Raw genomic sequence first — 144,179 nt, 5'->3', positions numbered from 1 at the left:
GAGCAGGACACAGGAATGTGGGTGGAGCTCCCAAATCTCACTGTATGAGCACAATGTGAGAATGTGTGAGAGCTCCTTATTCTTTGTATGATGAAGGCACTGTGAGTGCGCGAATGCGGTGCATGTGCATGGAGAGTGCGAAGGGGAGAGAGAGAGAGAGAGAGAGAGAGAGAGAGAGAGAGAGAGAGAGAGAGAGAGAGAGAGAGAGAGAGAGCAGGGCACAGGAATGTGGGTGGAGCTCCCAAATCTCACTGTATGAGCACAATGTGAGAATGTGTGAGAGCTCCTTATTCTTTGTATGTATAAAGAATAAAGAGATAAATGTGGGCGTTCGGACACTGCCGATGGACACAAGAAAAGCATGGTGAGGCACACCGCCTTTACCTAACATTCTCCCACTAAAGGCTGTGTGCCAATAAGTGGCGAGAAGACTAGCCTACAACTAGTATATAAAAGAGGTGAGAGAAGACAGCTCTCAACCTATGCCCCTGGCTCACTCTGTAACCGCTCTAGTGTAGATGCAACATGCATACCACTAGGGCTAGAGCTATGATGACACTTCTGGTGCAGGTATCAAGTGACGACCTGCATGGCTCCACAATGCACAATGCTAGTGTCATTCATCGCACGATTGACAACTCCCACTGCAAATGCACCAACCGCATAAGCAAGATCAGGCTCTGATACCAATTGTGAGTGTGCGAATGCGATGCGTGTGCATGGAGAGTGCGAAGGGGAGATAGAGAGATAGAGAGAGAGAGAGAGAGAGAGAGAGAGAGAGAGAGAGCAGGACACAAGAATCTGGGTGGAGCTCGCAAATCTCACTGTATGAGCACAATATGAGAATGTGTGAGAGCTCCTTATTCTTTGTATGTATAAAGAATAAGGAGATAAATGTGGGGGTCGAACACTGGCTGACGGACATGAGCAAAGCACGGTGAGGCACACCGCCTTTACCTAACAGGCACTAGGATTGGCACCAATTCCAAGGTGATGGTAGGGCTCCGGGAGAGCACTTAGGACAGCAAGGCAAAATTCAATAGCTTGGGCTAGCAAGTGATTCTAGCATGCAAATTGCAAGTGAGCAGAGCCTTCGTGATAAATTTATTTACGTTGATGAGGTAACAGGGGGGGTGTTGCACATGGTCAACTATGACTTAATTTTGGTGGACCTACATAGAGTAGTGAGCGGCGCTTTTGAAGTGCAAGCTGAGAGTTAAAGGGTGGTGCAACATGCAAGGCAGGGGCAAAGGTAGGAAAAGAGGGATGTTTGTTGGTGAATTAGGTCATGCGCCTCTAAAAAGGGGGGAAGATGGGGGTCCCACCAAAGGACTCTCCAAAGGCATTGAAGTCTTATTTGTCCTTTAGGCCACACATCGCATAATGTGATCTCACATACATATACACACACCCAATCAACACACTTAGCCAAGAAAATTTATAAAAAAAAACCACAACCAAGTGTGCAAATTAATATACACACACACTATTGGAGGGATTCAAGATGCTTGATGAAGGAGCTTATTACACAAATCCAACACTAATCGAGTCTTAATCATTTAAGAGGGTAGTGGCTTGAAAGTTTCACTCAGGAACATGCCCACACTAGTTAATTGAACCCTAATTAGAAGTTGGGAATGTTGTTAGAGAAGAAGAAGTAATTATAGTATAAGTAATTAAGATCTAAATGTGATTAAGAGATATTAATCACAACCACGCTTTGATACTACTTGTAAAGCTCTAATTAAGTCAAAAAATGATTACTTGCATTCATGATTTGATTAACACTCTAATTTAAAGGCAACATGGGAAGCACAAGTACAAAACAAACATTGATGAACCTTATATAGGCTCAAAGTGGAAGGTAGCATTAAATGCTAGAAAGTAATGTGCATCACATGTGGGAAAAGGCCCTAATAGCATGTGACTATACCGAATATCATGTGACTATAAATAAACATGTGTTAGGGAAATCTATGTAGTGGGATGCATGCATGCACATAACAATGCATCTTTGGTATGCTTGGCTTTAGGGGTTGGTCACGTATCAAGTGTAAGCTAAAGGCTTACCCAAAAACACTCCTCTACCTCAACCTTTGCTATTGTAAAAGCCATGTTGAGAATTACTTCCACCTCGTGAAGACAATTCTTCAAAAATACTCTTATGTTCCACAATTAACACAGACAAAAGATCTGTAAGACTCAATATATATCCACAATAATAATTTAGATCTCAAATGGCCTGTATGTTGGTCTTAGACTACACAATCATGCTTCTATATTTTCATCATCATCAATCGTGAGACCAATAGATGAAAGGTATTCACATATGCCCTTAAGGTTCAACATGTAGTCATACATAACCAAGCCCTTTTTCTGCATAGTGTTGAGCTCTAACTTTAACTCTTCCTTACCTTATTATTTGTCACATCCATGTGAGACCAAATTTTGCTATGCCACCTAGGGGGAATTAGATCTTGTATATGCCAAATCATGGTACTTTGCAAACTAACATATAACAAATACATCCTTGGTTTCAACTTGTGAAAGATTTCAACTATTGAGGAGGAAGATTCTCATCAAGCAACACTTGCATGTCTTTCTCACCGTCAATGTATGCCCGATAACCTTTTCCCATCAAGAAACTGGTCATTCTAAATTTCCAATGTATGGAAGTTCTTATCTAACTTCACATTAACAATAGCATTGATTCCATCATTGCTAGACTGTGAAAAATATATAAGGGGGAAGAGAGAGGGAGGAGGTAGACACAACTGAAATATGAGAGAGATAGTGATATAATATAATGAAAAGCTTTCTTTTTTAGAGTACAATAACGTGATACAATTTGAGTACTTAAAATACACAAAAAAGTACTTTAAAGTACTTTTTACTTATAGAGAACGTACTCTGGAGTACCTTGATAGGTACTATAAAGTACCTATGAGAAATTGTACAGGTACTTGTGAGAGACTCAATGGATGATCCCCAAAACCAAGCTAGAGTCTAAAATCCAAATACAATGAGTGTGTTTTCCCAGCTAACAACACTCTATACAAGATTCATCTAATGCCTCACAATGTCTCTCACTATGTTCTCTCTTCTTCTTCCCAATGCTAAGGTGTGAGTGTGCTTCCCAATAGCATCACTTCACCACTTTGCTAAGCTCACTACCTAGGTTAAAGTGGCATCCCTACTTAAGCCCAATATCATCTTGGAACTAGGCACCAATACTAGGCTCTAAGCACTAGGGTACTCCTGGGTACAATTGTGTACACAGGGACCACTGCAACATGCTCTGTTGCACTCTTTATAGCTTTTGTAAATGACTCCTCCAAGTGAATGTTGGGAATTCCTTTGGTAGGTAGATCCTCCATGATGAGGAAAACATTTCCTCTTCACATGGTTGTATCTCTTGGTAGGTCACTCCCAAGTTGGTATTTTAGCTTCTTTGTGTACCGTATGATGTCGCTCTGTAGGCAAACAACTTGGTGCCTTTACCAAAAATGGTAGGAGAGGAAATCCTTGGACCAAATTGTAGTCCAAATTGAGTAGAAAAATTTATCTTTGTATTGCTCCACAAGATCACTATTGTAGGTGGTTGATATCAGTCTTGCAAATCTACATGTGGACCTCCTGAAATTGCTCCTCACTTTTAAGTAGTTTTGGTACTTTACTACCCAACTGCTTGGTAGTTATTGTAGACTCTTCCCACGTGTAGATGGGGTAAAATCCATGGACATGGGCATGTATTCTCATGCCATAAAATCGCACTTGAGTCCGTATTGACTCACTTCCATCATGCCTTCACCCTTAGCCCTTGTTCACACCTCTATTAGAGATGATGTGAACTTGTATATTTCAACACCTTCCCTCGAGTTCAATAGCATGTCTAAGAAGTATGCAAGATGGGAGAGATGATATGAACTTGGATCTTTAACACCTTCCCTCAAGTTTTGCATCATCTTCAAATAATCCTTTGTTAATGAGGAAAGATGTCATGTCATTGGCTCATAGGTAGAATTCATTCATAGCTTCGACATGTCCTTGGCTCGAAGGTTGAAGTCTTTTATACCTTCAACATGTCCCTTTCTATGAAGTTAGAGTTTGGAATTTGAACTATGCCTCAGATCCATGGGGCCAACACCTTTTAGGGAGGTCACCCATCCTAGTATTATTCCTACGCATACACACTTAAGTTGAACGTTGCTAGGAGATTAGTTAGCCTTAATATGAATGTACATTGTCATACAACAACTTTCATCAAATGTTGTTGCTAAGAGGAAAAGCAAATCACTTGTGGAGATGCCATAATATACGATAAAAAACCAAGATTTAGCACATGCCTTTTGTCTTGGGGTTGTGATGTGTGCCTCATATGTACTAAATGGGTGTTCCACTAAATCTTGGCAGTCTATAACTCTGTTAAAATCAAGAAGCCATCTATTAGTTACTTGTATGTCTTTGGTATTTGACTTATGCCTAAGAAATAACATGCATAATTGGATGATAAAGCTATATAATGTAGGTTTGTTGGCTACAATTTGGAATGCCATGCTACAAGCTGTATTATCTACAAACCAGACATGTCTTGATTAGTTTAAATGTGATTTTTTTGGAAGATGCTAGCAGTGTTTGACAACATAGATAAAGGAGATAGATGTGAGCTCACTACGTGGGATGCGTTCTTGCTTCTCTTTAGTGGTTGGAGTACGTTGTAAGTCCTAATGGGACACATGTACTACCTATGAAATTTTCAAATGATACCATGGATTGGCCAATTGCTTATGTAGATCTACAAGATATACTTGATGGGGATATTGTTGAGAATGAGCAGACTGGAGTATTCCAAAATGGTTGGTGTAGACTTCACATGATTAAATTGAGTGTACTCTTGCCTAGTTTTACTTGTTCCAGTTTTGAACATGCCTTTGATGCATCATATTTTTTTGTTTTGGTTGTGTCTAGTGTGTATGATGAGGAAGAAACTTTGTCATTTGATGAAGCACAAAATTCAAAAAATTTGTTAGGCAAAATGCAATGTGAGTATGATGTTATTACAAAGAATGGCTTGTGGTATTTATGGTACTTACCCCTATAAAGAAAGGCCATTGGTACCAAGTGGGTTTCAAGTTGAAATGTGGCATGATACTAGTGTTGCTAGTCACTAAAAGGTTGGACTTGTGGCAAAAGGCTATGCTCAAGAGAAGGGCATGGATTTTGATGAGACTTTTGCTCACCTATCGTTTGACCTCTATTTGTAGCATTTGTGAATTGGTGGATAATTATGGCTAGAATGTAATGGTGATTAACATGAGGAAGTGTATGTATTTAAGACTTGTGATTTTTGTCCAAAAGACAAGAAAAGGTGTGAGTTAAAAAAAGCCTTTGTGTGGTTTAAATCAAATTCCATGTGCATGGTATGAAAAGAGACATGCTCATTTGGTTGCACATAGTTTTCAAATAATATTAACAAAGTGCACTTTGTATGTCAAACATACTTGTGATGTACTTCTATTCTCTGTTTGATATATTGATGTGACATATTTCTCACAGACCATTGAGGAACATTATGCTTATTTTAAGGTGACTTGAATGCCTCTTGTACTTTTGGATTTGGCCCCTTTATTCTTGTTTAGCTTTGGCCTAGGCTTTGAGACTGCAGTCCTAATGCTACTCTTATTGAGATAAGGCTGAAGCTTGGTCATTTGAGAGTCCTTTGATGCCTCGTTGCCTACATGCTAGTGGCTGTCTAATTTATGTACCCATTACAAGGCTAGATTTTTAGTATGAAATCTGATAGGTGAGAGAATATATTCTAGCCTAGGGCATAAAGCATTGGAAGGCAATTATTTGGACATCTCTCTCTACTTGAGTAACACTTCCATCTTGAGTTGTTATAACTCAAGTGAGATTATTGCTACTAGATTTACATGTTTTTTTGGGCTGGTTTCTATGACAAAGAAGTGTCCAATAGTGGTTTTCATTTCATGCTCAACAACTTATACATATCTTACTTGAGCAAGAAGGAGCCTACAATGGCCACTTCTAGTAATGTGCAGCTAAGTACAAGGCAACTTTCATAGCTATGGTTGATTGTGTTTGGCTCAAATGCCTTATCACTCACTTAGGTGTTGGATTGTTGTTTGCCACCACTATCTTATGACCAGTCGAATGCTTTGGTAGTTGTGAAGAACCTAGTGTTTCATTCTCTTACAAAGCACATAAGTTATCTTATCATTATGACAATGAGAGGCAAGTAGTCCAGTTTGCATTAGCTATATATTGATGATATTGTATGTTGGTGAGAGGGACTACATTTCCATCTACACACTTTGAGTGAGTTTTGCATGCACAAAGAGGCCCCACAATGAACCTTGGGAAGACCAAGTTTAGATTTTTTGTACATCCATACATGTCAAGAGTAAAGCTCTAACTAGTTGGATGGTGGTAGACTCATATGTATGCCTTTAGATTACTTTCACATAGCCACCACACATTGTTTCTCCATGGCCAATGCAGTTGGAGACATGATCACTACATGGTATTTTGCATTAGACATGCTCATTAGAGAATGTATCGTGCTCCACCTAGTGCATTTCCAGGAGCCTTGCACAAGGGTGGAATTTTGACACCTTTGTTACCCCTATCATGATGTATTCAATAGAAGATTGGACACTTGGACCTACAGCTTCATGGTGGACCAAGATTGAGAAACTACATGTGATAAGGATCTCCCATATTATCCACACAAAAGACTCTATTCCACACACCATTACTAGAGCGGAGCTAGCCATATTGCCAATGTTAGTGGAGGCTCTTTTATAAAACATAATTTATTGAGAGATTGAGGAAGCTATCACAAGACTAGCTTTCATAGAATTCTCTAGAAGATGGCTTCATCTATTGGCAAGAATATATGGAGAATTATATATGTGTGTATATATGTGAGTGAGTGAGTGAGTGAGTGTGTGTGTGTGTGTGTGTGTGTGTGTGTGCGCGCGCGCACACACACCCACACAAATAGGGGAAAAAAGAAAAATCCAAGCAACCAATGCCGAAGTAATCAAGCATCTTTCTTTAAAAAACACATGGGACAAGGTCTTAAAAGATGAGATACTAGGGCCTCACTGTGTAACCAATTACAACAATTTGCATTGACTTTTCCTAAATTTCCAACTTTTTGAACTTCAAAAACATATTGACCAGTACCTACGAAGCCCAATAATTAATGTAATTTTTACCTTTCTTCGTGGTTTTTATGTGAATCAAACCTATATTGTGTCCTTTCCTATCATTGCTCTTATTATTTATTTTATTGGCATAGACTTCTATAGACTAAATTCTTTAAGGAATGGGACTTTTTGACACATTTAATGGCCGAGTTTGACTTTATTCTTTTCATATGGGATTTTTCTTTTCTTGAAACTAAACCACTTGTGTTAAACATAGATGAACAAGGAAGTATGTCATGTGGCATCAATCTTGATTATGGCCTTTGCGGTTTTCTATTATTCTTGACATATAGTTTATTATTGATTATTTTCAATAATAATGAAAAATTGACAATGCTTAACGTACAAGGTCCTGTGGATTCAAAGCCTGATTGAATATAAATTACCTTTAGCTAAAGACCTTATTCATTCAAAATCTATTAAATTAGAGAAACTACCGCTAGAGACTATAGATTTGAGCAAACAAAAAAACCAATATCAAATTCGTGTAAAATTAGCAAGGACATGGCAGCATATTCTTAGTATCTCGTAGTTGAATTGCTTTTAATCCTTTCTTTTTTTATAGCAAGGTGTGTAGAGTATTTAGTATACAGTCACTAGAGAAAAAGGAAAAGATGGGAATGATGGGTTACATTTAGCACAAGGTATAATCAATTTATTAAATGCACTAAAACAAGAATCTAGAGACAAGGACCACGTACGAAACGAGAAAATGGTAAATCTTGGTGGCAAGATCTTTTTAGTAGTCAACATATAAATATATAAAATGGTTAGTTAATTTGGTTTCTAGTATCTATTGTGTTCATGTTCTTATGTTAGTTAAAAAGTGTATTGAGTATCGGTCAGCACACTGTTGACTGATTCGGCCTAATGACACCTATTACTTATAGCTTGTTGTAATCATATGTTTAATCCTACTATTGAAAAATTCTTATGTGGGAAGAATCTCTTCCTTTCTTGGAAAGTGCTTTTCTCTTGAAGTATTGAATTTGAGTGACAATGACCTAGCATGAAGCTTTCCTAAAGCTATTGTAAGCCCAGCTCTCCTAGCTAAGCCCCATTGTCGCCCCGCAGGCTGGCCGTTGGGATCATCTTGTTCTTTCTTGTTGCCCCATGAAGCTACTCATATAAGATGCCATTCTCCATGTACTCATAGATGAGCAACCTCTCATTTGTCTATTTAAGAAGAAGCCCAAATAGAGACGACGTTAGGGTGCTTGAGTTTCTCTATTGCTTTTATCTCTGCCTGGAAATCCCTTGGCTTACTCTTCTCATCAATCTTATAGATATGCTTCTTAAATGCTACTATAGGTTGATTGGCCAAGGTGGCCTTGTGGACTATGTCAAAGCCTTTACTATCTATCATGGCCTCTTTAAAGAAGCCCTTGGTGGCCTCCTTGAGCTCTCTGTAGAATATCTCGCAAAGACCCTATACCTCCGCATAAGGCAAATTTGATGCTAAGTGACTTTTCTTCTTGCTAAATAGGATATGTGGGATATGCCACTTGAGGATGTATAAGTGATCGGTATCTTGTCCATGGAATTATCGTGCATTAGTTCTTGTATGTGCTTTTGTGTTTCAATCATACATAATAAACACTTAAAACATACGATGATGGGTAACATTGTAACCACATGAACAACAACTATTATAATCTCAAATTTGATTTGTCGATAGAATTGTTTGATAGAAAAGACACGTGCCTGACATGGTAGGAAAGGTGTGCTACACACATAGGGTTGTTGGCAAAGCTAGAAGCTAGAAAGGTAGGGTGCTTGCTAGAGTTGAGAATGTAGCAGATAGGTTGTTATTTGACAAATCAAGCTGATTTATGATCCCAAGCCAGAATGGTTTTTCAAGTTTTGTAAACTTTGCATGGTTCATATAAGAATTCTAAGCAAGATTGGCTAGCAAGTCCAACAGATCCATGGAGACATGACATGAAAAATTTAGCTCTGACACTTCACTAAACTGTGATCAAATTTTATAGGAGCTATGAAGTCTGAAACAAAAGGCAACCCTAAGAAGTGGAGCTACAAGAAGAAGCTAGAGAAGCTGCCAAAGTTTGCAATTCTCAAGGACTCCCTTCAAGAAACATCTACATACATTGAGAAAGAGAGACTAGATTTGGAAGGCGGGTTAGTCTACGAAGTTGTTTATAGGGATCCAGAAAATAATATGGTGATGGTACCCATGATACAAACAGAAGCATACAACCTCGCTAGGAAGCTACCAGTTGAAGAAGCACTCAAGAAGGTAGACCTACTTAATTATTTTCAATTGCCACCATGCGGCGTGGACATTCAAAGTGCTCATGAGCTCTATACAAGCATCAAAGAGGATGGGACTTTTGAGATACCACATTAGAGAACGATAAAGTTCAAGTTCTAATCACCATGTTAGAGAATGATTAAGTTCAAGTGCTAACACACAAAGATAATAGTGGAAGCATTACATTTGACAGATGAAGGGGTAGCCATGAAGGGTAAAAAGGACTTTGAAGCCAAAGTCTTTGTACGAAAAGGAGCTACTGCCACTTTTGCATACATGATATGCTGAGAAGCTAAGATGCTCACTAGAATGTTCACGTAGTTCTTTCTGATTGATGATAGGAGGCAAGGTTTCTACACAATTCCCAACCATGTGGTGGCTACAACATACACTTGGGCCTACCAACAAACACAACCAGTGATGATCAATCATGCCCAATATTATGGATCTAACAAAGAAGAAGAAGCACACGAAGCTAACATATCTTGGAGCTCCAAAGATACAAGAATTGTATACCAAGCTATTAGAGCTGCTCAGAAGTTTCCTGAAGCATCCACTCAGAATGACTGGATTCAATACCTAGAATAAGAGAGTGATGAAGAAGCTACAAAGTATGGATCGACTGCAACTACAGCTTGGACAAGGTCAAAAAGAATAGTGCAAGAGTCTGAGTCGACTAAAGAAGAACATGTGGATAAAAGGGGAAGAAGCCTATGACTACTGACAAATTGTCTGAAGAAGAGAAAGCACAAAAGAGCGCTCAGGCTGAAAGATTTGCTAGAATTAGGGTTACAAGAAAACACACACAACTTGGAGAAGACGAAGGAAGCTCAAGGAACACAACAGAGAGTGTATTACTTAGTGTGCAATGGAAAGCCCTAGAAATGAATGGGAGTATATACAATGCATGGGGGAAAAAACCTCCTGGTGAGGGAAAAATGCCCCGGTGGTTCTAAGTGTGTTCACACACATCACTATGACATGTATATGGTAACAAATCTCCCCTGGAGTGATGCAGTGAACGAGAGCTAGCACATGAGTAAAAAGAAGTGCCATGCCCTGTATAAGGTAACAAATCCCCCTTTGGAGTGATGTGGTGAATGAGAGTTGGCACGTGAGTAAAGGGAAGTGCCATGCCCTGAGGACATGATCATTCCACAAAGGGGAGTAAACCCAAAGCTTTGTGGAAAGCTTTGATCTTCTCACAAGACAATGCCTTGTGAAAAGATCTGCAAGGTTGTCATGTGTTGGCACATAAGCCAAGTTGATCTCTCCTGCTGAGAGCCTCTCCCTGACATAGTGGTAATGCACCTCAATGTGCTTTGTGCGAGCATGAAAAATTGGGTTCCTTGCAACTGTCAATGCACTATGACCATCAGTGTAGATAGTGTTGGCAGTGTCATGTCCAACATTCAAATCGGCCATAAGTCAACAGAGCCATACACACTCAGCCGTAGCTGTGAAGACTGCCTTGTACTCAGCCTCACAACTAGAAGTGGCCATAGTAGGTTGCTTCTTGCTCAACCATGATATACATGAACTTCCAAGCATGAAAAAAAAACCACTTGTGGACATTCATGTGTCAAAACAACTAGTCCAATCTACGTCCAAAAAAGCATGTAAGTCTGGCGGCAATGATCCCCCATGGGATAAAACAAGCCAAGATGTAAAGTGCAACTCAAGTAGCGGAAAATCCTCTTGGCATCCTGCCAATTCTTAAACCCTGGGCTATCAATAAATCTGCTGACCTGTGAAACTGCAAACTGAATATCCGACTTCATGTTGCATACATAAATGAGGCATCCAACAACATTTTGGTAAAGAGTGACATCTGCAGGATCACCAGCATCATGAAGACTCAATTTCAAATCTGTTTCCATGGGAGTGGCAATAGGTTTTCACTCCTCAAGTCCAAACTTACATAGCAATGTCTCCATGTAACTTTTTTGACACAAGGCAATACCACCATCACAGTGCTTAAACTGTATACCCAAGTAATGATGCAGCTGCCCCAAATCTTTCATCTTGAAAGTAGCATTCAAATCAGCCTTAAATTCATCAACATGTTTCTCATTTGATCCAGTGTTCAGCATATCATCTGTTAGGAAATAGGACGTAGCTAAGTAGATAATTGAGTAGTTTTCTTAATGGAGAGAGATAATTTTCACACGTGAGAGATTATAGAGTAGAGGAGAGAGAGAGAGAGCACACACAATATACGTGGTTCACCCAATGTGGGCTACGTTCATGGGAAAGCAGCCACTCAATGGCTTTAGTACTTCAAAACAAGAAGTAGATTACAAAGGGATTATACCCTTTTGGAGCTCCCACTTTGCTTCACTCTCACCTCCTCACATCAACTTCACAATGCACCACAATGCTTCACAATCCGTTTTTGTGTGTAGAGGAGTCCTCCTTTTATAGGCCAAAAGGGTTGCCCTCTATCATGAGAGGCAGCCGTGTGTAGCCGCCCTTGTGTTGACAAGTTCAAATTGGACCCTCCAATCCGTCCATGTGTGGCCGCCCTTGAGAAGATAAGTCCGCTTTTGGAATCGGCCACCAGCCATTTACTTTTGACCACCGACCATTGACTATCGGCCACCGGCCAACCGACCGACCGTTTTTCGATCACTTTCCGATCGTCGTCCGGCCATAATATTCCGGCAAAAAGGAATATTCTGACCTTGCTCGAGGCTGGCCGTGAAAATTTTGGTTTTCAGTGAGTGATTTTTCTTCACGCACGATGGCTTCTACTTATAACGGGGGCGTTACAAATGTGCGTTCTAAATACTGAAAATTACAAGAGGTAAATCAAGCTCCATACTTAACATCATCCACATAAAGAAGCACAATGAGAAGTACATCACCCTCATACTTTACATACAATGTGATTTCCGTTGGACTATTATGAAAGCCTCATTTGACCAAATGAGTGTCAGTCTTTTCATACCAAGCACGAGGAGATTGCTTCAACCCATACAAAGCTGTGTTACATTTGCGCAGTTCATCATCTTGTCCTTTCTTGAAAAAACCGCGAGGCTGCATTACATAAACTTCCTCAAATATGACCATTCAAGAAAGTAGTAACAATGTCTGACTGATGTACATCCCAACCAAAATGAGCTGCCAATGCACATAAAAAATGCACGGTAGTCATACGACAAGTGGGAGAAAAAGTCTCTTCATAATTTATGCCTTTTTGTTGTGCATAACCCTTTGCAAGAAGTCGAGCCTTATAGCAATCAATGTCACCATCCGGCTTTCATTTCAACTTGTAAACCCACTTTGTACCAATGGCCCTTTTGCCAGGAGGCAAATCACACAAAGTCCATGTGTCATTTTCTATAAGTGAATCATATTCTGATTTCATGGCAGCCATCCAATTTTTTGAATTTGGTGCTTCATCAAAAGATAGAGGTTCCTCAACATCATGTAAGATAGACTCAGCCAAAGCATAACAATCTGATGCATAAGATGCAAGGCAAGAACCTAAACGAGTACGACTAGACAAAGATGTATCCAATTTACTGTCACGCAAAGTATGCACCAGCCATGTATGCATACCTCTAGCCTGCTCATTCTGAGCCCTTTCCTCATCAAGTACATCATGTACATCTGCATCAGTAATAGGCTGATCTGTAACATTTCAAAAAACCCCATACGCTGTACATTTGCCTCATTCGAATTTACATTTGAACTTCCACCCCTGAAAAGAGGCAACAAAGTGTCATAAATGTCATGTGAGCTTACATTATTGTCTCTAGTACATGACAACAAGGGCTGAACAGAATCTTCCACAAACACAACATCTCATGAGACCAAGATACACTTTGTTTGTGGATGATACAACCTGTAACCTTTGCTTTCAGCACTATAACCAACAAAAATACATTTGACAACCTTATTATCCAACTTTTTGCATTGTGTTTGTGGCACCAAATCCAAACAGTCAAAAACATGCATGTGCTCATTAGAAGGTTTTCTATCATGCCATGCTTCATATGGAGTAATACACTACAAATATTTTGTAGGACACATGTTTAGTACATAAGTGGCACACATGATGGCTTCAAGCCAAAAACAATGCGGCAAAGCTTGACTTTTGACCATACATCGTGCCATTTTAATAAGTGACCTGTTTTTCCTCCCAACAACACCATTTTGTTGAGGCGTATAGGGCACTGTATCCCACGACTAGCCAAAAATGCATTAAGTTCATGAGACATATACTCCCTCCCTCAATCGGAACAGAGGGTGTCCATAGTACATTTTGAGACATTTTCAGCCATAGCCAGAAATTGTTTGAAGCACATAAATACTTTAGACTTTGCTTTAAGTGAAAATACCCATGCATGCATGGAGTATCATCAATGAAAGTCACAAAACAAAGGTAATTGCCCAAGGACGGAGTTTGCATGGGCCCACAAACATCACTATGCATAAGCTGCAACCTGCATGTGGCCCTAACTGAGCCATCCTTTGGAAACTCAGAAATGCAGCAAACTGGAAAAACTCAGATGATCAAAACGTGCATGCCAAAGTTTTGCATCTGAAATAGCCTTTGAATCCACAACTGCATTTGCAAAATTCTGCCCACACTTTTCATACAAAGTGAGCTTATATAGCCCACGACATAAAATGCCAAATGCAACAATTTCATCATCGAAACAAAGATCATGTACAATATATCTGTCATCCATAAATTTCACTACAAGACCAAGTCTAGCGTGGAGATACAGACAAAAGATTCTCCTGTATCCCAGGTACATGAAGTGCATCAACAAGTGTAAAAGAGCTGCCATTTGCAGCAGTAAGCACAATCTTTCCAACTCCCTGAACCGGATAAGAGGCATTGTTGGCACAAGTAAGTGAATTTCCATGAGGGACAAACTTAAGAGAGGTGAAAAAATCATGATGTGAGGTAATGTGCTTTGTAGCACCACTATCAAAATACCACACATGTGAATCTACAACAATTGACATGCATACATCATGAACAACAGGATTATAGGTACACTCTGCACTAAAAGCCCATTCTGCATCAACATCAGCATCACAGTCTCCTTTCACAGAAGAAGCAACAATAGCTACATTTGTAGTGGAACCAGAATTTGCAGTTGAACCACCCTCTTTCTTCCTAGCCTCTTTGGCCTTCAACTTGGGACATTGCTTGATCAAGTGATCATTAGCTTTACAATAATGGCAATGCATATTCTTTTTACCCTTATCACCAAAATTTCTAGACAAATTGCTGCAAGTAGAAGCATTAGGAATAAGTGATTTTCCACTCGCAGAAGAACCATAAGAAGTGGCTGCATTGTTGTTACCACCTTTTCTTTGAGCATAAAATCTTGTTCAACTGCACGTTGTCTAGTCCTATTTTTTCTGGAAAGCGACTCTTGCAATAGCAATGTGCATAATGCATCAAACTTGACAACTTCAAGATTTCCTTGGGTCAAAAGTCTCCAAGTACTAGCAAAAGTCTGGTAAGAATTTGGCAAGGCATCAAGAATAGTCTGCACAAGGGAACTGTCTGAAATGACTTCTCTTGCAGAAATAAGTTGCTCATTGATATCCTTGACACCAGCAAGGGAAGTGTCCATGTCATCTTTCTCATGCATAATCTTTGACTCCAGCTCTTTACGCAGCAATGCAATTTTAGCCTCATTGCGACTTGCATAAAGACTAGCTAGAATATCCCAAGCATGTTTGCAGATTTTGTTGAACAAATGTGAGGAGTGATGGTGCACTTCATAGACAATGCAATCAATGCATGAGCCTATGAATCCTTTACATCCCAACGAGCTTGCTTAGCCGTAGGCAAAACAACTCTAACAACAGCAATCCTTGCAGCAAGACCTGCAACATCCTCAACATCGCCTGTATCCTCAGAACCAGGACGTACATCAATGCCCTGCATAATATTCTAGACACCCTTTGAGACAAGAACATGTTGCATCATGTAAGCCCACATAGGGTAATTGTCCCCATCCAATTTGTCAGCAGCAAACATCTTGAACACATCTGTGTTGTTGTCGGCCATGACGAATGCCTACACACCTGATGTGAAAGCTACCCGGAACGAGGAGAAACAAAGTGAAAACAACGCGTGCTATATAGCACAAATCATAGAAGATCGTAAGGGACCTGTTATGCAAAAAATGGCATTGACAAAAAATTTGAACAAAATGACAAAATAGCCTGTGCAGTACTGTCTGTAGTGGAAACGAAGGCCGAAATGAGTCTGAATCAAAAATCTGAGCACACTAAGCTCTTCAAGCATTTCCCAAACTTTTTGTTGACCTACGAACGCTCATCAAAGCTCACAACAATCAGAGAAAGTGAGCAAATGTGTGCTCGAGCTGCTGGCGACTAAGCCTGGGAGGACGCAACCTGCTCTAATACCAACTGTTGAAAGTATGGTTGCAACAAGAAAACACACGCAGCTTGGAGAAGACGAAGGAAGATCAAGGCCCTTCAACAGAGAGTGTATTACTTAGTGTGCAATGGAAAGATAGATAGCCCTAGAATGAATGGGCGTATATACAATGCACGGGGGAAAAAACCTCCTAGTGAGGGAAAAAATGCCCCAGTGGTCCTAAGTGTGTTCACACACATCACTACCACATGTATATGGTAACAAGATTAGCCAAATAATTCAAGAAGAAAAGGGTGGATGAAGGCGACTTTGCAGAAAAATGGATTCCCAAAAAAGTGCTTACAAAGAATCCCATCCCCCTATAGTGCAAGAAGAAATCCAATGGACCATCCCTATACTAAGCACATTAGCCACGCAATGGAACATGACAGACTCCTACTATCAAGCTCTACAATGGGTGGCTGCGGATATGTGTAGTGTGGCAATACAAGAACATGCACAAGATGTGAACAACATCTTGGCTCTACACAGTGAATTCACAGAAGCCTATGCTGAGCTACACACACTAAGAAACAAACATGAAGAAACCATGGTCGAAGCTTAAATAGCTGAATAGGAAGTAGAAGACCTCAAACGTCAAATCAACAAGAATTGATAAATGCACAAGATGCCCTAACAAAAGCTCAAGTGTCAATTAGCTTGCATAAAAAAGTATCATTGTAGTGATAAAAGATATTTATGAGCACTCAAACACATTGGAAAACAAGCTAGAAATTGCAGAAGTGTAGCTAGAGAGCACATAAGGAGAGTTGGTGACCCAAAAGCGTATAGTTGAGAAAATCAAGAACAACCCAAAACTGGCATGACTCACAAATACAGGAGCTACATCTTTGAATGCATAAGATTGGATTAGAGAATTAGATAAATCTTTCCAAGTACAACAGCACATGATATAAGATGCCATAGCGCCAGCAGCCATAGCTTGTGATGATGATCTACAAAGAGAGAATGAATCTCTGAGAAAGGAAAATGAGGATATGCGAGCAATGGTAGTAGCATTACAAGAGAAGCTAGAATGCAAAGAGCCAGAGTTCACTCATATAGATGATCGTGACGATGATGAAGACACACAAAAGGAATCTAAGAGACAATAAGAGCATCAACAAAGAGAAATAGTATGCTCCTCATCCGAGGTGACCAATACATCAAAACTACGAGGTGAAAAAAGCATAGGAAATCAGTAAACCGCAACAAAGACAAATCAAGAATTCCCAAAGATAAGCACTACCCAAAGGACAAGAATGGAGAGCACAAGGGAGTCTACAGCTCAAGAGACACTTGTGGAAAAGACCCCCAAATTATCAGGTCTACAAGAACAAATTATTACAACAAAAGAGATACATTGGAAAGGGCAATGGAATGGGAGGTAAAGATCCCACATTCAATCAACATATACTTACTCAGACTGATAAGGATCAATGAAGATTGGCATACTAGAGCCCTCCTACTCCCATTAATCAGATACAAGTGCCTTAGCCGCAAAGCCGTCATAGAGCAAGAAATGAGTGAAGCTCAGTCTAGTGATCCACAACCAAAATGCACAAAGGCATGGCTTGAAAAGCATCCCAAATGGCTGATTCACGTGATGCAAGCACCCTCTTCATTCCAACAGAATGTCACCTTTTTCTTGGTGCCTCAAGTCAAAACCTGGAGATAGTGTAAAGGTGATTGGCTGAATTGCCCAGTTTTGCTAGGTCCGAACAACAATGAAAGGCTACATACAAATATATGCTACGTGCCCTCACCGCAATAGTAAAGCAATATGAAGGATTACCACATATGTCTTGCCAAATGCTCTAAAAGATATGTTGGATGTTGGCCACTTGCATCAATATGTATCATAAAGTGTGGATTTCAGAGACTCCATGGATGTCCTTCTTGGAGGGGAATAAAGGCCTAGTGTATGATCTCAGCAAGCAGCCCAATGAGCAAATTTTTAATGGGTTCTTTGCATGTTTGATGTTTGGCATGGTAGCTTACAAATAATGCTCAAAGATCATTGACCTTTGGCCCAAAAATGGTTGTCTCCCAATGTGAAGAAGCTGGTGTAAAAAGCATCCTCATAAGTGCTCATGAAGTATGATGGCATAAGTCCATCAACATGACACCATCAAGCCTTATGTCTAAGAATATTTCTAGCTAGCAAAACAATATAGAGAAGGACTCCGATGGATAGCAAGTCGTTATATGCAACCTCAACCTATAATTTGACCACCACCTCGGCATTGACTCATGTCAAGGATGACATGAAATAGGAGGGGGGGTGTTTGGAAGATTCCAACAACAACAGATGCTAGCTCAAGAAATGGATGTGTCCAATAATATTTTGAAACCTTTGTAATGAAAAATGATTATCTTGCTCGAAACCATTAACTCTTTGTTCACTATGTAATCCTGAAGAATTCGAGATTATGAGCTCTCAAGTTGTAATTTATGCTATTCTTGAATTAAATCCAGTCCTTGTACATGAAAGCCAGAGCTAGGGTATAAAAGGTAACTTTTGTAAAGTTTGAAAAAATTATTACTAATGGAATTGAGCAAATAAGTCTTCCTTGTATGTCGTGTGTTCTCTCTTTCTACAGTGTCTTTATCTCTTTGCACCGGTCCGCACGATCATCATATCGAATTTTGAGAGCACCTTTGTGTTAGTCTCATTGAGATCTATGCATGGAAAAATTATAATTAATGGAATCGAGCAAATAAGTCTTCCTTTGTACGTCGTGTGATCTCTCTTTCTACCGTGTCTTTATCTCTTTGCACCAGTCCGCACGATTATCATATCGAATTTTTGAAAGCACCTTTGTGCTAGTCTCATTGAGATCTATGCGTGGACATCTACATTGCAAGCTTTTTGCAAGATCCGAGCATTGACTTTCACAACCTTTCAGGTGACTTATCTCACTATCCGAGTGTTGTTTTGAGATTTCAATTGCATAAGATCTCAGCACTTTGGAGCATCTAGTAGGTGTGCTCGACATTGGATTTGACGACTTGCAAATATGCTACTGAAAAAAATGTGTTTTTTTTCTGTGAGCGGATTTTAGGTTTGATGATCCGGATGTGTTTTTGACCATGCATGGATGATGTCTACTAAGTTTGGTGTTGTTTGAAGTTGGTTTGTGATTGGTTTTTCATGTGGATGTGTGATTGAATCGGAGAGGTAAAAAACAGATTTTTCATAGTTAGAGTGCACATAAACAGTTTCATCGAAGTGTATTGTGCTCATACAGGAGATTGACAACCTCTTGGTATGCCTCCATGCCCTAATCATGTCACTTGCTTCCCAAGATTGACATTATAGTCTTGGATCCGTCTCGTCGTGTGATGTGATAGGTGATGACCATGTAGCCAAGAGATACTTTGCATCCTTTGGTAGACCCTAGAGCATTGCATTTCATCAAATCGTGCATTATTGAGTGCATTATAAAAGAGACCTACACATCATATACATGTAAATGGTAGTGAATCTTATTTACACATCCCACTTGAACCTTGTTCAATTTGGTGAGCAACATGCCTATCACATATAAGACAACAATCACACCATTTTTACATTTCACATAGAAGGTGCTTATAATTAGTTTATTCAAGAACACATGTGGAGTGAAGCATGAATTCGATACAAAAAGTAAAAGTTTGCACTACTTAAGGGCCCTCTCACGCAAATCACCACTCAAAAATCAAATCATTATAGTGTATTTCATGCATGATGTTTGGCCAATGCACACAAAAAATTCATGATATTCATACAAGTGGGCAAAAGGTTTAATTAAAAAAAGTCTCCTTCCCTTGAGCATATTTTTTGCAACGGATCTGAAATTAAAGCAATCAACATACCATCCATGTTACACTCCAACTTGTAACCCACTTAGTATCAACTCGTTATTTTGTACATTGTGACCATCTAATTCTGCTATTTTTGTGGCTCATTGAATAAAAAAGTTTCTTTATTAAACCTTGCCTACTAGAAACTAGTATGTGATTCACGCATTGTTGAGGGGGGGGAAAATGATTTGTATCCTTAAAATGGTATCTTCCCTTCCAGGTACAAAATAGTCAATGCTTTATTTCTATATATAGAGTCTATTGCATTCTTGAAAGTGATAGTCAAAGAGGTCTTCCTCTTTGACTATATATAAAGTCTATTGCATTCTTGAAAGTGATAGTCAAAGATCTTTGACTATATATAAAGTCTATTGCATTCTAGAAAGTGATAGTCAAAGAGGTCATCCTCTCTTTTATCTACCTTGGGTCACAATGCTACAAAAACTTGGTGGTACAAACCAAGTATGTCAGCAAGTTGTGAAAAGATTAGGGCTAAGAGCTGAGGTAAGTTTCTTTTAATATTTAGAAGAAAATTGGTCCCTCCATCTACGATTCTCTTTAGATGCCTTACATGCTTGTATCTCTATCTATGTTTTGTGCAATCTAGAAAAGATATGGATATAGCATACATCATCATCCAGTCATAAGAATGCATATGCAAGCTAGTACCATATGGCATAAATTTTGTATAGGTGTATTCAAGCAGCATTGGCACCTCAAAATATGATTACAATGAAAGCAAAAATATTAATTTGCTTGATTATATAAATTTGCAAGTGTTTCAGATATTATGCAAATCTGAAGGGCATGCAATAAAATTGAAGTCCTGACTTGTAAGCATGCAATGATCTCTCTCTCTCTCTCTCTCTCTCTCTCTCTCTCTCTCTCTCTCTCTCTCTCTCTCTCCCCCCCCAAAAGTATATTTTTCTTCGGGAGATGATTGAGCATATTCCCTTATCCACACTCCACACAATAGTAGCCATCCGGATTAGCTCTCCACTCCCTTAGATGCAAGATGTGATGTTGAGGTACTGAAAATAGTCTCTTCATGTATGCAAATTATGTCCCTTGGAAATTTGAGAGTCCAAGCTCAATACCCTACTTGCGTGCTCAGCTTCTCATCACATAAAGCTTATTTTACATGATTGCGCCTATTCCCTTATCCACATTGCACCATAGTAGCCATCCAATATAGCTCTAGCTTCCCTTAATGTAAGCTTAATGTTGAGAAACTGTGGAAAAGTCTCTTCATGTATGCACATTATGTCCCTTGCAAATTTGAGAGTCTAAGCATCATACCCTACATGAGTGCTCTATTTTTCATCACATCAATCACATTTCAGCTTGAACCAATGCCAACATACCTTTCTTCCTTAGCCATCGTGGATCGTTACTTGCTATCCTTCTATCCACAGTCTTCAAGAATTAAGTGTCATTGATAGAATAAACATAGAGCATGTGACATATTTCATTTGGTCCCATAGGTCAATTTAAGGATGATAATAATCTCTCTCTCTCTCTCTCTCTCTCTCTCTCTCTCTCTCTCTCTCTCTCTTAATACTAATCTTTGAGATCTATTGTGATTGTCCCTACGACAATAAAGGTCTCCCTCCCCTATCTCTCCCTATCTATGTATGCACATGCAAGCTCTCAAGATTTCAAGAATCGAGATTTGTTGGCTATATTTTGAGGGATTGCGTGATTGTCCCTAGTTATTCTTCTCTCTCTCTCTCTCTCTCTCTCTCTCTCTCTCTCTCTCTCTCTCTCTCTCTCTCTCATCATCTCTTGGAAAGAGAGGAATGAAACACTTAAAAAATAAAAACAACCACTTATAACTAATAGCAACCTTTGTCAATTATAAATTCTAGTTAGTTAGCCCCTCCTCCTCTCATCCTCACCAAGATGTCATCGCCTTTCAATTCAAGCTACCCATGGATTCCACCATATCTTGTGACCTCTTCTTATGCCCTAATTTGCAACCTCTCTTTTGAGGCAATCCCCTCCTCATGTCAGCTTCTCCTCACAAGCTCACAATCTCCTTGGCAGCTTTTAGCCCTTAAGAAGCTTTCATTTTTATATCTCACCCTTAGATAGTGGCTCTTTCTCAAAATATCCTTTCAACAAGCTCTCTCTCTGTCTCTCAATCTCTCTTATTGCATGGGTTCAGATGATTCAATCATACACGTGGAGTGGCCCCTCTTTTTCTAGAATTTCCATTCATTCAACCATGCTCATCCTCATCCTCATCTTCCTTCTCGCCTTGGTCTTCATCCTAACCATCTCCTTCGTCTCTTTCTCTCTCTCATATACACACACATAGGAACACTCTCTTGTACACACATAGGACATAGGACAACTCTCTCTCTCTCTCTCTCTCTCTCTCTCTCTCTCTCTCTCTCTCTCTCTCTCTCTCTCTCTCTCTCTCTCTCTCTCTCTCTCTCTCTGACTCTGATCAAGAGCTGGTTGAGTTTCCCTCTTCGATGCCTTCTAGCAATAGTGAGTATATATAATCCCTAGGGTGCCAAGTTAGGAGGACACATGCATGGGTTGAGTGTTGTGGATTTTTTTGTGTCTTTAATAAGCTAGAGCTCTTTTAGGCAGGTTGAGGGTAATCCATGGTGCCCACAACACTCCTCCTTCTCTACCCCCCCTCCCCCCTTCAAGGCATTCTTGCAAGTGATATCTGTGAAGCAACAAAGCCAGTGACAAAATAACCTTACATTATGGCACACACTATCACTAATAGTTGACTCATGGATTGTGGTGTTGCCTACAATAAGTCAAACTTTGAAGATAAGAGGCTTAATAAATTCCTGCCCAAACTGTGTGGAAGATTGGTGTACCCTCGTGTGGGGCAACCATATGTGTGTGTGTGTGTGTGTGTGTGTGTGTGTGTGTGTGTGTGCGTGCGCGTGCGTGCGGGCGTGTGTGTGTGAGAGAGAGAGAGATAGATAGATAGATTTTATTATCGTCCTCGAAGGTCAAATATGACCTATGGGACCAAAGTTACATGTGATGTAGTATGTGTATGGCCGATAAGTGACTCTCGATGCTCCAAAATTGTAGTGATGAGAGTCGCAATGGAGAGCCCACACTTTGGCTAGGAGAGGAAAGTGTGTAGGTCTAAGTTATGGCTGAAAATGTGAGAGAAGCAAGTTCGGATGTGATCAAAAGCTGAGCACTCTAGTAGTGTGTGGTACTCAGACTCTCGAACTTGCAGTGAGCATAATGTGCACAATCGATTTGACTCTTCTCCATTGCCCCAACGCCCTATCTCGCATCGAAGGAAATGGGAGCTAAGCCGAATTGTTGCGATAGTGCGTATCGCGGACAAGGGAATAGGCTCAAGCATGTAAGTGTGAGTACGGTTCCCTCTCTCAGCGAAGAACATGGTTTTGTAGTTGGGGGCAATATAGGTGGTGTAATGTATGAAGCGTGACCCACCGGATTTCTCCCAAGCCGTAATACATCGGCGTTGTAGAAAAGCTTCATTCACTTGAGAGTCAATTGAAGCATCATGTAGCAAGTGTAATGCATCCCATCTCCCAAACCACTTCTTTATGTCTTGCATCCATCCAGTGCTCAAGATCTTGCTTTTACGCGTCTTTTGAACTTTTTTGCTTGCTTCCCATGCAATTGTAGGAAGTCGATGTGAGGGGTTTTGACGCATCTTTATCATGTACTCCACAACCCTTTCCATGTCCATAACCTCAATTGGAAGAGATCCCAACTCAAGAAGTAGGAGCATATATGGTGTTTGTGTCTTAACTTGGAGAAAGTTTGTAAGAAAACGCTTTTGGACATTCTCAAACTCTTTCCAAGTAGACTTTGAGATGCTCCCGCCCCACACTTCAACTCCATAAAGAAGAACCGGTGTCACCAATGCATCAAAAAGATACTTCTTGAGAACCCAACACTTGATGTTTCCCGCATTACACATGTTCTCAAATGCATAATATGCTCTCTTTCCCGCTTCCAAATGACGCATAGCACATTCATGCCACTTGTGATTGGATGGAACCTCAAGGCCAAGGTACTTAAAGCTCTCAACAACTTCAAGTGTCTCGTTGTTGTACACAATGCATGGCTTCTCCTTATGGTTGGTTTTCACAAGCATAACCTTTGTTTTGGATTCATTTACAATCAGCCCACTATGCAAGCAAAAGTTCTCAAGGACAACCATAAGCTTTTGTGCATCTTCTAAAGTGTGTGCTAGAAGCACTACATCATCCGCATACAACAAAAGCATGATTACCGCATTGCAAATAGTGACCTCTTCAATGCCTTCTTCTTGCATAAAGTCAAGTACCATTTGTTCCAATTGATTGATGCATAGACCAAAGAGAGTTGGTGACAATGGACATCCTTGTTTGACCCCAATAGTGCTTACAAAAATTTCTGAAATTTCTCTTCCCATGCGCAATTGACAAATCACCTTCTCATAGATTGGTGCCCGTTTGAAATCCATACATAGTGATAACTTCTCTCTCCTTTGGCAGAGATTATCATGCTTAGTTGCTTCTCCACATGAAAGGTCAATACATAAGGTACGATGGTCGGATTCCGGGGTCCATTGACCAAACATAAAACTCTTTATGCGATACATGATGGCTTCAGAGAGTAGCATATAGTCAATCACACTATCCCCATTATGTCTCCTACATGTAAATCCATTGGTTCCACTCCACAAAGATACACCATTGGCAATGAGCATACCCGTGCTATTACACATGTGTAAAAGTAACTTTCCATAGTGATCTGGCTCTTTCTCATCCATAGAAGTACGATCATACAAGTGAACTTCCTCCAACTCCGTTGAAATGTATGGCATATCAAATTGTTGAGTATCATGTTGCAATGTTTTTGTGCGAGCATTCATATCCCCAAATACAATAACATCACCTTCACCTTTGAAATAAGCAATGTCCTCTTCCAAATCAGAAAATGGTTGATCTCTATCCATGCAAGCATAAAAGGGAGAATCATGATGAGGAATGTAGCAACCGGCTACAAAAATGGGTGCTCTTTTTGGTGTCATAATTTTCAGCCATACATAATGTTTGTACTTGTCATCTTTCACAATTGATACAGAATCTTCCAATCCTTTCTTAACCATACATGCTAACCCTCCTTGTCCTCTTCGTTGCTTGAGATTCTTTGACCACATCAATGAATGTACATTGTAATCCTCCAAGCCGTTAATCCTTTGTGTATCATGCTCCCAAGTTTCAACAAGAAGTACAACATCGGCTTTGCTTGTTAGTTCATCAATGCCAACCCCCGCATTCCATGGGTATCCATTACAATTCCAAAAGCATATTTTCAATTGTAACTCGGTCTCATAGGTCACGCATCCCTATTTGCTTGAGAGACTTGCCTCCTCCTTGGGCACATTTTCTTCATGAGAGATCTCCTTCTTTTTATTATTCTTTTCCTCATATGCCTTGCGACGCATATTTTGTTGCTTAATAGTGCGATCTTCACATACAAAACATTTTGTATCCCTCAAATAGATCCAACTATTATCAAGGATAATCTTTCGCTTGGTCTCATCCGGCATGGTGCATACAATTGGCCGTTCTCCCGAGCGAGGAGCTCCTTGCTTCCCCACTCTATGTGCTCCATAGACCATAACTCCGGACATGCCAAAGTGGGTTTTGAAGAAATCTTCAATAACAATGGCAAGAGAAGGAGGTGTCTCTAACTTCTCTTCGGGAACGAATAACAATGTTCTTGGAACGTCGCTCCCGTTCCTTCAACTCCTCCACATCCACATTCTCAACATTCTTTGTTTGAACCATAGCTTGCATGAGTGAGGAATTAGAAACCACATTGCTACCACATACATCAGCCCAAGACTTGTTTGTGCATACATTTTTCATGTCGCATACATCCCGGCTCATAGTGTCAAATTTCTCCTCTTTCAATACATGGTCATGCTCTACTTTGCTCATCCGCTCCTTCAAAGCATTCAAGTCCACAATAGAGCGTTTACATTCCTTGACTTCCTCTTCAAGTTGCATCAAACGTGTTGTTTGCATCTCAAGTGTCCTCTTGAGATTCTCATTCTCAACCACAAGTACCCTTAGCGTGCCATTCTCCATTGCAAGTGCTCGTAAGTCTTCGCCTTGTTTATTTACGGTCTCTTGCAATGATACCAAGTACGCCATGATCATGGTTTCCGATGTCGTTGGTTGGGTGGTTGTGTTGCTATCTCCACACTTAGGAGATTTTGAATCATTTTCCACAATGGTTGTGGACCTTGTTGAAGAAGAAGAACCCTTGCGAGTGCCGGAAGACATTGTATGTAAAATAGGAGATGAGAATCAATTTTGTTGAACCTGTTCACTTCGGAAATGTTGCTACAGAAACACCTTCCATAACTCTGAAAATTGATGTCTTTACATCAATGCGTAGAGGACTTCGTGCTCTTCGATTGAGAGAGAGAGAGAGAGAGAGAGAGAGAGAGAGAGAGAGAGAGAGAGAGAGAGCGAGAGATCTCACTAGCAAATTGTCACTGGCCTCTAAACATGGACACATGAAAGAAATTGTAGGCATGCATTTGCAGAGAGAGAAAGATTGAAGTGAGATTGAGCCTGAGTGTGTGCTAGTGTGTAAGAGAGACAACCAGAGGAGAAGCAGGCAATACACTAGCAAGAGTGGTGAGAGCACTCTCTCTCTCTCTCTCTCTCTCTCTCTCTCTCACACACACACACACACACACACACACACACACACAATTATGGCAGCCCTCTTGAGTCTGATACTGCTTTGAGTAGCCAAGGAGGGTGACAACTCTAGCTCACCCCCAGCCAGAAAGGAGAATGAGGAAGCCTTCCTCATTCTCAAGCTTTGTAGTGTGTGGCATGTAATGCAATATGGCTATGACATTGATTGTAACGGAATTGAAATAACAATAATGTGCATTTCCTTTAAGAGAATTCTAAAAGAGCATAAGAAGAGTACTTGATTAAAGGTAGCAAAATGAACATTACACCTAATTAGCTTGGCATGAACAATACTTGTAAGAGAGAGAGAGAGAGAGAGAGAGAGAGAGAGAGAGAGAGAATTAGAGAAATTGACAATAGTTGAGGACCGGATCTACTTGGAGCCGGCGGTCCCCCCTCTAAAAGGCTTTTGTTTTATAGATTCTCCCATGAAGAGAGACTTGGTAGAATACAAGATTTGTGTTCCTTGAGACCTTGTTGGTGCAATGAAGATGGTAAGCTTCATGCACCAAGATTATGCCCTTAACTATCTTACCAAAGCATTAACTTGTCCCCGGCCTCAATCCCAAGACCTCAAACACCTTCGAAGGTGGAGAGAGCCAGTTGGGAGTGAGGGTAGGGAAGAGGAAGAAGAAGTAGCATACAAAAAAGAAATAGTTTCCTCACTTGTCATTACTCTTGTAGATTAGCATAGCATAGTAGCATAGTAGTGGAGATGAATAAGATGGCAATATTTTGCTTTGAAGCATGGCTCTTGGTTGGATTTGCATTCCATAGCCAAGAGTTGTTGGTGTAGGCTCGCAACTTCTCAAGCTTGGAGAAGGAGATAGAGTTCTTGCTCAACACACAATGAGAGCGAATGTGTGTGTGTGTGTGTGTGTGGGGGGGGGGGGGGGGGGGGGGGGGGGGGGGAGAGAGTATACCCTCAAGTATACCCCCTTCTTGCTTTGGTTGACCCCCTCTTCTAGCTCAAGCTTGTCATTGAGTGGACCTCACCAAGCCTAGCCAATCACAAGCTTTAGTCATATCAAGCAACAAGGGTAGCATTTGGACTAGTGTCCCCCTTTCCCCTTTGAGAGAGGGCTTGAATAAAGCGAGGATAAATAAATAAATAAACCAAATTCTCATTGGACCCCTTTAGAAGCCATCCAATTGGCTTTAGGCACAACATGAGGGTAGCATGTGTAGGTGCTTGACATGTGTCCTTGTTGCTCGGGGGGTGCACTATGTAATCATGTTAATGTATAACGTGAGTTCGAAAGGAAGGGTTTTAAAATGCAAAAATTTTAGGCAATTTAACAGAGATACATTAAAATAAGGGGTTTTTATATTCAATTTTGAAAAAAAATCCTAAAATAAGGGGTCATTTTATTCATTCAGACATGTTAAAAGAGGGATTTTTTTAATAACCCTTGAACGCACGTTATATAGGGGAGTATTGAATGGTGAACCCCCCGAGCCTTGTTGCCTCTTAAGTCTTGGCTTGCCTTGAGAGTGTGTGTGTGTGTGAGTATTCTGTCTCTTGCTCCACAAGAAAAGCATTGTGTATGAGCCAATGGTTGGGCAACTTTAGTTGATAGGCCATCTCATTGATTTGATAGCCACTTGTTGAAAAAGTAACTCGTTGAAAAAGCTTTGAAAAGAAAGAAAGGCTATCAAAATATGCAAAAGTAACTTATCAAGATAAGTTAAGGGCCTTATCAAATTAAGCTTAAAAGGAGGCCTTCTCTACTTGTTCAACACTTCCATTCTCATTTTTGAAAGTGCAAGTTTAAGAGTGAGCTTGTGAAAGCCAAAGCTAATCCTCTTTCATACACACCTCTCTCCAAGAGAAGCCATGTCCCTAGCCATAATCACATTTATCATTACCCTCTCCATCTTCTCTCTCCTAAACTTAAAGCTTTCCATAGCTTGAATCTTTCTTAACCTCTCATTCTTCCAATAGCCAAATCGGTGGTCTTCAAGTGAAGTGAAGCAAAAAAGATCCGGCTATGTCAACACATTTCATCGTTACTCTTCCAAAGCAATGAAAAGACCCTATGATATACACACTAAGGTAAGTTTATCTTGTTATTGCTCATTCTTGAAATTTATTGCTATGATATACACACTAAGGTAAGGTTATCTTGTTATTGCTCATTCTTGAAATTTATTGCTATGATATACACACTAAGGTAAGGTTATCTTGTTATTACTCATTCTTAAAAAAGATTCGGCTACGTCAACACACTTCATCGATACTCTTCCAAAGCAAGGAGAAGACCTTATGATATACACACTAAGGTAAGGTTATCTTGCTATCTTGCTATGTCCATAACCATAATCAAATTTATGATTATCCTCTCCATCTTCTCTCTCCTAACTTCAAGCTTTCCATAGCTTGAATCTTTCTTAATCTCTCATTCTTCCAATAGCCAAATCGGTGGTCTTCAAGCAAAGTGAAGCAAAAAAGATCCGGCTACGTCAACACACTTCGTTGTTACTGTTCCAAAGCAAGGAGAAGAACCTATGATATACACACTACGGTAAGGTTATCTTGCTATTGCTCATTCTTGAAAGATATTTACTTTCATGCTTATTTAAATTCATGCTTAAGCTCTCACATTTTCATAAGCAATCCTTTTTTATTAGGAGGAAGGCATAACTTATATGTTGGTTGTATATGTGCAAGGTTTTGTTTAGTAATGCAAATTAGGTTAATACTTAAGTTTGTCAAGAGAAATTTGAGGTTTTGAAGATTAAATTAGCATAATCAAAGGAAGTTATTTGAGAAAGAGGATTCACCATAAGGTCATTCCCTCCCTTCCCTCTTGACAATTGAAAAATCCGAATCTTTAAGCCTCTCATAGCTACGTGAGTAATCCTCTCCACTATAGAAGAGGTAAGCCTAAATCCCATCTTAAGAAGATTTTATTAAGCATTCATACTCCCTTGCACAAGCATTTCTCACGACATGAACATATCAACTCTTAGAAATCTTGCATTTTACTTTTATACTATCATTCATTGGAAGGTTCTACTCTTACATAATCAAGCATTGACTCTTGCATAATCACTCAAAAGAAGCTTAAAATGGTAAGTTCGTGCACTCTAAAGTTCTATGTTTGCAATTCATGGACCACACTAAAGCAAAGATCATCCTAAAGAGTAAATGCATTGTCCTTTATTCTTTCAAATTTGTTTTGTAATTGCGATATGGAGGAGAGTAAGGGGATAGCTTCACAGATGTTGTCACCGTGTTACTTGAACATTAAACTCCCATCGCTTCCATGGAGATGCCCTGTGGATGGCAAGTGATGCAAAGGAAACAATTGGGATTTGTCCAAGACGGAGTTAACTTGAAACCTACGTCGAGACAAAACTTTAACTCCCAAGAGACTCATTATTTATCTTAAGGTCTTGTTTGAGTAAAGATTAAAATGAAATAGGAACTAAGGGATTATAACTCAAGAAATTTAAACTAAAATTAAAACTTTATCTAGAAGATTTGATGTGAATAGCCCTAGAATAATATAGAAGATTTAAGTGTGAATTGTGTCTTACATGTTTGGAAAAAGGCTAGCGCAGGTGTTTACCTGTGAGATGCAACAAGGGATGGTCCTTTTTTGCTAGGATTGATAACCGTTGGTCTATATTTTGAGCTTGAGTTCATTCATTGTCCTAAAAATGGGATTGAATGGGAGTGTGTCCGGTCGAGTGGTGAGACCCGCTAATATGTCTGGAAATCAGTCTAGTCCTGGTAGGCCTAATGCCGAAGGGAATGGAGGAAGAAAAATAATTATAAAGTGGGATCAGATAAGGGAGGAAGATGTGATTAATTAAGGAACTCTTCAAAATGTTTGGTGAAAAGGAACCTTGGAAAGGCTAGGAACCTAAATGGGCTATTTTTCAATTGTCCTCATTAGTCAGACCTTTGCTTTGCTTCTCAATATATTTATTTAAAAGGAACTTAAGGTAGATTAATTATAAGCCTTTCCCAAACAATGAAAAAAAAAGAATAGGAAGTTGTGTAAAGGCGCTGCCTCCACACATTGGAAAGGGGGAAATGGGAACACACCTAGCACATAACCTGAATGCCTCTCTATAGCCTAGTCATTCCACAACACCCCTATCCCCTGGCAAACACACATCTCGATACACAATGTGGAATCAACTATTATCTTTGCCCATACCCAACCAACCCCGTCTATCTACATCTTGTCGCAAAGCAAACCATGATGGCTTTTGTCTATGACCTTTCAGAGCACCTTCACAACAGCAATAGCATTTCAAAAACAACTAACACTCACACGCTATTGCAGCTTCCACCCAATTTATGCATCCGACACCAACAAACGCTTCGATATTACTGGCCTATAATGCATTCAAACTATAGAGGTTACCAACACAAAAAAAACCATTCGAGTGCATGGAACCCACATAAGAATGAGCGTGAGGGAGAAAGATGATGTATATCCACTAAAACAATGAGCATATGAAGATGATAGATAATTTGATTACAATAGGCATTACAATGATGGATCCCAAAAAAAACACTCTCCTTGATGTGATTCCGAAAACGCAGGAGTGGAGTATGAGCAAGCGAGCATGGCAGACTCCCCTCCTCTCTTGCTTGTGGCACCCCAACCTACAGGGCTCTCCCTTTTTTATCTTGGAGGCCTTCCCCTCCAACCCTCAGCTCTCTTATCCCATACAGTGCCCTTTTTCACCAAGAGACTCCCTTCTCTTTTTTCCTATGCCCCTGGCGGCCTTCAATCCACCTCCCCTCACTGGCAACCCTCGGCTCTGCACGCCCTGTGCTCCTCCTTGTACATGTAGCCTTCTGTAGTTCCCCCTACATCTTCCGTCCCTCCCCACCTTCTCCTGGAGAGCCCTCATGATGAAGCTCCCCTAGAGGGTGCTGTCAACCCCTCCTCTGTAGCCCTCGGCCATGTGCAAGAGCTCTCGACTCCTTCTCTATAGGTCTCAACCAGCTCCTTAAATTGGTGGATCTCTCTCTCAACTTTCCTTCTCCCACCACTTGCCAACCTGCAGGCATCCCCCCTCTGTTAGCACCAATCCTTGACACTCCTCTCCCTTCTCTGCAACTGGTGGCCCTCTAGTTTAACCCCCCTCTGCTCTGTGCATGGCCCCCATTTTTGCTTTTGCATGGCCACCAGGTGGCGCTTTTGATCTCTCCAATCGCGTTGCTCGGACTCCTCTCCTTTCTAGTGCAAATTGTAGCTCTGCCTTCTGCATGCAGAGCCCAACTCCCCTTTTGTTATTAATAGCTCTGAGCTATTTTCAGCTTGGATTCCAAAAACTGCTTGGTCCCTTGTCCCACATTCACTAAGGCCTCCGATTGTCGATGACTATATGGCCGCAACTGACCCTAGCTGACATAACCCACTTTAAGAAAATGCTTCCAAAGATCTTCATCGAAAATAGCACGATCGTCTTGATCACTATTAAACTAGAGTTGTGATGGCTTCCAATTGAAAAATTGTTAGATATCGACATACAAGCACGTAAAAAACCTTTAGCACTTATAAGCTTTTCTGTTAGCAAATCTTGAAGACCTTGATAGACATATTGAATGCCACCTTTGACATACATTTCCCGGTTAGGCCTACTATACCATGGATCAAGCAACAGTCCAAGCGCTATACCATCCATTTGCTTGCTCCCATGTACCTGCTTCTCACATGTCTATGAACCGACCAAATTTGTTCGCACCATCATTGCCCAACCCCTAGTTGAGCATTTATGCTCAACCAAAGCATTATTTAAGTAAACTTATTCTGCATATGGGAGAATGTGTAAAATAGCTATATAGTGAGATTGCATAAGAAAGACGATATCTATAGTGTCTGTATAGGTAGAGAGAGAGAAATTATAAATTTTGTCACCCTCCAGGGTCAAATGGAAAGCTCGAAGCTTCCCTTCGCATAGTGTCATCACCAACTGGATCGAAAATAAAGCATTGGCCATGGCCATCCATCTGTAAAGCATGCATATTGAAGCCTCTGTTTGCACTTGTAGGCCAATACACATACCACCCCAACTACCCTTCATAGCATGGTTCTTTAGCATCCTGCATACATAAGCCTTTGTGCCCATTATAAGCATACGTTCCATCACTTGAAGCACCTATACCATAAACAATTATCCTATCACCTGCTAACAGAACTCTCCATTGCATAGTCTTTATCATATGAGCATTGAAACCTGCATATTACACTGAAAGAGCGGTGGTAATGCGTGTGCTAGTCTCCACCCAACCGTGCTATCTTATAGCCTCGCCCTAGCATACACACTATCCGGCCGTGCCGGTGGCCTTGCCCATAGGATCCATGTCCTTACATTACCCCCCCCCCCTTGGAGAATCGTTTTCGTCCTTGAAAACTAACGTAAGAAAACGTTTCTTAAGTGCAGAGACATTCTCCCATGTAGAACCTTCTTCATGTCTATCTAGCCATTTTACCAACACCTATCGTCTGACATGATATCTGGTGCGAAGCTCATGAGAATCCAAAATATTTTTGGGGTCATGAGGAATGCTTGGCGGTTTGATAAGGTCAACCAAAACACCTGTGTTAATGACATTATCACTCTGTCCTAGCTGTTTTCGTAAACGGCTAACATGAAAAACAGGATGAATTCGTGAGTGCTCTGGAAGAGCTAACTTATAGGCCACTTGACCTATACGTTTGAGAATGGTAAACAATCCACAATAGCGTGGTGCAAGTTTAGCAACTTTTCCCGTCTTCAAACTTTCTGAATGCTCCGAAACTTTGAGGAAAACCTTGTCTCCTTCTTCTAAAGTAGCAAGACGACGATGCTCATCTGCGTACTTCTTATATCGATCTTGAGCTTGCTTAACATTCTGTCAAGCAACTCGAAGCATGTCAAAATGGTCTTGGAGAAAATCCTTTGTCTCCTTAGCCAACCCCACCGTAACAAGTGATCTAGGTTGAAATCCATATAGAAGCATAAATGGACTAAACCCTGTAGTCACATGCTTTGAACTATTATAAGCAAATTCCAATATAGGTAAGTAGTCTTCCCAATTGGTTTGCTTCTTGCTAACGTACGCTCGTAGCATATCCTCTAGCACTTGATTAACTCTTTCTGTTTGACCATCCGTTTTTGAATGATCGGCCGTACTTAGATTAAGTTTAGTTTCCAACTTTTGGAACACAGATCCCCATAAGTGATTATCGAACTTTCGATCTCTGTCACTAATGACACTAGCTGGAAGACCGTAGAGTTTATATATATGCTCTACACATAGACGTGCTAATTCCGGTGTCTTAATTGTAGTCTTAGTGGGAATGAATTGACCCATCTTTGTGAGATGGTCTACAATTACCCAAATGGCATCATGGCCACGATTTGTAGTTGGTAGTCCTACTACAAAATCCATAGAGATACTCTCCCACTTACCTTGCAGAATCTCTAAAGGATGTAAAAGGCCACCTACCTTGAGGCGCTCTGCCTTATTAACTTGGCATTGTTGGTAGTTTAGTACGTACTCTTGAACATCATGATGTAAGCTCGGCAAATAAAATTGACGTCGAACTAAGGCATACGTCTTAGGGATACCTGGATGACAAGCACTTTGACTATCGTGACACTCAAATAAAATTTGGCGCGTAGTGTCTGAGTCCTTTGGCACACATACTCTACCTTTGTGGAGTAAGTAGCCATCATCAATGGAAAAATTCTTCCATCGCTTAAGCTCTTCCTGAGTAGGGGTGGAGCTCTGTGTGTTGGAGTTTCTATCTGCGCGTGTAGAGACATGTTGGTATGGGTGTTTAGAGACATGTGAGTGTGAGGGATCCCTTTTTAAAATTGCACTCCACACTTTAGCATATGATTGATCTTGTGCACACTTGCCACGTGATGACTCTAAAAATCCACTCTTTAGTTCCGTGAAAGCAAGTGAATTAATCTAAGGCATCCGCCTTAGTGTATCTGCTACTACATTATATCGCCCCTTGTGATATCATAGCTTACAATCATAATCTTGAAGGATTTCTGCCCATCTAGCTTTACGGCCCTTCAAGTATGTTTGAGTAGTAAACCATTTAATACTCTCATGGTTAAAAACTACTTCAAACTCGGCACCATATAAATAGTGTCGCCACTTTCGTAAAGCGTGAATTATGGCATAGAGCTCTCTCTCATAAACAAATTAATTCTATTGAGCTTTTTACTTTCAAAGGCTATAGGTCTTCCTTCCTAGAGAAGTACCACACCAATTGCTTTATCACTAGCATCAGTCTCTACCACAAACGGCTTAAATGGGTCAACAATTGCTAGGATGGGAGAAGTGGCTATAGCTACCTTGAGCTATTCAAAAATGCGTTTTTGGGCTTCTTCCCAAGAGAAGGTCTTACCTTTTGCATTAAGTTGATCCGTCATAGGAACAATGATTTTGGCATAGTCATGGATACAGTGTTGATAAAATCCAGCCATGCCTAAAAATATTTGAAGCTCCTCAACCGTGTTGGGATGTGGCCATCGAAGAATGGCAACAACCTTGTCAGTGTCCATCTTGATGCCAGAATAACAGATCACATGACCGAGGTAATGTATCTCTGTTTTAAAGAAATCTCACTTGCTTTGCTTAGCATACAGCGCGTGAGCTCGTAGCTGTTCAAACACTAATCATAAGTGTTCTATGCGAACTTCATCTTCAGTCTTACTATAAATGAGAATGTCATCAAGGAAAACCACAACAAATTTTCCAAGATAGGGACGTAAGACACTATCCATGAGGGTCATAAATGTAGCTGGAGCATTGGTTAGACCAAAAGGCATAATCAAAAATTAAAAATGCCCGAACCGTGTTCTAAAGGCAGTTTTGGAGATATCTTGTAAAAGGATACTCACCTGGTGGTATCCTGAACGAAGATCTATCTTTGTATAGTATCTTGCCCCATGGAGTTGATCAAACAACTCGTCTACTCTTGGTAGAGGATACTTGTTCTTGATGGTTATGGCGTTTAATCCGCGATAATCTACGCACACGCATAGTACCATCTTTCTCCTTTTACCAATAGAATTGGTGATGCCCAAGGGGAAGTGCTAGGTCTAATGAAACCACGAGCGAGGTAGTCAGCCAATTGACTCTCAACCTCCTTGGCTTCTTTAGCACTCATACGATAAGGTGGTTGACTCATCGATTTAGTGCCTGGCAAGACATCTATGCCATGCTGCATATCACGTGTAGGGGCTAAACCCGATGGTAAATCACTTGAAAACACATCACTATACTCCATGAGTAAGTGAGTTAGCTTTTGCCGTGCAAAAGGAGAAAGTAAACTAGAGTTATGCTGGGATGGAGAATCTTGTAATTCCTATAATGTTTGTTTTATAACAGTTGCACGTTGCTCTATAGAATTAAAATTGAGAGCACTTTGCTCGTTAGATTTATTAACACTTTGTTTATCAGTAGAATTCATTGCACTTTGCATACCATTACTAAAATTCACCGCACTTTGCTCTTGAGAATTCACAAGACTTGGAGACAAGCAGTAACACAAAAAGCTTTCATCTATTAAATTTGCTTTCTGCAGAATAGAAAGCTCGGCTGTACATATAAGAGGTGCAGATGGTATGTTTTTCTCATCAAGCAAAAGCACATGTTTACCATTGGACATAAAGGATAAGGAGTTGTGTTCATAACTAGTGTGCAATGTGTTTCCTAAATCATGCAGCCACTCCCGTCCTACACTACATCAACACGGTCCATGTCCATAACTTGGAAGTCAAGGGTCATTGTATGATCTTGAAAAATAAGCTCAACCCCTTGAACTACCATGTCCCATACTTCTTTATCATTCACAGACATCTGCTCCACCACATACTTGTGAGAGCAGGGAGTCTATGTAAGCTTCAATTTCTTGACTAGCTTATAGTTCAAGAAGTCTTGACATGAAGACGATAGTCTTTGTCAAGACCCCTATTAAAACCCCGTACCTTTTGAAATTCATCTAGACCTTCCCGATACTTCGAAAGGTACTATGTGAGAGAGAGGCCAGACATGTGGCATGCATCCCATGCTAACCAATTCTTATCTTCTTGATTGGAGTCCAAAAACTCTTTGGAGAAAGAAGCTTGAAACGCAGCCCAAGACGGAGGATGAGCATCTATTGGAAATGTCATCCACCACTTATAGGCCTTGCCTTTAAGAGATATACTTGTTTCCACAGCTGTCTTTATATCCGAGGTGTGTCTCAATCTATGAATATCACTCCATTTGTGTAAGAACGTATTGACCGCATCCTTGTTGCGATCACGCTCTTCCCCGTGAAACTTAGGAATGGTGATATTCTTAAGTAATGCATTGCTACCTTCTGCATCTTCTGCCGCACTTGTCTCTTGAACTCCTTGAGTCGTGCGAGCTTGGTTCCCTTGAACCCTGCCACTTGTGGCTCCTTGAGTCGTCTGTGAATTCATAAATTTCACAAGTAACTCCGTAAGATTGGTAACATTTGCATTGAGTGCAGAGAGGTTGCTTTCAAGTACGCTTTGGTGATGTTCCAAAGCTTGAAAGAAGCCATATCTGCAAGCCCATGATCTCCCAGATCATCATCAGCATGCATATTAGTGTCAGCAGCACCCGTGGTGCCCTGATTTTACTCTACGTGCTCAAGTTCAAACGTGTGTGTAGGTGGGATATCCTCATTGGCCATGGTAAACACACACTAATGTAAAGAGAGAGAAAAAAATGACAACTTGTACCTTGAGAAGTTGAAGTCTTTGTGTTTAGTATGCTCCGCGATTTGTGTTGCATGTGAACCTCCTTTATGCAAGGGTTAAGCGGGCCTTCCTACGCGTGCAGCCAACGGAAGCCTTCGGAGCCTCGCTGCCGTCAAGTTTCCGGTTGAGTTTGCCTTGGTCGCCCGCTGTGGAGGGCATAGATGGGGCGGTCGATGTCTGTCCATGTGCTGCGCAAAGGAAAGTGTCCCTGTCTTGTTTTGCTGCACAACGGAGACGTCGCTGCCTGTGGAACATGGGAGAGAAGCAGAGCATCGCATGCACATGCAAGCCGCTCGAAGCCTCCTCCCAAAAATAGCTCGGACACCAGTGAAAGAGCGGTGATAATGCGTGTGCTAGTCTCCACCCAACCGTGCTATCTTATAGCCTCCCCCTAGCGTGTAAGATAGCACCCCCTAGCGTACACACTGTCCGGGCCGTGCCGATGGCCTTGCCCATAGGACCCATGTCCTTACATACACCTTGCAAAGAAACCTACAACAACATATCTATCAATAGCATAGCATGGAGCAGCAATACCCTGCCATTTGTCTCCACCTACTCTATAGCCAAGCAAACATGTTCGCCTTGCACACCTGCATCCAAATCCTCAATAATAGGCTTCAAAAACAACTCTTCATACCCAAGAGTATGACATGCTCGAGCTTCAACCTGTTCTTCAAACACCTCATCATCACCAACAAGGTTGACGACACCTTCCTCTCTGCATGGAGCCTCGCTCTTATAGACTGCACCTGTATTAGTTTCCATAGAGTCATCTGTCGGAGCTATCTCTACATGGCCACACACAAACTCTTGAACTACACCGTGCACCTCTACATGCCCATCAAGGTAAGGTTGCCCCATTCCATACATAGACAAATCATATTCACATACCTCTGCTTCTGCTTCTAGCTTCTGCAATTCATCCTAAAAAACCTGCTCCTCAACTAAGTCGGATTCACAATAACCCATACTTCTTCTAGCAAGGACTCACCACCACAAGCCACAAGAGAAGGCCTCTTGATTGGCAGGTTCACACAAGGTACCTCTGCACTTGCACTATTGTTCTCCCAGACCTTCAGCTGGCTGGCAGGAAACTCGTATACATTATTCATCACTTCATCCACATGAAAAACATCATAAGTTTCATACCTTGAAGATACAGACCCTGTCTCCCACGTGCTATCCGTGTCTAAAACACTGTTGGGGCTTTGAGAGCTTTCAGACTCCGCTTCTAAACTTTTCGGTTCTTGCACCTCTATTATCCTTCTCATTGTTGATCCTGGAACCAACACTTCTTCTTCAAGACCTTTTATCACCTCGTTCTTTTGACAAGCAAACTGGGTGGCACTCTGAATATGCCCTCTGCACCTTTTGAGACCTTATTAGTACTTGTTGTACCTCTTCTAGCATGGCTTTACTTTCACGAGCTTTGATCAAATGCATATCGATAAAAGAAGGAGTTTTTACCTTTTGATGTTCACTCATCTGTTTGAGCTTAGGTCCACTGGTTTCCGTGCAACAATCCATTTTCTTCTTCATTTTTTGTCTCTTTGTTCTAGCGACTTTGACAGCTTCGTCATAGGTACTTGGATCTTCATAATCCACTCTCTCTCGAACATAAGGATGCATACAAGCTTTTTTTTAAAATCTAGCTTAAAATATTCCACATTGGTTGCTTGGGTAGCAGTCGCCAAATCCCCCAATAAGCTTCAAATCTATCAACAAAGGTATTGAAATTTTTACTTACATCCTGCTGCAAGCCTTTGATCTTTGCATCTAATTCCGAAGTCGACACCACCTTTCGATACCTTTGTAGAAATTGCTAGCGAAATCCGATCCAATTATGCTTGTGTGCATCTTCTAAACCATTGAACCAGGCTTTTGCTTTACCTCGCAACACCAATGGTAAGGTATGGAGCTTTGCCTCATTCCCGGCATTCACAGTGCTGTCAGCATAAATAACTCAAAATGTGCAATCCAGTCCTCTGCATCTTTATCTCCTTTGAACACGGGGCCAGATTCCTGCTTCATCTTGATTCACGAACACTTTGTTAGGAAGCTATCAGTGGATCCTTAGTGGGGGCACCACAAGATGGAAAGGAGGAAATGGGAATACACCCAGCACATAACCTGAATGCCTCTCTATAGCCCAGTGATTCCACAACACCCCTATCCCCTGGCAAACACACACCTCGATACACAATGTGGAATCACCTATTCTCTCTGCCCATGCCCAACCAACCCCATCTACCTACATCTTGTCGCAAAGCATACCATAATGGCTTTTGTCTATGACCTTTCAGAGCACCTTCACAACAGCAATAGCATTTCAAAATCAATTAATGCTCACACGCTATTGTAGAATCTCTAACCTGCACCCATTTTTCCATAAGCTTCAACCCAATTTATGCATTCGACACCAACAAATGCTCCGATATTACTGGCCTATAATGCATTCAAACTATAGAGGTTGGGAGAAAGATTATGTATATCCACTAAAACAATGAGCATATGAAGACGATAGCTAATTTGATTACAGTAGGCATTACAATGATGGATCCCAAAAAAAACACTCTCCTTGATGTAGCTTCCAAAAATACCGGAGTGGATTACGAGCAAGAGAGCATGGCTGACTCCCCTCCCCTCTTGCTTGTGGCACCCCAACCTGCAGGGCTCTCCCTTTTTTATCTTGAAGGCCTTCCCCTCCAACCCTTAGCTCTCTTATCTCATACAGTGCCCTTTTTTGCCAAGCGACTCCCTTCTCTTTTTTCCTATGCCCCTGGCGGCCTTCAATCCACCTCTCCTCACTAGCAGCCCTCGGCTCTACATGCCCTGTGCTCCTCCTTGTACATGTAGCCTAATGTAGTTACCCCTACAGCTTGCGGCCCTCCCCACCTTCTCCTACCGAGCCCTCCTGATGAAGCTCCCCTATAGGATGATGTCAACCCCTCCTCTGCAGCCCTCGGCCACGTGCAAGAGCTCTCGGCTCCTTCTCTGTAGGACTCAACCAACTCCTCACGACTGGTACTCTCTCTCTCAACTTTCCTTCTCCCACCACTTGCCAACCTGCAAGCATCCCTCCTCATCTAGCACCAATTCTTGACACTCCTCTCTCTTCTCTACAACTGGTGGCCCTCCAGTTTAACCCCCCTCTACTCTGCGCATGGCCCTTGTTTTTGCTTTTGCATGGCGACCTGGTGGCACTTCTGATCTCTCCAATCATGTTGCTAGGACTCCTCTCCTTTCTAGTGCAAATTGTAGCACCGCCTTCAGCATGCAAAGCCCGACTCCCCTTTTTTTATTAATAGCTCTGAGCTATTTTCAGCTTGGATTCCAAAAACTGCTTGGTCCCTTGTCCCACGTTCACTAAAGCCTCTGATTGCCGATGACTATATGGCCACAACTGACCACAGCTGACATAACCCACTTTAAGAAAATGCTTCCAAAGATCTTCATCGAAAATTGCACGATTGTCTTGATCGCTATTAAACTAGAGTTGTGATGGCTTCCAATTGAAAAATTGTTAGATATCGGCATACAAGCACGTAAAAAACCTTTAGCACTTATAAGCTTTTCTATTAGCAAAGCTTGAAGACCTTGATAGACCTATTGAATGCCACCTTTGACATACATTTCCCGGTTAGGCCTACTATACCATGGATCAAGCAACAGTCCAAGCACTATACAATCCATTTACTTGCTCCCAAGTACCTGCTTCTCACATGTCTATGAACCAACCAAATTTGGTTGCACCAACGTGGCGGAGGAGACAGGATACTCGAGTCTTGGGACGAAGATAGGGATATTCCTAGAGAAGTATATGTGATTGCTTGAAAGATAACTAGATAACTTTAATAATACTTAAGAAAAAAGGATGTGAAATATTATAAAAATAAAGTAAAAGGGTGGGAAGGACCTGATAAATGCACATTTGCAAGGGTATACAACAGTTTTCATGATACTTTCAAATGTTTGAAATGTATTCTTGGTTTGACATGTTTGGAATATTGTTTTCTAGTATCTTGGAAGGGTGCATTTACCAAATGGTTCGGTGGGAGGGTGGATTCTGGAGGATTAATTTGTTGGCCGAAAAGTTGAACCCAATTTTATGTTGTCCATTAAGTTAAGTCGAAAATAGGATAAGCGATTCCGATCTATGGAATGGGAATCAAACTTGGGAACGAGGAATTTGTGTAGTCAATAAATACACTCATCTTAGGGGAACGCACTACCGATTGTGCTCGGTCATAACCGGGGGGAAAGCGTTAGTGACCTTGAACCAAGGTAAACTAGAGAACTCCCACCAGTTGACCCTGAAAGGTTGAGTTCGAATTTAATCTGATGACTTTGATTGGAAAGTTGACCGCTAAGCAAAGGTGCTTCAGAAGTAAGGGATCCATAAAAGAGAAGTGAACGTTTTCACCTCCTTGAGTTGGCACCAAAAAGTAGGAGGAGTCCTGTCTTGGTATCGGTCTCCAGCGAGAGGGATGTTGGAGATCACGGTGTATCCATTTGGAGATGGTACAGCTGGTGGTCCCTGGCATGGCCCTCACAAGTGATATCAAAGCATAATTTCTATCCTTGGCTAGATAAAGATCTTCATTATGAACTTTTATAGAAAGAGAGTAAGGTATTGACAAAAATTACATGGGAATTCCTAGAAAAAGTCTAGTTATGTGCTAAGCAAGGCAAGTGCTCTTTCTTGGAGGAAAAGATGTATCTTCCTATTGAAGATACTTCCTAGGAAGATTGGGAAGGTCTTTTTTCTCAGTTTCCTCACCTTTCGTAATGTTTTCTCTTCCTTTTGTGATCCTATTAATCTTCTCTAACCGATGTAATCGATGAGTACAAGCTCCATCTTGTTACCTTTTGTGCCACTCAAGGAATGCCACCTTTTGTAATACGACTGTTTTTGCTACATAATAACGACATTAGTGTTATCCTTTAAATTTTGTAACTGGGATCACTGTATGGAATTGTAAAATAAATATATAAATAGACATAGTTATGTCCAATAATTCTCTCAAGACTTCTACAAGATACCAGATACAGGAAACTAAGAACAAATTTAACTATATTTGTCAAGAGAAATCAAAGAAAGAAGGATTTAAGACAAGAACCAAGATCTTAATAAACGACGAACTTGTTAAGAGATACAAAGAAGATGGATTTTTCACAAGTCAATAAGCCCATCTATCACATGATTACAAAAGCAATCATTACAAGCTGGACACATATTAGGCCTTTCAGCCCCATAGGAAGAATTCGCTGTGAAATTGTTACATTGATCTCTCTAGTATGAGGTGAGAAGTTAAAGGGCCCTCTAAGAGGTAAACCAAAGTGAGGGTAAATAAATATCTTACAATGAGGAAGGAATTGTGTAAGCAAAAAGACTTGTTCAAGAAACCCCTGATGCATTGATCTCATCATACAGTAATATCAAGGACCCAAACCCATAGCTTCAAAACCATTGCCAAGAGAACATTATTGTGAAAGTGCTCCTGACCCCAAAGTGTCACCCTTGTTATGCCACGAAACGTCCACCATTTGGTTTCTGCGAGAGCGATTGAAGTTCCAAAGTGAGGGAAAAGTAGGCGCCCATAATGCTCCACAAAATCTCTCCTTACAGATTCACTTATTTGTTGCAGATGAGGAATGGCCACAAATAAAACTAGTTCTTGCCACCGATCCATAAAGTAAGGTAATAAGTAAAGAGACAAACCTAATAAATTTTGAGAAGGAGATGGAAAGAAAAGTGAAAGACTAAGGCAAGAATACTGTTAGAAATGAAAATATTGCACCTTATATAGACGAGCCAACTAGTGAAGGCTAAATTATCGTTACCTCAAAGTTGAAAGTGTAACTTGCATATGAAGATTTACCACCTTTCTTATTTGTTTTGAGCTGAGGATAGCTGTTTCTTTTTGTTGAGGAGTTTATAAGGTCCTCCTCCTAATCCTTACTCTTGACCGACATATTAAGCCATCGACTTTTAGAAAACGATCGAGTAAATTGGGTTATAGTCAAGCACCCTAGTTACTCACGAGACACTTTTGGTTTACACCATGGGAACATGGATATGACCAATGCTTGGGAAATTAGTTTTATCTCAAAAAAAAAAAGTAGCTTGTTGAATAAGCCACTTGCTAAAAAAGTAGCTTGTTGAAAAAGCATCTTGTTGAAGAAGCTTTGAAGAGAAAGAAAGGCTATCAAAATATGCAAAAGTAACTTATCAAGATAAGTTACGGGACTTATCAAACTAAGCTTTTAAAAGGAGGCCTTCTCTACTCGTTCAACACTTCCCTACTCATTTTTTAAAGTGCAAGCTTAAGAGTGAGCTTGTGAAAGCCAAAGCTAATCCTCTTTCACACACACCTCTCTCTCCAAGAGAAGCCATGTCCCTAACCATAATCAATTTACCATTACCCTCTCCATCTTCTCTCTCATAACCTTCAAGCTTTCCATAACTTGAGTATTTCTTAACCTCTCATTCTTCCAATAGCCAAATTGGTGGTCTTCAAGTGAAGTGAAGCAAAAAAGAACCGGCTACGTCAACACACTTCGTCGTTACTCTTCCAAAGCAAGGAGAAGACCCTACGATATATACACTCAAGTAATGTTATCTTGTTATTGCTCATTCTTGAAAAAGAGATTTACTTTCATGCTTACTTAAATTCATGCTTAAGCTCTCACATTTTCATAAGCAATCCCTTTTGCTTAGGAGGAAGATATAACTTCTATGTTGGTTGTATATGTGTAAGGTTTTGTTTAGTAATGCAAATTAGGTGAATACTTAATTTTCTCAAGAGAAAGTTGAGGTTTTGAAGGTTAAATTAGCATAATCAAATGAAGTTATTTGAAAAAGAGGATTCCCCATAAGGTCATTCCCTCCCTTCGCTCTGGACAATTAAAAAATCTGAATCTCTAAGCCTCTCATAGCTATGGGAGTAATCCTCTCCACGGTAGAAGAAGTAAGCTTAAATCCCATCTTAAGAAGATTTTATTAAGCATTCATACTGCCTTGCACAAGAATTTATCACTACACGGACATATCGACTCTTAGGAACTTTGCATTTTACTTTTATACTATCGTTCATTGAAATGTTCTACTCTTACACAATCAAGTATTGGCTCTTGCATAATCACTCAAAAGCTTACAATGGTAAGTTGGTACACTCTAAAGTTCTATGTTTGCAATTCATGCATGGACCACATTAAAGCAAAGATCGTATGCATTGTTCTTTCAAGTTTGTATTATTTTAAATTTGTTTTGTAATTGCGATATGGGGGGGAGTAAGGGGATAGCTTCACGGATTTCATGAGTGTGTATCTTGAACATAAAACTCCCATCGCTTCCATGGAGATGCCCTATGGATGGCAAGTGATACAAAGGAAACAATTGGGATTCGTCTAAGACGGGGTTAACTTGAAACTTATGTTGAGACAAAACCTTAACTCTCAAGAGACTGGTTATTTTCTTAAGGTCTTGTTTGAGTAAAGATTAAAATGAAATAGGAACTAAAGGATTATAACTCAAGGAATTTAATATAAATTAGCACTAGAACTAAAACTTTACCGAGAAGATTTGACGTGGATAGCCCTAGCATAATATAGAAGATTTAAGTGTGAACTTTGTCTTGCATGTTTGGAAAAAGGTCGACGCAGGTGTTTACTTATGGGATGCAACAGGGGATGATCCTTTTCGATTAGGACTGATAACCGCTGGTCTATTTTTTGAGCTCGGGTTCATTCATTGTCTTAGAAATGGGATTGAATGGGATTGTGTCCTGATCGGGTAGTGGGACCTGTGGATACGTCTGGAAGTCGGCCTAGTCCGGGTAGGTCTGATGCCGACGGAAATGGAGGAAGAAAAATGGATGCAAAGTGGGATCAGATAAAGGAGAAAGATGTGATTAATTAAGGAACTCTTCTAATTGTTTCGTAAAAAGGAACCTTGGAAAGGCTAGGAACGTAAATGGGCTATTCTGTAATTGTCCTCATTAGTTGGACCTTTGCTTTGCTTCTCGGAATATTTATTTAAGAGAAACTTAAGGTAGATTAGTTGTAAGCTTTCCAAAACAATGGAAAAAAGGAAGAATTGGAATTTGTGTAAAGGTGCCACCTCCACACGTGGCGCAGGAGACAGGACACCCGAGTCTTGGGACGAGGATATGGATATTCCTGGAGAAGTATATGTGATTGCTTAAAAGATAACTAGATAACTTTAATAATACGAAAGAAAATAGGAGATAAAATATTATAAAAATGAAGTAAAAAGGTAGGAACGACCTGATAAATGCACATTTGCAAGGGTATGCAACAATTTGCATGCTACTTTCAAATGCTTGAAATGTATTCTTGGTGTAACATGTTTGAAATACTATTGTCTAGTATCATAGTACTACCTCAAAAGGGTGCATTTACCAAACGGTTCGGTGGGAGGGTGGATTCTGGAGGCTTCATTTGTTGGTGGAAAAGTTGAACCCAAGTTTATGTTGTCCATTAAGTTAAGTCGAAAACGGGGAAAGGGATTCCGATCTATGGAGCGAGAATCAAACTTGGGAACAAGGAATTTGTGTAGTTAGTATATATACTCATCTTAAAGGAACACACTTCCGGCTGTGCTCGGTCATAACCGAGAAAAAAGCGTCAGTGACCTTGAACCAAGGGTGAACTAGAGAACTCCCACTAGTTGAACCTGGAAGCTTGAGCTTGAATTTAGTCTGATAACTTTGATTGGAAAGTTGGAGCGGTAAGCAAAGGTGATTTGGGGCTAAGGGATCTATACAAGAGAAAGTGAATGTTATCACCCCCTTGAGTTGGCATCAAAGAGCATCTTGTCTTGGTGTCGGTCTCAAGTGGAAGGGATGTCGGAGATCACGGTGTATCCATTTGGAGATGGTACGGCCGGTGGTCCATGGCATGGCCCTCACATCTGACTTGGACCTATATGCATCCCTTTGTATCTTTAGGCTCCTTCAGGCACTAACTGTGTTTGAGGCTTAATGTACATTCTTTTTTGAGTTAATACAACACTACCACTCACAATTGTATGGCAAAAAATACCCCCCAAAAAAAAAAATGTCAAGAGACAATCTTTGTATCAAGCCATAGACATCACTATGAACATGCTACAATTTGTGAGCCACTCTCACTAAACCATCTTTTGGGAAGGAATTATGATACATTTTTATAGGTGTTTGAAGCATAGTTAATGTAGACCGCATATCAAATTTTTACGCGTGTATCAAATGGGCAAACTTCAAATGTTCACTATATGCATGCAAAAGCTTTGCATCCAAATTTCCCTACAAATTTATCGCTACAAAATGCTACATTTTTCAAATACACTACTATCATGTAGCATATGACATATTGCCACACCCACTAGGGTATCAACAAAGTGAGATTGTAAACCAAGCTCTCTTTTGCACCTAATACACCGAATCTCTACTAGATTCCCTTCCAAGTGCACAAATGGTTGGAATGTAAAATCTTCCATGTATACAATGGCTAGAATCAAGCTCAAGATTATGCACTCCCATTAAGCATTTCGTTGTACTTAGTTCAGCACTGTTGACTGCGTGCAACTCCAATCACCTCACAAGCTTTTAAAAAATGACTTTCATCTTCTCTCTCTCCTCACGTCCGAAGTTTGGCGGTCCTACCACCATGTCATCCATGTTCTTGCGGCCACTTGCTGCCAGCCTACAATGCCACACCTCGTCCGCACCTTGGCTCCACCTGCCACCTTTGCTCTCCTCTCCAACTGGCCGTAGCTATGCGCACCCACGCGCCTTGTCCATCCGCTCCCCCACCCCCCCTCTTCCTTTTCTTTTGCTTTCATTTTCATTCACAACCCTTCCCATAGCACCTTCGTAGATTCCATTCAAATAGCCCAGTTTTAGAATTGAAGAAACATACTCGAGTAAACGCAAAAAATGATAGTAGCTACTATTTTATCCTAGGCATAGACAAGTGTGAAACCAAAACCATTTGAGACGCTAAGCATAATTTCAACTTCTTTCTTTGGATATGATGATTTCTTGACACATGTTGCAATAGGGTTTAAGAGAGATGAAAACATCACACTCTAAGATGATATGCTTAGTAGGAACACTATCAAAGTATTACCTCCAGTCTGGTGCTCAAAACCACATGGAAGCACCTTGATTGTGATCCCAAGAAGCCACCACTTGAGGATTCTTGCCCTGCCATGAACCGGGCAATTAGTACGATGGAGACTATGGTCAGTGAAGGTTGTAATCATCTTGCACCCATGCATGAGCAGGGGGAGAAATCTTTGACAATGGGTGCTTGGGGGTGGTCTTGTGTACCAGAAAATCCTTTGGGCCTTCAACTCCTTGCTTTGTTATGGAGGATGTACGAGGTCAAGTTGTGAATGAAGCAATTGAGATCGATGCCCCTCAGGTTCAAGAGAAGTCAAAATATCAATGCCTACTCACAGAGTGCTCGTCTGCAGAGGAGAGGAAAAGTGATGAAGCTCGCATACAAGAAGTCTTGGGGTAAGTCGCTACAAGAGAGGGCAGCCACGACACAAACTATCAAGTGCTAAAGCTTGACCTCCTTAGCCATTTGGTGGGGGTCGTTGGTATGTTGACCCGAACTGTTTCGCTCATCAAGAAGAATAGGAACTGATTGCTCATTCTACTTATGTCATTGGAAGGGATGCCTGCTTAGGGGCATGTGGGATTAGGGTGGCAGAACACCCTACATGGTGGCACCCCTAGGTTGGTATCCTCCTACTCTGGTTTGCTATGTATCTCTATGGCAATAAGTTTGTTTATGGTAATGTACTCAGTTATGCCTCCGTGTAAAAGGCGAGGACGTTCATGTGCTTGTGTGGCCCTGGCTCGAGTTGAGCAGGGCACTGTTGTAGCAATTTTTCTATAATATAATATAACCTCTCACATAATGTGAGATTGGGAAAAGAGAGAAAAAAAAGGAACATTGACAAAGTATCACACATAAGACGTACATATATCGTGCAAATATGGTTCATAGTGGCAAGTAGTGATTCTCAACAAAATTTCCTCTCCCCTCGTTTTTTCTATTTCTTTTTTTTCTACTCATTCTCAATAGGCAGCGAACGTTGAATAATCCTCAACAACTCACCTCTTGAAAATGGGCTATGAAGTCTTGGATCTTAGGGTGTTTACACACTACCTAATCAACTCACCTCTTGAAAATGGGCTATGAATTCTTGGATCTTAGGGTGTTTACACACTACCTAATCCGTAAAGGGGCCTATCCAACACATGGCATCAATTTGTACATGATGGCCGACAAACATTTTTCGGCATAGAGTTATACACTGCTAAGACAGGGTGCTACTTATTTGGAAGCTTGAGTGTGACTCTTAGTGGAGTAGGTCAGTGGAGTTGGAGTCGATGGATTGGCTTACAACATATTTGGGTGAACCCATGGTGCCATCCCAATCCCTTGCATTTTGGATGTGTGTTGGCTTCTATCTTGGATACAACCTAAACCCCCAAGTGGCAATGTGTAACATGTAGAGCCCAAGCTCATGTGTAGAGTACTATTGGCTTTTGCTTGAACAAATAGCGACGAGCATTCCTTTAGCGTGCACCAAACCTTTGTCTCTATTTTCTTTTGAATTGTGGTGGGTAAGCTAATGATAATTGGTTGACAACATATTGGGGTAGCACCACCTCTGGACTATCCAACTTATGGCATTTAAGAAGCCACTTGATGGCATCTATGGTGCCAAAGTGGGGCACAAATTGGAAGGGCATCCATCACAAGCATCCACATGGCAAGGGATCAAGTGCCACGCTTACACCAAGCATAAACCTAGGCAAGAAATCCCAAGATTGAGGAGTACCAATGTAGTAGTTTTGGCTAGTTGGGGAATGGCTATGCCACATAGAGAGAATTTCCACATCAACATTTATCCAAATGAGTGGGAAAAATGGTTGATTGCTTGCATAATTGGGAGGGGATTGTTAGGAATAAATGCGTAGCTAAGTAGAGACTAGAGTGGTTTATTTAATGGAGAGAGATAATTTTCAAGAGAGAGAGAGAGAGAGAGAGAGAGAGAGAGACAGCACGATATACATGGTTCACCCAATGTGGGCTATGTCCACGGGAAAGCATCCACTCAATGGCTTTGCACTTCAATCTTGAAGTAGGTTACAAAGGGATTATGCCATTGATGGAACTCCCGCCTTGCTTCACTCTCACCACCTCATACACACTTTGATTCACCAACTCCACAATCACAATGCACCACCACAATGCATTTTGTGTGTAGAAGAGGTCTCCTTTTATAGGCCAAAAGGGCTGCCCTCTCACATGAGAGACACCCGTGTGTGTAGCCACCCTTGTTTAGACAAGTTCATCTTGAACTCTCCAATGCGTCCATGTGTGGCCATCCTTAGGTAGACATGTTGGCCTAGAATTTGTCCATGCACCCATGTGCAGCTGTAGCCAAGTCCGCCCGAAACTCATCCACCAGCCATTGAATTCGGCCACCGGTCAAAGACTTCAGACCACAAAGAGGATAAGGGAACCAAAGAGAGGTGGGCATACATGTAAAGCTAGATTCTAAAAAATTGAGCACACATATATACCATAACATTTTACTTCATTGGCCTTGGTGTTCCCCTTCCACTTCCATCAAGTTTTTTCAAAGGACCCTCAGGGGATCGTCTATGGGAAACTTATCGTACCATGTAAGTGCAGGGGAGTTTTTTTCTTATAAAAGGCAACATAAGTGTATAAGTTAGGGGTAAGCCTCTAATAACCAATCCTCTAAACTTAAAAAACAAGGGGGGAGCAACGCAAGGAAATTATTGTGCTTCCCAAGTGAGCAACACTCGTATCCTCCAACTTAACTTTTGAGACAATAGTTGTGTAGATATAACACCTCTTTGTATGAAGTCCTAGTTGTTTCTCTAAAAGAAGTTCTGATTAGTACATGACTTTCCAAATAGCTATCTTGTTTCTTCTAAAAAAAGTGCTGCTGTAAAAAAAAAAAAAAAAAGCTCAAAACTATTTCGTTGTAGTAGGATTCGCTCTTTGATTCATCTTTTATGTAAGGTGACTTGAGTCCAAACCTTATATAATAAGTCATAGATATAGTTTTTTTTTAAAATTTAATTGAGAATTGTATAAGCGTTAAAAACAAGGTGATATTCACCTTATAAAAATTATAAATATGGGGTATTCCTAGAGTGTCCATGGACACCAGGTGGCATTCCCTTTTCTAAATAGAATGAACCCCTGGGTCTCATACTTGTCCTTCTCTTCGAGTCTAGCCTGCATGCACAAGAAAATCTAGTTTGGCATGCATTCAAATGTGGCTTACAATCCCTTAAACGTACATATTGACTTGCTTTCACCTTTCTCAAGGGCCTTCCCCTTCTTAATGACTTTCATTGTTGGGACAATCTCTTCTTCATTTTGCACTTCATCAACGAGCTCCTTTCCTTGTACAAACAAACAAAAGGCCATACTAGGACGATAGGTAACGTGCATATTAATATAAACCTGGGCAGACACCTTGATCGTGGATGCATGTGAGGAACTATGCATGTGCCTCCATCAATGGGGCATCCTCATCGTCTTTAATAAGGTCCTCATCGCATTGCAACTCCCTTTGCACTGGCAACACCTTGTCCCCCCCTTCCTTAGAGGCCACCATTCTCTCCTCTTCTTCCTGCGCTACCACCATTCATGTGGCAAAGGTTGCTCGTGTCCTTCTTGCCATGCTAAAGGCGCATTGGGTGCCTTGCCCCCCCAATTGGCTAGCCTTGTAGAGCGAGCTTCACTTTTGGTGGAGGTGTAGAGTAAGCCCCCTTCATTAGCCCCTGTTTGTGACCGCCTGCCATCCCTGCTGTGTTGTGTTCCACCTCCTCACCTTCACTGAGCGCAAAAAGTATGGCCTAATGCACATCTCAAGAATGCCTTGTTCCGCTCCTTATCTTCATTGAGTGCAGGGAGGGCACGTGAATGCTTCCCTATGTACTCCTACTCTGTTGACTTGCGACGCTACTTACTCTCCACATTGCATGCAAATGTATTAAGGTTTTAGTTGACTCTGACTTGCCGCCACCCAAATTGAGGTCACTTCCCAACCGTCATTACCCGACATCATGCCCGTTGGGAAGGCTATCCGCTCTCCACACGTAGACGGCCAAAACTGCCACATTGGTGCCCCTCGATCGACCAAAGTTTCCACATCGGTTGCCTTCAATCCTACTCTTTTTTTTTCCGAGTTTACGTTTGGTCGACGCCCCTCAGTCATGCAATTTTTCGCTTGGGTTTACGTTTGGCGCTCGCGATGCCCTCTTGATATTCGTGCCCCACTTGTGCATCGTAGATGCCATCAAATGGCTTCTTAGATGCCATATGTCAAATAGTCACGAGGCTAGGCCCATGGTGCCGGATGTGCGGTGGCTTCTAGTTTGACAGGACATAGACCCCTAGATGGCAATGTTTAACGTGCAAAGATGCCCAAGCTCATGTGTAGAGTTTAACAACTAGCTAGCACTCGTTTAGTGTGTAACCGGTCTTTGCCTCTTAGCACTAAAGGGCACGGGGTAGTTAAATGAAGCTCGGATGGTGGGATCTATGGTAACGAAGTAAGGGCACACAATGGGAGGTAAAATTGATCATGAAATGTTAAAAGGATAAATTCGAGTTTGCTTTGGGGTCATCAAAAGGCACGCTGGCACGTTAGGGCAATGGGTTGCCACCGTGCAGGACTCGAGTTCAAATCTGTGAGCGGTAGATCACATGGACTTTTTATTTGACGTCCAACTTCTCTGTCGTCGATCCCGACTCTTTTTATTTGACCTCCACCGTCGATCCCAACTTGGGAGATTCATCTAAAACTTGTGGAATTTAGTATTGAGGGCCCTCGCCTCTCCACAACACTAAGCAACACAAGGCATTATAGAGGGATAATGTGATTGATGGTCGGGAAGTCCACACGCGAAGGCTAAGGCAGATTAAACCCGGACAACATGAAAATTGGGGCAAAATTGAACTCGAGCAACACGAAAAATGGGCAGGCCATCAATTGGTTATGAACCTAGGACCTTCTAGCCCAAGTTTTGTGACGCGTGGGTTAGCCATCTCACCCACGCACGCATGTTGTACACTCTGGTCAGTGGACTTCCCGACCTTTGATCCCATTCACTTACTTGCTTAGTGCTGAGGGTTTCTTTTGATAATTGACGACCGGAAGGGTGATATTGACGATGAGAGTGGTCCTATTTGAATAGTGGAGAGTGGCAATGGCCATGGTATGCGTACCCAGGCCGCGTACCGTCCCATTTTACCTCTTTACACACGCTTTTGCAGCAGTACCAACTCGCCTGCATCGTCGCATTGCTTCCAAAATGTGAGTACATATCTACGTAGGCACAAAGACACCTACTGCTTTCTGTGTTTTGTCTTAATCAGAGCATTGCGCTGGGTGCATTCCTCTGCGTGTTTTCCTTGCTGCATTCAAGCGAGTTTTCTCGCTGTCCATTCGTGGGCCTCGTTTGGCGCTCTGTTAACTATCAGGGCTTTTTTCTGTAAGCAAAAATCCTGCAACGAACCCATGTCATGCGATTATCCGAGTGCATAATTTCTTCCTCCCACTTGAGACTTGCATGCTACTATTTGTGTGCTTTTGTGACTTGAAGGGAATGTGTCAAATTGAAGAGAGTTCAGACTTGTTGAACAAGTAGGTATGATGCACAAATGCTATGGCGTTTTCTATACTGCAAAAGTGCGGTGTTTGAAGAAAAAAATAGTTGCACTGGAAATGTGAAGTAGTAGTCCCCGTATCTCCTAATATACTGACATATGTAATGCTGCACTGTCTTTGGCTCTAAGTCACATAGCTGGCATATCAGCTACCTGTCTCTGGCTGCAGTTGATGGAATGAGGTCCGAAGCTGTCCTATGACACATCGAAGCCCATGTTGCGGATCCGAATCCATGTATCTCGGCTGTACAAGAAATCCATCCTCAGTAATTCGAAGAAAATGCTTTTCTTAAAAAGCCATTTTCTCCCCAAACTTGTGAGGAGTCATCATCTTTGTCCTCAATTTTTCCATACTAAAGCCATACAACTGAAACGAGGCTGAGATCTGGGCATACTAACATCTAGAGTCTCCCCCCATGGCTGATCTGCTAAGTGCCTCAACCACAATCAGTGTAGCTCTCATTTCTGCTTTGACGATGTCATGTGGCACTGCGATCTTACATCGGATCATCCTAGAGGTCATAGTAGCTAGTGGCCTCTTCATATCTTTCCCTAGAGGTCATAGTAACTAGTGATCTCTTCATATCTTTCCCTCCATGATACATTTGACTAGATTGAATAGACTGGCTACAATGGTCTCCCCAAATTTGTACCCATATAATTGTGTGGATGCCACGAATGTATCAAACCATAGCTTAGTGCGGGGCTCCTAATCGTACCAATGAGCACATCCGATCCAACATTGCAGGGTTGCATAACCTTGTGTCTGTCTCGAAGCTGTTGCCTCTCTCATTGAGAAAGAGGGTTGTGTAAAAATGACTCTTAGATATGCGTAGACTCTCCACCACTTCCTGACCATAAGTAACCATTGGTGTTGAGGCCCTCACCCATTGTGTTGTGGTGTTTTATATCATCGCCTTGGTCTTAATAAAGGCCACATATAAATCTGAGATCTCTATTCTGTGCAGAGCTTTGTAATGCATCCAACGTTTTTGTAGTGAGAACAATATCATCCGCATAAAACAAAGACATTCAAGTGCTTGATATCTGCACCTCTATTGTCACGTGACACATCCAACCCTATGTGTCCGTGGACAAGCTACAGCATGATCAGGGTTCAGTCAGTCTAGATTAGAAGTGATTTGGCACTTTTGTGAGTCTATTCGTAGACCGTGCATGTCCTCTGGTTGCACACAGCATGATCATCAGTATTCCCATCAGAATCCATTAGAATCAGTTAAGGGAATTTTCCAATGCATTTAGCCTATTTTCCCTATTTTTGGTATTTTCACTTATTATTTTTAAGTGACTTTCCAACAAAAGTAGGTAGGGCAATTTTGCTAAGTTAATATATAAGCAAACCCAAGTTAGCACTTTCTGGCAGAAGAGGCAGCAGGAGCACATGCTCAACATGCACCTTCTTAGCAGTACCCCCAGCACTTGGCGTTTTTGGAGCTCCCAACCTCGCCATACCATCAGCACCTCCTAGCGTTTTTGCATACACATATCAGCCTGGCGATTTCACCCATTGCATGATCGTCAACATCATCGACAGCCATAGCCATTGCAGATTTCCCCCATTGCCAGATGCATCAATTGCTAGCGTTTTTCAACCTCAGCAAAGCAGCAGTGTTTTTCAGCCAAAAACGCCAGAAAGCCTCTGTAGACCCTCAACGTTTTCAGCCAAAGACATCAGCCCTAAAAACGCAGATTTCAGCAGATAGAAACGCAACAGAATTCAGCCTAAGTGGTTGCAGCAGTTCCCCCAATTTCAGCCCATGAAAATGCAGCCAAAACAGTCATTTTCAGCCACCGGAACAGTCCCGAAATTCAGCAGTTAGAAGATCTCAGATTTCAGCCATCAAGTCGTCGTCGTCATCACTGTCGTCGTCATCGGCATAGTCCAATTGCATCAGTCCATTGCATACGCATTGTACCACTTTGTGCAATCATAAGTAGACCACTCTCGCCGACGAGAGTGGGGCCTTCGGAGGAGGGTTTTACGTCTTTGGTGTCGTATCTCTCTTCTCTCTCTCTCTCTCTCAGTCTCATACACTCGCATGCACAGTGTCCATTCACTTTGTTTGTGATCATAGCACTTTTCATTAAGAACTGAAGGCTCTACCTTCCATAAGAACAGTTCAGAGCACTCATCTTGAGCAAAGCGCAAACAATCATTCCGTTGCACCTAACATCTATCACCCTCTTTGTCAACATAATGTGATACCTTAGCAAGAAGGGCATCCAAGTGCATGATAACTGTGCACTTCTATCACCCTCTTCGTCAATATAGTGTGATACATCATCAATATACAAATCAAAAAGGGTAGGAGAGAGCAAACATCCCTAGGGCGTGCTTCACTCCAACAGTTGAGTGACCTATCTCACGCACTTGATGTGTCACCGTCTCATAAAGTTCCCCCACGTAATCTCACTCGAAGCACCCAAATCATACAATCTATGCATCAATCTCACTCTAGTCATCGTATCAAAAGCTTGTAGAAATCTGCAAAGCAGCAATAGATACCTCGTCCATGTGATCGACCCTCCTCAATGATGAGTATAAGTGTATGATTAAGCATAGAGAATTCCCTCTGGAGTCTAGTGTGTCTGCGTGCTTGGACACCCCCTCTCTCTTTGTCCAACAACTCAACTAATGCATAATCACACAACGTAACCTATCATGATGGTACAATAATTTCTTGGGAGCAGAGGACCTGAGCTTTCAAGATCGACATCAAAGTGTTAGTGCTCTAGCTTTCAGAAAAGCCTTCTCATATGGCTCAGTTAAACTTGCGTGCCAACAAAGGTGCCAATGTTTCTCGGGCAAGACACAAATGCTTAGTAACAAGACCATCGTAGATCACATAGTAGCTAGACCATTGTGATTATGTGATCTGCCTGGGTGTAGTCTATCATGCCATCTTCTATCATTCTTACAATGAAGTGCTCTAAAGCTGGAAGTCTGGGGTCAAGACATGGGCGGTTGAGCAGATATTGTATAGACTTGTTGCATTACTGTCTCCATGTGTCCACATAAGTAATGGGTGTTGGTGTTGGCTGCTTTTGAAACAATCTTCATTCCTCTGAGAATCGAGACTCAAAAATAGCTGGCACACCTCCTCAAGCCGAGCTAAATACACTCTCTTTTTTCACCTCACAAAGGGTCGAAAGGTAATTTGTGCTTGTCAGTGTGTGGTATCCTTTGTTGCTGCCTCTTTTTGTAATTTGGCTCTAGTTTCTTGTCACCCTTTATTATACCAGCTATTTTGAGGCATACTGTGACTACCATGTGCCGTTGTACCACAAGAGTGGGGGAAAGGCTATAATTGCCGTTGCATGCATGGATTTGGAAGGTGCTACGTAAGGCTTGAAGTCAGCCAACAAGATCAGCCTAGCGTTTTCTGGTGCAGATCAGGCCTGGCATTTTGCAGTTTCCCGTCGCCCGATCAGCCCAATCAGGTAGCGTTTTCAGTTTTCAGCCCTTAGCCATTGCAGATCCAGTTCCTAGCTTCGCAGATCTCACCTACCCGCAACAGATCCTCACCGTACTGTCGGATCATCCAACGTTTACAGTTTCAGCCCGCTGTTTTCAGATTTCAGCATCTGCGTTTTCAGCGCATCGTTGTTGAGTCGTCGTCATCGCCATCCTCGCTGACACGATGTCAGTGTTCAACAGAAAGTCAACATTTTTCAGATTTCAGCATTTCAGCCCTAGCGTTTTCAGTTTTCAGCCCCGTCCTCGTCGCCGTATGCATCCAGACCATTGTACCAGATTTGTGCAATCTATAGCATAGACCTCTCTCGCCATAGAGAGGGGGGCCCTTGGAGGAGGGTTTGAGAACCGTTTGGTGTCGTATTTTTTGGTCTCTCTTTCTCTCAGTCTTAGCACTTTCATTCACAGTTACATTCACTTTGTTTGTGATCACTGCACTCTCTATCTAAAAGGAACGGAAGGTTGTCCCTTCCGTAAGTAAAAGGAACCCTTGAGCATAGTTCGGAGCACTCATCTTGAGCGATATCAACATTCACTTCCGCTGCACCTTACATTGGTATCAGAGCTTTTGACAGTGTTCTCATAGTTACAGGGGACGGGGGGGACGGGCCCTAGGGCCGGGGAATGGCCGTAACCGGGCCGGGAACGGCTGGGAACGCCGAGGGACGGACGGAAAACGGGCCGGACGGGCGGGTCGCAGGGGGGACGAACCGGGGACGGCCGGGGCCGGACCGGGGTCGGACGGACCGAACGGGGACGGCAGGGGTCGGCCGGGGTCGGATTCAAAAAAGTGACCGTTTTTGACCGTTTGCAACGGCTCTGTGCAGCCCCAACTGCCATATTTTTTAAGCCTTGGCCCTTGGGAGGCTATAAAAGGCTCCCTTGGGAACTTGTCATGGATTTCACCCACCATTGGTGACGCCTCTCGAATTGTCTCCTTTGTGCTCAACCATCAAAAAGTGCGCCATGAATTCTCAAAGAGGAGCCACTTGTCTTTGCTCAAATATTCAGAGACAAGATTTGCATTCAATTGGCTTATGCTAGGCCGCTTGTCTACATGTGGCGGAGCCTTAAGGGGTCTCTTTCTCAGTGATGAGTTCCAGGCCATGCCGGAGTCTACATCAGCAGTAGGATTGAAATGCCGAGAATGGGCCGACGACGCCGCTTGGTGGGAGGAGGTGAATACTCTTGACGCCATGGTCAAGCCTATTGTACACCTACTTCGAGTGGTGGATGGCTTGCAGCCATGCATTGGCAAAGTCTACGAAGCCATGGATCGGATGATAGAGGCACTAGAGAAGCTTGTGCCTGACCCTGTTCAGTATGCGGAGATTCATGGCTTGTGTGAGTCGAGGTGGAATGGATACTACTCTCCACTTCATGCGGCAGCTTATGTGCTTGACCCTGAGTTTCAAGGAAGGCGTCAAGAGACCGACAAGGAGGTGAGCAAAGGATGGCGGCTTGCATTGGAGCGCCTTGAGCCTAGCAGTGACATTATGCGCAAGATTAGAGACGAGCTACTCAACTACAGGCAAAAGAAGGGCTCCTATGGATGTGTAGATGCACAGCTTGATCGCAACAAGATTGGCTCGGTTTTGTGGTGGGAGGACTATGGAGGAGATGGCCCACATTTGCAGCGCTTGGTTGTTCGTGTCCTTAGCCAAGCATGTACCACTAGTTGCTTGGAGCAACTATGGAGTGTGTACAGCCACATTGCCTCTAAGAAGAGGAATCGCCTTGGCGTTCAGAGGGCCAATGATTTGGTGTTTGTGAGCGCTAACTTGCGCATGCTTGCCAAGAGCGTCACACACAAGGTAGATCCTTTCACTGAGTGGGAGATGGCACAAGAGAATCCATCTATGGCCGATACTCTTTTGGAGGAGCTAGAGGAGGATTTCGAGCCTCAATGCGAGCCTCCCGAGCCGGAGCCCTCATACGTTGCTGACGACCTCGACTACGACGACGATGTGGAGATTCAGCAGGCGAGCACTTCTTGAGTTTGATGATCATTGATCACTCGACTCTCGAGTCTAGACTCTTGAGTCTACGACTCTACCTACTACATAGCCCTTTGTATTTTTTGTTATCCTTGAGGCCTCAGGCTTGTCCTAAGTTCTTTAGGCTTTTTGACTCTTGAGCCCTTGTGGCATGCACTTCTCATTTTGTATCCATCGATCATCGATATTTTATTAGCACATTTCAGCCTATATGACTCGTGTTCTTTGGTCTATTTAGTGTAAATTTATGGTCAAAGTGATGCTCTATGTGTGTGGCATGTGTGTAGGTCAAAAAATGCCAAAAAGACTCTTTTTTTTTTTGCCGTTCCGACCCCCGTCCCCGTTTCCTGACTTTTGCTGTCCCGACCCCGTTCCCGACCCCGACCCGCCGTCCCATGTAACTATGAGTGTTCTGTATCACTCAAGGAAAGAACCAAGTCCACTTGGGCGTGTCGATTCCTAATCGTGTTTTTGAAGTGTGGCAGGTAACCCAAGAAAGAAGGGCTTGTCCAGCGTCCCCTTGTTCCTCTTTTCACTCATTGAGAGTGGACCGTGCACTTAGCAGCCGGCCAATCTACATGAGGTGGAAAAAAGCAACCTTGGTGTGAGCGCAAGACTGCCAAGGGGTGCGCCCGCAGGGAAGAGTCGAGCTTGGGTAAGAGAAAAGCCTTATCAGACACCGATTGCAAGCTTGGAACTCAAGGACTTCAAGAACTCAAGAACCTCAAGAACCAAGTTCCTCAAGACTTTCAGTACCCAAGATCTCAGTGTATGGTCATGACCCAAAGCGGAATGGATACTTTGCGTGAAGGTGATGAGAGTGGAGTTGGAGAAGAAGTAAGTTTCTACACCAGGAGGATTGTTCCTTGATCCTCCCACATCCCCATCTATGCCACGGATTGCACCAAATCCTATGGAGGCTTTGGTCAAAAGTCGATGATGCAGGTGATGCTACAACAGGAGTTGCAACGTGCCGCATGGGAAGAAAGAAGGGCAACCATGGAGCATGAGCGTGAGCAATCACTCTCTCAAGCATTGGAAATCTTTTCTGTACGGTAGAGTTTTCACAGTTCGCACAAATCATCAAGCCCTCAAGTGGCTCCAGTCTATATCTAGTGCACATTGGAGTGATCGCAAAGCACGGTGGTCACGGTGGTCACAATTTTTTGAGCAATTTGGTGGTTTGATTCAAGGTTGGACCAGTCTGTACGTGCTGATCCGTATTGTACGGCACGGCCGTACTGATTCGTATTGTACACGGATTCATCGTTGTAAGGTGCAGCGGAATGAATGTTGAACTTTGCTCAAGATGAGTGCTCCGAACTGTGCTCAAGGTTCCTTTTACTTACGGAAGGAAGAGCCTTCCGTTCCTTTAGTGAGAGAGTGCAATGGACACAAACAAAGTGGATGAACACTGTGAATGGAAGTGCATGAGACTGAGAGATAGGGAGAGAAGAGAATACGACACCAGAATGTTGTCAAACCCTCCTCCAAGGGCCCCACTCTCTATGGCGAGAGTGGTCTACTTATGATTGCACAAATCTCTACAATGCTTGGACTTGCTTACGATGTCGACGACGATGAGGACGACGACGAGATGGGCTGAAATCGGAAAACTCTAAGGGCTGAAATCTGCAAATCTTCTATCTGCTGAATTCTGACTCTATGTCGGTGACGATGTCGATGGCGACGGTACGACGATGACGCGCTGAAAACGCAGATACTAAAATCTGCGTTTTCGGGCTGAAACTGCAATCTTCGATGGATCCCATCGTGCGGCGAGGAATTGTTGCGGGAAGGTGAGATCTGCGAGGTTCAAGACATGTTCTGCGAGTACTAAAGGCTGAAAACTGAAAACGTTGGTCTTATGGCTGATTCTATTGCGATGATCTGCAAAAACGCTAAGGTTGATCTGCAAACCAAAAACGCTAGGGCTGAAAACTGACCTTGCAGGGAATCTGCTAATGCTAGGAAATCTGCTGTATTGCTGTGGGAATCTGCTAACGCTAGGGCTGATCTGCTGTGTACTGTCGCCGGGAATTTGCAAGTGCAAAAATGCTGGCTTATCTGGTACAAAAACGCTAGGCCTTTTGTTGAGAGAAAACGCCAGAGTTGTCGCAGGGTTGGTCTTGCCGAGAAGTTGCCTGTTGAGCAAGGTGCTCCTGCTGCCTCTTCTGCTAGAAAGTGCTAACTCTGGTTTGCTTATATATTAACTTAGCAAAATTGCCCTACCTACTTTCCAACAAAAGTCACTTAAAAATAAAAAGTGAAAAATGTCAAAAATAGGGAAAATAGGTCTATGCACTGTAAAAATGTTCCTGATGGGTTCTGACTGTAATCTGATGATCATGCTGTGTGCAACCAGAGGATATGCACCTACTCTAATTGTCTGGACATGCACGTTCTGCAAATAGACTCACAAAAGTGCCAGATCACTTCCTATTCTAGACTTGACTTGACTGAACTGAACCTGGGTCATGTTGTAGCTTGTCCACGGACACATAGGGTTGGATGTGTCACGGGACATCCCCTCCTTTGCAAAGTGAGGTACTGGTACCGAACTGTATGGCGTCAAGGGAGATCGCTACCAACATCCGGAATCCTCGAAAGGACTCTTCGCCGGTCCACTCTGAGGTGTGGGTCGTGCGATACTTGAACTTCATAAAGGTCTGCAAAGTCTTCTTCTTTGGGCCGCGCCGAAAGCGACACAAAGTCTTCTGTGGTTCCTTCAATGCTTCAACTTCGTTTAGAGTCATGCTTCTTCCTTCTTCAAGAATCTCCACGGCTGAAAATTCCTGAAACCACTTCCAACACAAAAACATGAACATACCTATTCCATAAAGTGAGTGGAAAAAATCTTGTCTTCCTCAAAGACTGTGCATGCAATGTAGATGAACAAAGAGACGGAGTGCCAAACCATTCACCACACACATGCAAACAATGAGATCGAATCTTGTCGTGCTGATCTAAATCAATCAACTGTGGCAAAACACAATGAAAATTCCGATGCTTGATGCTCAATCCTTCTTGTGCTCTTTCGGAGATTGTGTCGTGCCAAGGAAAAGACATGGAATGTGAATTCCTTGAATGCAAACATTTCATATTTTCATGAGTAATCCGCATACATCTGTGCTCATTCATGAGTGAAACGTGCTCAACGTGCAAGATGTCATGCCTAAGAAAAGGGATCACATAAAGACGCTCACTAAAATACAAGAAACGATCACGAATGAAACACTCGAATAATGCGTGCTGCCGAATCATTTGAACACATAGTACTTCTTGTAAGGGTTCTTTGGACCTCGACTCGAGAGCCAAGATCGGTTCTTCGGAATCTATCGAATCTTCCTGTAGGGGTTCTGTGGACCTCGACTCGAGAATTGATCGAATCTGCAATGAGGTTAGCTTCTCTATAAAAAGCATCAACTAAACCATCATCCTTGTGAACAATCACGTCTTGATCATACAAATCATCATGCTTGTGAACTGTAAACAACACATCAAGGCACTCTTTCGTGATGAGAGAGTCCATACTGGGAGCGAAGCCAAAGACCTCGAGAGGAGATTTCTGACTAACAAGAGAGGGACTGATCACATCATGCATCCTGCCTGGGTCAAACAATATGACAAAACACTGCCCCGTCATATGACCATAACATTTAATGAGAGACTCATCAATCGGAGGGTCATGAGAAACTTGGGGCACACTCGTGTTGTCATTTATTGCATCGACAGAGGAAGTGGGTTCTATGAAAAAGCAGCTTGTTGAACTGTAAACAACAGATCACGGCACTCTTTCGTGATGAGAGAGTCCATACCGGGAGCGAAGCCAAAGACCTCGAGAGGAGATTTCTGACTAACAAGAGAGAGACTGATCACATCATGCATACTGCCTGGGTCAAACAATATGACAAAACGTTGCCCTGTCATATGACCATAACATTTAATGAGAGACTCATCAATGGGAGGGTCATGAGAAACTTGGGGCACACTCGTGTTGTCATTTATTGCATTGACAGAGGAAGTGGGTTCTGTGGATTCTTTAGATTCATTCGATTCAAGCTTAGGAAATGTTCTTTTTATGTGACCCTTAATGTGACAATGAAAACAACGACCTTCCTTAGAATAAGTGCTTTGCTCTTCCGACGTGATGTATCCTCGTAAAATTCCTTGTGCTATCTTTTCATGTGGAGTGAGCTAAGGTTTAGCAATTGTGTTAGCCTTACCCTTAGGTTCATTTTGAGAGTTCTTTTCTGAGTGACTATTGGAAGATTGGTTAGAAGAGTTACCGTTCTTACCATTCTTACCGTTCTTACCGTTCTGAGGGTTCTGAGAAGTCTGAAAGGTACTTGTGGAAGTCTTGGTTTCCTTAGGCTTTCCCTTGTTGTGCTTCATCTCCTGTGCGAGAGCAATCGCTACTGCCTTGTTGAGATTGATTGGATCGAGCACCTCGATATCATACTTGATATACTCGTCCAATCCATAAAGGAATGTCTCTTTGCGCTCATCATCCAACTTGCGTAATTGGGTACCTAGCTGCAAAACACGATTAGAGAAAGACATAATTGGCATACCATTTTGCTTGAGAGCGCTCCAATTGTCCTTCAATCTTGCGAGGTACTGAGGTGGCATAAACCGCGCCTTGAGCTTGTCTTGGAAATCAACCCAATTGAAGGAAAGGGGCGTGAATTCGTCGGCTTCCTCTAGGTGCGCGGCTAACTGTGCCTCATGCCATGCGTGGTACCAATTGATGGCATCACCGGCAAGGTACATAGCTGCCGTCAAAACCTTGCTATTTCCTGTCTTCTTAGTTGTCGCAAAATAAACATTAAATTGATGCAACCTAGAATGAATAACCGTAGCATCCATCTTACCATCATACTTATTGAAAGTCAACTTCTGTGTGACAAGGTTGTTGGAGTCCGCATCTCGGCTTGCGCCACTTGAGGAACTACCAACATCTTTGGCTGGTTCAGACTTCGAGGCCAGAATTCGTCGAACCAATTCTTGAGTGCGGAGGTCCCGCTGAACCTCCCGATCGGCCTCCAAGGTTGCTCGTCTTCCTTCGGCTTCCTCCTTTCGTTGTGCTTTTCTTTCTTTTCGTTCATCGCGCTCGCGTTCCAAGGCAATGCGAGTCGCTTCTTGTCGTGCCATCATGTCCATCATTGATTTCACCAAGGCCTCCATAGGATTTGGTGCAATCCCGGGCGTAGATGGCGTAGGGGGAGGGTCAGGAAAATCTCCATGGTGAGGAAATTCTTCTTCACTACTTTCATGCCCATCACCTCCATGCGAAGTATCCATTCCGCTTCGGGTGATGACCATGCACTGTGATCTTTGGGTCTCAAGGTCACGAGGAACTTGAGTTCTTGTGGGTCTTGGGTTCTTGGGGGTCTTGAGTTCTTGAGGTTCTTGAGGGTCTTGAGGTTCTTCTTTCGCTTGCAATTTGTGTTAAAGAAGGATCTTCTCTTCACCCGAGTTCTGCTCTTTTCCACGGACGCACCCCTTGGCGGCCTTGCGCTCACACCAAGGTTGCTTTTTCCCACCTCACGTCGATTGGCCGGCCGCTAAGTGCACGGTCCGCTCTCAATGAGTGAAGAGGTACAAGGGGAGGCTGGACAAGCCCTTCTTTCTTGGGATTCCTGTCACTCTTCAAAAACACGATTAGGAATCGACACGCCCAAGAGGACTTGGGTTACGTGCGACCTCAACAAGCAAAAAGAAAATTCTGTGGTTCTTGTGGTTCTTTCCTTGAGTGATACAGAACACTGCCAAAGCTCTGATACCAATGTAAGGTGCAACGGAATGAATGTTGAACTTTGCTCAAGATGAGTGCTCCGAACTGTGCTCAAGGTTCCTTTTACTGACTGAAGGGAGAGCCTTCCGTTCCTTTAGTGAGAGAGTGCAATGGACACAAACAAAGTGGATGAACACTGTGAATGAAAGTGCATGAGAGTGAGAGATAGAGAGAGAAGAGAATACGACACCAGAATGTTGTCAAACCCTCCTCCAAGGGCCCCACTCTCTATGGCGAGAGCGGTCTACTTATGATTGCACAAATCTCTACAATGCTTGGGCTTGCCGATGATGTCGACGACGACGAGTGAAATCTGAAAACTCTAAGGGCTGAAATCTGCAAATCTTCTATGTGCTGAATTCTGACTCTATGTCGGTGACGATGTCGATGGCGACGGTACGACGACGACGCGCTGAAAAAGTTTTTCAGGCTGAAACTGCAAACTTCGATGGATCCCACCGTGCGGCAAGGAACTGCTGCAGGAAGGTGAGATCTGCGAGGTTCGGGACTTGTTCTGCGAGTGCTAAAGGCTGAAAACTGAAAACGTTGGTCTTATGGTTGATTCTATCGCGATGATCTGCAAAAACGCTGAGGTTGATCTGCAAACCAAAGACGCTAGGGCTGAAAACTGACCTTGCGGGGAAATCTGCTAATGCTAGGAAATCTGCTGTGTTGCTGTGGAATCTGCTAACGCCAGGGCTGATCTGCTGTCTACTGTCGTCAGGAATCTGCAAGTGCAAAAACGCTGGCCGATCTGGTGCAAAAACGCTAGCCCTTCTGTTGAGAGAAAACGCCAGAGTTGTCGCGGGGTTGGTCTTGTTGAGAAGTTGCCTGTTGAGCAAGGTGCTCTTGCTGCCTCTTTTGCTAGAAAGTGCTAACTCTGGTTTGCTTATATATTAACTTAGCAAATTGCCCTAATGGAATAGTCCTCTACTATCTCCCCTTTCTGTATTCAACTGAATACATCTGCAAAATCTGTATCTGTGGCGTATTGACCGACCATATCCTCGAAGTTTCTATGATACATCGCGGAAATAGCCAGAACCAACGGCTTTCGAGACAAAGTATTTGCCACCTATTTCTTCTATCTCTGCACATGGACAATCCGGAAGTAAACTGTGACAAGATGTTTGCCCACCGCATCTGCTTTTCCGATAGCTGCTTCTGTGACAAGAAGTAGCGTAAACTCCCATCGTCTGTGAAAACCGTAAAATCGGCTCCGAGTAGGTAATGTGGCTACTGTTTAAGAGCATGGATAGCCGCCAAAAGCTCTTTCTTACATATATGTAGCGTCAATTCCGGCCTTGAAAACAATCGGCTCTCATAGGCAAATGACATTGGCCTTCTTGCATTAAGACCGCATCTAGACTACGACCACAAGTATCACCATATACTTCAAACGACTTCTGCAAATCTGGCAAAGTTAAAAACTGGTCCTGTAGTCAAATTCTGTTTCAATTCGTGAAAGGCAGTCACTTCTGTGGATCCTCACAAGAAAAGGATTCCTTTCAATGTCGACAAATGCAAAGGGGTAAACAACCTCTGCAAACTTTCTGATGAACCGCCAGTAGGAAGAACATAAGTCCAAGAAGCTTTCAACTTCATGGACATTCTCCAATTCGGGCCAATCACAGATAATCTCTATCTTGGCCGGGTCCATCTGTACTTCTGCTGCTAAGACAATGTGTCCCAAACAGGTGTATCTTTGGGCTCGGCTCACACGGTAAGGTGGCCGGTTTGATGGCGCGATTTAAGTAACAGATCAATGGTATGATCCTTAGGACGAGCTGGTGGCAACTCACCTGGCAGGCCCTTTGAAAAGCAATCGGCATGAGTGTGGAGAAAAAAAATCTGGCGTTCTTTGTTCAGGTCAAAACATATTCGACCTTCATTCATCGTTTAGTTCTCTCCCAAAAAAAAAATTTGAGTAAAGAAACTGAAGTTCATCAAGTACAATCTTTGAGCCCTTCTTTTGTCAAAGTCGTTTTCTCGGCTTGGTAGTCAACCACGACGTTGTTCTTGTGGTACCAAGGGATTTCGAGTAGGACGTCACAATCTCCCAAGGAAAATACGTAGAAATCCTCGTGCCCTAAACACCCATGTCATTGCAAATGAAGTTTGCCAATGATTGGTGTAATGGCAACATCCCGTCCAGGTGCCACGCAAACTACCTCCACCTGTGGCTTCAACCTGTCGGCGTAATTCCAAATCGAGCCACCAATTCCAAGTGAAAAGAAGTTGGCCTTGGCTCCTTGGTCCCACGCAATGTGGTACCAGTTCTGCTTTTTATTTGCCTTTTCCGCCACGTCCCTCAGCTGCTTTGGAACTTTCTGGGCTTTCTTCATCCTGTTCATTCGGTGCCTTTTTAGGGCACTTCTCGGAGATATGCCCAGTTTCCCTGCATCCAAAGCACTTCCCCTCTTTGATGTAGAGAGCTCTCTCTCGAGGAGTGAGTTTGGGTCGTGCATCCTTTTCTTTCTTTTTTGGGTTGCTCTTCCTCTTTCTACTTTCATTGTTCGAAGTGTGTTCGGTCCTTTGCATCATGATTTCATCTGTGGGGTAGGTCAAACTGCCTGAGTGAATGGCAAAACCCCGTTTCGCATGACTCATCAGTTCTTGAATGGAATTTGACTTTTGCTCTAAGCAGTGATCTTGGATATCTCTGTAGGAAGTCCCAAGGTAAACCAGATCTTCTTAAATGAAGAGGCTAGTAGAAAAGAGCTCCAGAATCTCTCGCAATATGCGTCCAATGTATCCTTATTGGTCATCCGCAGATGGTTCCAACAGTCGAATGTTGCGTTGTACTCTTGAGTCAGCCAAGAAGAAATAAAAAGCCTTTTAAATTTCAGCCATTTAACTGGCGCTGTCTTGTTCATTAGAAGCGTGGACCACCAAGTTCGAGCATTTCCCTTGAAGTAAGAGGTAGCCCTCCGGATCCGTGATGGTGATTTTGTTGAGAGCTTATAATCGATGCACATTCTCCAAGATCCGTCTTTCTTCAAAACCAACAACACTGGAGAGTAGTACGGTGAAGTACTAGGCTGGACAAGACCCTTTTCCAGAGGTCTTTCACTTGGTTCATAATTTCTTGGTTCTGAGCTCGGCTCACATGGTAAGGTGGCCGGTTCGTTGATGTGCTTCCAGGTATCAGATCAATAGTATGATCTTCAAGATGAGCGGGTGGTAACTCACCTGGCAGGCCCTCTGAAAAGCAATCGGCATGAGTGTGGAGAAAATCTTGGCGTTCTTTATCAAGTTCAGACATATTTGTCCTATTCTCATCATTCATCTCTCTCAAAAAGATCGAGTAAACAAACCGATTGGATTTCATTAATTTTGAAACGGCCGAAGCCGATACAATAGGGACAAACTCGCCCTTAAGTTTTACATCAAGTACAATGGTTCTGCCCTTCTCTGTAGTCAAGTCGCTTTTCTCGGCCGATAGTCGACCACGGCGTTGTTCTTGTGGTACCAGGGAATTCCCAAGAGGACATCACAACCTTCCAAGGGCATTATGTAGAAGTCCTCATGCCCCAAATACCCCTGACAATGCAACCGAAGTTTGCCAATGACAGGTGTAATGGCTACGTCTCTGCCGGGTGCTGCTAGAACTGCCTCTGCTAGTGGTCCCATCCGATCGGGTGTGATCTCGAGCCGTGCCGCCAATTCAGGTGAAATGAAGTTGGCCTTGGCTCCTCCATCAAAGAAGATCAGGGCTTCTTGGTCTTTCACTTTGCCCCAAGCTCGGCAAAGTTCTGTACTCTCATTAATCGTGCTTGGGTCAGTACCCATGCAATTTGGAACCAATCCTGCTTTCATCCTGCCTTTTCGTCCACGTTCCTCAGCTGCTTTCGAACCCTCTGGCTTGTCCTCATCCTTGTTGGTCTGTTCTTTCGGTACCTTTCTAGGGCACTTCGTGGAGATATGCCCAGTTTCCCTGCATCCAAAGCACTTCCCCTCTTTGATGTAGAGAGCTCTCTCTCGAGAAGTGAGTTTGGGTCGTGCATCCTTTTCTTTCTTTTTTGGGTTGCTCTTCCTCTTTCTACTTTCATTGTTCGAAGTCTTTTCGGTCCTTTGCATCATGATTTCATCTATGGGGTAGGTCAAACTGCCTGAGTGAATGGCGAAACCCGTTTCGCATGACTCATCAGTCCTTGAATGGAATCTGACTTTTACTCTAAGCAGTGATCTTGGCTCTCTGTAGGAAGTCCCAAGGTAAACCGCTCAATCTGTTCTTTGAACGAGATCTTCTTAAATGAACTGGTAGAAAAGAGCTCCAGAATCTCTCGCAATATGCGTCCAATGTATTCTTCTTGGTCATCCGAAGATGTTTTCAAGCAGTTCGTGTGTCGCGTTCGTTCAACTTCGTACTCTCGAGTCAACCAAGAAGAAATAAAAGCCTTTTAGATTTCAGCCATTTAACTGGCGCTGTCTTGTTCAATAGAAGCGTGGACCACCAAGTTCAAGCATTTCCTTGAAGAAAGAGGTAGCCCTCCGGATCTTGGAGTGCTCTGAGTAACCCCCTCCAGAGGAAGCTATGTCAAACTGCTGAATGAAGGCCAAAGCCTTCGAAGCATCTCTATAACCAGAAAACGTGTCAAATTTAATTGATTGTCCACCTTCCTTAAACTCTTGGACTTTCTTGCTTTTGTCTTCCAGATTGTCATACTGGTTGGCTTTATAAAAATTCTTCTTCTTTGCGTAGAAGCTGCTGTCATCAGAGTCTAAACTATCTGAAGACGAGTCCTCTGTAGAACTGTCAACCACGGAGCGAGATTTTGGCTTCTTTGCCTTTTCTTGCCGTTTTCGAAGCTTTGCTTTTTGCTTCGCTTTTTACCTTTTCTGTCTTCTTCGCTCGAGTCAGAGAAGCTAGAAGAAGAAGAAGAAGAAGAAGAACTGGGTACTCCTTCAAATCGAACACGTTCGTCTGCTTTCTTGCTGATTCAAAAGTAGACTGACAACCAAAATAACCCGGGAAGTCAGCGCCTTTCTTCTGATTTTTGTCGTGCTTTTTAGCTTTGTTTTGCGCGTCAAAAAGCTGAGCAATTCGTGCATCAACCACCTCTTCTAATTCTTGCTCTGTGTACATCCTGGGCGTAGGAGGTTTCTTGAGAGCCGGTTTGAGGGGTGGCTCTGTGGTCTTCTTCCATTGTGAATGCACCTCATCAAAAGAGGTCTCACTCATATATTTTGCAAATTTTGGGTCCTTAACAAAATTGAGCATCATCTTTGTTGCATCGCCGATCAATCGTCGACGCTCCATCTCTTCGAGCTCCGCCTGAGTAGGCCGAGGTGGGCCATACTCCTCGCGTGAATCTTCATTGTGATCTCTTCCAGCATCTCCGGATGCAGAGGAAGTCGATCAATCTTTGCCTGAAGCCATAGGTGCCGCAAATCACGGGGGGGTCCGTACATGCCATGTCAGCACCGCGCCGCATTCTCCGGGTTTCCGTACTGCAGTGCCACGTCAGCAATCTTCAACAAGGTCCCCATTTCAGCCACGTCATCATTTCTGCCCACCATGCCTGGACTAGGGGATGTGTGTGTGTACACACTGGGCAGCCACATTACCAGTTTGTGACACTTACATGCTTTTTCGGACTCAGATTGGGCTGGTTGTTTTGACTCGCGAGTGTCCACAAGTGGTTTTTGTTTCATGCTTGGCAGTTCATGTATATCATGGTTGAGCAAGAAGCAACCTACTATGGCCACTTCTAGTTGTGAGGCTGAGTACAGGGCAGTCTTCACAACTACGGTTGAGTGTGTATGGCTCATACGCCTTATGGTTGATTTGGGTGTTGGATAGGACATTGCCAACACTATCTACACTAACAGTCAGAGCGCATTGGCAGTTGCGAAGAACCCAGTTTTTCATGCTCGCACAAAGCACATTGAGGTGCATTACCACTATGTCAGGGAGAGGCTCCCAACAAGAGAGATCAGCTTGGCTTATGTGCGAACACAGGACAACCTTGCAGATCTTTTCACAAAGGCATTGTCTCGTGAGAAGCTCGAAGCTTTTCGCAAAGCTTTGGGCTTACTCCCCTTTGTGGATTGATCATGTTGTAACAAACTGCTGACTTGTCAAAGCCCTGAAGAATAACGCCAACTTGCACATGTCGACCGAGGGGCCTAAACCCTAAGAAGAACAAGTAACAGAAGAAGAAGTCCTATCAACTTATGGGGACCCCGTCCGATGGGGCCCCAAGTAACATAAAAGGAAATAAAGCAGGACCCACACACACACACACAAGAAATTGCGTAGTTGTTGATGACGTGGCAGATTTTTGAAAATTGTGCTGGTTGATGACATGGCAGGCTGTACAGATTTCCGCACGTTGTGCTGGGTGATGATGTGGCAGGTTGTACGGTTTTTTCGTAAATTACGATGGTAGCTTTTGGCATTGCTTTTGGGACCAGAAGCTTTTGAGTTTGAAGGCTTTTCATGTAAACTGATTTTATAGGCCAAGGGCCTTTAAATATGTGCCAAGGGCTCATTCTCTGGCATGCTTCCTGGAGAAGGTGCAGAGTCTGGAGTATCGGCTGGTACTGTGTTGATGCAATATAAAGAAATACCGAAAGGGGTGCCAAGGTTTGGGGCCAATACTCTTTGGGGTGGAATTCCGCCACTCCGTGTCGCGTGTCATCTCTCTCTCTCTCTCTCTCTCTCTCTCTCTCAGTTTAGTTGTTATTGAAGTGCTAAAAGTCTGTTCAGTTTGTTCTTTTCTTTTGGCATGTGGTGCCCGTCTTGTGATAGTGGTATCAAAGCATCAGGCGTGTGCTTTTCTGAAAGCATACCGGTCCTACCAAGGAGCAGACATAGCAAGATTGCACTTTCAAAAGTTCATTGGAAATTTTAGCTTTGTGCTCCGACCCCGGACTTATTAGCCACTCCCACCCTTACTTCATCGCGCATCAGGCGTGCTCCTGTCTTCATTTCTGTGTCTTACAAGGCATAAGCCATTAAGAACCCAAGGCTTGGAATTCATGGATTCAGTAGAATATTTGCAGTTTTTGCTCAACGAACTTCATGACATTCGTTTGTGGCATCCTCAGCAGAATCTTCCGATGCTGCAAAGTTTTCAACAATTTTTGAGCTACATGTTACCTTCTCTCATGCCCCAGGTGGTACCTCCTCCTCTGGCACCAGAAAGTACGAGAGCAACCGGCAACCTTCTCAGTCGTCTGTTCCGATCAAGGGAGTCTTCAGGAATATGGTGCAGCCATCTGACCCTAATCCAGTGCAACCGCCTTTGCCACCGCCACCAGGCTACAATGGTTGGAGCGCATATGGATACCCTTATTATCCATATCCGGGATATGCGCCTAACCAACCCAAAGATTATAAAGATGGTGGCGCGACAATCAAATTTTTCACTTTTTCTTGGGTGAAAGATCGCAAGAAAGCATTGCAGTTCCTACAGCAATTCGACAACATCTATGCTTTGGGAAACTATACAGAAGAATCCAAGATTTCTCGAGCAGCGGGATTTCTTAAAGATAATGCTATGCAATGGTGGAGTTCAATCGCGACACAACCGCAGGCTCCAAGGACCTGACAAGCTTTCAAGACAGTTTTGCACGTAGTTACATGACTTCGATGTTTGAAGTCAGATTTTGGCAGAGTGGGGCAACGCTTGCCACCGAAACCATGGACGACTATAACCAAAGGTTTCTCGACGTGTACCTTCTGGTGTCCTTCTTTAAGTTCATTCCCTTAGAGGACCAGTGCGAGCGCTACACCATTGGACTAGCATCACCATTTTAGGAATATTGTCTCTCCAAGCAAGTCTCTACCATGCAAGAGCTTATGGACCATGCTGCGGTCCGCTACAAGCTCATGAAAGGAAAGTTAGAGTTTACCACAGAAAAACCTTCGACCAAGAAGAATAGACCTGCTATTGGACTAGTACCCGATATTTATGGTATACACCGCAAGAGTTTTAATGAATTATGCAGAGCTTATGGAAAAGCAACGGCTTGAAAGGCCTTATTTTCTTTGACCGCGGAGCTATGGAGAACTTTATCCATCCAGAATTCTTGAAGCAGATGCACTTTGATTATGATGCAGAGGGTGGAGAAATTGAAGTTGAGCTAGCCACAGGGCAAACTCAGAAAGTGGTACCGCTCATTGGTGCACTTCCAGTGACTATACAAGATTATCATGGAAAAGCTGATTTCCACATTTTGAAGTTGGGCAATTGCGACGTTCTCTTGGGCATGCCCTGGCACGACAAGAATGATGCAACTCTCCAGGTCCGGAACCGAACCATCACCATGATGTAGAAGGGCAAGCCCATCGTCCTCAAAGTTCGGTTGTCTGAACAAAACCCTGAATGACCTCTCTAGTTGTTTTCTAGTTAGATACTTTTGAACATTGTTTGAGAAAGTATTGTTTGAAATGGATGCTATCTGTTTTAAACCTGTCTTGGTGCCGATTTGAATTGTTTGACTCTGGTTTTAATACTGGTTTCAATAATTGGTGATTTTACTCTCGGGTGGAGAAGTGAGAAATACTGTTTTGGTATTGTTTGAACCTCGGAACGATGCAGGCCGATGCCTGGGGAGCGTTCTGTTGTATGCTAGAAAACCTCCGAACGACGCAGGCTGATGCCTGGGGAGCGTTTGGTTGTATGCTTGAACCTCCAAGCGACGCAGACTACGGTCTGGGGAGCGTTTGGTTGTACAGTCCTCTGAGCTCATGGCCCGGATCTTTTTAGGTTATTTGCGGGGGGAGTGACGAGGTAGTCATTGAGTAGCTTCGTACCGCAGACCGTTTGTCTCGGGGGAGTGCTCAACGGCGCTGTTTGTTGTGTCTTGTAACATGCATATATAAGCATTTGTGTTGCATTGTGATGTGCCAATTACTGAATATTCCTAATTGGATGAGATTGCCTGGGTATGTAATTTTAGTGCATCAAGACACCCGTGGAAGATCAGTATGGTTTGGGTGTGATGGCTAATTTTACTACGCCAGAATATCAAGAGCTCCGCTAACTCCTTGACCAAAAGAGCCAAAAGGAGAAGCTAACTCCTTAACAAAAAGAGCAAATATATAGTCCCTCGGAAATTTTTGAGCTAACTTGAGTTGTTTTGCAAATATGTTGTAATCGCGGACGATTACTCTCTTTCAAGAAGGGGAGATGTAACAAATTGCTGACGTGTCAAAGCCCTGAAGAATAAAGCCAACTTGCAGATGTCGGCTGAGGGGCCTAAACCCTAAGAAGAACAAGTAACAGAAGAAGAAGTCCTACCAACTTATGGGGACCCCGTCCGATGGGGCCCCAATGACATAAAAGGAATAAAGCAGGACCCACATACACACACACACACAAGAAATTGTGTAGCTGTTGATGACGTGGCAGATTTTAAAAAATTGCACTGGTTGATGACGTGGCATGCTGTACGGATTGCTGCGTTTTGCGTTGGTTGATGACGTGGCAGGCTGTACGGATTTCCGTAAATTACGTTGGCAGCTTTTGGCATTGCTTTTGGGACCAGAAGCTTTTGAGTTTGAAGGCTTTTTGTCACAAACTGTTGACGTGTCAAAGCCCTAAAGAAGGGAGCCAACTTGCAGATGCCGGCCGAGGGGCTTAAACCCTAAGAAGAACAAGTAACAGAAGAAGAAGTCCTACCAACTTATGGGGACCCTGTCTGATGGGGCCCCAAGTGACATAAAAGAAATAAAGCAGGACTCACACACACACACAAGAACTTGCGAAGGAGGCTGATGACGTGGCAGATTTTCGAAAATCACACTGGCTGATGACGTGGCAGAACTGTAGGGATTTTTGCTTTTCATGCTGGTGGTGCTGACGTGGTAGGATTGTACCGATTACTGCAAATTGCAATGGCAGCTTTTTGGCTTTGCTTTTGGACCATATGCTTTTGAGTTTGAAGGCTTTTCACTGTAATTGCTTTTCAGGCCAAGGGCCTTTAAATATGAGGTTATGACTCATTCTCTGGCATGCTTCCTAGAGAAGATGCAAAGTCTCGAGTACCGGCTTGTATTGTGTTGATGCAATATAAAGAAATACCGAAAGGGGCGCCAAGGTTTGGGGCCAATACTCTTTGGGGTGGAATTCCGCCACTCCGTGTCGTCTCTCTCTTTCAGTTCATTTGTTATTGAAGTGCTAAAAGTTTGTTCAGTCTGTTCTGTTCTATTGGCACGTGGTGTCCGTCTTGTGACAGTGGTATCAGAGCATCAGGCGTGTGCTTTTCTGAAAGCATACTGGTCTTACAAAAGAGCAGACAGAGTTATTGGAATTTTGTTTGAGGTATCCTCGAGCTCCGACCTCGGACTTATTAGCCACTCCCACCCTTACTTCATCGCGCATCGGGCGCACCGCTCATGTCTTACAGGGCATAAGCTATTAAGATCACTTGCAAGAGAAGGATCCAAGATTTGTTTCGAGGTGTTGTTTTTCTCAGAGACAGTACCATGCAGACGTTGATAGCTATCAAGCGGCATACTTCAAGTACTTGGCAAGCTTTCAAGAATTTTTTGCCCGAAGTTATATGGTTTCTGACATCTTCCTTCAGAGTGCAACTTCTGGCAGAGTGGGGTATCCTGAAATGCTTGCCATGGAAGCCCTAGCAGATTATAACTTGAAGTTTCTCGACATCTCCTAATAGATGTCTCTTCACGATCAGATGACCTTGGAGGTCCAGTGCGATTGCTATCTTGGGACTACCATCGCCGCCAAAGAAACATTGTTTGTCCAAGAGCTGATGGACCATGCTGTGCTCGGCTACTATCCTATGGAATGAATCCAACCCTAAATTTTTGGTGCAGGTTCCAGGATAAAGTCAGCCGACTTTTCGAGCTCGACTGATGTCGAGATTGCTTTTTAAGTTTGAAATCTGTTTGAGAACTTGTTTGGTGATCCTGTTTGGAATTTGTTTGAAATGGATGGTATTTGTTTTGAACCTGTCTTGGTGCCGATTTGAATTGTTTGACTTTGGTTGTAATACTGGTTTGAATGATTGGTGAGTTTACTCCCGGGTGGAGTAGTGAGAAATGATGATTGAAAAGTGTTGTTTTGACTCCCGGCTTGGTCATGGATGGTTATGCGGGAGGAGTATTAAGAAGTCTGAACAGTGGTTACTCTCAGCACCTCCAAACGACGTAGGTTGCGGTCTGGGGGGGTTTGGTTGTAAAAGGCCTCTATATCTCCCGGCCCAGACCTTTTTAGGTTATACGGGAGGAGTGATGAGGGAGTCGTTGATTATCTCCCGGCCCGGACCTTCTTAGGTTATGCGGGAGGAGTGTTCATCGGCGGCTTGATGTTTCTATGTCTTGTAACATGCATATGTGAGCATTTGTGTTGCATTATGATGTGCCAACCACTGAATATTCCTAATTGGATGAGATTGCTAGGGTATGTAATTTTAGTGCATCAAGACACCCGTGGAAGATCAGTACGGTTTGGGTGTGATGGCTAATTTTGCTATGCCGGAATATCAAGAGTTCCGATCCGGACGAAAGGAGAAGCTAACTCCTTGATCAAAAGAGCCGATAGGAGAAGCTAACTAACTCCTTAACAAAAAGAGCAAACTGAATGTCCCTCGGAAATTTTTGAGCTAACTTGAGTTGTTTTGCAGATATGTTGTAATCGCGGACGATTACTCTCTTTCAAGAAGGGGAGATGTCACAAACTGCTGACGTGTCAAAGCCCTAAAAAAGGGAGCCAACTTGCAGATGCCGGCCGAGGGGCCTAAACCCTAAGAAGAACAAGTAACAGAAGAAGTCCTACCAACTTATGGGGACCCCGTCCGATGGGGCCCCAAGTGACATAAAGGAAATAAAGCAAGACACACACACACACACACACACACACACACACACACACACAAGAACTTGCGAAGCAGGCTGATGACGTGGCAGATTTCCAAAAATCACACTGGTTGATGACGTGGCGGAACTGTACGGATTTCCGCTTTTCACATTGGCGGTGCTGACGTGGCAGGACTGTACGGATTTTCGTAAATTGCGCTGGCAGCTTTTTGGCTTTGCTTTTGGACCAAATGCTTTCGAGTTTGAAGGTTTTTCTTTGTAATTGCTTTTTAGGCCAAGGGCCTTTAAATATGAGGTTAGGGCTCATTCTCTGGCATGCTTCTTGGAGAAGATGCAGAGTCTGGAGTACCGGCTTGTATTGTGTTGATGCAATATAAAGAAATATCGAAAGGGGTGTCAAGGTTTGGGGCCAATACTCTCTGGGGTAGAATTCTGCCACTCCGTGTCGTCACTCTCTTTCAGTTCAGTTGTTATTGAAGTGCTAAAAGTTTGTTCAGTTTGTTCTTTTCTATTGGCACGTGTTGCCCGTGCTTTTCATAGGCCAAGGGCCTTTAAATACGTGCGAAGGGCTCATTCTATGGCATGCTTCCTAGAGAACGTGCAGAGTCTGGAGTACCGACTTGTACTGTGTTGATGCAATATAAAGAAATACCGAAAGGGGCGCCAAAGTTTGGGGCCAATACTCTTTGGGGTGGAATTCTGCCACTCCGTGTCGCGTGTCGTCTCTCTCTCTCTCTCTCTCTCTCTCTCTCTCTCTCTCAGTTCATTTGTTATTGAAGTGCTAAAAGTCTGTTTAGTCTGTTCTTTTCTATTGGCACGTGGTGCCCGTCTTGTGACACATGTCCTTAGGGCATGGCACTTCCCCTTCCCTTTACTCATGTGCCAGCTTTTGTTCATCGCATCACTCCAGGGGGGATTTGTTACCATATACATGTGGTAGTGATGTGTGTGAACACACTAGGACCGTCGGGGCATTTTTTCCCTCTCTAGGAGGTTTTTTTCCCCGTGCATTGTATATACGCCCATCACTCTAGGGCTATTTATTTTTTTAATTGCACACTAAGTAACAGACTCTCAGTTGTGTGCCTTGAGCTTCCTTCGTCTTCTCCAAGCTGTGTGCGTTTCTCTGCAACCCTAATTCCAACACGGGATTGTCCATGCCAAGGGGAAGGTGTGTGTGTGTACTGGGTAGCCACGTCACCAGTTTGTGACATACCCCCCTCTTGAAAGCATTGTAATCGATTACGCCTGCAAAACAGACATAAGCCATAAACTGTCTTAGCAGACACTAGCTGTTAGTATCGACGCACTAGGAACACACATCTAGCATATGTACCAATCAGTAGTCACATCACACGACATCATAGGACATTACTTGACATCACAGGACATCACATGACAAATCACATTCAACATTCATTCGGATCTCAGACCATGATTATCGGCAACGCAATTAGCAATCGCATCTAGATCCACTCAAGACCTTATATATGCCCGATTGACTAATCCCTATTGCAACCATGTCTATCGAGATCATTCAGACCAAAATGTTGCAGTCATTTCGTCTATCAATTCCTGCACTTAAACAAGTCAAGAACAAATCAGTATTATATTATTGGGAATTCCAGTTCATAAAGTCATTGCAGCAGAATATTGTCAACTCTCAGTATCCCTGAAGCTCAAAGAGACATCAATGACTCTAGTATCAAAAATCGAGGCATCTGTTGACAAAGGAGTGGAGTAACATCCCTCTTGTGCATACCCGTTGCACCAGATTTCTGGCTAAGCTGAGTTCGGGGTTCCAATTGGAATAGACTATGCTAAACCAAAAGCTTCAAGGTAAAGATTCACAATCTGAGGAGTATCAGCTAGGTCCCCTCCTCCTCCATCCACTTCGCATCCAATGCAGGATAGTTCTTGAATTTAACCAAGAACCGCCTTATCACTTTACCCTTAATCTTTCTGTCTTTATGTGCCAATATCTGTTCGGGAACAAGGATCTCCTCGTTTTCTTCCACTTCGGGTTGCTCATCACGCTCCCCATCTTCGAGCACATCGCCTTTAAAGGGCTTCAAGAGACTCACATGAAAAGCATTGTAAATCCTCCAAGTTTCGGGTAGCTTCAGTCGGAAGGAGACATCATTTATCTTTTCGGAGACCTGGAAAGGTCCATAGTATCTCATACTCAGCTTTGGAAAAAGCCTCTCCTTTCTCTTTTTCTTTCTCAGGTGTGCCTTCTCAAAATATAAGAGCACCCAATCGTTCTTCAATTTCAAATCGCGACGATGGCGATCTGCTGCCTTTTTCTGTCTTTCTTGAGATTTTTGAAAAGCCTCGCGGACCTTGGCAAAAGCCGTGTCCAAGTCACGCGTGTACTCATCGTCTTCAAAAATCTTATCTTTCGTGCTTAGGAAGGGTGGAACCTTCGTAGCACCTTCAATAATCTCAAATGGCGCCTTCCCCGTCGAAGAGTGTATCGTGTTATGTAGGCAAATTCCACCAAAGGTAAATACTTTTCCCATTGAGTTTTCTGATCCGAGATGTAAGACTTCAATAAATCTAGTACCACTGAATTGGCCATCTCGGATTGCTTGCCGTCATTCTGCGGGTGGAACGATGACGAGAACTGCAACCACGTGTCTATGTTCTCCCAAATTGCCTTCCAAAACAAACTCGTGAATCTGGGGTCCCTGTCGGAGACAATCGTCTCAGGCATGCCATGTAATCTGAAGATCTGGGCCACAAACAGTGTCTCTAAGTGATCCGGCTTGACCGTTTTCTTCACTAGAATGAAATGAGCTTGCTTGCTAAATCTGTCAATAACAGTCCAGATACCATCGTGACCACTCTGTGTTCCCGGGAGATCAAAAATGAAATCCATTGCAATACTTGCCTAGGTGCGGGTGGGTATGGGCAAAGGCTGTAACAATCCCTGTGCTTTATGCCTATCAAACTTGACCTTCTGGCATACCAAGCAACAGTACACAAACTCGTCCACCTTAAAAGGTGGACAGTGGCATTCGGTCATAACCTTTTCCCTCAACGGCTGTGTAATGCACAACATGGTTTTTCTCCTCAAGTAGCCATCCCGAATGGAATATCCTGCTACTCTCTCCCCATTTCGTATTTGAGTGAAAATATCTGCAAAATCTATATCTGTGGCGTACTGATCGACCATATCCTCGAAGCTCCCATGATGTATCGCGGAAATAGCCAGAACCGACGGCTTCTGGGACAAAGCATCTGCCACCAAATTCTTCAGTCCCTGCACATGGACAATCTGGAAGTGAAGGCAGGCCCTCTGAAAAGCAATTGGCATGAGTGTGGAGAAAATCTTGACGCTCTTTATCAAGTTCAGACATATTTGTCCTATTCTCATCATTCATCTCTCTCAAAAAGATCGAGTAAACAAACAGATTGGATTTCATTAATTTTGAAACGGCCGAAGCCGATACAATAGGGACAAACTCGCCCTTAAGTTTTACATCAAGTACAATGGTTCTGCCCTTCTCTGTAGTCAAAGTCGCTTTTCTCGGCTGATAGTCGAGCACGGCGTTGTTCTTGTTGTACGAGGGAATTCCCAAGAGGACATCACAACCTTCCAAGGGCATTATGTAGAAGTCCTCATGCCCCAAATACCCCTGACAATGCAACCGAAGTTTGCCAATGATAGGTGTAATGGCTACGTCTCTGCCGGGTGCTGCTAGAACTGCCTCTGCTAGTGGTCCCATCCAATCGGGTGTGATCTCGAGCCGCACCGCCAATTCAGGTGAAATGAAGTTGGCCTTGGCTCCTCCATCAAAGAAGATCAGGGCTTCTTGGCCTCTCACTTTGCCCCAAGCTCGACAAAGTTCTGTACTCTCATCAATCGTGCTTGGGTCAGTATCCATGCAATCTGGAACCAATCCTGCTTTCATCTTGCCTTTTCGTCCACGTTCCTCAGTTGCTTTCGAACCCTCTGCCCTGTCTTCATCCTTGTCGCTCTGTTCTTTCGGTGCCTTTCTAGGGCACTTCGCGGAAATATGCCCAGTTTCCTGCATCCAAAGCACTTCCCCTCTTTGATGTAGAGAGCTCTCTCTCTCGAAGTGAGTTTGGGTCGTGCATCCTTTTCTTTCTTTTGTGGGTTGCTCTTCCTCTTTCTACTTTCATTGTTCAAAGTTTGTTCGGTCCTTTGCATCGTGATTTCATCTGTGGGGTAGGTCAAACTGCCTGAGTGAATGGCGAAACCCGTTTCGTATGACTCATCAGTCCTTGAATGGAATGTGACTTTTGCTCTAAGCAGTGATCTTGGATCTCTGTAGGAAGTTCCAAGGTAAACCGCTCAATCTGTTCTTTGAACGAGATCTTCTTAAATGAAGAGGCTGGTGGAAAAGAGCTCCAGAATCTCTCGCAATATGCGTCCAATGTATCCTTCTTGGTCATCCGAAGATGTTTCCAAGCAGTTCGTCTGTCGCGTTCGTTCAACTTCGTACTCTCGAGTCAACCAAGAAGAAATAAAAAGCCTTTTAAGCCATTAACTGACGCTGTCTTGTTCAATAGAAGCGTGGACCACCACGTTCGAGCATTTCCCTTGAAGTAAGAGGTAGCCCTCCGGATCTTGGAGTGCTCTGAGTAACGGCCTCCGGAGAAAGCTATGTCAAACTGCTGAATGAAGGCCAAAGCCTTCGAAGCATCTCTATAACCAGAAAACGTGTCAAATTTAATTGACTGTCCACCTTCCTTAAACTCTCGGACTTTCTTGCTTTTATCTTCCAGAAAGTCATACTGGTTGGCTTTATAAAAATTCTTCTTCTTTGCATAAAAGCTGTTGTCGTCAAAGTCTGAACTATTCGAAGACGAGTCCTCTGTAGAACTGTCAACAACTGGGCGAGATTTAGACTTCTTTGCCTTTTTCTTGCCCTTTCCGAAGCTTTGCTTTTTACCTTTTCTGTCTTCTTCGTTCGAGTCAGAGGAGCTAGAAGAACTCTAAGAAGAAGAAGAAGAAGAAGAAGAAGAAGAAGAGGAATTGGGTACTCCTTCAAATTGAACACGCTTCTTCTGCTTTCTTGCCGATGCAAATGTAGATTGACGACCCAAATAACCCGGGAAGTCGGTTCCTTTCTTTTGCTTTTTGTCGTGCTTTTCTGCTTTGTTCTGCGCGTCAAAAAGCTGTGAAATCCGTACATCAATCACCTCTTCTAATTCTTGCTCTGTATACATCCTTGGAGTAGGAGGTTTCTTGAGTGCCGGTTTGAGGGGTGGTTTTGTGGTTTGCCGCCACTGTGAGTGCACCTCGTCGAAGGAGGTCTTGCTCATGAATTTTGCAAATTTCGGGTCCTTCGCAAAATTTAGCATCATCTTTGTTGCATCGTCGATCAATCGTCAATGCTCCATCTCTTTAGCTCCGCCTGAGTAGGCCGGGGCGGGCCGTAGTCCTCGCGTGAATGTTCGTTGTGATCTCTTCCCGCATCTCCGGATGCAGAGGAAGTCGGCTGATCTCTGTCTGAAGCCATAAGTGCCGCATAAAAAGGATCGGATTTCCCGGTAGAAGAGAAATCGGCCGTGCTTTGATACCACTGTAACAGACTTGGACACTCCAAGTCGAGATTCTACCGCGACACCACACGAATTGACTTCAAAACAGTTCACAGTTCACAATCAATTGACACTCGCCCGGCGGAGTTCCGTGCCTAGAGATACCGGCCCCAAAGATTGGTGCCCCTTTCGGTATTTCTTTTTGTATTAATCTGCAACTCAAAGCACAAGGGAGTGGGAGGCTCTCACTCTCAGACTCTGCGTCCAGATGCTCTGAGAAGTGGGAGGCCTGCCCACACTTATAAAGGGTTTACAAGGGATGCCAAAAGCAGAGCCCCAAAAGCTGAAAATCAAAAGCCTTTTAAAAATAAAGCAATCCTTCAAAAGATCTCTCTCTCTCTTTCTCATGCTGTTGCGTAACAATTCAGCCCTGAATTCGTGTAGCCAAAAGCTGCCCAAAATGCTGCCGTACGCGGTTGCTACGTCATCAAGCGGTATGGTTTTCCGTAGAATGCGCTGCGTTTTGCGGGGCTGCCGTACAGCCATCCCACCTTAGCATTTTACTGAACCTGTCACGTCAGCATTTTCCCTGAACCTGCCTGGGATTGTCCATGCCAAGGGGAAGGCGTGTGTGTGTGTACTGGGCAGCCACGTCACGAGTTTGTGACATGTAGCGGTGCTTGGACGGAATGTAGCCATTACAACTGTCATTGGCAAACTTTGTTTGCATTGTGAGGGGAATTTAGGGCACGAGGACTTTTACATCATGCCTTTGGAAGGGTGTGACGTCCTCCTAGGAATCCCTTAGTACCATAAGAACACCGTCGTGGTCGACTATCGGGCCAAGAAAGTGACCTTGACTAATGAGAAGGGCATGAAAATTGAACTTGATGTAAAATTGAAGGGTGAGTCCGTCCCTATTGTATCGGCTTTGGCCATTTCAAAATTAATGAAAGCCAGAACGATTGAACATGTCTAAACTGGATAAAGAACGACAATAATTTTTGCACACACATGTTGACTGTTTCTCAGATGGCAGACGAGGCGAGTTACCTCATCTCGTCCTGAGAACCACACTATTAATTTGATTCTTGAAACCACACCACCGAACCGGCCACCTTACTGTGTTAGCCGAGCCCAGAATGAAGAAATCATGAACCAAGTGAAAGACCTTGAAAAGGGTCTCATCCAGCCTAGTACTTCACCTTACTGTTCTCTGGTTTTATTGGTACTAAAGAAAGACGGATCTTTGAGAATGTGCATTGACTATAGAGCTCTCAATAAAATCACCATCAAGAACAGATTCCCAATTCCAAGGATCGATGATATTCGTGACAGACTTCAGAGATCCTCTTGTTTCAATAGGATTGATCTGAAAAGCGGATATCATCAGATTAGAATTGCTCCGGGAGATGTCTACAAGACAGCCTTTCGGACAAGCTTTGGTTTATATGAGCCCAAAATGAAGAAATCATGAACCAAGTGAAAGACCTTCTTGAAAAGGGTCTCATCCAACCTAGTACTTCACCTTACTCTTCTTCGGTTTTATTCCCCCAAAGATTGTTCCTAGCAGGTCCTGCTGGTTTCCATGTGCATAACCAATCATGCTTTGAGACAGATCCACCTCCGAAATACCCAGGATGTACCGTGGGTGGTGGAAAAAACCTGATGAATAGCTTGGAAATTAACTCTCTGTCCATTCATGCCAACATTTGGACTCTGAAAGGTGGTTAGCTGAACCGGTAAAGCGTGTGGGATTGGCGTTTTAACCACTTGTTTGTGGACAGAAGGAATTTGTCTTGGAGCCCCAACTGACTTTGCAACATGCAAGTGCTCCCTGCCTTGTTGGGATGCATAAGGAACCTGGGCTTGAGCCTCGACGGGCTCTACTGCATGAGAAAGTTGCCTTGTTTGTTGTGACACTGGTGGAGCTTGCAAAAATTCCATAAACGTGAGATTCTGCACCAACTAAGAGAACACATTCACAGCAACAACCAACCTTGTCCTAAACGCGTCCTCGTCTAGTTGTCTAATCATAAAACCTCGAACTTGTGGAGCATTCACATCAACAAAAGGCACAGACAGTGGTGGCCATGAACTCTCGCCAACCAACACTCGAGGAACAACCTGCTTGTCTTGTGAAGAGGAACCCTCTTCATTCACTCAGTCAGCCATAGTGTAATTCCAAGTTCCTATGCTTGTGTCTCCGCCGAAAACCAACCAAGGCTTACTTCTTGAGGAAAAAGTGATTGTGTTCGTCGACGGAACCATGAAACTGGCCCCTAGACTCGCTAAAGGGCGGTAGACTTTAGCTTTCACGTGATCTTTACTTTGATTAAATTTACTTGAAATTTACGACACAACTGGAATTTAACACCTCAAACAAACCACGGCTTGGCAGCTAGAGTGCTTCCAAGCAGACAGTGACACCGCGTTCGGCCCCCTTTTGGTATTTCTTTATTCAATTAACTTTGGAGAAAAACTTGTAATCCCCTACATGCTGTCCCACTTTTATTGGGCTGAAAATGGCCTATTCTAGCCCAGTTTCAGCAGCTTAACTGCTATAGGAGGCTTTACAAACAAAATCCCCATGACATAGATGACTTTCGCGGCGCATTAGAGCACTTTCCTAAACCTGGTGAGAATTTACAGCACGCTGCATTGTTTCTTTTTGGCCTCGAAAATGCACCAGAACACCTGTACGATGATTCCCTAGCTTCGTCGAAGCTCCTGGAACTATTAGGGATAAAAAAGGGTCAAAACCCTAAACCTGCAAAAATACACAGCAGGCTGTATTACCCCATTTTGGGCTCAGTTTTGTGTGCCGGTTGCATCGGTAGCAAGCTCTTGAGCTCCCGCACGTGTAGGGCTTACTTGCCCTTAGATTTCGGATGAGATTTCTTGCGTGAAATCTCTTCGTATCAACCTATACTTGTGGGGGATTAGCAACTAGCTAATCCGGTACCTGTACAAGAGGCTCTTGCCTCGGCAATCACGCATGAACCCACACAAATGTACATACAAATGAGTAGCCCTTGAGCTGGGCATCACGTTTCTGTATTCAAAAGGGGAGATAGGTACACGAGAGAGGAATCATTGTGCTTCATAGAACAGGGCAGAAGGCAAGCTTTTCAATAAAGCTGTGATCGCCTGCACCCACTACTCACACACACAGTAGTTCACTTATGAGCTCAAATCATCCTTTCTCTTCTTCAAGACCAATTTTGGGCGCCCCCCTCTTGTTGATGAGTCTGGCAAATGCACATGGAGCCGCCATGTGTCCCATTTGCTCTTTTGAGTTAATTTCCTAGTACCCACCAACTTATAAAGTGTGCATGGGGCCTAAATGACTTTGAATTGAGCCTAGCCAACCTTCTACTACTCGGATTTCAATGCCGATTGGCCCGACCAACTTGTGGCAACTTGGCCTTCATTGTTGCAGGTGAAACTCTCGGTCATCGGCTGTTTCACACTGGCCGTACAATGTCCGGCCATTTGTGACTTCGAAAAGAGGGTCCCAAAAATTAAATAAAAATCAAGGAAAGAAACCAACAATTAAGGTTAGTGGTTGTCACAGCCTCGTGACAATAGTTGCCAAGCAGAATACTATATAGGGTAAAACACATTTGTAGAAGTCAATGAGCTTTTTTGAATGGGAGAGAAGTGCTACAATTATAATTATTTGGTCGATGTGTTAATATGTTGATTTGCAGGTTCCTTCTTTAGTCAAATTTATTTCTTAATGAATTCTACAGAGCTTCTATATACGTATGCTAAGGATTACTTCTCGAAGACACTCTTATGTTTAATCAAGCATTTTCAAAATGCTAGGTGGAACCGTTACATATCCTCACTTTGATTGGATTAGTTTGCTCGATTTTTGGTTCGCTCAAAACATCTTGCTCACTCTTTGGAATTGCTCATTTCTATAGAAGATCAATATATGTTAGTGTAGGACATGGAAGTATGTTTCCTTGGTTTTGCACCTTCAGTTACTGATCTGTTTTGGGATAACATAGCTGCAATTGTATCACATTGTTTTAAAAAAAGCAGGACAACCTTGACTGTCAGAGGACAAGCTAAAACAACCAACGTTTTGGAAGGGGGCATATTGCAGAGGCCATCAGTTGCTTCAGAGGAGTTCATTGTGGTATGTGAGCAGATATGCTTTTGTATACTCTTCAAGTGCTTGTGGTGAAAGCACAGGTTAAGGGTTAAGAAATCCTTTATGACTCTATGATGCCATGTTGTTCAATTCGTTCTTGTTTTTGGTAGGCTGGCTGTGGAGCAATTTCTATAGACTACCTGGCGTCAGTTGCTCAGTTTCCTCAGCCCGATGAAAAGATCCGCAGTGTTAATTTTAAAGTATGAATTTTGGCTGGCAGTGATAGATGCATGGTTTTTCCCAGTCCTGTTTTCTTCAGAATCATGTTACTGTTCGACAGAATCAACTAATAACTTCATAGAGAAGTAAAGGAATTGTGTTTATGGTTTTTTGAGTAGTCTTTTGAAAGGATAGTTTACAGTAAGAGATAAAATATTGAAAAGCCGTGTTGCCATGTGCTGTTTGCATGCTTGCCTACTAGCCACATTTTAATATTGTTTGAAAATTTCAAATTTTCTTTGACTTTGATTCACACGGGGTACAGGTTCAAGGAGGTGGCAATGCGGGTAATTGCCTGACAGCTGCAGCAAGGTTGGGATTAAGACCTAGGATACTCTCGAAGGTAGAGTTTGGATTCTCAGACCTCTTAACATCTCCATGTAAATATTAGTTTGTGAAAGCTCTGCTGCATGAGTTCCAGCACATAGAATTCTCTGGCGCCTCTTCAGTAAAGTCTGCAGCTTATTCATGTCTGCTTGTTTCAAGACCCCAATTTTTTGCACAAAGCAGCAGTTGCAGGTGACTTACGCAGGGTTTTCTGTAGACAAACAGTTTTTTTCTGCACCCCCTGTAAGAGGTGAAGATATTGAACTACAGTATTTGCAAAGAAACACTGCACAACCTCTGAAACGAAACCTTGAATAACTGTGGGACACTGGGAGCTTAAGAGCTTCTACACGAGAGAGATCAATGGCCTTAAACTGCTCTGGCAATTCTTCTGTAGGTTTTCCTTTATCTTGCATGACAGGTGGATATGAAACTTTTTGGGTCAGAACCTCCCTGTTGTAACCAGTGGGCACCTCTTGTCTCAGCAGATCGCTGATATTTAGAAATAGGTGCTCCAGGCACTCTCCTATAGGGCCCCATACAGCACCTCTCTAGACGGTAGTGCTGGGACAATGCCGGTTGACGCAGTGAAATTGTTGCTAGAGGATCAATGCCACACTTGGCAGGCTTCAGGATGCTGGGCTGAGAGGTGATGAAGCCTCGCAGCTTGCCCTCCACCTGAAGTTTGTGACCTACTGACCTCTAGAAAACAAAGCAATAGTCCTCTTATGCAGGAAAGTATCACTTTCAAATACAAACATATTTACATAGCCTGGTTTGTGACTTACCAATGTATTTTCCCCTTGAGCATCTTGATCTTTTTGGAGCTTGACTGTTATAGGCTTAGGCCAGATTGGCAACTAACAGAAGGCTCTTTCAGAAGAACAAAAAGTGCAATTCTTAACGTAAAAAAGAGTAGGTTCAATTGTTGTGTTTCCCTTAACTAAGGTGTATGGCCATATAATCCAACCACATATGCTGCAGGTAGCTGAAGATGCTTTTGGAAAGCTTGTGATTGATGAATTGATTGGTGATGGGGTTGACACATCCTTTATAGTGGTACGTTGAATGATGTGTGTAGCTTCAATTTTGTGATGAACTTCCTGGTTATGATCATGAGCTTTGACTTTTGAGCAAAGAGGCCCTTTTGAGTATTATTTTACTTTAATGATGTGGCAGAGCTTCACATCAACGATCAAATTTCCTGGTCTTTCAATGTGTGAGTGAGAGGGTGGTTGTAAATAGTATATTGCCTAGATGTTCCGAACAGCCATCATTTTGCTGTGTAAGCTTGACGTACCCTATCCTTGTGAAGCTCCTCTAAGCCAATAAACTATCTCCCATCATCCACGATGTCAACAAGTTGGAAAGTCTACAAAATCTTCTTACGTGTCTTTGCCTAATGAAGAATAAAAGCACCTGTTCTTTCTGGCTTCCAGCTCGTGCGATCTCCTGCTTTCTCTATCTCCATCTCTCATTCACTATCTCTCACCTGCTATGGTGCTTGAGCGATATCACCTGCCATAGCTTTAATATGCCTCACACTTTTCATCTGTAGGAGAAGTTAAGAGGTGCTAGTAGAAGGAGCAAAGTCCATGAAACGCTTACAGATCACAAGTCTAGTTCCCCTAGCATCCCGCTTTTGTAATGTGATGAAAAAAATTGTCTGGTTGTATGGAGAGGACTAGTCTAGCAGAGGTGGTCTCCGAGCTTGCAGTAGGTTGTCTTCTCAACCAGTTTGGCACCGCAAAAAGGCTGACGGATTCTCTCCCTAGCTAAATCCAGGCTGTTAATGCCACCTTAAAAACCAACCAGGAAAAGTAGCATGCTCCACAGTAAGAAAAGGGTCTGATGTGGAGGTTTGCAACTTCACTACAGATTTTGCGTGTGGGGGAGGGCGAAGGCTACTGGTCATGCATTTTCTACTTGTCAGATAACTATCTTGATGTTCGGCTTTTTATTTTTTGCAGGTTTCAGAAAGTGGGACCACATCCTTCACGTATGTTATTGTGGATAGAGAAACGTATGTGCTTTTCTGAATCAATGCAAGGTATTTTTTTAATTGAAAAATTGATGTCCTTAACATCACGGTAGTGTAATGGCTTTGTAGGAACACACGAACCTGCATTAATTCACCAGGATACCCTCCCCTGACTCCCAAAGAGCTCCCAGACGGTGCCCTCACTCAAATCTTGGACGGTTCAAAACTACTTTATCTGGATGGCAGGCTTCCAGATACTGCCGTCCTACTTGCAGAGGAGGTGAAAAAGAGGTTTGCTTGAGGCACTTTCAATTTGTTTGTGTGGGGGTTCCATGGCTCTTAATATAAGCCTTATGATGGTTCAAATAAGGAGAAGGGTCGAGACCATAGGTAACCAAAGCTCCAGTAACTTAAGGAGAAGTTGCCGTATTGCATTTATGATTTTGTTAGGGCTGGGACAACCTGATTTCTACGCTTGTTTTGAAGTTCGTTTAGAATGGATGATTTTTAAGAGTGCAAAGACTCTTATGACCATGATACTGGTTGTCAATGAGAGGTAAGATAGCAAGCTCTCTGTATTGCTTCACTCCAGGTCTATAGTTTTAGAATCTCTTCTTTTTCTATAGCGTAATTAGGATACAAGACTTTGATCTTTGGTCTGTTGCTTTATGAGTTTGAAATCTAGGGATTAAGTTTTTGCACGAGTTTTGTTATACTAATTTTACTTCACTATTGTCTTTGCATTTGTGTTTTTTGCGAGTGTTCCAACCCTTCATTCAGTTTGTAACTTCAGACTTCTTGTTCATAGTAGAAGCAAGTGATCTAAGGCAAGCTGAGTCTCTTCATTATTTAATTTGATCAGCTGTAAAACCAAAGTTTCTGACATATGGGGAGATAGGGACTGGACCGTAGCACATGTATTTGCTATAATTCTTAGTTAAATGCGTTGTTTCTTGATAGTTTAATGGTCAATAGTGGGTGTGACCAGATTATTGGAAAAATTTTGTATTATTTGTGTCTATATTAGTCAGGAACTTTTTGTGTAGGTAGAGCAAGGTATTTCTTTGATTCTTGCCGAAGTACTGACATTTGTCTAACCTCAAATCCACTCATGACGAAGTTTTTTTTCTTCTCAATGCAAGTTTAAACAAATGTCACCAAGACGATAGAGCAAGAAATGCCTGTCCTTTTTGAGGGCTAGCAAGCGAAGAAATGGAAACATTCGAATTGTATGCACATTCGGCTTAATGATTTTGACAAGAGACATGCGCCATTTGAGGGATAACAACCAAGATTTTGGGAGTAGGTCGATTCTATGTCTAGTGTGATCAATATTTTTGAACATTTATTTTTCTTTTCTCGAGTAGCAATTGGAGTTTTTCATGTAGTTACTTCAAGGACCTCGTCATTGTCACCATGAAGGCTCTTGGCATCATATCTTGAAGCACCTAGTCTTTCTTATTTTCTGAAGGCTGCATATCTTTGAGCATGCATGTTATGCTCTCCTTTTCAGTACTGAACCTTCTATACTCCCAAGTTGCTCTGGTCGATACTTCAGATAACAACATTCAGGAGGTGTTGACTTATGAACAGGCAAAGCGCAAGGGTATACCTATATTGGTCGATGCTGAACGGAAGAGAGAACGCTTGGATGACTTGCTTGCACTAGCCGATTATGTTGTTTGTTCTGCAAAATTTCCACAGGTAGTATTTCACAATGTTGTAAGATGTCAAATTCATCCGCTTCTTTTGGGTAATGTGCCAGATGCTACCACTTCAATGTATAGGCATGGACGGAAATGCCGACTCTTCCTGAAGCGCTCATCAGTATTTCCACAAAATTGCCATCTTTGAAATTTGTGATTGTGACGCTCGGGGCTGCTGGCTGCGTGATGCTAGAAAAGACTTCCAATGGTAACAGAGTTTTTCTAGAATGGTTTATATTTTGGTAATGACTCTGATCATGGAGCTTCATGGTGTGCAGATTCTACTCATTTGGAGATATTGGATCCGAACAAAGAATATGAGCTCTTGTTAGAGAGAAGAGCACATGTGAATGTAGAACCCACTGCTATATCCTCGAAGGTCGAAGAGTCCTTTAAAACCAGCATTCGTTTGACAGAAAAGCTAATAGCTACTTGCTAATCATTCTTCTTCTTGTTTAATAGGTGGGGGGCTTCCAACAAATTGGTGCAAATGGTGATGTCGTGAAACAGTTTTCCGGAAGACTCTTGATTGGCACGGCAGAGACGATACCAGCATCGGAGCTTGTGGATACAACTGGATCAGGAGATGCCTTTATTGGTGCCGTGCTTTACTGTAAGTTTGCATGTCACTTCAGAAGGTCCTGTTAGGTTTCTCGATGTGCCATGATATGTTCAAGTGAGCAATTTCTTGCCTGGCGTCTTTGGCAGCTTTATGCACACAAATGAGTGCAGAAAAGATGCTTGCTTTTGGAGCTGTTGTTGTGAGTTGCTTCCAGCAGTGTTAAATTTTTCTTCTATGAAACTCTGAAGGTGAACATTAAATCATTTGAAGAAGCTCCTCATTTTGCTGATGGGTTGCACTCCTTGTTTGCTTACAATAGGCTGGTGCAAATTGTCGAGCTTTGGGAGCACGAGGGGGGTTACCTTACCGCCATGATTCAAAGCTGATTCCATTTTTGGGCATTCCTGCCATGTAATTTATTATGGGACTCTCACACTAGCTACATTGCTGGCTGGCAGGATGAGGTTTACTACCATTGGCTTGCCATTGCTTCAAGTTCCTCGTGGAGCCTAGCTCTCATTTTCTCTGACCAGCAATAAATACTTTCCTATGTAGTAACTAGCACAGCTACATCTGACAGAAAGGCCTGAGCAATCATACCCAAAAGTCTGCTTGTATGTGGGCTGGCTTTGCTCTTCAGTGTTTACATAATCGATGAGAATTTTCAAGTGAGGAATTCAGAGATTAAAGGCATCTCCTCAAGGTTTTTGGTGAAAATATGATTTGTCCATTCCTCTCTGGCAAATCTCTCTCTCTCTCTCTCTCTCTCTCTCTCTCTCTCACGTGCCTATACTGCTATGCTGCACACACAGGGTAGCCACTATCCGCGGGGTCGAAGCTACCACCCACTCTCATACTCATTCACAGTAGGCACAGTCGGTTTATTCTTTCTTTTCTCTCATTTTTACCGACACCCAGATCACCACTTCTGTATATGATTTGGTCTCATAGGCCAACTTTGGCCTTCAGTAGAAGTAAATAAAGCTCTCTCTCTCTCTCTCTCTCTCTCTCTCTCTCTCTCTCTCTCTCTCTCTCGTTTGCTCCATAAGTCATCCACTTCTATTTGCAACTTGTTGAATCTTTAGGCCTGCCCAAAGGGCAAGGGCTAGGTTAATTTAGTTTTTGCTATATTTTTTTGGAGTTCCTATTGGATGTAATGAGTGTAGACTGTAGTTTTTATGAAGGGTGTGGCATAATGATGGCTTTCTATAACAAGCTTGCTTTATTATCATACATATTATAACCTCACATAAATAAAATAGCCTCTACACAAGTAACTTATTTTTTTATCAACAATGTATGGTATTTCTTGAATAATCATCAATTAAAAATGCAGATGGTGCCCTGACACATCATTCATCCTCTAGGCAGGCCTCGTGATTTCGTAGCTTGTTTTTCTCAATTCTCAAGCTCAATATGAAGGGACTTGACTGCATTGGGTGAGTGAAATGTGGATTCCTACACCTCTAGCATCAGCTTTGAGGGGTGCCAATATACCCCCTACTCTCATATGTGAGATTTGGGCTTAGATAGATACCGTGCGAGCATGCTTGAACATCTCTGGCTTGTTCATATGTGGCATGCAAAGAAAAGTCCTAATCTCAGTTGGAGCATGTTTATTGCCAAACCCTTTAATCTGTTTCACAGCCAACAATTGTACTTCTAATTGCTGAAGACTGTAGATCTTGTATATGCGATGTACTTCAATCTTCTATAGATGCTGGCGCTTATGCGGACGAGATACTAGTGGCCGTGCATGCTGATGCTCAAGAGGGGCAGAATTTTCTCATGACCAAGCTTCGAGCGCCAATCAACAAAGGAAAAATGCTTACAGAGGAGTGATTCTAAGCAAGAATCCATCTAATAAAAGAGCTAGATTTTGCTCACAAGCTACAAGAAGCTCTTTGAGATCAAACTATAGCAGGCCAAGAGAGTAGCCCCAAAATAGAATATGGAAACTAATCGGCGACCAAGCCATGATACGATCTCAATCTTGCTAAGCTCAAGGCTTGTATGAAGCTTCTGAAGCCAACATGGACAGTGCTCTAGTGGAAAACAAGCAGCTTGTTCACCACAATGGTGCTGTCAAAGCTAAGATGGAGGAAATGTAGTTGGAGTTAGAAAGGTTGAAGCGATGACGATAGCAACACGAAGAAGAAAAAGCTAAGCCAGGAGTAGATTGCACCATCACTGCAATCATCTCCACCATAACACCCATTCCCATCTCTAGTTAAAAAAAGTAAGCAAACCAAGAAATTCCCAAGAAGTCTTTAGACAATGTCTATGGATGGAACAAGGAACACTAATTAGGGGGTTGTGTAGACTCGGGCGTGCATAATGATGTGACTGGTCCATCTAGCTATGAGGTGCCAAATGAATACAAATTTTTTTCTAAAAGAAGAGAGACATGTCTCCTTTTACCTCTTTACATCCTGCTTTTCCATGTTGCGCTTACCATGCATATTTTGCTTTCCTTGAGATTAGGTCTTCATTTCACACTACTTTGAATGACTCCACTTTCCTCTCACTTTATTCTTTTAGAATGCCAAAGTGAACCTTCACCTTATTCTACTTGAGTTATAGACACATTCTACTTTTTGGTTGTTTTTCAAAAGAATGCCTTTCACTACTTACTTCCTAATGGGACTACACACTAAATAAATCAACTTAGTAGCCGAGTCCCACATCAAATTGGCGGAGTTATTCACATTCAGTGAATTTCCCAATGCAACAATTGCACAGTCATGCTAATTTTAAGGGATTTAAGGAGACAACTCCCCTTAAATGCGGTGATCACGATAATGCAAGCTGTTTGGTTTGCATTGCAAATAAAGAGGAAAGTATAACAAATGGAAAAGAATGCACATTTCTAGGAAAGAGAAGTGCTTTTTCTTTATAACAATGCAGCATTCCAAATCAGAAGTTGAATCTTTTTAGTTCAAACTTGATTTTGAAGTGGGAGAACTCGCCACCGTACCTTGGCCTCAAAACCCAGCTCAGGTTTTCCTTTTTTGCATTGAAGAGATTCATAGGAAACCCTCATTTACTCTACATGAAGTTGCCGTTGTTTGCACATGTGCATAGGCATTCCTTGAGATTGCAAGAGGGCATTCTTGAGAGAGAGGAATTGGTAAAGAGTCAAATTGCATGTGCATGCGATAGATGATGTACTTTTGTCCATCTGCAATTAGCACCTGAAATGTCACTCAAAGAGAGGTCAGCACGATCTCAAGCTATTGTGAAATGACAGCTCAAAATGCACAACAAAACAGTGCAATCCCTTTCAAGGCAGTGCAAACAAACTTGCACAATGCGCGCCATACAAAGTATACCATCGATCTCAACCCTATTAAAGCTACTATGCTTATGGTGGTTTGTTTCTAGCAATGCATTCCAGCACTCCACACATTTCAAAAAGAATGAATGTTGCATTAGTCAAATCACAGGATCAACGTTTCCCTCACATCTCAAGGTCCTTCTCTCGGGCGCATCCTTAACCCCTCTTATCCATGCTTGTATAGCCCACTCATTGCCTTTGACACTAAATCAAATGAACTAATGCTAAAAGCAAGGGGGATTCGTTGTCCTTGCTATGTTAACAAAAAATCAGTATGTAGTATACTTTTTTCTAGGATTAAATTCAGCCAATTGAAGCTTGCCTTCAGAGAACTTTCATACTTGAATTGAAAAATTCTTGAAAATTTGGGGAAACACCAGGTTTTGGCCGTTTCTCCATTCATGCAATGAGACATAGGTGGCAACAGGGAGCGCATACATGATTCAATTTGAGCAGCTCAGCAAGAACACATGATGGATGGAAGAGGTTAGAAAGTAGACACTAACGATATGGTCAAATCACCCATAAGATATAGCTAGTGCAATGAGCCCAAAATCAGCACAGATGCAAGAAGACTTGAATAGTAGTGACTATGCATGAGGCATAGTTATCCAATAAAGTAGCTAAGTATGCTTGGAGTGGATCACTGACTGATTTATGAGCCACTGAGTTTTATTTTCCATCGCAATTCCTCTGCCGTGTGAATAACACAATAGAAAAGAAAAGTCACAATAGCCCGCATGGAGCGGTGAGATAAGAGTATCTATGTCCCACTACTAGATGTGCCTCTTCATAGAAATAAGAAAACAAATGTCTCCTCTCTCTCTCAAGGTGGCCTACTTATACAGAAGACGAAGCTTTGCTAATGCCAATGCTTTTACATAAGTAATTCTCTCTTACAAGCAATGGGAAGAAAAAAGGTTTGCCAACAGAAGCTTTCCATATGGCACTAATAATCAACAAGCCTTATCCAACAGCCCACAACTGCTCCCAAGAGCTCAATGAGCCTTTATTGAAAATGGGAGGTACTAAAAGCCTGCTTTTGTGGATGAAGATACAATGCTATATATACCTAGATGAATCCAGGATAAGCCCAGAATCACCCATAAAGGAAAGTGCAGAAGGTATAGATTCATGGTAGCCACTCACAAGACAATGTAACCATCAGCTCCATTATGCTTACTATCAACTGATTACTAAAACATCCCCATATTGTTGTCAGTGCCCAATAGTGGATGCAGAACCAAGTACAAATCTATGCTCCCAGACGCCCACACCACACACAAGCATGCAACAATACAAAGATCTGCGTACTAAGTTTCTGTCATAACTCTAGAAATGCAAGGCAGACTTAACGTAGCATGAATTAGGGAAAATTAGCACAAAACTGAAGCTGATGCTGCTCAAACATTACACTGCATGCAAAGGCATGATGAGAACAAAATCTGCATACATAATGAAGCTCATGCTTCTCAAACTTGGACGGTCTTTGAAATAACACACAATTGTAAAGCAAAAGTTTATCAAGGGATTTCAACTCACCAGGGACTTACACAAGTCAAAGACATTAAAATACCACACCATTTTTCTCCAAAAAAACCTACATTTCTTTGAAATCTGCCAAAAGTGGTAAGTGAAGTCAACAGATTATGTGGCAGAGAAATCTTTGATTTCTCATATACGACTGTTGTAAAGGGTCCATATGCTCAAGCCCCCATTCTTGGGTAATAAGCTTTAAAAAAAAGCTGTACATATATCCTCAACATGCATGGTTGGAATATGGCTGCCGATGAGAATAATGACCACTTGTCGGTAAACAACACATTACCTGCAGTTCCTTAAACCTCTCTACATCAAAGTTCCTCTTCTTCATCAGCTTTCTCTGCTTTGACGAAAATAAGGTATCCATGAAATCATGATAGGATGGATCCCTTTTTGTAATCACAAAGAAGAAGAAACCTGCAAGAAGGCTGCTGGATGTTACAAAGAAAGTGATAGGTTCCATCACATCCCATGAGAGCTCCCAGAAAGTGAGACGGAAAAAAATCGCTGATTGTGCTGACAAGACACCGAATGCTCCCCATAACATGTTTCTAACTTGCTTATGGGCAATTGTGTCTATTTCTTCCTTTTCTTTTTGTAGCCTTGCAAGCTCTTGGTTCCTTGGATCATTCTCTTGCCCCAAAGGAAGAGGCATTGCCCTTGACAATGCTTCAGCTACCTGTACATATAATCACAAAATCGGTAAATTTATGAAAGAAGTGAAGCGCAATATTACCACAATCTTGCTGTTGGCATACAAACAAATATTCTTGAAAGAGAGTACCGGTACAACATTGTCCTTGTAAAAGATACAGCTAGATAAATTAAAGGAAAAACCCACATTCACAAGCTAAGGATCAAACAGATTGGAGTCCATCCGAAAGACAATATAACCATCAACTAGTTGATGTATAATAGATATCAAGCTAGGGCTATGCTCTTATATGCCCGCACGCATGCGCACACACATACACACACATACAAGAGCATGCATCCATATGGAGGTCCCAATGACAGATGTTCACGTGGCATGCCATTGGTGTTTGCAAAAGACAACAATGTGGCACAACTGATAACCAAAGACTACCACATGCTCCATGAAGAAGGCAGCAAGACTTCATTACAGAGCGCAAAGATTGCTATTGCACATTGATTATCTATGTGCACAATTGCAGATTTGAGCTATTCAATGAATAGGACCAAAAAAAAAAAAAGAGAGAGAGAGAGCAAGGTGTGACCCTGATACAACACTATGGAACAGAAACAAATGCAAAGGCCGACATGAAGCAAAGGAAAGGAACTGATGCACACAAACTAGTAAGATTCACAATGGTGCCTACACACAAGTCCCCTGAATCTTGGCCCCCTTTGGCTTCTTCTGCTGTGTTGAATGTAAAACAGCCCATTCAAGTACACAAAACCATCGCCCTTCCTCGTCACTATATGACACGGGGTTCCCAAAGGGGGGATCTATGGCTCTAATCAACCGGGGTGACGCGAGGAGGATCTGGGCTGTTCGATCGCTACATGATCTAGAGGTAAACTGCCCCCGGGGGGGGGGTCACTCCTAGTTGATCGCCCATCCCGGGTGAGGACTTCGAACCCATGACTCCCAATTTGCTGAGCAAACACCTTACCATCACACTATCACATACATCAGGCCATGGGAGGTGTAGTTCACCTGTATAATCTTAGTTCACTCCCCCTATTTTAGGCCTAGTTCACCTCCCTTACTTGCCCCTAGTTTACCCATCAGCAAGATTGGCTGGTCCAAATTGTCACCGCCTTGTGCTGGGTGAGGGGAGCTCTTCAGAGGAACCCCATGCCATATAGTGATGAGATCACCCTGTATGAAAATGTATAAAAGACCGCAGATTAACCACTTATGAATTGACAAGCCTTCCTGCTTCAAAAGATATGTAATATGCTAATAAAGCTCTGACAAGAAAAATAGAACAGAATGTACCTTCTCAGGTTCCAAGAAAACTTTCCGTCTGAAAATGAGAATTGCTCCAGCTTCATCCAAGCTCTTCAAGACGTCCCCAGCCTCAGCATCATTGTTAGCAGTTCCTGTCTGTTTGCAAAGATCCACAACCTCTTCAAGAGGCATACAATGCTTGCCAGTACTGTGCATGTGTTTCTTGAAATCTTCCACTTTCATGAGTTTCAGGAGTTTTCGAGCCTCATTGGTAGAAAGATCCTGCGACGGCACACATCGAGGAGAATCTTCTGATGTGTCTTCTTCGGTGGAGAAGTCACAATGTGCTACACCATGAGAGAAATCTCTCACTGCAATCTTCTCAGCAAAAAGGTCGCCTCTTGCTACACAATGAGTGAGATCTCTCGCTGCAAGCTTAGCATCATGAATTTTGGTGGACTGCAAGGAAGAGGAAGGCAGGGTCGTCGGAAATGTGGTAACATGTGGATCTGTGTGAGGAGAGGACCCAGATGCACTCGTAAAACAGAACAGGGTCTGTGTAAAGAAAGGAATGTGACGCTGATCCTCTTGCGGATGATGTGCTTGATGAAAATGCAGAAGGCATTTCTCTGCCCTCGCCTTCCTCGTCGAGAGCAGGAGACCCCCAAGGGCCCTCCTCATTGTGCCGTTTGTCTTCAGAAGGAACAACACTCTGACTCCACAGACGCAGCAATGGAGTGCCTTGCACAAGGCAGGAAATATGTAAAGATGAAGTAAAACAGGATCCACTAAAAGGCGGAGTTTGAACAGCAGGGAACTATGGCAGAAAGGAGGGAACTCAGAAGAGCTTGCAATGAAAGGCACAGGGCTCGGCCTGACTCCTCATCTGTCAAAACCCATGTCTTCCTAAAATAAGCGTCTGTGCGTTGAAGAGATTTATAATTACTCTGATTTTGACTTACGCAGAAAGAAACAAAAATGCGCGCACGCACACACGAGAGAGAGAGAGAGAGAGAGAGAGAGAGAGAGAGAGATGTGGGCTTAATATTGTAGGTTACCTTGAGAGCAAACAGCAGGCTACCCAGACACGCTAATCCCAACTCAGATTGGTCTCATCCTCACACACATACGCATGCAGCAGGCACGTACGCACGCGAGAGGAAGAGAGACGCGCACACACACATTCACGAGCATAAACGGGCACGGGTATAGAAACGCGTGCACCAAACAAACAGGCGGTTGCAGGACAAGCTACGGAAGAGCTAAGCTGCTAAAGAAAGGCAAACCACAGTCGCCATCGCCAATCCTCCTAGTCAGCAGCACATTGGCCTACTCACACAGACAACAACCAGACAAGAAGAAAACTCACTCACTGCTCATATCATATTTGTGCGTATTTGAAACGGCCCCCCCTACGAAGTCACAATACCTTCCAGCTCCACGTTACATTTCCCCTTTTTAAGTCATGGAATCGAATCACTAGGTAACACCTGTTAAATTTTGATTCCTTGTTTGCATCTATCTCTCTCTCTCTCTCTCTCTCTCTCACTCACTCACTCACTGTGACGACCGGTAGGTTGGGCCGTCATGCGGAAGGTGCGTGGTGGGCGAGTTTGCGGAGAAAGGGGCCCGGCTCGGACGAGACCGGCTCGGGTCAAGGTGCGTTTGTCTTCAAGGGGCCCGGCTCGGACGGGACCGGCTCGGGTCGTGGGGGTTTGCCTTCAAGGGGCCCGGCTCGGACGGGACCGGCTCGGGTCAAGTTGCCTTCAAAAGGCCCGGCTCGACGGGACCAGCTCGGGCGGAGTTGCCTTCAAGGGGGCCCGGCTCGGACGGGACCGGCTCGGGCGAGTTGCATTCCATGGGTCGGCGGCCGTGGTGCGTTTCGCGGGTCTTGCGTTTCGGGTCCCTAGCCCCACGTAGCCTCAGGCTCCCCTGCACTCACGAAGGGTCATAGCGTGCCTTGGGGAACCTTGCGCGGAGCCCCCACGGTGCACGAGTGCGTGGAGTGAGGCTAGCGTGTCTAGGTGGGGGGTCCCCTCCCGTGGCCGTTTTCGGGAGGCTCATACCCCTTATATACACCCCCGGTTGAAGAAAGTTCGACGTCCTCGTCGAACGAAGGGAAAAGAGAGCTTGGCTATGCATGGGCCAAAGGTCTAAGGGGTGCATATAGTGTAAAGTGCGTGAAAACTGTACCCGAATGCAAGTAGGTAGCATGCTTTGTTTTTGGAATTTTTGGAATAAAGTGTGTGTATTTTTGTGGTTTTTGGCAGAAGGCTGAAAAAGATATGCTTTGAATACCCAAGTAGAATTCCCCATACTTGAGCATTCCCCAAAAGGTAACCCGATGTGCGCGGAGCCACCTGCTGCGTTGGCCCGCGCGGAGACTTCTTGAAAGTCGAATTTGAAGTAGAGTCCGTCGCAATGCAGCCCTTGCGAAGTTGCAAGGAAACTTACCGTCATGTTGACGCGTGTTGTAGACTTGGGCTGACACCAGCTTTGGTTTCCAATCGCTGAATCTTGAATCGGGTAAGGTTACTTGGTTAGATGCAGTCTTTAGGTTGAAGTAGCTTTGGTCGTCATGACACCATGAAGGCTTTGGCTGAATCTTCAATCGTCAAACTGATCCCATTGGTCCCTGTGTGGACTTCATTTGGAGGGCTAGCTCGGTGTCCCTTTGGTCTCTTGTAGACTTGAGTGGGTCTTCAGCTCAGCATGGGCCACAAAAGTGGCCGGGCGCGACGAACTAAGTTGAGTTAGTCCATCACGTTTTTCTCTTTTTGTTTTTGATATAAAGAGCCCTGTCTGGCTCGCATCTTTCCTTTGTGTTTGCAGAAGTGGTACCAGGTGTGACGGCCCGGGGTTGGGCGCGTCACGGGTGAAGGTAGTGTGACGGCCGGGGTTTGGGCGCGTCACGGGACAGGGAAGTGTGACGGCCCGAGGGTTGGGCGCGTCACGGGGACGGGGGCCTGGAGCTCTGATACCAAGTGTGACGACCCGTAGGTTGGGCCGTCATGCGGAAGGTGCGTGGTGGGCGAGTTTGCGGAGAAAGGGGCCCGGTTCGGATGGGACCGGCTCGGGTCAAGGTGCGTTTGTCTTCAAGGGGCCCGACTCGGACGGGACCGGCTCAGGTCAAGTTGGGGGTTTGCCTTCAAGGGGCCCGGCTCGGACGGGACCGGCTCGGGTCAAGTTGCCTTCAAGAGGCCCGGCTCGGACGGGACCGGCTCGGGCGGAGTTGCCTTCAAGGGGGCTCGGCTCGGACGAGACCAGCTCGGGCGAGTTGCGTTCCATGGGTCGGCGGCCGTGGTGCGTTTCGCGGGTCTTGCGTTCCGGGTCCCTAGCCCCACGTAGCCTCAGGCTCCCCCGCACTCACGAAGGGTCATAGCGTGCCCTGGGGAACCTTGCGCGGAGCCCCCACGGTGCACGAGTGCGTGGAGTGAGGCTAGCGTGTCTAGGTGGGGGGTCCCCTCCCGACCAAGTGTGACGACCCGGAGGTTGGGCCGTCATGCGGAAGGTGCGTTGTGGGCGCGTTTGCCTTCAAAAGGGCCCGGCTCGGACGGGACCGGCTCGGGTCGTGGGGGTTGCCTTCAAGGGGCCCGGCTCGGGTCGTGGGGGTTGCCTTCAAGGGGGCCCGGCTCGGACGGGACCGGCTCGGGTCAAGGTGCGTTTGTCTTTAAGGGGCCCGGCTCGGACGGGACCAGCTTGGGTCAAGTTGCCTTCAAGAGGCGAGGCTCGGACGGGACCGGCTCGGGCGAGTTGCGTTCCATGGGTCGGCGGCCGTGGTGCGTTTCGCGGGTCTTGCGTTCCGGGTCCCTAGCCCCACGTAGCCTCAGGCTCCCCCGCACTCACGAAGGGTCATAGCGTGCCCTGGGGAACCTTGCGCGGAGCCCCCACGGTGCACGAGTGCGTGGAGTGAGGCTAGCGTGTCTAGGTGGGGGGTCCCCTCCCGTGGCCGTTTTCGGGAGGCTCATACCCCTTATACTCACACACACACACACACACACCCACCCACCACCCACACACACCTACAATAGGCATCGCAAGACGCGAGAAATTTGGGCCGTCCCATCACTTTTTGAACCAGGTAGTGTGAACTCAGGAGGTATGTACACCACACCAAATTTGGTGTGAATTCTCTGTGAGCTTGTGTGAACTCGGGAGGGTGCATAGTCCTGATCGTTCTTCTTGTATACTTTTTTGGTGTATGAGGGGAGCGGCCGGGCGTGCCCTACCTGACTCCGAAAACAAAAAAACTTGGGAGGGTATGTGCATCACACCAAATTTGGTGTGAGCTCAATGTGAACTAGGCCTAGGTGTGAAACTTATCCACGACGACGTGATCTATAAACTTAACACACACACACCCCTTTCAACGACTATGTGATAAGTTAGCGGTTAGAGTCAATCTCAAGTGGGGTAGGGGGGCCTCGCACTGGAAAACATGGGGATCTTCTGCATTTTCTAGGCAATCCAACGGTCATGATCAATTGGCGATCGTGAGCCGTTCGTGCCACCTCCCAAAAGCAGGTGCCAATTAGTGACATGACCCCCCCCCCCCCCCCCCCCCCCCCCCCCCCCCCCCCCCCCCCACCCCCAAAAAAAATAAAAAATAAAAAATGCCTTTCCTTATCTCACCTCATCTCTTATGTTATCTTTGTTCCTCCGAGTACTTTCGTACGCAAGGTTTGCAATGTTAAGCTAACGTCTTGGTATTTTGTTTGCTCTGCAAAATACTACCCCAAAAAGCCAACTTTGCCAATTTTGGCCGAGTTAGCTCAACTCAACCCTCTCTCTCTCTCTCTCTCTCCTCTTCGCAATGGACTCTCTCACTTTAAAGTAAAAGATGACGCATTTACTTGTGCCAGCAAAAACCTTGTTGCTGCTCCATGCCAAAACGACCTTAGTAATCATCAACACTAACATGACAATATCAAAATGCATTGCAAGTCATTCTTGCTCTGTAGGATTGCCACTGCATCAAGGAGTTTCAACTTGCTCTCCAAGAACTGAAAGAGGGAAAATATGTAGAATGAAACAATAATCTTACTGCATACTTCCATCCAAAACCAACCTTGACCAACACAAGATGAAGTTTATTGGGACTCCCTCTAGTGGCAACTCCTTACATCATTTTCAAAGATTTTATGACACAAATTTTTTTTGATGTACACCTGGGTCCAAAGGTAAACAATAGGCTTATGATTGTAAAGCTACTTTTCTTGGACATCATACCCTAATCAAACACCTCAAAGTTTGGAATTGCGTCGACCTTCAAATTATGCTTGTCGCTTAAACCAGTGAGTTAGCAACATGTCATGAGGCTATGACTAAGAATGCACCGCCTCTTTTCTTCGGTGTGCATTCGCAATCCAACCAAATGCAAAAGCTTCAATAGCCCAAGTACGCATGTATCTTCTCATATCAAGAACAAGGAGCTTCTTTCTACCACACCATACGTGGCTTTCATGATTTTCTTCTTCTTTGCACAAGGGTGTGATGGATGTATAAGACAAAGTAGTACTGAAAAATGTAATTCTAATGCCTAAAGGTAGAATAATATGAATGTGTGAGCATACAATTTGTGGGACAAAAGCTGAGACAGAATTCATAAATATTCTCTTGAGCATAGCCTTTTGTGGTGATCCTAGCCTTGCAGTGATTAGTGATACCAAGCTTTGCAGTGATTAGTGGTATCACTAGTCTTTGCATTTTAGCTTGTAAACCAACTTGGTACCAATGGCCTTTTTATTAGGAGGCTAATCAATAAGTACTACATACTCATATTATTAGTGATGCCACTAGGCTTGCAGGTTAGCTTGTAATCTCACTTGGCAACGATGGTTTTTTTCTACAACGCTAATCAAATAAGTACTGCATATTATTAATTTTTTTGATATCTTACATACTTCATGCAACAAATGCTCATATAATCATGATTGGAAGAGGATACATGATGAACGTCATTTAAATCGAATAAGTCTCCAAAGCAAAAGAAGCCCCTCCCCTGCCCCCCCCCTCCGCCGTCCCGCACGGCTCCTGCACTTAGAGCTCTACCTCGCCCAACATCTCTGTGTGTGTGTGTATGTGTGTGCCATCACGCTCCCCTCTCTCGCCCCACCCTCAGGCCTGCGATGGCTCTCTCTATCTAGCTCCCAAAGCGGCGTCTGCTGCTAACAAGATGCCTAGCATGGCATCATCTCTGCCATGGTACTCTTTGTCTCTCATAGGGATGTCATCCTCACAAAACCTTACGAATTCCTGATGAGACCCCACACCTCACACCCTCTACAATGCAGAAGACAAAATGAATCTCCTTTCTCTACACTCCTCTTTTGGTGCACTACCCACACAATGACAATATCTCCCTCTCTCTCCTTGTGCTGCTCTCGACGCTCGACATCCCCTTCTATCTCTCTTCCTCTCTCTCCCCTCCACGTGCATTGTCCCCTCTTTCCCCTTTAACGACAAAAGCAGCATCTCATGAGATTCGCGTTAAAAAGATATGGCCAAACCTAGGTAGGTTTTTTCTTTCTTGCCTTAATAATAGCATGCAAGAAACATCACATTACAATTTACAACCAATGTAGAAGGCTTAAAAATGCACACATATATGGACACTTCTATACTCTTTATAATGCAACTTAAGATTTTCAAGGAAGGACAGGGTGTCCACGTGTCACTCCCTTGCTCATTTCAAAAAACACTTTACAAAACATGTAATCTAAAATGCAAAAATAAAAGGTAAGATTGTAAAAAATGACAGCCTTTGTAGAATGTAAGAACTTACAAGCCTTTTCAAATGTAAAGTCAAAAGACTTTCTATTCTACATAAAATAAACTAGTGTGGCCGAAGACGGCCTCTCTCTCTCTCTCTCTCTCTCTCTCTCTCCCTCCCTCCATCGGCACATCTCTCTTATTGTGCACATATGCGTTGGTGTCGATTGCTAGCCGATTAAGGGTGAACAATCAACACCTACCAAGAGTCTGCACATATGTTGTAGCTCTAGCTGTCCTCAAAAGCATGGTCAATGCATCGAAACGGTCGGGGATGACCATTTAGGCTTTTAGACTGATGTTGAGAAATCGCCAGTAAGAGCGTGGTGGGGCTCTGGTGGACTTGTGATGGGCTTCGCGCACTTTTGGGTTGAAAGTCGGATGTAACGAAATTCAGATTCCCTCGTCTTACATCATAGCTTGTGGGTACATTATTTTCTCTCTCTCTCTCTCTCTCTCTCTCTCTCTCTCTCTCTCTCTCTCTCTAATTTTGCTGCGTCTCATGGAATAAAATGCTCCATCACCCATGTTTTGTACATGATGACGTAGTTTTGAATGTATCTACGGAGCTTCCACTGAGCACTCGTAGACCCTCAGACTGGCCGACCCTCGACCCCCCACATCCACACGCCCGCTCACACGCACAGGCCGAGAGAGAGAGAGAGAGAGAGAGAGAGAGAGAGAGAGAGAGAGAGAGAGCCGAGGCACAGCCACACAAGCCTGTATCGGTTCTAGACTCTAGTGCTCACTTTGCTATACGCCACACAGGAGACTGACATTGACGATGCTGTCGGAGCTAGCGAAGTATGAAATTTGAATCCCTCGCTCTTAATTCATACCTTGTGGGTACATTATGCTCTCTCTCTCTCTCTCTCTCTCTCTCTCTCTTTCCTTTACATCCTCTCTCAGATCCTGTTGCGTCGCAGCCAAATGTAAACAAAATCCGGATTCTCTCGTCTTACATCATAGCTTGTGTACACTACCTTGAGTAAAAGGGGTCAAACGTACGATCGACTACCCACGACTTGACGTGATGAAGTTGAGCAACGAGAGGATACTGATGAGCTCCTCCTTCTACTTTCCCTCTTCTCAATTCATGAATGTGATGACTGCAGCTCCTCTCCAAGTATTGGTCCAGTTGCTCCCCATTTGTATCCTGTTGCTGCTCGTCATCATGAGTGGTGAAGCAGCAACTCAAAATTTTAGTGTGTCCTTCGATTCCCTTTCAACAAACGCAGTGGATTACGATGACTATGGATTTAGTCAACATATGAGTGTGACTCTGTCCGAGCATGGAGGAATGAAAGCTTATGTTGCCTTCCAGTCTGACGGCATTGACTTCGATCCACATGCATGGCTCATCTTCATCCCAGCAACAGCTTCCCCTTCCTTGTGCAAGGTCATTAGCTCTCTCTCTCTCTCTCTCTCTCTCTCTCTCATCAAGCAGGCCCCAGCATGCAAGAGGTTGGAGGCGTTGCAGGAGGTTTGGTGGTTGTTCCGCCTGCTGAGGTGGAGCTTCTTCATACACATGCAACCCAAATGGGTCTCAACACTACCGTCAGCCGTAGATGGCAATTTGCCTCATTATAACAATAGTCTGAACTGCAAGCACTCTCTCTCTCTCTCTCTCTCTCTCTCTCTCTCTCTGTGCGTACCCATGAGCTTCTGCGTGCCAGTGAGCCAATACCCAGACTCCAATCAGGGATTCTCAGCAGATGCATCACCACCAATATGAGAGAGAGAGAGAGAAGAATATTGCAGTTTGCTCCTCGCCGTCTAACTGAATCACCATCAACGCGGGAGAGAGAGAGAGAGAGAGAGAGAGAGAGAGAGAGAGAGAGAGAGAGAGAGAGAGAGAGAGAGAGAGAGAAGCCGCTCTGCAAGGCTGTCCATACCGTTGTGTGTTGTAGACACCCAACTGTCGCAGCCGGTTGTAGATCTCAACCTGCCTCAGTGTGTTGTAGACCGTTGCAGAGGTCGTAGGCTCTCTCTCTCTCTCTCTCTCTCTCTCTCTCTCTCTCTCTCTTTTCAAACTTGAAGCAGGAGCTCGCAGGCTCGACTAAAACTCTCTCTCTGTCTCTCTCGCTTCTCAACCTACCGCAGTGTGTTGTAGACCGTTGGAGAGGTCGTAGACGCACACACTCTCTCTCTCTCTCTCTTCAAAATTGAAGCAAGAGCTCGTAGGCTCGATTAAAACTCTCTCTTTGGCTTCTGTATTCCTCGCGACTTGTAGCACTCGTACGAAATAAATTTAAACGCCACCAATCCATAAATTTCCTCGCTCTCGCTCTCACAGGTTGCCTGCCGGCGGATGCCCGCTCTCAAAACCCATCTTCTTAGCAAATGCTCCTAAGAGTGCCACGTGGTCGGGGGGGGGGGGGGGGGGGGGGGGGTTGCCGGAATCCCTCCCCATTTATTATAGTATAGATATTGAAGTTTGATTGCACATAACAAAAAGGGGATAACTTTAGTGGAGGATTTTTTACTTAATGCAAATTTACTTTTTGAAGATACAACAGAAAAAGAAGAATTTTAATGAGTTTTTTTGTTTAATGGAAATGTAATTTTTGAAGATATATTTGGCTTAATCTTTTCAAGGGGCTTTTTTCAAGACCAATATTGATATGTTTTAGAAAATTTTGGGAGCATGTATTTCTTTAAAGAGCTTGAGAAAAAGAAAAAAGCTTGCCTAACGTCCACTTAGGGTTGTCTCGCTTTGAGGACATACATGACATGCAAATGCAGGGGTTGTTATCCACATTACTGACCATGAAAGAGAGAGAGAGAGAGAGAGAGAGAGAGAGAGAGAGAGACCAACCACCACATTGCGTGTGTGTGTGTATGTATGTGTATGTGTGCGTGTGCGTGTGCGTGTGTGTGTGTGTGTGTGTGTGTGTGAGAGAGAGAGAGAGAGAGAGAGAGAGAGAGAGACCATCACATTGCGTGTGTGCATACACATGTACATTTATGAGAGAGAGAGAGAGAAAAAAAGATTTTATCGTTGAGTTCACGTACTTTTCAAATTTTCAAGATATTATTTTTGGCATTAGTGTATTTTTAAAAGGATAGCTAAAGTTTTTCATCCATAGAAAATGGATTGAATACCTCGACAAAGACCAACCCTCACATTAACACCCCAAATCGGTAGAGAGATGTCCCAATTGATGAACCTTTTACCAGTTCTTGGATATTTTGTTCTTTTATTTTTAAGAGTTAACATGTGGGCTATGCTTAAAAATCTATAAATTCCTTAAATTTTGGTAGGCAAGGGTACGAATATAAAATCAACCAGAGAGAACATCTCATATGGGTAGAGAGATTTCTCAGTTGATGGAACTTTTACCAATTCTTGGATATTTTCTTCTTTTTGGCTTTCTAAAAGAAACCCTTAGTGTTGTGTTGGGTTAGGGAGACTCCTTTCATTTCACATCGTGACATGATGGAGACTTACCTTTCAATTCACATCCTAACATGTCTTTACTTTTCTTGAATTCTATTGTTTTAAAATGCTAAAGTGAAGCTTCACCTTGCATAAATTTTAGTAAATTTTACACACTGACACATGTTTTTTTTGCATTCTATTGTTTTAGAATGCTAAAGTGAGACTTCACTTTGCATAATTCTAATAAATTCTATACACACACATAAATATTAATTAGTTCTTTTTATTTCACCTTTTATTTCACAACTTCACATGGCTTTACATTTCTTGCATTTTATAGTTTGATTCCAGTCAGTCTTAACGTTCGAGAAAGTTTCTTTTATTAAGCGGCTGGTGATCGAGTTTCTTTCTCACAAAGAAGAAAACTAGAAATACTAGTAGAAATTTTGAGATTTGCAAAATTTTTGGATGACTTTCTCACATATTTCATCGGTTTTTCTTCCGTTTACCATGGTTTGCAGTTAGCTAGTCTCGATTTTCAATCGGCTCAAGACTAAGCTGAGGCAATCCTTTCCCAAATACTGATACCAGTTTAATTCAACCTAACAATTTTATCACTTTTTTATTGTTTTTGAAAGCCATCGTGACCCTTTTACTTGATATTTTTAAGAGTTAACATGTGGGCCATGCTTAAAAATCTATAACATGATAGCCTTTGCAGAATGTAATGTAAGAACTTACAAGCCTTTTCAAATGTAAAGTCAAAAGACTTTTATACTATATATAATGCAACTTAAGATTTTCAAGCAAGAAGAAGGCCTCCACTTGTCATGCATTGGTTCACTTCACAAAAATTTAGAGCAAACATCTCATGTAAAATGCAAAAGTGAAGGGTGAGATTTGACATGCACATGGAAATGAAAAGCCTTTCACAATGTACAGTGTAAAAAGACAAAAGACTTTCAATTGTACATAGAATAAATGTATAAGTCGAGTTTCACTCCACCTACGCAAGCAAGTAAAGATATTTTTTGTGGAGATTTTGTTATTTAACAAAAATCTAATTTTTAATGATATATTTGGCTTTGTTTTATCAAGAGTTTTTTTTCAAGACCAATATTGATACCTTTTAGAAATTTGTGTAAGTTTTTATTTTTTACAGCGGTTGAGAAAAAAGAGAAGATTCCTATATCCGCGCATTGATTTAGGCCGGTCTCGCTTTGAGTGCATGCATGCAAATGAAGGGGTTGTTATCTACATTATTCACACACACACACACAGACACACATTTTATGATTGAGCTCATGGGGACTCCTACTCACCAGGGACACCTTTGCCCTTTAAATTTCCAAGACATTGTTATTTTCTTAGTATTATCAAGTATTTTCAAAAGAGTACCTAACATTTTTTCCCATACAAAACAAGAAAAATACCTTGAAATGGGTAAAATGTTGACAAAAACCAACCCTAACATTGGCATGTCAATATAGAGAGAGAGATTTTCCAATTGACGGGCCTTTTATTAATTCAGAGTTATTTTATCCTTTTTATTTTTCAAAGTTAAACCATGTGCCACCCTAAAAAATCTATAAATTTTCTAAATTACGATGGACACACACACATATATACATGTATATACACACACACACACACACACACACACACACACACATATATATATATATAGATATAAATTCTCTAAATTATGATTGAGACACACACACACACACACACACACACACAAACACTAACTAATCTCAAACATCTATCCCTAGAAAAAAAAGGAGAATTTTTGTGTGTCTGTGCGTCGACTTCATTATGTATTGCTTTGGGGACATGCATGCAAATGATGGGGTTATTATACATGTCATTGGCCTTGCAAGAGAGAGAGAGAGAGAGAGAGAGAGAGAGAGAGAGAGAGAGAGAGACCAAGCTCATGGGGACTCCTATTCACCAGGGGCACCCTTGCCAATTTTCAAGAAGTTATTATTTTCTTGGAAGTATAGTGTATTTTTGAGAGAGTGGCTAACATTTTCTCCCATAGAAAACAAAAAAAATGCCTTAAAGTGGGTAAAATCCACACAAAAAAACCAACCTCGACATTGGCACCCCAAATGAGAAGAAAGATTGCTGAGTTGATAGGCCTTTTACATATTCTAAGGTATTTTATCCCCTTCTCTCTATATATATATATATAAAATATATATATATGTATTTAGAGAGAGAGAGACTTTGATTTTCAACAACTATTCATATCAAAATATCCTCAATTTTTAGTGAGAGTGAGAGAGAGAGAGGAGAAGAAGACGAAGATTAGTTCTATCTCCAATAAATCTAGGACTCCGAATCTGTTCCTTAAAAGGGAATTTGGATAATGTTGGCAATAGAAATGAATTTTTAATTTCTCTCCCCTCTCTCTCTCTCTCTCTCTCTCTCTCACACACACACACACACACACACACACACACACACACACACACACACACACACAAGAGGCTTATTCGTATTATTTGAAAAATCTCTGAGAGTGACCAGATGATGATGAATTTGAGAGAACTAAAGCAACAAATTGGAATTGTGAGAACCAAGTATAACTAGCTACATGCACAAATGAAAATCAAAAACTATAAAAAAAAGTCCTCTCCTAAAAATAGTAAAATTCCATGGTAAGCTAAATGGAGAGAAGATGACAACAACCTTAAAAGATAGGCCGTTCCACACTCTGCAAAAACTCTTTCTCTGTCTCTTAAAATATTTCCATATACATACATACATACATACATACATACATATATATATATATATATATATATATATATATATATATATATATATAAGTGAAGGGTAAGAATGCATGAATGAAAAGCCTTTTGACAATGAAAAATAAAAAAACTTACTTTGGTTTTTTTAACAAAAGACCTTCTACTCTACTAGAGTAAATCCTAAGAAAAAGATAAATTTGAGGGGGATTTTGCTTCTCAATGCAAATTTGGATTTTGAAGATATATTTGGATTTTTTAAAAAGAAAAATTTGTCAAGAACAATATTGATATTATTTTTACAAATTGTGTAATTTTTTATCTTAAAATTTTAAAAAATTATTCTAAAGAGGCACTCCTATACTCTTTCTTAAAGTTCTTGAAAATTTGACAGCTCCACGTGTCACAAACAATTGTGCTGGTCACATACTACTGTATATATGTACATGTTGCCGCCATCTTTGGGGAAAGTTGAGGGAGGAGAGTGTCATGGTTGCTTCTTCTTAGCCGCAGCAACGCGCGGGTCACATACTAGTAAGATACTAAAGCAACACATGAAATAGGCCTATACACGTTCATGACACGCACACACATGCAAATCATAAGCATCACTCTTTATAGGTTCTCAAAAGTAGGTGATTAGTACGTGTGTGTGTGCGCACGCACGCACGCGTGCATGCAAAAAAAAATTCTACACTATAAGGTATTTTCCTATAGAGAGCATAATTTATGGGATAAGTATGAATCGATCTTGATGTTTGGCACATGACATATTGAGCTGCAAGTGTGTAGAGTTTACCAAATTTAAATTCATCATACTCTGGAAGGTACTTCAAAATTGGTGTGTGTGTATGCACGTGTGTGTGTGTGTGAGAGAGAGAGAGAGAGAGACACACAGAGACAGAGAGAGAGAGAGAGAGAGAGAGAGAGAGAGAGAGAGAGAGAGAGTGTGTCGTAATAAACTTCACATTGCATAAAGGTTGATTTTGGCTATAAGTATGTGGTAAGATGGTTTCATTCAAGATCATTTTCCACTTTTTCTTGAAAAGTGACCTTAAAGTTCTGGTTGTGGTGGCAATAATATATAGAATTGCATAATGTAATGCATGTTGACATTAGAACATAATACAAGTTTGCACAATCCGATCATGCTATTGTTGAAAGCAACTACTAAACAAAAGCAACAAAAGTGAAGAGAACTAACAAGCGAAGCCAAAAGTGGGTGGGGGCGAGAGAGAGAGAGAGAGAGAGAGAGAGTATGTTTCTTTCTTGTTCTTTTATTGTCTATGTAAGTAGGCCAAGGTATTGATGACTAGGGGGATTGGTAATGGGGGTTGTAGTTTTCCTTTTAGCTCTTTCATTGGTCTTGTAATGCCTATTTGTTAGGTGCAAGCATTTCTCTATCCACAACATGTGTATGTTGATGATTGTGTGTGTGTGTGTGTGTGTTTGAATTGGTTGTTTAACAATAGTTTGAACTATACAAACTATTGAACCATATAATGAACCAGATTAGACTTTATAGATGTATAATAATGTATCATTAATGAAATTAAAGTAACATTATACATGGGCAAACAATAGAACATTAGTATCTCTCTATTGAATTTGAAACCATTTTTCTATATACAATACGTTATAAGATCAGACCATGTCTTTGTGTATAGAAACGGTCTATATATGTATGCAGATCCATTGCTACAATTGCAGTTACATTTTTAATTCAAAGAAAAGGACCTGTTACCTGCCACCATCCAAAAAATGAAAGTCCATCAGTACTGGCATTAATTGGAAAGACAGGTGTCAACGACCCTCTCCCCTTGTTATCGGTGTCAAAAGTTACAACATAAAGTAATAACCTAGCACAAATCAGGTATTAATTCTAGAAAAAATCGGATAACAACTCCTTTGTAATTTAGATCAATTTTCAAAAGTCTAGTACAATGCCATCTTATCAAAGACCTTCGCATGAGGATTAAGGCTCTTCTAGAAACATTGGAATGATTTCAAAGTAGAATACCAACACTTATTTGAAGAATTATGCATTTATTCACCAAAACAAATATAGAATTAAAAAGCCTTAAACTGCATTTATACAGTTTTGGCTTTAGGTCTGAACTACTATAAAACAAAAGTAATGAGTGATTTACATTTAAGTAAACCTTTACTTATATAATCAATAAGTTAAATATGTCCCTATAAACTATGTTTTCATGCTCCAAAACCCAATTATCACAATTTACAATAAAATTTTGATAGCATATTGTTTGTTCGAGGCTAATATTTTCAAAAAACACCAATCATAGCCATCTCCAACGAGATCCTCACATGAGGTTTTACAGCTTAATGTAAACAAATTTCTTTTAAACACCATCAAAGATAATCCACATATGCCTAGAACTGTTAACCTTGTGTTGAGAACAACCTTGCAAGCATTTCAACAGTACATGTATGCCACCAATGCCAGCTCAAGCCCGCTTTAATTATGTAAGTCTAGATATATCAGTACCAAAACAAAGCTTAAATTTTGTGTCTCCAACTTTGCTCATGCAATTTTGTGTCTCAAATCGTGCTCATGCCATAAAACCTCATTCTAGATTATCAAACTGGGTTATTGTACCCTAAAACTTTGAGAAAGGTTCAGGTGGATTTGTAAATGGTCATCCATGCATTAATCTTCTGATGTTTGCAAAAGATAACATTTCATAAGCTATTAGATTGTCGACCAACACCAAGGTCACGACATGTACATAAAAGCATCCAATACAATATAATAAGTGGGTCAAATATCCAGCACCGTGCACCTCCAAGCTAGCCATGAGCCACCCAAATTTGATAAAAATCTTGCCAACATTTCGCTTGTATTGCCACTCATTTTTATATTAAAAAAACCAGTAATCCATTTCAAGACATATTATTTTTCAAACAACATCAACTAGACCAACATCGCAAGATTAGTGACTCCATGTCTGAAGCCATGTATACTAGGATACTACTACTCAACCCATTACACCATATTCATTCAAGCATCTTACCCATCCACGTTAGTTTACTGTATTGAATTCTACACATCTTATGCCAGCCAATGATTTGTCCTATATATATCTTCCATTCCTCAATCTAAACATTCCATCAAATTGCAATAGACAATGTATTGCTATTGTTCTCAAAGTATACAGAATGTATATATCCCAGCCATATGTGAACAATAGTTTGTATCTATGGAGTTTACTTTTTTGATGTTTGCTGGCAATAGACCCAAAGTAACTATCTAACCCCATTCATTCAAAAACATTTATCTTACCAAAGATTAAGCTACTATAAAATAGAAATTGGGTATTGATGAGTAGGTGCAATAGCATGTACCTGAATGCTAGTTTGATGTATATCCTAGAGAATCTTTCGTTAACTTCTGCATGGTTTTGGTCATATTGTGCATGTCGATACAACCGATATGGATGCCCAGGGCTACAATCCATTGTATCCTAGAGCTCACAAAGGTGTATTCCAATCTGCTTCAAGGTTGATAAGCTCCCTTGTTCTCGTGTGTGTGTGTGCACGCGAGAGCGTGTGTGTCTGTGTGTGTGTGTGTGTGTGTGTGTTCGTTGAAAGCTATGAGTACCGCTCTGAGAGCTTGGTTGGTTGACCGAGGAGCAAGGCCACAGAATGTGCATGCATGTGCATGTGATTGAGATGTGATTGTTGCGTGTAGAGTCTCCTCCCCACTTTGCACAACAGAAGAAAGAAACATGGGTAATGTTGTTGCTTGAGAACAAGGCAAGCAAATCGATGATGCTTAGGAAAGCAAGACTCCCCTAGTAAGGATTGTGGGTATGTACGTAGAGAGACGATACTGACAAAAGAAAAAAAGGTGGGGGGGGGGGGGGGGGGGGGGGGGGGGGGGGGACACCTGAGAAGTGCCAAGAGGGGGACAACATATATATAATAAATAGGCCAGAATGTGTGCGGGTGTGGTATCTAGTAGGTCAAAAAGTTGGTACAACCAACAAATGCATGTGATCATTATTAACAGGAATCATGAGTTGCTTTAAAGAGAGTGTGTGTGGGTGTGTGTGACTTGCTTTAAAGAGACTGTGTAGAGCTACATTAATTGGCAAAAAGAAAAACAAATTAATTAAAATAGGTGAGGTGAACCGACTATTCCAGGAGTTAGGGGATATCATACCCTAATGAGCAGTCAAGCACCGGATGTGAAAGGGGCTATCGATAAGGGCTATGGATCAGTGCCATTATTGCTTAACTGCTATGTAAATAATTAAGAGTACCTGGTTTTGCAAGGGTGGGAAATAGAACCATAGCCAAATGGGAGGGTAAGAGTAGACTGTCTCCAATCTAGATAAGAGTATGCGTGTGCCTCTCTTCCTCTTGTATGTGTGTGTGTTTCTGATGTTGAGAGTGATATGAGTTGCTTGCAAGGTAACATTGACAATTAAACCTATCACTCTTGGGTGATTTGTTTTCTTGTTTGCTTGCAAGGTAATGTCCACGATTGAACCTCTTACAACACTAGGCAATTTTAAAAATACAAAGTACTAGGGGAAGTACAAGTGTGTTCATAAATGCAACACATTCATTCGGTCTTTGAAACATCATAAAGATTTGATTTTCCTTATCAATCAGGAGGTGAAAAACATCATAACGCTTTGATTTTCCCTTTCAATCACGAGATGAAAAGTATCAGATGTGGAGTTTTTTACGACTACTTTCCAAAATCAAAATATTCTTTCGCCTATCCCTGAGAGGGTCAGATCCAATACCCCTACATCAAGCTTAGTGTTATATGCAAACAATATTCAATTAAGTGCAATGACGGAAGTAAAAACCTATGGTTGGCAATCCCACCCAACAACAGAGTTTATAGTAATGTTTTAGAGTGGAAACCTTGGAGTAGAAGATAGTTAGAGAGGGACCTTATGAAGAAGCATCAATAGATCATAGATTTCTAGCGAGTTCAAAAGAGTTTGTGGAGAAGGGAGGAAAAAGTCTACAATATCCACACAAGGCATCAATAAAAGGCCCACAATCAGAGAAACATAAAAGGACACCATATCCAAGCAAGCCAGCAAGACTAGGCATTGCATTCTCTCTCTCTCTCTCTCTCTACCACTTCATGTTTGTTTTTTTATAATATTTATTAAACAAATACAAAACACAACTACTGGAGAATCCTTTTAATCTAAATGTAATCCAAATCTAGTGTAATCAAGTAGACACCTACGAGCAAGGCCCTTCCACTATTTCCATGATGTCAAGAGATGGGTAAGGCAACAACAAGCTATAATCAACCAAAAACTTTTTCATCCTCTTAATCTCACCCACACTTATGAGACAACCTCCTCCCCCTCTCATACTCAGGTTGCAAAAGTTTGAATTGTTAAGGTCAGTACACAACTAGAATAGATAAGAGTATTTAGGCATGCCAACTCAAGGAATGTCAAAAACCCTTATGTCATATTTTTCCTAAATACTCACAACATATAAACTATTACAAGGTTATGTTTCTGGGGGTTTTACACTATCATCACCTATCACATCTCACGAAGAAATGGACCCAAGACAAAAAATGTCAATCCTAGGTAGGGATTTCATTAACGTAATCACGATCGGGTGATTACGTCAATAACTCTAGTATTTACACAAAAAAATCACGTGATCACGTTAATTGTTAACGTGACTTTGATTTTGACCTACAAAAACCTATAGAGCCGGTTAGCCCTCCGGGTTTTCAATTTTTCCTTGCGGGGCCTGCCGAGCTTTTTCATTTTCCCGGCGGGCCCGCCGGGAAAATGAAAAAGCCCGACGAGAGTAATTATATATAGTAAATAGTGTGCTAACCCCGGTCTTTTAGCTAGGCAAATCCTTGGGGGTGTATCCTGGTGCCGGGTATAGTCATCTCCTTGTGAATTGACCTAAGGTTACAGAGTCACAGGTCCTTTTTGGGCCGAACGTGATTCTTAATTCGGTAACCACTTCTAAAAAAATTTAATTCGTTTACCGACATAAAGGTACGAAACCAAAACAACTGAAAACTTGGAGAATCATGCTCATTGCGAAGAAGCCATTGGTCCAAATGAGGGCTGTAATTGGTTTTAGAAGATGAGCATATGTAAATGACGAGTCAATAGTCAAGGGTCGGATATCCTCTACTAGTGTGCCGGGCATATAAAGATCTTTGAAGTCTTGCATTTGAGTTGATTTACACTTGTCACTCCACAATATAAGAGCTATAATCCTTGATTGGGTTAAAATAGCTTATATATATTGAATTGGTTGCATGGGTGGGCTACAATCCTTCACTGGGTACAAGTAGTCCTCAATTGAGTGATTATATTGAAGATTTATTTGCATTAGTTCATGCATTGGTTTATACAGAGATTGTATCATGCATTACAAAAGATTATTAGTGCATGAAATGACCAATCATATATTTTATTGCTTTCGTTTGTTTTTTTGTAGAAATTGAAATTAGATGTGTCTTATTGTTTGAAAATCAAAGTGGATATATAAATAATCATTATAATAATAATTGCATAGAGAGATTCATAGCATTGTTATAGTTATTATGCCATGCATAGACTACATTGCAATGTGTATGGTTTCTCACAATATAGGTGATCGATATGTGGATTGACTAGTGTGCATTGAAAATCTCATACTGTGCATCATGGTTACTTTCATATTGAATGGTTTTTAAATTATAATTTATATTGAAAATAAGAAAAATGTTTCAAAAACTGAACATCTTGTTCTTTTGTCTTCAGTTTTAATTTAAAAGCAATGGAGCAAAATGTGGGCACAAGTGGTACGAAGAAGCCAAAGAATGAAAAAGCTCATGGCAAAGAGTGGGATTATGGTCACAACATATGCGGTCGATATATGGAGTGGCAATGTAAATTTTGTCACACAACAAAATCAGGCAGTGCACCATGTATTAGGGATCATTTTCTGGGTAGCACTAAAAACAGTTGTAAGAAATGTGAACATCCTCAGGCACCTGCAGTTGCAAAGCGTTTGAGAGAAGAGCTCGCCAAAAAGGGTGGCGAGAGACAACAGATATATAGCTATGTGCCTTTGAGTCAAGAGTTCCCAGTACCAAATATTAACTTCACAGATCCTATATTGACGCCAACTAACCTTGGAGAACAACCTGCGCACGGAGAGGAAATCCCAGGCAGTGTTCCTTTTAAACGTCACAATGAAAGTGGACTTTGTCAAATGCGTCAAAAATCATTACATCAAAGCTTTCAAGTGCAGTCTCTAGAAGAAGCACAAACTGCACTCGCCAAAGAAATATTCTTTACTGGAAGTGCTTTGATCATGGTAGACAATTCATACATTTTGTATATGAAATACTCTTCACAGCCGTGTTACCGACCAAGTATTTCATATACTTAATACTTAAAAAATTAACTGCACATGCACATACAAATTATATGACGTTTGTACAGCGGGGTTAACGACATGAATGCCACATTTATGCAAAAATAGATGCTTCTAACAAACGACACTCTATTAGCTGCGTTACCAATCGAGTGCCGCCTGAATCTAAGGAAAAACAATGGCCTGCATATGAACATTATATAGCCACGTTATCGACCATATGTTTTTTGGGAAAGGGGAAGGGAAGTTGACTTACCATAAGGACACTAGATTCGCCGCGTTACCAACGCAGTACCCAGACAGTAAGCCAATACTTACCACAAGGACATCATCTTCCCCGCATCACCAAGGTGATGCCCTCGTGATAAGCACTGTTCCATAGAACAGCTTACATGCACACTCCCATTGTGTGGTAAGGTACCTTATTACTGCCGCGCACTACGACAAAAGGCACGCTACCACACAATGCATACACACACACATAACACATACCCAGATTGTGTGGTCAGTTACTCTGCTGCTGCTGCTGCTTTACGTCGCAGTGCTGCTGCCGCGCACTGCGACGTAGAGCACGCTCCCACGTGACCCCCTCTCTCCCTCTCTCCTCTCTTCTCTCGACGTACCTGCAAAGGTGATCGCAAGCTCTCTCTCGCTCTCTCTCTCTCTCTCTCTCTCAGATGAAAGCAAGAACAAAATACACCCAACAGGCCCGTGTATATATAACTCTGCGAGCCCGCCGGGCTTTTCAATATTCCTGGCTGGCCCGTCGGGGATACTGAAAAGCCCGACAAGAATTTAGTGGGTTTGCATGTCACCATTAACCGGGTTCTGTGTGATTATGTTTAGTGTAATCATGTAAATGTGTCAATAAGACCTTGTGATCACACAAAATTTGACGTAATTGCGTAAATATTAAATCTCTGAGATTTCTAGGAAGCATGTGACTCGACTAGGGAATGGAGGCACACCAAGAGGGTGTCAATCCTAGGAAGCATGTGATTCGACTGGGCATGGAGGCACACCAAGAGATTGAAAATCTCTTGTCTAACCACAATACACTCTGTTAAAAGCATCTATGTACACTAACCACCGAAAACCTGGTTTTTATCTCTATGGTCCATTCACTTACCAACATGCAAAACCAATAGCAAATCAACCTCAAACAACACCAAACTTAGTAGGAACTATCCTTGCAAAGTCAAAAACACTTCTAGACCACAAAATCATAAAATTGTAGTTTGAAAAAAATGTAATTTTCTATAGACACAAATTTTAGATCACTAGATCTGGAGTTTAATGTGCCTAACAGGTGCTTCTAAGCATCAAGACTCTGATTCATTAGTTGGATTTGCAAAATGATACTCAAAATGAAAGATATGTCACTTGGAAGATCATGGAAGTTGATGCTCACAATACGCTTGCAATGTTGATATCCACACGTAGAGCTCCCTGAGACTAACACAATAGTGCTCTCGAAATTCTGATACGATGATCGTTTGGTGTGGTGCAAAGAGATAAAGATACAATGACACACAATCTGCAAAGAAGTCTTATCTTCTCACTTTCATTAATAATGTTGTTGTTTTTCAAACTTTACAAAAATTGCCTTTAATACCTCGACTAAGGGTATTATATGTACAAGGATTGAACTCCTTTGGAAATAGATTAGGATACAACTTGAAAACTCATAGCTCCAAATTCTTCATAAATATTCTCATCAAGCTACTTGTTGAGATCATATACTAGGCCTTTATTGCCCTTCAAAAAGGACGTCCACAAAGTATCTGTAACATGCACTTTCTAGGTACATATTGATGCAAACTGCTAACATTCGGCATATCTTTTGTAGCATTTGGCAAGAAAGATCTGCCAAGCCTTCGTAATGCTTTATTGCTGTGGCCAGAGTGTGTAGCATATATTTTTCTTCTAACCTCTCATTGTCATCCCGACCTGGTAATGCTGGATAATTTAGCCAACACCGATGTCTTCTTTGTAATGTTTCATGTTGGCTCCAGGTTCCGACTCTAGGTACTGGGCAAAAAGTGACATCCTACTAGAGTGGAGAGGGCACTTGCATCAAGTGAATCAACCAATTCAGGATGCTTATCAAGCCACATCTTCCTCCACGGGTTGCCGATCACTGAGCTGTGCTTCAATCATCTCTTGCTCTATGGCTGCTTTGCGATGAATGCATTTGTATCTGATCAATGGGAGTGGGAGGGCTCTAGTATACCATTCTTCATTGATCTTCAATGGATTTAGTAAATGTACGTTGACCAAATGTAGAATTCTTACCTCCCATTCCATTGTCTTTTTCTAATGCACCTCTTTCGCTATGGTAATTTTCTTGTACAACTCATTGATTGATAGATCTACCAATCTTTGTGCCTTTTACACAAGTGTCTCTTGAACTATAGATTCCCTTGTGCCTTATTTGCTATCCTAGGAGCAACACTTGTCTCTAGCACATCTTGAGCTTTCTCCATCTCTGTTTGTTGTCTTTTAGGTTCCCTTTTTGTATCTTCAACATCTTCACGGTCATCGGTTTGAGTGACCTCTGGATAATTACACTCAAGCTTTGCTTGTAATGCAGCTACCATCGCTGTAGATCCTCATGATCCTTTTTTGGAGCTTCATCATCTCTTTGTAGTTCATCTTCACAAGCCATGGCTATCGCTATGGCATCTCGCCTCATGCGTTCCTTTATTTTTGACAACCTTTTCTATCTAACTCGCTCTTCATCATCTGAGAAAGTAGCAATTATATCCAGGAGTTGTGCAAATTTGGGGTTGGTCTTGATTCTCTCAACTATGTGCTTTTGAGCCTCCAACTCCTCTTCTATGCTTTCTATTTGCACTTTGCAATTGCTAACTTGTCTTCCAGTGTATTTGAATGTTCTACGGGTCCTTGATCACACTGCTTCTAGACCATTAGCAATATCTTGATGCAGGTTGATGGACTTTTTGCCTCTGGGTTAGAGAATGTTGGGCTTTTTTCAGTTCTTACTGTTCATGTATTAACCGGCTTTGGAGAGCTTCTATCTCTTGCCTAGCTATCTAAGCCTTGACTGTTGCATCTTCATGCTCATTTCTGTATTGCTTAGCATAGGCCTTCGTCGGATCACTTTGTAGGGCTTATATGGTGGTTTCATCATGTGTGTGTTCTTGCAATGCTACATTGTACGTCTATCTTGCAATCCTTTGTAGTGCCTGATAATAAGAGCCTGCCATACTCCATTGCTCGGCTAAGACACTTAGTAGAGGTATAGACCTTTGAATTTCTTCTAGCACACTATGTTGGGATTTTGAGGCCAAGGGAAACTGTTTTGATCTTTAGAACCCTCCTATGCTTGTGAGGCCTTCGGCTCAGATATATCTTCATGATCTACTCGCTGCTCTACATCACCACTTATTTGGGAGTGTTAACTCTTTGAAGCGCTCTTTGAATCTCGACTTCTTTCTATGGCTTAGGAGGTTACTGCCTCCTTGGCATCTCTTTTCTCTTTTTCCTTCTCGATTTGAGCATACAATTTTTCAAGTTCTTCTGTAGTTATGGGTGGGTCCATAGGATTATTTGTTTGCACCTTCTTGGGAAACAATTTCTCTGCAAAATTGCCCTCATTTACCCATTTCTTCTTGAACTCTTCAGCTAGTCTTTCAGCCCTAGCTTGCTTCTGAGCTTTCTCTTCCTTAATTGATTTTTTTAGCTGCCATCGATTTCTTGCACTTCTTGTCAGTAGGTTCTTCTTTTGTCAACTCAGAAGCTTGCAATTTCCTTTTCAATCTTGTTCGAGGAGTATTCTAAGTAGATCTTGACTTTGTGATCTCTTATCACTTCCCTCTTCTTGGTAATGGATCCAGGTGTTCTGAGTAAATGCTTCAGCCAATTCCTGGGCCACTCTGATAGCTTGATAAGAAATTCTTGTGAGTATTTTTGGAGCTCCAAGGTATGTTGCCTTTGCATGCTTGTTCTTCTTGGTTAGGATCTCTAGGATATAGTGAGCATGATCACTGGTTGAGTTTGCTTGTAGGCCGAGGTATATGTTGTAGCCATTGTATGGCTTGGTGTCGTGAAGCATTCTGGCCTTCTGTCTTCAATCAAGAAGAACTGCATGAACATTTGGGTAGGCAACTCAACCTCTCAACATATCATGTTAGTGAACATGGTGACTGCTCCTTTCCTTACAAACACTTTGGCTTCTAGCTCCTTCTTGCCCTTCATGGGAGTATCTTTGTTTGATAAGTGTAACACCTCATCCACCATCCCTGTAGTCATTGATACTTGAACTTTGTCATTGTCCAATGTGGTAGTTTCAGTTTTTCCATCTTCTTTAATGATTATATACAACTCGAGGGCTCTCTGAATGTCCGGGGAATGTCCATGCCAAATGGTGGCAATCGGAAGTAGTTTAGCAGATCGATTTTCTCTAGAGCCTCTTCTATTCGCAATCTTCTGGCAAGGTTTTAAGCTTCCCTTGGTATCATGGGTAGCATTATCATATTGTTTTACTGGGTCTCTGTAGACAGCTTCATAGACAACGTTGCCTTCCAGCTCTAATCGTTCTCTTTCACTGTATGTTGATGATTCTACAAGGGAGTCTTTGAGAATGGTGAACTCGTGTATATGCTCTAGCTTTTTCTTGCAGCTCCACTTCTTAGGGTTTCCCTTGGTGTCGGAATTCATAGCTCCTCAAAAAATTATCACATTTTTAGTGATCCATAATAAGAGCTAAATTTGTCATTTTCATGTTTCCATGCATCCATTGGACTTGTTGTTTCTCAATCTTGCTTAGAATATCTCTATGAACCATGCAAAATTCACACAAATTGAAAAACACATTCTTTTGTGCAAGATGAAGAACAAATCGCATTTTTCCCCTAGCTATGATGGATTTCAATCCTGACATTATGGACTTGATGTACACTATAAGAATAGGCTTTGGTACAAAAATGATGAAAAGTGGTTGGGTGATTTGGCTAGAAACTAGGATTTATGTATTAGCTACATATTTTTTGAGCTTTGTACACAAGATAATGAGTCTTTTGAGTTTTGACCTCATAAAGGGGCCTTATAGACTCTTGTCAAAGTGGTTATATAGTTGAAACCCTGGTTGGACTTGTGATTAGCCTTTGTGGAAAAAAACGTGTTTGTTTCCTCAGCTTGGAGATCTCAGCTTTAATTGACTCCTTGCTTTGTGGGCATATTTCCCATGAAGGCCGTTGAACAACCTGTACCAGGAATGTGACTCCTCATGCAAGATTTAGGCTACTTTCGATGTTGTTCTATTGTATACCTGCTTCTTATCAAAAGCCCAATGCATGTGAATCTTCTTGGACAATGATTCTCAATGTGATAAACACCCTAATTACCATCGAAACTTAGAGTGCTACCAAATGACTAAAGGAGAGAAAAAAACATGATTTTTTCCTACCTAGCACAAAGAAACAAATTTTCAATTCTGTAAACATCCTAGCATGACCATGTACTTCTTGGAGACCAATTTGAGGTATCACCTCAATAGTTGGGTAGCAATACTACTGCCTTAGAAAATTTTGCCCTTTGAAAGATCCTCCAACTTCTAAACTGGACCCCAACCTATTGCCTAGCACAATGCATCATAGAGAACATGTGGTGGTTGACATATGGCAACAATAAATGAAGTATCCTTCCATTCGGATGTCATTTGCATGATTTGCAATGATTTGACACTTTCTTTGACCAGAAGGCTCTCTTTTTGTTAGTTCATCCCATACTATGTTATTATTGATACCCCTTCACAGAAGTTGGCAGTCTACATGCATGTATATTGCTGGTAAAGTTTGATAGATGACTTGGAGAAAAAAATGTGATTGTCTGTTGTAGGTTTTTTTTCTAGGGTCAATGGTGATTCTGAAGCTAGGGGTTGGTCAATAGACCAAGTATGGTAGGATTTGGTCAATCATGGTAGGAGTTACCACTTGGTTTGCATTTTGCAGGCCGAGCCCCCACGCGAGTTTCTACCTGCTATTTCTAGCATGCAACTTGGTAGAACCGTAGTGTAATTTGTAGGGATCATACCTCTCATGGCTAGGGCCGTGACTCAAAGTGTGTGTGGAAAATGGAGGGGCAAAGGTCGCTCCACAAACTAGCTCTCTCTCTCTCTCTCTCACACACACACACACACACACACACACACACACACACACACACACACACACACACACACACACACACACACACAGAGTAGGAATGAGGCTACTAAAGGGAGGTTAGTCTATACATACTCTAGGCTGTTGGCTCACCTTTTGGCAAAATTTCACGGTTGGTCTTATATCATATGTACGATGACTTATGAATCGAAAACTTCTGAAAACAGATATCATATGGCCAAATTCCATCAATATTGTCAAAACCTCAACTTTTCAGCTTAAAAAACAACTTAAGTGACCATTGTTAAATCTTGACCAAACAGTCTCCAAATCAAGTTTTGGAAGTTCTTGTCACTTCATAGACTCTTTGTGCCTGAATTTTGCTTTTCTTGTAGTTTTCTTGTCTTTTTTTGGTATTTTTGCCTTAAAAAATCAACAAAATCAATAAAAATAAAAAAATAAAACGAAAAAGTTTAAAAATAGCTAAAATGAAGAAAATGCTAAATTTGAAAGAAAAATATTGATGTGTTATTTTTTGATGGATTACTCCACTTTCTATTAGTATTCTTGATTAAAAAAATATTATTATGTACATATTTACACACTAAGGGCTCATATCCTGACGTTTCTTCTTTACTCTTGATTTCTGTTCTATAATTGCATTTGATTTTGTATTTGCTTTGACATGGTGTACCCAATATTAGCTGATTATTAGGGGAGTCTGGAGATAGTATGAAGAAGTTATGGTGTTGGGGGTTCCATCGTTGCATAGCTCCAATGACCAACAAAATTATCAATCCGGAGGGATGAGCTACCCGGCTAGGGCATGGAAACACTCACACGATTAGTGAGCTAATCATGGCAACACAAATGGTGACTCTATGAGGTGAGCTTCTCGGCCTACAGAGGAGCTAAGCCACAATGATGGGCAATCTCCACATCCACTTCCCTTCACCTCCAATCAACCCAATCACACACACTAACGAATGCAAGACGCACACAACACTAATCCTATCATGCAATACACTAATCGCAAGGACACACACATAGATCTATCGAGCACCACACTCCAATCAAATCTACATGCACACACAAGCAAAAGAGGGCAATCACACAAGATTAGAGAGGGATTAACCACTAATTAGTTATGATCTAACTAATCAAAGCATCATTAGCAATCATAAGAAGCATGAGAGAGGCATAGTGAAAGAGAATTAAGCATTGATTAGTGTTAACCAAGTCATATGAGCAAGGAGAAGCTCAAGGACTCCATAGCCACACACCTCAAGAGCTCTCACCAAAGAGTGCTCTCAACAAATGAACTTGAGAACCCTAATTTCTTTTACACAGTGCCTTATATACCTAGGGTAAAAATATGCAATGTCCAGGTGCCCAAGGCCTTTAGGGCTCCACCACTTACTGAATCTGCTACTTAAGAACACTAACTGGCTTGTTCTTTACAGCTTGGAACTCCCATTGAGCCCGTAACACATTAAAATATTACAATGGTTTGAAATAAATTGGGAATTTACAATACGCGACCATTTTGGGAAAATGTGAAAAATGTGTAACTCCAATCGTCACTGCTTCTTTGTATTCATCATCGATGTGCATCCATACATCTTCGGTCTTTAGCAACTCCTGTTAACTGTCTTGACCCAATTAACATTCCCCCCTTTTGATTTTTGTGCCCGTCCTCGGGCACTGTTGAAAAGTGTTGGTGGAGGCAAGGGAAGGTTTTTGATTGGTTGTTGATGGGCTGATTGTCTTCATTTGTCGTTGAATTTGTTGCATCATCTTGATTGGTTTGAATATGTTTTATGTGAGAGATGATGTTGCATTTGTCCGTTGTAATAGCATAATGATGAGGCTGCTGTTTATTTATGAAAAGTACGTACAAGGGAAGTAGAATGATGAGGTTCTAAATTAGGGTCTAATTATACGTGGATAACCAAAGGAAAAAAACCTAGTGGGAAAAAGTGCCTTTGGGATACGCGCATTATTGGGGTGCTTATTAGCATGGAAAATATTAATAAAGTACTCAAGGGATTATTTGCTGATAGATATGAATTAAAAAGGCAGCAAATATGAGAGGGTAGCATGATGGAACATTGGCTTGCCTGTTGTAGTCCACTCAAGGTGCATAGGTGGAAGCAAAAAAGAGTGTCTAATGTATATGTCCAATGGTGGAACATCCTATTTATGCATACACAGAAATGCATAGGAAACAATATGCTGTGCAAGAAAGATTTTGAGGGGTTCTTCAGAAAGATGGTGTAGCTATAAAAGCATATGACATGGCTTTGCAAGCTAGCACTCCTTTAAGAATGGTTTTCGTTGACGAGGATATGTGCTCTCATCTTATTGTGCATTGGCGTGAGTGTTAGACTCTAAAACACTCCACCATTTGTAAGTTAATAGACTTTGACTCTTATGCTCATCTCATCTAGCATGAGCGAGATGACTTAGATATGCTCAACTCTTCCAGCTTGAGCATAAGCCTAATAACTACGACTCTTAGCACAAAGTTTAATATGACTTGAAGCTTTGGGACTAATGCTTGCTCATTTTATGGCTCTGCATCCCGACTCTGACTATGCCAAAGAGTGTTTTTTGCACCTTGGCGACTTGACTTTTTACATTCTTGTGCTTACTACAAACATTTCTTCATGTAAAAGTAAGCTTGAATCCTCATAAAGAGGATTAGTGAAGGACCAAGTTGGCATTGAAGGTTTCTTTTGCCACATCTGTTTCATCATCTTCAAATCTGCATTCTCGTTGGTTGGGTGGTCCTTCCTTGACTGTGAAGAATCCATTATCTGTTTGATTCTCTAATTGGGCCTGCTGTAAGAAGTCTTTGATGTTGTTGTAGGCCTCTGTTCACTGTCGGCATTCAACTTTTGAATCAGTTTATTGGAAGACTTAGGAATCCAAATCTCTTGATGACCTTTGTATCTCCATTGTGGACTTTGCCTTGCTCTAGGTCTTGCTGAGTTCTTGAGATCTTCATGCAGGTCTGGTGTAGTTGCAGTTGGCTTGTGGTTGACTGGTAGCCAAATCTTTGTATAACCTGTGTAGAGTCCTTGTCTAAGAGGAAGATTCTTTGAGATCCATCTTTTTTTTTGTATCCTCTTGAGAGTTGTGGTTGACTTCTTTCGATGTTGTTCTATTGTATACCTGCTTCTTATGTATCCTAGGATATTGTCGAGGTTGATACCCAATGGGCCTTCTTTCTTGGGAGGGACTTGAAGTTACTTCATATGCCCTAACCTGTGGTTTTGGTACCCATATCTGTTTGTTACCTCTATAGTACTCCTGTTCCTTTAAGCTCCATTGTGATGCTATCCATCCCATGTGTTTGTCTTTCTGTGTTGATTTCCGTCCTTAATTTAAACTGTATCATTGACTTTGACTAAAATGCTTGGAACAAACACTTGCTCAACTTTCCTTTTCTTTCTTGAGTACTTTGGTTGATATATCTTTGCTTTTCTGGGCGTCTCCTTAGAGGTTTCAGTTGGGTCAGCAATTGACTTGATGTTTTGAAAGCGTGACTTGCTTGAAGAAGCTTGATCCATGAGGGTTCTTTGATGTAGAGGCATATGCTATCACACCTTTTTTGCTAATCGATGGAAGTTCCACTTTAGCTTTACCTTTGTCTACAAGATTTGTCTTTGATGCTTGTGACTTCTGCAACTCTGAATCTAGCATTAACGGTACCTGTAAATGTTGTTGGCTACCCCTTGGAAAAGAGAGTATTAGCAGTTTATCTTTTTTGTAGGCCTTGTGTTGGTCTAACCATTGATGTCCAAGGATGACATCTGCAAGCATTTCCTCTGAAAGCTTCATCTGAAACTTTACTTGCTCTTCATGATTTTGGATGCTAAGGGTAACAACCATTTCTTCTTGACTTGTAGCCTTACCCATGATTTCTCTATTATTTGGCTTGCCTTGAGTAATATCTAGAATGCTTTGGATGTTTTCTGCAACCATATTTCACTTTGCTTCTTTATCCAGTAGAGCATTGCATCTAACACTTGCTCCTCTTGTACTGCTAAGAACTATAGCTATTCTCATTGGAGGTTTTATTGAAGATTTATGTCCTACTTTTGTTATGGTCTCATCTTGATCTAATTTTGTCTCTATGGAGGGTGACTTGAGACTCTGTCTTCCAATCTGACTTGCATCTGCTGATTCGACTGACACTATCTGATTGATCTTTGGACTTCCTATTTCTTCCTGGTTGTCTGCAATTTTGATCTTCTTAACTTTTGGCTTTGGTGGCATTCTCTGCTCAATAGCTTTTGTGGTTGTTCTTTGTTTTGTTTGATCTGCACTTGGTATTGCCTAATTTGCTTTAAGCTCTTCTAAAGTTCTGATTGATGGAGATGAATCATCTTCAATTAGATCTACTTTGATATAAGTCTCCATTTTAACTGTGCTTGAGGACTTTGTGTTGTTGTCTTGCTATTGCCTGATTTGCTTTAAGCTCTTATGAAGTTCTAATTGATGGAGATGAATCATCTTCAATAAGATCTGCTTTGATATAAGTCTCCATTTTAACTGTGCTTGAGGACTTTGTGTTGTCGTTCGCGGGTGACCAATCTTGGTCTTCATTCTTGGTTGTTTGTGATGACTCCATCATGTTTGCATTTTGTATCTCTAACATCTTCTGGGCCATTGGCATTCCCATTATGATGTCGTCTGGCATATCTTTTGCTGTGATCATGTGGAATTGAGCTATGAGGATCTGTGAACTTACTTCAATGGTTGTGGAGATGATTCCCCAGCATTCTGCTTGTTTGTCTCTAGATATGCTCACAAATTTAGGAGCATCTTCCAACTGTGGTTGGCCACATCTTTTCCAAGTGTGAAAAGACATGAGGTTCTTGTCTAACTGGAAATCTAGCTTTACTTTTCTTGAGAGTTTTTCTTCATTCTCACCAACAATGTTGCACTTGATCATCTTAGGATTCGTGTCTGAATTGACTGCTTTGGTTGTGGCAGCGTCCTTTGGTTGAGCTTTATCTGCATTTTCTTTGCTTTGATCACCTGCTTCAATTAATGTTGTCTCCATTGGCTGTAATATTGCACCTTTTTGCAATTGTTGAGCATTGTCTTCCTGCATCTGAGTAACTCTTGATCTTAATAGATCCACCGTACTTTTTGGTAGAATCTGTCTCTTCGGAGGAGATTTTGGTGGTGACCTTTGTGTAGCTTTCTAAAATTTATCTTGCATTGATCTTGACTTTTCTTTCACCTGTTCTAGCAGCTTGAGACTTTGCGTCATCTTCAGATAGTCTTTGACTTCAATCATACCATCCATAGGGGTTTGTACAAGTTCATGATCTTGCTGATATTGGTTACCATGTGCATCTTGATATGCGTATGTGAGTTTGATCACATGTAACTGTTTAAACACTATGGGATTTGTCGATTTTTGACTCTGACTTGTGGAGATCACCTGAAACTTTTGTCCTTGATGATCTTCATATAAGCATTTGTCTGCAGATTCTATGGGAACATGGGTCAATTGGAAACTTCCGACAACCATATGATATTTCAATGGTTTTTGCTTTGAAGGGGTCTGTTGGCTAGAAGCTCTAGGGCTTCTAACTGGTGTAGCATTTCCTGGTACATAAGCTGAGCTTGATGGATTTACAGCTCCCCCCTTCCTAGGGTGATCACTATAGCTTGCTTCATTATAAGAGTTCAAAATTGTTTGGCTCTGGTTTAGTCTCACCTTTCTCCCTGTGCTTGGGGAAGGTAAGGGAGCATGATGCCTTCATCTTGTTTGACGCTAGCTCTACTCACAAGTTCATATAAACAGAGTTGGCCACCAAGTTGGGCATTCAAGCTTTTGGGATGGGAGATATTGTAACGGCCGACACCGCTTTCAAGGGACATCAAGCCTCCGTTACTCCCTTGATTGGAAAGTTGAGGCTTCATGTCCAAAGCTATGTCAACAAAGAATATTTTTTCATCTCTCCTCTCCAACATGAGGATGCTATCCTAGGGGAACCATGGTTCAACTGCATGGCTGCCAACATGAAGTTCTTTGAAAGAAGAATATACTTTACCTACAGGGAAACGAGCATGTATATAGATGCTAGTGAGTCTGGTCGTACTATACCACTTGTAAATCCTCCTGCTTTTGATAAATCAATGAAGAGCTCCATTTTTGCGTACACGATATTTTTCAAAGAACCCCAAAAATATTCTAATGTTTATCAAATGTCAATGGTAGGAATCAATAAGAGTTAGACTAGATCAAAGAAGAGATTGATAAGTTGAAGGAAGTTGAGTTCATTTATGAGATAGAGCACATTGATTGGCTATCTCCAATTGTAGTACCCAAAAGGAATGGTAAGTTGAGAGTATGCATGAATCTCAAAAAAGTGAACATGGCCACTATTTGTGATAGCTATCCTCTTCCCATTACAGATCATGTTTTGGAATGTGTGGCTACTAAGCAAGCATATAGCTTCTTAGATGAATTTTTGGGTTATAACCAATCGGTAGTTAAACCAGAAGATCGGCATAAGATAGCTTTTGCTACCAAGTGGGGAGTTTTTGCATATAGTGTGATGCCATTTGGGTTGAAGAATAACCTTGCCAACTTTCGAAGACTAATGGCTCATGCTTTCAAGGAATAGTTACACGTATTTTTAGAAGTATATATGGATGACTTGTGTGTGCATAAATGTTGCACAAAGACCATATATGACATCTAAAAAAATTATTCAATAAATTTTGCATTATATCGCATTTGCTTTAACCAGGAGAAGTGTGTTTTCATGGTTAGGCAAGGCAAGATCCTAGGACATATTATATCAGCAAATGGAATATCCACAAATATGGATAAAATCAAGGTGATTGTGGAGATGCCACATCCAAAGATAGTTAGAGAGGTTGAATCATTCATGGGACATTGTGGATATTATAGAAAAATTATTGACGTGTATGCTATAGTTGTCAAACCTCTTTACAGCTTGATACGGTATTTGATTGGACAAAAGCTTGTGAGGAATCATTTCAAAATTTGAATCGGGAATTGGTATTAGCACCTATCCTTAAGGACCTAGATTGAAAATAAGATCTTCCATGTGCATGTTGTCACCTCTATTTTTGCTATTGGATGTATATTGGCACAACCAATAGAAGGCAATATGGATTTTCCAATTTCCATTTAAATAGTGTTGAACAAAATTACACAATCACTAAGAGAGAAGGATTGGGATTGGTCTATGTAGTGAAGAAATTCAGACATTACCTTCTCACAAATCAATTCATCTTCTTTGTTGATCATCAAGTGCTGTTGTATCTTGTTAACAAGCCACGCAACATAGGCAGAATAGTAAGGTGGTTCATCATCTTACTAGAATTTGATTTCACAATTGTGGTAGAGAAGGATGCTACCCATCAAAGGGTTGATCACCTTTCTAAACTTGTAGATGGTGAGTATCCTAAGGGAATTGAAGATGATTTACCAAATGCATATCTCTTTAATATTGAGATGATGCCTAGATGGAGTGAGAGTATAATTCCGATTTTAACCATAGGACAACTGACGATAGATCACAAGAAAATGGTTGACAGAAAACAAGTTGAGCAAAGAAGTCCTTTTCAACTGCTTAGTGGGCGGTTATATCATTGAGGCTCTGATGGCATACTAAAATTATGTGTGCGTGTATGTCGCATGTGTCAATGCAAGGAACTTGCCGATACACCGTGTGCGAGCCACAAATGGCTCCAAGCACACAACAAGCCTAAACTAGTAAGCTCAAAGAAGGAGATGGTGTGTCACTCACCGCTCTACGCTTGCTTCGCGGAGGATTCCTCGTTGCGAAGAAGAAGGAGCCGCCGCTTCGCCGCGCTCAACCGCTTCGCCGCCACCGTGCCGTCGTCACAATGATCGATCGCACACACACACACTCTCTCTCTCTCTCACGCATACACACACACACACACAAGGAGATGAAGAAGAAGAAGATGGAGATGGAGCAAGAGCACTCTTCTATTGCACAAATGAGAGAATGAGTGAATTTTAGGTTTAGTTGACTTTTATATGAGCTCGCCTCATTCACACTTGGGCGCCCATGCTTAGCCAACTAATCCCTTGAATGTTCCACTTAGAGTGCGCCTCTCATCGGCGATCACTCTTACCCTTTTCTTGTTGGACCGACAAGCCCGGTACCTGACTCTACCAAATAAATAATACAATGTCCATCGTAGGTTACAATGTCCGTCGTAGGTGATAGGGTGTCCGTGAGCCGTGAGGATTAACATGCCCCCCTTCCTGATGTAGATTCCGTCCTCGAAAGCTATTGAGTTGAAGCTCGTTCATCGAGGTGGAAGAGCATTTGAGATGAATGTCCTTAGCCGTCTTCAGTCACTACAAAATCAAACAACATTGGCACAGTAATTGCATTCTCATAAGTGATTAAAAAGCATATGCAGTTTTAGGCAGACAAATTGATTGGTAATAGAATTTTAAACAATTTGTCAGCAATAAACATTAAATTGCAATGTAATCAAATGCATAAACAGATGTAAAGGTAAAAAATTAAACAAGTCTGGGGTCGCTAATTTAATGATCGAAAGGCACTAGAGATCGACTATTAATACCATGGGTAAGCTTCTTAATTTTCTCTGGTCAATTAAGTTGTTTAATCGCGAGAGCCAAGTATTTCATGTTCGAGGGCTGATTAGAGGCTATACCTAGAAGACCTTGTAGTTAAGCTACGATAAAAGGAATTTCTCATGAAATCATCGCCTGACTGATTACCTTTTCTTTGACCCCCCAAAGTCTTTTCACAGTGATTCAATTTTGATGTGTGTGCTTATTTTGTATGCCTTGGGTTTTTTGCTTTTCAAGGAAAAGCACCCATACTGGGAACCTTTAGGGATCTAGTACCATAGGCGATACATGTGAGTGAAGTACCCAATCAAGCTGAGATTTCTCTTCCAGCTTAAGATTTTACATTGTGGCACTTTGATTTTTTGTTTGTTCGTTTTCAACATTTTAATTTTGTAACTTTGGGGGGTCATATAACATTGTTACCCTCCCCAGGCTCATCACATTAGTAAACTCCCTTTATAATACTTAAGCTAAAGGTCAATAGGGTCAAGCCCACTAGAAAGCCCTAGTACATTTCACACAATGGTGCCTAAATCGGATTAAGAACCTAAGTAACCATTGATTATTAGGAAGGCATTCCCCATGGTATTAAGAAAAGATCTCTAACACCTAACTTGGTCAAACTAACTTAGTCGGACTGCTTGATTTTTAAATCTAGACAAGTGATTATGACAAAAAATTCATTGAATTTAATGTTTGGTACTAAGCAAATGCGCTGAATATTATGCTACCAATCACAATCAAAGCAGACAAACATGGATGTAAAAAGATAAGGGGCAATGCTAATGGATAAGAAACACTTTTTTGTGTCGATGGTCGCGCTCGATTTGAAGTGTGAATGAGAGAAAGATCCCATGAAGGTCCAAATCCTAACAACAGCAACACGTTCCTGTACACACTAAGAAACACAAAGGATACCTCTAGGAGGCACATTAGTGGGAAAAGGTACCAACACTTATTGAAAACAACAAAAAAAACATAAGGAATCCTAACCTAATTATTTGCACTCCCCCTAGAGAGTCAAGGGAATAGGATATTGTAGAGATTGGGGGGAAACCCTAAGGCTAAACCCCCATCCTCGTCGTCGAGATAAACAAAGTCTTCATCCATGAGACCATATGTGCCATCCGTGTAGTCATGTAAATCTTCTTCTTCATCATAGGTACCCATGTTTACTAAGAAGGTCACTAGACACCTATAGTCATCTTGGTCAAAAGGATAGGCTTGTGCAATGGGAGAAACAATCTCTACTAAGTATGGATCAGTCGTGGTCAAGAGACGTATCAGCCACTCTAACTCCTCAAAATTACTCTCACATGCTAGCGTACTTACCAAATCCCATTCACATGCAAGCATCGGAAAGACCATGTGAAACATTTGTGAAAAGTAACGAGGGTACCTCTCACCCAAGGCAGGAGTGGATGACTCTAGCATACTAGCCATATCTATACACGCAAATAGATGATGGTTAGAGTGCAAATATTACAAGGGTCCTGTTCTTGTACATAATGTGTTTTATGATTTTGTGTTATGGCTCTTGCTCTTTTACTTTTTTATCTTGTTTTTGTGAGTATAAGGCTTTATATATACATTCCCTAAGATTGGAGATTAAGAGGTCAGGGAGAAAGGTTGAGAGGGAAGCAAGTGAATGATGGATGTCAACAAACACTCCCCCCTTCCTTGGGTAGATCATACCGTTTGAAATGATGTCGTCACCCTTTGAAACCAGTTGTTCCAAGTTGTTATAGGTGAAGGCTTTAACCAATAGTTTTCGACCGCTCTATGCGTTTCATCTAGTTGCAAGGGTGGTAAGGTACTCTCCCATGATTTTATTTGCAACATCGTTGTAGGTGGTGAACTTACAACGGGAGGTGTAAACTCTTTCTTGCTTGTATGGATATGTACAATGGTAGGTGGAGGTTGTGTCGAAGCTTCTATTTCCGTATAGGAACTACATGAAGAGCAAGAAGCTTCATTTGCTTTCCCTGTTCCTAAGCTAGGTGGAACAAATCGTTCTTTCTTTGGTACCCAAACTAGCTCTGGAGCGGGTGTGTCGCATTCCGTGATTTTTTCCTTTCCACGATCTTCAATTTGTTTTGGAGCCACAGGATTGAGCTCACATGGGCCCGGTGACAAGTAAGAGCACAATTTACGTTTTGGCACCCAGATTTGATCATTTCCTTCATAGTATCCTTGGGCTTCCAATAGTTTTTTAGAAATCCAACGCAACATTTCTTTACATTTCTTGGGGCGAATGGGACGTCTCTTACCAAGCTGCTGTATTTTAGCATTGGCTATGGTTGCTAAAGAAGCTTTAGGGACCCACTTGTATGTTTTCTTTGTTATATTGGGATGTGTCTTGTGTGTCTCAAGCTTTATTTCAGCTACATCAGTTGAAGCTCTAGAGACTTGGGCTATGGGGACATATGGTTCAATCTCTTGGACATGCAATGTTTTGGGTTTTATTTCCTTAAGAGGCAATATCTCAAGGACTATGGCTTGCGTGGCAAGGCTAAGAGTTGGTTTCTGTGTTGTGACACCCTCTGTCCCCCAATCAATAGTGCATTTGGTGGCTATCATCCACGTGCGTCCTAGGTTTATATTACCCTCCATAGTTCCAACAGGCATGACCAAAAAGTCTTGAGCTACAACCCCATTGTCATAACTGACAGAAGTGTGCCAGATTTCAAAAATCGCAGTTTTTTTCTTGTTGACACCCTTGACTTGGATAATACTCTCAGCTAGAGGTGGCTTCCCTAACTGACATCACACCCCATATGATAGCAGATTATATTTAGCACCGGTGTCCAATAAGGCGTTATATAGCACTTTTCCATAGGTGCTGTTTAGCTCAATAGGGTATCGTAGAGGTGTGTCAGAGTCCAACCAATCCTCGTCGATTTCAACGTGGAATGCATGTGTGACTCCAAGGTTAGCCTCTCGTTTTCGTCTTATACGTTGTTGTCGCTCCTTAGCCTCAGCTTGAGCTTGTATCTTCTTCAATTCTATTTGTGCCTTGGTTGCCTTTTTTGTATGGATGGCACACAACTCCTCTTGGCTTAAAGGATCATAGTATCTTTTAAATTTGCTCCCATTGAGGAATCCAATGGTTTCAACTCCATCAAGAGTCTCCACACGAATGGTTCCTTGTGAGGTGATCTCACATACTCTATATGGTCCTTTTCCCGCATATTTCAACTTTTTCTTTTCGTTACGCACTCCATACATAAGGACTTTATCACCAACATTGATATCTTTGTTCTTTAGATGACGGTTAAACCATTTCTTCCTCCTATCTTTCTCCACAAGTGCATTTTGCACAGCTAATTGCCTCTCTTCATCTAGCCTTTCAAGGATATATAATCGCTCAACTAAGGGGTTACCATCCCAACCCTCTTGACAAGATACTCGAAGACTAGGAACGACAAACTCCCATGGCATAACCGCTTCTTGGCCATACACCATCTTGAATGGTGTGCAGTTAATGGAAACTTTATACGCAGTACGATAAGCCCATAGAGCTGATGTAAGCTTTAAATCCCAATCTGTGCGATGAGCTTCCACCGTTTTGGTTAAGATAGAGATTAAGGTCTCATTGGTGCTCTCAGCTTGGCCATTTGCTTGTGGATAATAAGGTGTGGATTTATGGTGAGCTATCATAAAGTTGGTAGTGAGTTATTTTATTACTCCATTTATAAAATGAGTACCATTGTCACTCACAATCTCAAAGGGACAACCAAATCTTGTAATAATGTTCTCAAAGAGAAACTTGGCAGTTGACCTTGCATTGGCCTTACGTGTCGCCCTGGCTTCCGCCCACTTTGTCACATAGTCAGTGGCAACGATAATATATCGAGATTGAGTGCTACGAGCTGCCGGACTAATTGGGCCGACAAAGTCCAAACCCCATTTTTCAAATGGTCGAGTCACTTTAACAGGATGTAAGGGCATCCTATCCTTTTGTTGTGTGATCTTGTAATGTTGGCATTCATCACATCCTTTTGCAAAAAGTGATGCATCCTTAAATAAGGTTGGCCACCAATAGCCTGATTGCAACACCTTTCTAGCTGTTAGTTCCCCTGAGAAATGTCCTCCGGCTATACCCATGTGGGCTTCTTGTAGTATGTATAAATACTCATCCTCACGGGCAGAACGTCTAAGAATATTATCCTTCCCTAGCCTGTAGAGAGTTCCCGCAATGAGAGAGTAAGGTTCACATTCTTTTAACAGTTTTCGAGCTCTGTCTTTACGAAGCTCTTTGGGTGGAAAACCATTAACTAGAAAGTTCACAATCTTCTCACTCCATTCAGGTATGGTTTCGACTAGGAATAGAGAAGTATCAGGCAATTCATCATCAACTCCAGTAGGGGCTTCACCATTGGGTATGCGAGACAAACGATCAGCCATGACATGTATTTTACCAGGTCTCACCACAATGGTAAAATCAAACTCAAGGAGAATTAACAACCATCGTGTAATTCTTCCCGTGGAACAAGGTTTATTTACTATATACAACAAGGCTTGATGATCAACATAGAACACAAACTTGTTGGCTAGAAGGTAGTAGCGAAATTTCTTCACTGCATAAATCATACCTAAACCTTCTCGCTCTATAGTGGTGTAGTTTCTTTCGGCATCATTCAACTGACGACTTGCAAAGCTAATGGGGTAGTCCAGTTTATGTTCTCCTGGTTGAGCTAGAACACACCCAATAACAAAGTTCGATGCATCAATATGCACATGAAAAATTACATTCCAATTGGGCACTCGTAGAATAGAGCGCTAGTCAAGGTCTTTTTCAATGACTCATAAGTATGGTCACACTCCGTAGTCCATTGGAACTCAATAAGAAGCTTGTACAAAGGACGAGCTATCTCGGCAAAGTTTAAAATAAACCGTCGGTAATAACCAACATGGCCCATGAACCTTTGAACTCCTTTATAGTTTGTAGGTGGTGGCAATTCAACAATGGCTTTAATTTTGCTCTCATCTGTGGAAATCCCATTTTTGGACACTATATGCCCTAAAATGACTCCATGTTTAACCCAAAATTGGCATTTGAAAGGGTTTAAGGAGATGCGATACAATCTACACTTCTCAAACACTTTTCATAAGCATGATAGATGTTCTTTCCAAGAGGAATAAACACAAAGGTCATCTAAGAAAGCTTCACAAAACTCCCTCAAATATTCTCTAAAAGCAGTGTTTATTAATCTTTGAAAGGTAGCAGGGGCATTGGTTAAACCAAAAGCCATAACACGAAATGCGAACACTCCAAATTCGGTTATAAAGGCTGTTTTAGCTTGGTCCTCCAACGCAATTGTGATTTGATTGTAGCCAGAGTACCCATCTAAAAAGCTATAAGCTTCCTTCCCTGCAACTCTTTCAAGCACGTGTTCTGAATATGGTAAGGGGTAATGGTCCCTCCTAGTGGCGGCATTGACCTTCTTGAGATCCACGCACACTCTGAGTTTCCTATTCTTTTTTGGCACAATCACTATTGGTGACACCCATTCTGAGTGCTCAATAGGGTATATGAATCCGCATTCCACAAGATTTTCAATCTCTTCTTGAATGATTTTTGCATATTTAGGATTCATTGGGTAGGGTCGTTGCTGAACTGGTTTAGCCATGCTATTCATAGGGATTGTGTGTTGCACCACGGAAGGTGGAACACCTTTCACATCATGATAAGTCCAGGCAAATATATCCCTGAATTCCTTGAGAAGTTCTTTAAGTACACACTCCTCAGTCTCGGTCAGATCTTGGGCAATGAAAACAGGTTTAGACTCTTCTCCTGGGTCTGCTAACTCTATTTCCTTAACTATCGCTGGACCATCATAGACTCCATTGCTCCCATCGATAGGTTTTCTTTGAGCCTTTGTATACACAACCTTATGTTCCTCTGTGGTATAGGATTTGAAATGTTTAGGTGCAGGGTGTAAGTCTGTGGGGTCCTGTTGTTCTGTGGACTGTGATTTAACTTCTGATTCCTTTTGTTGTTGAGCTAACTCTCGATTTTTTCGTCTCCTTACGGTACGGCTCAACTTTGGCTTCTCTGTAGCCTCTAGTTGTGCGATGTCAATGGATTGTGGACTACACCACATAACGCTTTGAAGGTATTCACCCCAGTTATCTACCAACTTTCAATGAGCATCACATGCCCCTATATAATTAAGCCATCCTGCGGTAGGTTTCTTTTCATTTATTCTAGCACGCACATTTGCTCGATATTGTCACCTCTTATATCTCTTACTCTTCTTGTTTAATTCTCGATTATGGTCGATTTCTAGTGAAGACTCACTAGATGAATCACTACTTGTGTCTTCTGCTCCCTTGGATAGATTATCATCTAGGTTACCATTGGGCCCTGAATGGTTTGTCCCCACATTTGCACTAAGATTTAACTCAGATTCTTCGTCCTCAGAGTCAATTTAAACTGATGATTCTGACCCCAAATCGTGTGGTCTATAGTCTTGTGAGGCGCTATTGGTTTCAATGCCAGTCAAAATTTCATCTTGTAGATCATCAGAAGCTATATGCATTGCTTCTAGCATGTTTAAGGGTACAAGTGGTGGTATTTCATCCCCCTCAGGTGTTACCCAGGTCGTCCCCCTATTTCCCCAAGTGTCTATGGTTGCTGCTAGGTGGACCCAATCCACATTCTCCGACTCAGTCATCCCAGGTAGTACATCCATATAAGGAGAATCTTCCCGAACATCAGTGTCCGCTTTACACGTGTAACAATACTGCAATGGGGCCGAGTGAACTGTGGTGTCAGATCTATGATCAATTACAAACCTGTTTCCTAGAGGATGTGCACGACCAGTCACAAGATCCACTCGAATGACAGAATCTTGGAACTGCAAGTAGACATGATTTTTAGACCAGTCATGCACCATTTTTGCTTCCCTCATGAAAGGACGTCCTAAGATCATCTCCGATGCCATAGTGTGTTTGGAGAAATCCATAACAATAAAGGTAATCCTTATTTTATGTCCAAAGACCTTGATCTTGAGATCTTCTAGCATCCCAATAGGTTTAACAATAGACCCATTGGCCATCTTCACTACTATGGTTGTGGTCGTGTGCGCTCCTTGCCGCACTGTCGAAGCAAGGGACTTGCCAATACACCGTATGCGAGCCACAAACGGCTCCAAGCACACAACAAGCCTAAACTAGCAAGCTCAAGAAAACAAAGGGTGTGTCACTCACCGCTCTACGCTCGCCTTCGTGGTGGATTCCTCGCCGCGATGAAGAAGAAGCTGCAGTCGTGCCGCGCTCAACCGCTTCGCCGCCGTCGTGCCTTCGTAATGCTCGATCGCACACACACTCTCCCTCTCTCTCTCTCTCTCACACACACACAAGGAGGTGAAGAAGAAGAAGAAGATGGAGATGGAGCAAGAGCACTCTTCAATTGCACAAATGAGAGAATGAGTAAAAATTAGGTTTAGTTGGCTTTTATAGGAGCTCACCCCATTCACACTTGGGCGCCCATGCTTAACCAACTAATCCCTTGAATGTCCAAGTTAAAGTGTGCCTCTCATCGGCGATCACTCTACCTTTCCCTATTGGTCCGACAAGCCCGGTACCTGACTCTACCAAATACATAATACGCATCCATCGTAGATGATGGGGTGTCCGTGTGCCGTGAGGGTTAACATGCCCCCCTTCCTGATGTAGATTCCGTCCTCGGAAGCTATTGAGTTGAAGCTGGTTCGTCGAGGTGGAAGAGCATTTGAGATGAATGTCCTTAGCCTTCTTCAGTCACTGCAAAATCAAACAACATTGGCACAGTAATTGCATTCTCTTAAAAAGCATATGCAGTTTTAGGTAGACACATTGATTGGTAAAAGAATTTCAAACAATTTGTTAGCAATGAACATTAAATTGCAATGTAATCAAAGGCATAAACTGATGTAAAGGTAGAAAATTAAACAAGTCTGGGGTCACTAATTTGACGGTCGAAAAGCACTAGAGATCGAATATTAATACCATGGGTAAGCTTCTTAATTTTCAGTGGTCAATTAAGTTGTTTAATCGCGAGAGCCAAGTATTCATGTTCAAGGGCTGACTAGAGGCTATATCTAGAAAACCTTGTAGTTAAGCTACCATAAAAGGAATTTCTCATGAAATCATCGCCTGACTGATTACTTTTTCTTTGACCCCCCAAAGTCTTTTCACACTGATTCAATTTTGAAGTGGGTGCTTATTTTGTATGCCTTGGGTTTTTTGCTTTTCAAGGAAAAGCGCCCACACTGGGAACCTCTAGGGCTCTAGTACCATAGGCAATACATGTGAGTGAAGTACCAAATCAAGCTGAGATTTCTCTTCCAGCTTAAAATTTTACATTGTGGCACTTTGATTTTTTGTTTGTTCATTTTCATCATTTGAATTTTGTAACTTTGGGGGGTCATATAACACTGTTACATTCCCCAGGCTCATCACATTAGTAAACTCCCTTTATAATACTTACGCTAAAGGTCAATAGGGTTAAGCCCACTAGAAAGCCCTAGTACATTTCATACAATGCTGCCTAAATCGGATTAAGAACCTAAGTAACCATTGTTTATTAGGAAGGCATTCCCCATGGTATTAAGAGAAGATTTCTAATACCTAGCTTGGTCAAACTAGCTTAGTCGGACTGCTTGATTTTTACACCTAAACAAGTGATTATGACAAAAGATTGCATTGAATTAAATGTTGGATACTAAGCCAATGCGCTGAATAGTATGCTACCAATGACAATCAAAGCAGACAAACATGGATGCAAAAAAGATAAGGGCAATGCTAATGGATAAGAAACACCTGTTTGTGTTGATGGTCGCGCTTGATATGAAGTGTGAAAGAGAGAAAGGTTCCATGAAGGTCCAAATCCTATCAATAGCAACACGCTCCTGTACACACTATGAAACACAAACAATACCTCTAGGAGGCACATCAGTGGGAAAAATTAAAACTCCTAAAAAACAAACTCAAAACACAATCTAGACCCCTAACCTACCTATCTGTCACCCCTTTTAGAATCAAGGAAAGAGGATATTATATAAACCGGGTGGCCACCCTAAGGCTAGGCCTCTATCCTCATCATCTAGATAAATAAAATCGTTGTCCGTGAGGCCATAGTCTTCCTCGGTCTCTATTAGTTCCTCTTCATCATCCTCTTGTGCAAGCATGCTAATCAAGAACCTCGTGATGCGTGGATACTCATCTTGTGCAAAAGAATAAGCATGTGCCATTGGAGACACATTCGCCACTGGGTAGGGATCACTAGTTAGCCATAGACGTATCAGCCATTCTAACTCCTCAAAATTTCTCTCACATGCAAGGCTCTCTATCAAATCCCATTCGCAAGAAAGTATAGGGTAGCATACGTAGAACACTTGTTGAAAAGACAAGGGGTACCTTTCATCAAAAATAGAAGTGCATGCCTCTGGTGAAGTAGCCATTTCTGACAAGACAGATAGATTTGGTTAGGCCTTTAAAACATAAGAGTTGTTTTTGTGTGTTGCTTGACTTGACACGGTGAATTTGGACTTATATGCAAGATCTGATAGGGTGCTCTCTCATTGCTAGGCGCTCTTGCTCTTTACTATTTTTGTTTTTTTGTGAGTATAAGGCTATATATATACATTCCCTAAGATCGGAGATTAAGAGGTCAGGGAAAAAGGTTGAGAGGGAAGCAAGTGAATGATGACTGTCAGCAAACACTCCCCCCTTCCTTGGGTAGATCATACCGTTTGAAATGAGCTTGTCACCCTTTGAAACCAATTGTTCCAGTTGGTAATAGGTGAGGATTTTTGCCAGTAGTTTTCTATTACCCTAGGTGCCTCGTCAAGCTGCAAGGGTGGTAAGGTACTCTCCCAGGATCGAACTTGAAGTGGTTCATCAGGTGATTCTTGAACACAGGGAGGTGTGGATTCTTTTGTAGCTTCATGGAGGTCCACTACTATAGATGGAGACTGTGTAGAAGCTTTTACCTCTATGGATGTATTACATGAGGAGCTAGAATCTTCATGGGACTCCCCCCTTCCTGAGCTAGGTGGAACAAATCGTTCTTTCTTTGGTACCCAAACTAGCTCTAGAACGGGTGTGTAACATTCCATGATTTTTTCCTTTCCGCGATTTTCAATTTGTTTTGGAGCCACAGGATTGGGTTTACATGGGCCAGGTGACAGGTAAGAGTACACTTTACGTTTGGGCACCCAGATTTGATCATTTCCTTGATAGTAGCCTTGGGCTTCCAATAGTCGTTTAGGGATCCATCGCAACATTTTCTTACTTTTCTTGGAGCGAGTGGTACGGTTCTTGCTAGGTTTCCGTTTTTTTGCATCAACCATGCTCACTACAGAGGTTTTAGGGACCCACTTATATGTTTTCTCTGTTATATTAGGATGGTTCTTGTGTGTCTCAAGCTTTCTTTCAACTACATTAGTTGAAGCTCTAGAGAGTTGGGCTATGGGGACGTATGGTTCAACCTCCTGGACATGCAATGTCTTGGGTTTTATTTCCTTGGGCAATATCTCAGGGACTATGGCTTGAGTGGTAGGGCTAAGAGTTGGTTTTTGCGTTGTAACACCCCCAGTCCCCCAATCAATAGTGCATTTGGTGGCTATCATCCACGTGCGGCCTAGGTTTATATTACCCTCCATAGTTCCAGTAGGCATGACCAAAAAGTCTTGAGCTACCACCCCATTGTCATAACTGACAGAAGTGTGCCAGATTCCAAAAACCGCAGTTTTTTTCTTGTTGACACCCTTGACTTGGATAATACTCTCAGATAGAGGTGGCTTCCCTAACTGACACCACACCCCATAGGATAGCAGATTGTATTTAGCACCCGTGTCCAATAAGGCGTTATATAGCACTTTTTCATAAGCACTATTTAACTCAATGGGGTATCGTAGAGGTGTGTCAGAGTCCAACCCATCCTCTTCGTGTGCTTCATTTGCATTAGGTTCCGAGCGAGTAGCTCTACCTAATGTTTCCATGAAACGGCTAAACATACTAGTACTAGGCTGTGGAGCTTCGGGAGGTGCATGGCCTTCTCTCTCAGTGTTTTGGGTAGGGTATGCTTCCATGATTTCTGAGTCGGAGGAGGAATCACTAGCGGCTAGTTTAGGGTCTTGGGTGGTGCTACCTTGTGTCCCCGCTGAGGGTCTAGAGCTTATCGTGGATGGGTAATGGGTGTCCGTATGAACAGAGGCACTCTCAATATGCTCGTGTTCTAGCACCCGCCCAGAGCGTAAGTGCATGTGCTTTTGATACCCTAAGGTGTCAAAAAGCTGCTCTAGGAGGCCTTGTGACTAGTTTTTAGCGTGTTTTTTGTTTGTTTTTTTGCTAGATTTTTTAGAGCGTGTCGTGGAATGGGCCGTGTGATAGCTCAAAACGAGCGTATCGGTCAGAGGGTCGTGCCGTGCTTTACAGCCCTCCGTTTGGTCACTCTATGCCCTCGAAATCCCTAAAACTGTCAATTTCGAGTAGGGAACTAGGCCCAAACTAGAAAGTCTAAGGGTGCAAGTGGGAAGAGAAAGGAGGAGAGTGGAGGACTTGTCCCACATGCTCTCATTCTCTCTTGAGGGAGTAGGGTATATATATAAGAGTGAGTCTAGTATATATCATAAGATTGAGGACTGAGGCTCGGGCTTGGGCTTGGGCTTGGGAAAATGATCCCGATCCCGATCTACTTTTTATACAAACCAACCCGTACGTTTTAAGAGTCGTGTTTTTTATTTTCGAAAAATATC

General features: G+C 42.2%; 2 protein-coding genes across 5 annotated transcripts; one reads left to right on the top strand and one right to left on the bottom strand.

Moving 5' to 3' along the window:
• The first annotated feature begins 52,464 nt into the window (after nucleotides 1–52,464).
• LOC147422284 (uncharacterized) lies at nucleotides 52,465–91,295 on the top strand. 3 transcript variants are annotated; one of them, XM_086502764.1, is made up of 13 exons: nucleotides 52,469–52,642; nucleotides 85,650–85,746; nucleotides 85,872–85,961; nucleotides 86,246–86,323; nucleotides 87,292–87,366; nucleotides 88,278–88,330; nucleotides 88,418–88,568; nucleotides 89,882–89,992; nucleotides 90,076–90,202; nucleotides 90,273–90,373; nucleotides 90,457–90,607; nucleotides 90,703–90,755; nucleotides 90,876–91,295. In XM_086502764.1, the coding sequence occupies exons 1-13, from the start codon at nucleotides 52,536–52,538 to the stop codon at nucleotides 90,969–90,971; spliced, it is 1,290 nt and encodes a 429-aa protein (XP_086358890.1). In that variant the 5' UTR covers nucleotides 52,469–52,535; the 3' UTR covers nucleotides 90,972–91,295. The 3 variants fall into 3 exon arrangements, with proteins under 3 accessions (XP_086358892.1, XP_086358891.1, XP_086358890.1); XM_086502766.1 differs by lacking the exon at nucleotides 90,703–90,755 and having other exon boundaries at nucleotides 52,465–52,642; XM_086502765.1 differs by lacking the exon at nucleotides 85,872–85,961 and having other exon boundaries at nucleotides 52,467–52,642.
• A 144-nt stretch (nucleotides 91,296–91,439) lies between these two features.
• LOC147422283 (calcium uniporter protein 1, mitochondrial-like) lies at nucleotides 91,440–98,732 on the bottom strand. Of its 2 annotated transcripts, none has more exons than XM_086502769.1 (3): nucleotides 97,402–98,732; nucleotides 95,722–96,114; nucleotides 91,440–93,750 (listed from the first exon to the last, which is right to left on the bottom strand). In XM_086502769.1, the coding sequence occupies exons 1-3, from the start codon at nucleotides 98,032–98,034 to the stop codon at nucleotides 93,583–93,585; spliced, it is 1,194 nt and encodes a 397-aa protein (XP_086358895.1). In that variant the 5' UTR covers nucleotides 98,035–98,732; the 3' UTR covers nucleotides 91,440–93,582. The 2 variants fall into 2 exon arrangements, with proteins under 2 accessions (XP_086358895.1, XP_086358894.1); XM_086502768.1 differs by lacking the exon at nucleotides 91,440–93,750 and having other exon boundaries at nucleotides 95,455–96,114; nucleotides 97,402–98,239; nucleotides 98,412–98,724.
• Between the last annotated feature and the right edge of the window lie 45,447 nt (nucleotides 98,733–144,179).

Source organism: Adiantum capillus-veneris, chromosome 27 (genome assembly GCF_014529385.1).
Source record: "Adiantum capillus-veneris isolate H3 chromosome 27, ASM1452938v2, whole genome shotgun sequence".
NCBI classification, from domain to species: Eukaryota; Viridiplantae; Streptophyta; class Polypodiopsida; order Polypodiales; family Pteridaceae; genus Adiantum; species Adiantum capillus-veneris.
This window is presented reverse-complemented; position numbering and strand designations above follow the sequence as displayed.

Bases quoted from the DNA above. Each gene is read 5' to 3' on its own strand.
- LOC147422284 (XM_086502764.1), top strand. From the start codon at position 52,536: ATGGCCATGGTATGCGTACCCAGGCCGCGTACCGTCCCATTTTACCTC. The intron at 90,374-90,456 runs GTCGAAGAGTCC...CTTGTTTAATAG, and splicing joins CCACTGCTATATCCTCGAAG to GTGGGGGGCTTCCAACAAAT. The intron at 90,608-90,702 runs GTAAGTTTGCAT...CGTCTTTGGCAG, and splicing joins TATTGGTGCCGTGCTTTACT to CTTTATGCACACAAATGAGT.
- LOC147422283 (XM_086502769.1), bottom strand. From the start codon at position 98,034: ATGAGGAGGGCCCTTGGGGGTCTCCTGCTCTCGACGAGGAAGGCGAGG. The intron at 96,115-97,401 runs GTACATTCTGTT...TTATATGTACAG, and splicing joins TTTTCTTGGAACCTGAGAAG to GTAGCTGAAGCATTGTCAAG. The intron at 93,751-95,721 runs GTAATGTGTTGT...GTGACATTTCAG, and splicing joins AGAGGTTTAAGGAACTGCAG to GTGCTAATTGCAGATGGACA.